The sequence below is a fragment of the Eschscholzia californica genome, unplaced genomic scaffold (assembly GCF_041429995.1).
Source record: "Eschscholzia californica isolate CP2 unplaced genomic scaffold, dmEscCali1.0.p SCAF_2, whole genome shotgun sequence".
NCBI classification, from domain to species: domain Eukaryota; kingdom Viridiplantae; phylum Streptophyta; class Magnoliopsida; order Ranunculales; family Papaveraceae; genus Eschscholzia; species Eschscholzia californica.
The window spans coordinates 30,275,848-30,420,026 of NW_028238309.1; the positions used below are offsets into that span (position 1 = coordinate 30,275,848).

Here is a 144,179-nt window from a genome sequence, read left to right on the forward strand (position 1 = left end):
AATTTTGTTGGCATATTTAGATTTTGGCATAGCTTTTCGATTAATTTTCATAATCGGATCAATATCTAGGATAGGTTCGATAGCTTCCGCGACTTTTAGTACTAACAATTACGTTGTCAAACGATACAACTACACGTCGGGCTTGAGTTTATAATCGTGATTGAAGGGTGTTACTTATTAATTATTTCTAATGGATTTAGAGATGATTCTGATGACAATCCCAGATAATGATCATCTTACATACTTGCTCTATTGTGCTCTAAGCCAGTAAAGGTATTGATCAAATAGTAGATGACTTTCTGATGTATTAGATAAGTTGGTGTAGAAACTTAACCTAATCAAGTTTTCTGTTACTCTATTCTGGAATCTAGTTTTCCATTACTCTATTCTGGAATCTAATTTTCAGCGTCTTTTTTAAGGAGGTCCGTTACATCACACTATTTCGATGACATGTCTGCTTTCGATTTCCAACACTCTTTGATCCTTGGTTCTCTAGGACTACGGGTTATGCTCACAAGTTACTTGGCATGTCCGGATGGTGTTTTCTATTTGAAGTTCCTTATGTATATTTGTTGATTCTTTCTAAATTTGTACTTACTCCAATTTTGAATGTACAAAACTTCTTTAGCTTATTCTAAGGGATATGCATTAAGTCGTAGTCGAGTCCATCACTTGGAGCGGGAAGGAGGAACACTTGGGAGTTCCCATGACCAACTATTTCTGGGTTTGGTGAATCTATTCTGGTTAGCCTTTTCATTTCTTAGAGATCTTGGAACATTATTGTCACTGCATTTTCTTTAAAAAGATCTAGTATTTCGTTGGGGATATTATTTCTGATCTAACTTGCTATTATGTTGTTTGGTGCGTGATATCTATATTCAACATTAAGCAAACAGTCTCTTTCTACTACTTTCAGGTCACAAATTTGAGGTACGTCAATCTGTTGCTGAATCGAATTTGTTGGTAGAGATACTATCATAATGGATTTTTGTTAACCTACTGTTAGTGTTAATCTGGAATCTGTTCTGGTTCGTGGGTTGTATATAGGATCTGTGTTTTCCATCTAAATTTGGGGGTATTAGTAGGTGCAGTTGTTTACATTACATTAGTATTGATTTCCTAGACAAAAGGTTTGAAGTGATTGCCGTTCTCTGAAGTTTGTCAAAGAAATGATTTAATTGAAGGATCTTTCTCTTATCATTATAAGTGTTTATTGTTCTATTTTCACAATGGAATACACAATCTTAAGAATTTTAAGTTTTCTTCAGGATTGTGGTTTGAGTGTGTTTGCAGTTTCTTAGGTACTGTTGTGTTCCAATGCTGATTTATTTCAAGAAGGGTGTTTCTTTTTTGTGCAAAATTGAACTTACCTCTTTCAACTTTTTCCCTTTTTCCTTCGAAGCTATCTTTTGGTTTGAAGATAGGTGATCGGTTTGCTTTGTGTTTCCTAAGGATACGAGTTATTCGTCTAGGAATCCAAAAACTTGAGGGACCATCACAAAATGTTTTTGTTCGAAGTGAAAGTGGAAATTTTGAAGGGTCGAAGAAATTCTCAAAGCAGGTAATATCTGTACAAGGAACTAAACTCAAATTCGTGTACATTTTGATGATCTTCTTCCCTTTGTTTTTCTACTCATTTTGTCCTTTTGATTCATACGATTCATCATAAAAATAAATATTGAACTCCTTTACTTTTCTCTAGATTCTTCTATTCAAGTGCATAGAGGTGAGAGACCCGCGAGCTCCTCTTCCTAAGCTTGTCGATACTTGTGCTTGCTCAGGTATTGCTTCGTTTCAGAAAATCATAACGCGGTTATGATATCGTTAAGCTAACATGAGACATGAACTTTTTGGATATGTGATCGTGTTCATTTTTCGAAAGTCGTTTTTGTTCTAAGTCTGTCAACATATAATAAGGTTACTCCCGCCTCCCCCATATCTTCAGATATCGCTCCAAAGGATTTATCATGGCAATCGACTCTCCACAAAATCTGGGAGAACATAATCCAAGGGAACGGTAAGAGGCTCTTTTGCCTTATGGTTGCCTTGTTGGTGAACTTCTCTTTTTTTACTTTGATGAATCGATTCGCTCGTTCTTCAACCTTTGACTTGCCTAAGTAAATTTACCTATGTCATGGTGTTGGTTGAGCTAGCTGAGAATGTATCTTGTTTCCTCGTCTCTTCATTTTTCTGATTACTTTAAAATGTTTTCTTGTGTCGTGCGCTTTCAGATGCCGTTGTTGATGAAAACTTCAAAGGGGAAAGGCGGGAAACGTTACCATCTACTGCGTTCCTCTATAGACATCCTAATAATTGCAGTCCGGAACCTGAAAATCTTACACGCAGTGTTGTTATGCCTTCTCTGAAAATTCAGGTAAAAGAAACTAATCTTTCTCCAACTTCAAAACTTCCTCGTTGGCTCGAACAAACTAAAAGTGCTTAAATCTACATATTATTTTTCCTTTTGGTAAAATAATTGACATGTTTAGTTTGATATCTGGTTCTAGTTCAAACTAGCTACTATCACTTTCAGCATGCTCTTCTCTTTCAGACTGCATGTGAACCTCGGGTTCCGACTAGTCTGACACTTTGTAATTGATTTGCTAGTGACTCTAACCATTAAATTTTATTTATCAATTTAAATTAAAATGATCTTTCTCATGCCCTAAAAGAGGAGTTGGCATCTTATAATTGTAACTAATCTTGGCTGCATACTCATATGTAGCATGCTTCCATCTTTTAAAAGTTTTCAGATAGTCGTCCATTACATCCAGTTCAAAGTAGAACAGAAACAAAACTATTAGACCTTTATTTTCAAGAGAGAACAACGGTGAAAACGTAAAAAATGATATGTAATTTTGTTGGTATGTTCAGGTACTGGTAACCGGATCACTCATATTAGTTGGGGATGTATTGAAGCTCTTGAAGAGAGGATGATCAAGCTAAAAGTGGATACTCTTATTTATTCGGAAGGCATTTGATTCATATATCTAAAAGTTTGACTTGTTACAATCATCAAAAACATTGTTTTCACGTAGCAAGAATCCATGTCTTATTGCTGTTTCTTGTTATGGTTGTTGTTGTATCGATTGCCTGAAATTTGTTTCTTGTCTGCTTGGGACCATATGTGACTCATTATGATTGTTGTTATTATTGATGTTGTATTTGAAACTTAAGTATCAATAAGAATGTTTCAGATGTAAAAGTGTTCAATAAACATGGAGATAATATGTTATTTTATAGTATCTAATCTTAATTAGAGGTATGAACATGTTCAGAAAAGTTGCAGGTGTGAAGATAATGCTGCACGTTTTAGAAGAGGGCCATTCATGCTCATATATTAACAACTACTCAGTAGTCAGAGTGTGTATACTTCTTTAGCTAGTATGATGCTAGCAAAGGACGAGTTTCAAAGACATTGAAGGGTTGATGAGCAATGCTGCAACGGTGTGGTTGGTAATGGTGGTGGGTTTAGGGTTGTGGTGTTATATGACTAATCATGTATACATGTTTGTGAATGAAAACAACACAACTTGTTGGAAACTCCGGTAAATTACGCTTTGGTATTGTATAGTTTAAGTGTAATATTATTGAGAAATATTAGTACTTTATTTGCCTAACTCCCGCGGATTAGGTAGAAATTGTAACATATTATAAGACTTACGCATGTCCATCATAAACTTCCAATTAAAAAAAAGTAACACTTACTCGAAAGAGCTCTCACTCGTACACAATTTTGTAAGCCCGCGATCAAACATTCCAATACAAACTAGGGATCAAACATTCCCATACAAACTATTATCATTTACTTCTTCTTCTTGTTCTTCTTTGCAAGAGGATTGGTTTATCTAACGGCGTTAATTGTGTCGTTAGGTCAAACCCAAATGGGCATTGCGTTCTTTTACTTAAACCAAGATATACTGTTAAAGAGATGATTTTAGCAACATACTGTGTGTAGGTCTGTCTCGGTCCGGACCTACACTAAACCCGACCAGCTTTGGGCCGGACCAACCTAGTGGGCCTTGACTTCCGGGTCTTGGACCTTGACTAAAAGTTGGTCTTGGGATATTCCAAAGGTGACTAAGGGTCTAAAGGCCAAAGTTTCACGAGTCTCAACTCGAGTGGGAGTTTTTGACGAAAGTCTCAATTTTTTCTCCCGGTCCCGCCAAAATATAACCAAAATCAAATCGGGTCACCCGAAGACCCGGAAAAGGTTTTTCTTAAAAAAGGATTTCAAAATCGTTAAAAGTCAAACCAACTTTTCCGAAGTTGACCCGGGCTTTCAAAACCTAAAAACTGAGTTTTTCTTAAGTTGATTTTAGAAATCATAAAAGATAAAAACCGGAACGCACCATTAGTCGAATTCTTCGAATTTAGACTTCAGGTTCGTAATGTGACATGTGATGTCGACAAAAGTATCTCTCGGATTATCATGCATATCATTCTTAGCCTTGATATATTATATGAATGCATGTGGTGTGAATGCGGGAAACTAGTATGGCCATAGATTTGTTTCTTTATTCTTGTTTTAAGCACGGATGGGTGCATAATTTGTAATTAATTTTAATTTCAAGTTTATACGATCTGCGAATCGTTAGAGTCTTGTAATTAGAGTTTAGGGTCAATAATTCCATTGAAGAAGCTCGAGGAAGGAATCCAAAGGCAAGTGGGAGAAATCAATGGAGGTTCAAAGATGGCGATCTAAGACGAACCAAAAGGCGAAACAAGACAAAAACCAAAGGAGATTAGATCTACTAGGTTAGGGATACTAGGATCCATGTCTGCTTGATTTACTTTCTCGCGCGCATTTACTTACTTATTTACGCTTTATGTCGTGGATGTTAGTTGGGCTAAATAGTTCACTATAACAAACGCCAGACTAGCGTAAAAGTCCCTAAAAGTAATTTTGAGTAAACTGCCTATCCAAATTAAGACACTCGTTGCGCCCTTGTTCGAGGAAGGTTGGTCGGCCTTCGTAGAGTACCTCCTCTACCTTGGGACAATGCGGGTAGGCCTATAGAAGAGGCCTACATGTCTAAATGGTTCTACTCAACGAGATCAGCAAAAGAGTTTTGGATCCTCGAGGCAAAAGGATAGATTAGTCATTCATCAATGAAATCTATCAACCAAGAGTCATAAGGTATGATCAGTGAAGTAGTTCGCTCACCCGGATCGACGGAGTTAAAGGGTAGGGCCCTAGTCCGCTTTACTCCGAAGAACTGGGGTCTTGGAATCACTTATTCAATTAGGGACTATTTTATAATGAATAATGTGGTAAAACTAATGTTTTTCAAAACGATAACGAGTTTTAAACCTTTGCCATTTCTTTATGTAAAATTAAGATGACGAAAGAGAATTTCAACTTCCGCTCACTTCTCGAAAAGGAGAAGCTGAAGCACAGCTTCCTTGACTGGGAGAGGAACTTGGGAATAGTTCTCAGGATGGAATGCAAGCAACATGTACTAGAAACTCCAATTCCTATATTGGACGCTACTTCGACTAAAGAAGAAATAGAGAATGAAAAGAGTGTGCGGAAGAAGGCAGAGCCAGTAACATGCTTGATTATAGCAACCATTGGAACCAACTCTTCAAGAGCAGTTCATAGACATGGATGCTTACTCCATGATGCGACAACTGCGGGAAATGTTCCAGAAACAGTCGATATTGGAGAGGTTTGAAACCTCTAAAGAAATTACGGACATGCGCCTCGAAAAAGGAAAACCAGTTGGGCCTCCTATTCGTCAAATCATCAGGCTCATAGGCAAACTGGGTTTTCCTTATAGCCAATAGACGGCTACCGACACCATCCTTCACTCCCTCCATAGTGGTTTTAATCAATTTAAGATGAAATACAACATGAATGGTTGGGATAAAACATTGGAGGAACTTCATGCTATGCTTCTAACAGCCGAAAAGGACGTAGCAATAGTTGAGACTAAGAAAGACAAAGGTCCTCCTTCTGACACCAAATGTTTCTACTGTGATGACAAGGGCCACTGGAAAAGAAACTGCCCTAAGTTCTTGGAGGACAAGAAGAATGGAACACTGTTTTCCACTTCAGGTACAAACAGTTAATTTATCAAATACCGTATAATTCCCAATCTTTGGTATGTGATACCTAAAATGACCTATCATTGTGAATGTACAGGAGCAGCTGGGAACTGAGTATTTGGCTAAAGAAGACAAGATCCAAGAGGGAGCAGAAGCCTAGACGGCTAAGGATGCTGAAAGGGATCGAAGTCTACTTAAGGCACTAATCTAGATTAAGTGTTTTTCTAGTTTTTTAACATCAACTCTGTATTAAGTATTATGCAGAATCAATAAAGAAGTTTATTTCTTTACCAAAAATTAATAAAGGTTCTTATACTACTATTTCAGTTACCAAAAATTGCAATGAACGTTTTATCTCAACAAACCAAAAACCCATCTTGTATAGTTGAGCAAAAAACAAAGAAAACTAGTTGAAAGTCACAACAGAACGTTTAAAACATCCTTTTTTACATCTTCTCACTAAAAGGATCTTTAGATTTACCTTTACTTAGAAAAAATTGACGAAAACCGTAATTATTGCACACCAAGAGAGACGTTCAAATGAAGGAATAAATTCACTCAAAACATGTTATCGATGAAGAACCAATTAATTTTGGAAGGTGTACTTATAAAGACAGGCACCTAGATTCTCGATGAAAGCACCAAACCACTAGTTTAATTTTTAGAAACAGAGTTTGAGCTAAACACTGCAACTTCAACAAGCTCAATCACATATGACTTGATAAACTAGATCTTGGCCAGAGTGGGTTTTTAGACACAAAATCACTTCTGCTGCCACCTTAGCTACTTTGATCTTAGCTGAGATTAGAATTAAAGTTGCTGCTTGGGATGGTAGATTGGAGGATAATGAGAAGAATTTGTCAACAGTTGTGAGGATGAACCTGGCTATCACTTTGACTAAACCTCTGGCTAAGGGTTATCATTGGACTCCCCCTCCTTCAGATTGGTTCTCATCAGCTCAGATGGGTCCTTAGATGCTTCATCAGCTAGGTTTGGTGTTGTGGTGAGGTCCAGTTCAGGGGTTACTATCATTATGGGTGATGCTTCTGCTGTTCCTTCTTCCATCCTGGTCCATGAGCTTCAAGGGGTGGAATTAGGCCTACGTTTAGCTAGAAGGAGGATGTGTGACTATGTGTGGATAGCCTCTGATTCTATGGTTGTGGTCTCCTTGCTCACTGATTTTGAGAAGCAACCTCCTTGGAAAGCTTGGCATGTGTGGCTGAGTATCAAGAAGTTATGGGTTCAGTTCAAGGGGTGTAAAGTGAAGCATGTGATGAGGGAAGTTAACCAAGCTACGGATTTCCTAGCCAAGTTGAAGCCTCGAGCTGAATGGGTCTCTGAGGATGATTGCATTATAGATGAGTTAGCCAAGATTCTTAAAGATGATAGAGAGGGCAGAGTCAGGATGAGAAAGGCCTGACTCTTAAGTGTTTTTTGTTACTTTCTTGTTTTAGCTCCTTTGTTGTCTTGATGTTTTTTAGTTTGTTCCTTGTTCAGGGTATGGCCCTTTAAACCTATCTCATCAATGCAAAAAAAAAAAAAAGATTGTGGAATATTAAAGTTAGCAGTACCTCAAGGGACCAACGTGATAACTCAATCATCCAACATTGAACATTGTACAAATTTTCATACTAAACAAAGAAAAAAGTATGTGAACTTCGAAAGTGGCAAAGATCAACGTAAACCAATAAAGTAAACCCAGAAGCATACGTGGTAAGTAACTGTCTGCACATAAATTTTGATAAACACAAGTTAAGACTTTTGATGAGAAAATGGCAATCAGAAAGATTATATGAACTTCATCTACGGCTTTCTTTAGAAATTTGGTATATAACGTTTAAGTAAGCATCTTCTTGTGGAAGTTCTAGTATTGAAGCATGTATAGGTATTACAGTATGCTATATTTAGAAGTATATTACTATTGCATAATCAAAATCACATGATCCACCATCCCTCAAGCAACCAAAATGTTCACAATAAATAAAGAAAAGAGCACAAATACAATTCAATAAGTCAGATTTCAGTAACCAAAACAAAATTGCGCTACAATGAAGATCTGGAAGGCAGAAAAATATGCACCACCATCAAATAAAATGAAATGACAGGCAGGAAATTACCAAAATGAACGTTGGGTTCTGATGTAGTGAATCGCCTCGTTGATTCCCTCGTTACTTTGGTAGTGAATCACTTCGTTGTTCATGCATAACATTAGGCACGCATCCACACTTCTTATCTAGAGGTAACATAAGAAATAAGTTAAACAAAAACACAAACAGGAGAAAAACAGGAGATATGACAATATAATTGATCCACGGATTGCTTAAAAAATTAACATAGACGTGTCAATAAAAAGACAAATGAACTAGTATATTAACCACGTGTAAGAAGGCTAGATATACTACAACAACCTTTAAAAGCAGTTGACCAGCTATCTAAAAGTCAAAACTTAAGTTGTCAACGCATACCCCAACTTCATCACTTAAGGCTTTCTCAATAAGCTTTATGTCTACGGTGAGCTAAAATGACTTCCCATAATTAATTCCTATGGAGCAGCATTTATAAAATCGAAATTTTGTGCAAAACAATGAAAAACATTGGATATAAAGATAATTAGAAACATAAAATTGCATATAAAAAAAATGGAGAGATACAGACATAGAGTGAGGTGTTAGTGATTTGGAGGGACAAAGAAAAAGGTAAATGTAAGAAGAAACTAATTTCATTTACCTTTCTAATCAAGTGGTTACCATCAATCAGCTGAGTTTCTATGACTTTCTAGTAAGTGTCGAGTACCCAAGACTACCACATTATAGCAGTTGGAAAAGAAACGGTATGCAACCATTTCCACTGGTTACAGTTACATAATTAACAACGATATAAGCGAAACTAACTCACTTAAGAGAAGTGATGGCAAGAGACTACAAAATAGACGAAAAAAAATTATAACAACCAGATTTTTTTTCTTGAAGTGGTCAGCGGGGATTAAAGGTACCCCGACCCTATATTATTGAAACAAAAATCCAACAAAGGTACAAAGGCAAAAGCCCACAACTAAGAAAGCTAAAAAGCAAACAAAACTCAAGGCACCTCAGGCCAATGTTTCCTAATACGAATGACCCCCTTCCTGTCTTCCTCCACAATAGTAGCAAGCTCCCTAGGCAAAGCAGTAACATCCAGGTGAACCACATCCCTCAACTTCATCTTTGAGAGATAATCAGCAGCACCATTAACTTCACGAAAAACATGCTTCAACTTACACCCCAAAAACTTATGCATTCTGCCCCTAACTTCAGACCAAAGAGCACGGGCTCTCCAAGGAACCTGACTAGCCTGCCCCTTAAGAGAAGACACCACAGCATTAGAATAAAGAGCTAAGATAATATACTGCAATCCCATGGATTCAGCTATTTCCAAACCAAGGTTGACTCCCTGCAGTTCATGAATAAACACACTATGCACAGGAGCAGAGGCAACACTAGCAGCCAAGACCATGCCTTGAGAATTCCTAATCAGAGCTCCAAACTGATAGGCCTAAAATTAGGTCTATTCCCCAAGTGTAGGGGTCAAGTTATAGTATTTATAATAAGATCGAGTATCGTTCCAAAGGACAAGCTATTTTACCTAAATCTCGAATTAAAAACCCCCTTCCAAAAATTCGATTTGATTTGGAAACTACTTAAAGAAAGAAAACAATACTAATAGACTAATAAGAATGAAAGCAAGGTGAGAAAAAGAATCTAGGGATTTCGATTTCACCACATAAATGGACTACTTAAGACAAGCATTCAATCAATAAATCACTATTTGTTTATAACTCAAAACTTAGCTTAATGAACTAATTAGGTTTCGGATAATATTCTTTAATAACACAATTCAAAATCAAGAATGTTTGATTGACTATCATATAAAACTAAATTCTTACACTATCATTCATTATCTAAAAGGCATATCTCATCTAATAATTCAATAAAAGCATGAAATATCTAATTATAATGCATGAATGATAATAAGGTTATAGAATCAACATGAAATGACAATCAATAGGCATTGAAGCTCAATATAAGGATTCATTGATTTATAACATATCTCAAAATAAGCCCAAATATGGGTTTCCTCTACACCCTAGATACAAAATTTAGCTACTCATGAAATCTAAAATAATATTCATTGAATTTATAAAGTAAATGGAATTACAAAAGATTAATGGAAAGAAATCACCAAGAATGTTCACAATCCATATTCCCATGTATCTCCATTTTGATGTCCAATTTAAGCTCCAAGTGTCTCAAGAATATTACCCAAAACTCCAACTAATAGCTTATTAGAAGATAAAAGAAGAGAAATTTAGAAGAGAGATAGAAGAAGAAGAGATTTTAGAGAAGGAGGTATGGAGAAATTAGAAGGTTAGAAGAAGAAATTAGAGTAGAAAGAAAATGTAGAGATGAAGGTAGTAGAGAAAGTAGAAGATAAGAATGGGGGGCTAGGGTTTTTAGTTAGAGAAGGGGGTAGAGAGAAAAGGAGGCTAAGAGAGGCTAAGAGGGGAGCGAGAGGCTAAGAGGTAGTATAAGGGTCTTTATATAGAGTTAGGGTTTTAGTTGGGTTAAAATGGTAAATAGTAGGAGAAAAGAGGGTCATTTTTGGAGTTTTAGGGATTAAAGTGCAAAACCCTAAGGTATAACCAATTGTAGTTGGCGGCTAGGGTTTTAATCATGTAAAGAGGAGGGACACATGTTGCAAGGAGAGAAGAGGGAATCTTAATTTTTAACAGGGACATGGGAGGGACATGTGTCGGCTTGAGGACGGATTAAGCAATCTGGCCGTTTTAGGGTTTTGAATGCTCCGGCTATTGTGAAGCAGGTATCACCAACGTATATTGCACCAAGAGCATGAGCCGTTGGATCTAAGGACGCGGAAGGTTGCGGCCAAGATTAAAACATTGAAGCCGGACTACCGAAGCTATCTCGCAACAGATTACGCTGAATCTTCCACTTTAGGGCACACTTCAATGCTAAACAGGAATACCACAATAAGATGCTCCACATCCTAGTTCGTGCCACGTAATCGAATTTATCCCACTAGCCAGAACCAAGCCCGAATGTATCCCACCAGTCCACTTTCTTTGACTCAACTTTGACCTAGGTTTATTCCTTTGTCCGGACTCCGATTTGACTTCCGTTTTCTCCTACGGACTCGTCTCGACCTCTACTTTTCATCCATGCACTGAACTTGGCCAAATTACCAAAATATCCTCGACTCTAAATGACTAAAATACCCTTTGTATCCTTTTCTAACCGGTTTCGCACCTAACTCTGCAAAAGACACTTAATCAAGAAAATCAACCATTTTATTAAAATAAAGACTCGAAACGAACTAACTCGACTAATTTAAACGACTCCGATGGGACATTTTCATGACCCATCAAACATCCCCAAACTTAGATTTTACTAGTCCTCGAGCAAAACAAAATAAAAGAAAAACCTAACTCACTTTCGGAGGAATCCCGGTTGCATTTAGCATATGCAACAAGCCGTTAAACCCCTAGGTTGCCCTAGTGGACGAGTTTTGTCTCGTGAGGGTTTCCAGAGAATATACCCACAAAATTCAAAAACATTTCAAAAATACAATAGGGTTCAAAAACACTCAAAGTCAACTAAGACAGACCGAAAATGTTTATCTCCTAGAAAATTTTAGCAAGCTAATAGGAATCAGTCAAAGTTAACAATACTATACAGACGTTAAAGATCTCTTTACTAGTAATCTAGACTCAAAGTGTACGTGACTAGCCACAATGAGAATAACTTCAGTTCCAAGCAGCAGACCCTTGATCCCTATCTTAATACATTTCGCCTCGACTTTGGCCTCACAGACATACGCTCTAAAAGATGAAATCACTCAGAAATGGTTCGCTCCTATGTGTGAGTGTGATCACGACTATAGACTCAACACATAAAAAAGGGGTGAGGACAATATTTTAGAACGAATGATCTACGAAAAGGAATATAACCACTAAATGGAATGGGGAAGCTCACTTACTCTTCTCACCCACTCTACCCTCTAATAATGCTTCCTAAAGGTCAACGGATACAAGTGATGAGATGAATGGTGATGAGATCCCGAGAATTTCGACGCCTTCAATGCTAGAGAACTTCAAGCAACTTCCATACTTAGCTTTTTGCTTCGAACACTTATTTTACATAACAAACTAAAGTTCACATGAACTTTCTTACACAAACTTTTTTAGAGATTTTTCTCTTCACTTTTCAATTTTTTTTTTGAATCTAAAGTATAAACAATACAAACAATGCAATACCAACACTAGTATTCTCAACAATCGACTTTTCCATTTTTCGCACTTTGCTTTCACATTCTTCTTTCTTTACTTTTCATGCCTTCATTCTCGGGAGTCATATGATGAATGGATAGTGGAGTATCCGTCTTCCTAAAGTTGACACTATTATCGGGTTTCATGGACTACAAGAGTAAGGTTTATTCGCTATCCTGATGTCACTCCTAGTGGCTATGGAAGTTGAGCACACGAGATCAAATGAGCTCTTTTTACAAAGTTGTGAGGTTGAGTAGCTCTTCACTCTACTCGGAATCAGCGCAGAAGAGTACACTCAAAGGTAATGGAAAGGCTCAAAAATCTCACAAGGGTTAAGTCTCCACTAATGATTAATCTAGTTCACTCAGAACCGTCTACCCTTCACTTTCATAATACTCACATGGCTAGCACACAGACGACCTCAAGACTCGACATTCATGAAGAAACCTTTAACAACCGGATAGTACGATCAACTCGACTCTATAACTATTAACAAGCCAAAAACAACCATTAGACTCACATTTTCGGTCCAAAATTGAAAAAATTTGAACCGTCTCGAATTTTCGAAATGAAGGACTTAGCAACAAGTTCTTCCCTATCCCCAAACTTAAATCGAACATTGTCCCCAATGTTCTGAAGACTATGCCAAACTAAAAAGATGAGAGGAAAGATATTACCAGACTCCACTGTCCTATATCAGAAGCATGGGTTGCCTCCCAAGAAGCGCTAAGTTTAAAGTCTTCAGCCAGACTAAGCTGAACATCGGGAATCACTTTTGATAGACAGGATTTTCGATAAAAACATCCACGGTTTCGGGTGATATTTCTAAAAATGGTTTTAAACGTTGACCATTGACTTTAAAACAAGCACCATTTTTATCCTCAATATCAACCGCACCATGGGGATACACAAATTTGACAACAAAAGGTCCCGACCATCTAGAACGAAGTTTTCCAGGAAATAAATGCAAACGAGTGTTGTATAAAAGAACTTTTTGACCTGGTGAAAATGATTTTCTCAAAATGTTTTTATCATGAAACACCTTCATTTTATGCTTATACATTCTAGAACTCTCATATGCATCATTCCTCAATTCTTCTAACTCACTAAGTTGGAGTTTTCTCTCTCTACCTGCGTTGTCAAGCGAAAAGTTCATTTGCTTAATAGCCCAATATGCTCTATGCTCTAACTCTACAGGGAGGTGGCAAGCTTTGCCATACACCAATCTATATGGAGACATTCCAATAGGAGTCTTAAACGCTGTACGATAAGCCCATAATGTATCAGTTAGCCGTAATGACCAATCCTTTCTATTTGGATTAACTGTTTTTTCAAGAATGCGTTTAATTTCCCTATTGGAAACCTCAACTTGACCGCTTGTCTGTGGATGATACGGGGTGGACACTCGATGAGTAATACCATACTTTTTCATTAGAATTTCGAACTGCCTATTACAAAAGTGTGTTCTCCCATCACTAATAATCGCTCGCGGTGTACCAAAACGAGAAAGGATGTTTTCTTTTAGAAACTTGATCACAACTTTGTGATCATTCGTTTTGCAAGCAACAGCCTCTATCCACTTAGACACATAATCGACCGCGACTAGAATATATAGATTGCCGAAGGAGTTTGGAAATGGACCCATGAAATCGATGCCCCATACATCGAAGACCTCAATAACTAAAATGGGATTTATGGGCATCATATTTCTACGTGAAATACTCCCCAATTTCTGGCATCGCTCACAAGCTACACAATACGCATGGGTATCTTTGAATAAAGACGGCCAATAGAAACCACATTGTAAAATTTTGGCGGCCGTCTTTTTGCTACTAAAGTGACCCCCACATGCATGGTCATGACAAAAGGAGATGACGTTGGTTTGTTCACTATCAGGGACACATCTCCTAATAATCTGATCGGGACAATACTTAAACAAGTATGGATCGTCCCAGAAGAACCGCTTTACCTCGGACAAGCATTTATCACGATCTTGCTTAGTCCAATGTTTGGGCATTTGTCCCAAAACAAGATAGTTCACTATATCTGCGAACCAAGGTAATTGGGAGACTACAAGAAGCTGTCCATCAGGAAATCTCTCTCTAATAGGTAACTCATCATTTACGGACTCCACAACAAGCCTAGACAAGTGGTCTGCTACAACATTTTCGGAACCTTTCTTATCCCGTATCTCTATATCAAACTCTTGTAGCAAAAGTATCCATCTAATCAACCTAGGTTTGGCCTCTTTTTTAGAGAGGAGGTACTTTAATGCGGCATGATCAGAAAATACTATGACCTTAGAACCTACTAGGTATGATCGAAACTTCTCTAAGGCATAAACAACAGCTAACAACTCTTTTTCAGTGGTCGAGTAGTTGAGTTGTGCATCATTCAACGTCTTACTAGCATAATAGATTACGTGAAGTAATTTGTTTTCACGTTGACCTAAAACGACTCCTATTGCATAATCAGATGCATCGCACATGATCTCAAAAGGAGCTTTCCAGTTAGGCGGTTGAACAATAGGAGCAGTAGTAAGCAAAAATTTGAGTTTATCAAAGGCCTCTAGACAAGCATTATCAAAGACAAACTTGTTCTCTTTTGCCAAAAGATTACAAAAAGGTCTTGATATCTTACTAAAGTCTTTGATAAATCGACGATAAAAGCCAGCATGCCCTAAGAATGATCGGATGTCTTTAACTGTTTTTGGTACAGGAAGACTTTTTATCAACTCTACTTTGGCTTTATCTACTTCTATACCCTTAGCTGAAATGACATGCCCTAGGACAATTCCTGAACGAACCATGAAATGACACTTCTCCCAATTAAGCACTAAATTCTTCTCTTTACATCTAACCAACACGAGTGTGAGGTGATGTAGGCATTCATCAAATGATGACCCGAAGACTGAAAAATCATTCATGAAAACTTTGAGAAACCTTTCTACCATATCGAAAAATATGCTCATCATACAACGTTGAAAAGTAGCGGGTGCATTACACAACCCAAACGGCATACGACGATAAGCATAAGTTCCAAATGGGCAAGTGAAGGTTGTTTTCTCTTGATCTTCAGGAGCAATGGCAATTTGATTATACCCGGAATAGCCATCTAAGAAACAATAGTAACTATGTCCTGCCAGTCTCTCGAGCATCTGATCAATGAATGGAAGAGGAAAGTGATCTTTCCTCGTGACCGTGTTCAACTTCCTGTAGTCTACACAAACACTCCACGCAGTGGTCATCCTGGTGGGTATTAACTCATTGCACTCATTTCTAACTACAGTAATGCCTGACTTCTTGGGAACAATTTGAACAGGACTGACCCAAGTGCTATCTGAAATAGGGTAGATAATACCCGCATCTAATAATTTCAGGACTTCAGATCTCACAACTTCCTTCATATTAGGGTTAAGTCGACGTTGCATCTCTCTCGATGGTTTAGCATCTTCTTCTAAGTAGATGTGGTGCATGCAAACTAATGGACTTATACCCTTGAGATCGGCTATAGATCATCCTAGTGCCTCTTTGTGTTCTCTTAGGACATCTAACAATCGACCCTCTTGTTCTTTCTCTAGCTCGGATGCAATAATAACAGGTAGGGTTTCTGAAGGTCCTAAAAACGAATACTTCATGTTCGCAGGTAAAGGTTTCAATTCTAAGGATGGTGGTTTCTCAATAGGGTGAGACGACTCTGGGACAGAGGGTGATTTGGACTCATCACTTGCCGATGGTTGAGTTGTCTCTAAAGTTGATGCCATACTTAGTTCAGAGATTGTGAGGGATTCAGTTTTCGCTTTCCATTTCTCAGTATCCAGTAATGGGGTGGAATCTAATAAAGCATTCACCTCATTGATACTACTTTCCTCATCAAAATCTAAACCAAAGTAGGCCAACAATGTTTCCAACGGTCATCTGATAAAGTTGTTGGTAAGGAATCCTGAACCAACATATCTATCAAATTTAACTCGTTAAAATCATCAACATCATCGGGGTGAAGTCCAACATGGAAGATGTTCATCTCTACAGTCATATTTCCAAAAGACAATTTCAAAAGGCCGCTACGACAATAGATGATAGCATTGGATGTAGCTAAGAATGGTCGCCCTAATATGACAGGTATTTGACTTTTGGAATTATGGACTGGCTCAGTATCTAAAATGATGAAATCAACAGGAAATAAGAATTCACCAACTTTGATCAAAACATCTTCGACTATGCCATGTGGGTGCCTAACAGACCGATCCACTAACTGAAGGACCACAGAGGTTGGTTTGATTTCTCCTAATCCCAACTGTAAGTACACAGAATAAGGAAGAAGGTTAACACTAGCACCAAGATCCAATAGAGCACGCTCTATTTTATAATCTCCTATGGTACATGGTAGTGTAGGACTTCCTGGATCTTTGTACTTAGGTGGAATATTTTGTTGGATGATCGAACTAACATTCTGAGTAAGGAAAACTTTCTTATGCACATTCATCTTACGCTTACTAGTACATAAATCCTTAAGAAACTTGGCGTAAGCTGGGATCTGTTTGATCGCATCTAAAAGTGGAATGTTGATACTAACTTGTTTGAACAACTCCATTATTTCCTGAAACTGAGATTTCTTCTTTGACTCGACCAAACGTTGAGGGTATGGAGCTCTAGGGACATAAGGCTCGGATACTAAGGGTGGACTTTCTGACTCAGGAGCCTTTTCAGGCTCATCCCTAGAGACTCTGGTTGGCAACGAGGATGGCTCGTTCTCACTCTCTTCCTCTTCAGGAACTCTTACCTTGTTATCCACAATTTTACCACTTTTAAGGGTTGTTATCGCATTAGCTTCATCTGGTGGTGGTCTACCTAATAGACCTTTTGGGTTCTGCTCAACCTGACTCGGAAACTTACCTTTTTCTCTCTGACTCAAGGCTTCATGAAGTAGACCTATTTGGGTTTCTAGCTTAGTCAAAGATTATTGGGTAGATGTTTCTAGCTTAGTCAAAGATTGACGGGTAGATGATTCTATCCTAGTCAAAGATTGACGGGTGGATTCCTGAAATTCCTCATGGTTCTTAGTTAACCTGTCCTGGTTCTGAGCTAGCATATGCATGGTGTCCTCTAATGATGTCTTCTTTTCGGGTGGATGTTGGACACTGGGCTGAGCAAAAGGGTTGCTAGGTGCATTAAACCCATGAGGGTTCATAAAATTACTAGGCTGACTCTGGTATTGACCTTTAGACCAAGAGAGATTGGGAAGATTTCTCCAGCCTGGATTATATGTGTTAGAGAAAAGATCATACTTCTGACGATTGTCTTGCCTAGAGTTTTGATAGAGAACATGAGCTTGTTCTTTGTTAGCAGACTCAAAGAATAAGGCACATTTGTTCCCCGTATGAGTAGGGTCTCCACAGACAGAACATGGGTAAGAGATGGGTTCATTTCCAACACTCATGACATGAGTGGGATCCTCCGTGAAGGTTTTAGGTTGATTCATCACTAAGGCTTCCAACCTTCTGGTAATGGCGTCAAGTTTAGACTCAGAATCATCGATCCTATAAATCCCGCCCTTAGTTGGATTAGGCTTTGCCCTAGTGATAGGTTCTCTAGAAGTTTCCCATTGTTGGGATTGTGCGGCTAGTTCCTCAAGAAAATCCATGGCCTCATCGGCGGATTTGTTGGAGAACCCGCCATTACAGAATGACTCGATCATGGAGGTGGTAGGATAATCTAGTCCTTCATACAACAGTTGGACTAGTTTCATTTTTTCGAACCCATGATGTGGACACTCTAGAAGAATATCTTTGAATCTCTCGATATATGAGTAGAGAGATTCCCCTTGAAGTTGCTCGAAATTAAGCAAACTCTGCCTTAAAGCTCTAGTTTTATGCTTGGGAAAGAATTTTTCTAAAAAGACACCACTAAGTTCTGCCCAAGTAGAAATAGACTCAGGTTGTAAGGCATACAACCACGACTTTGCTTTATCCTTCAGAGAAAACGGGAACAACCTTAATCTAACGGTATCAATCGAGTTAGGGACGTTCATGGTCTTACAAACGTCCTCGAATTCCCTAACATGATAATACGCGTTCTCGTTCTCTAAACCACGAAACACCGGAAGCATATTGATGATTCCCGACTTTAACTCGAAATAAGTGTTAGTCGGGGGTAGCCTAATGCATGATGGTTGGCTAACTCTAGCCGGATGCATGTAGTTTTTGAGAGTCATAGGTTGATCCTCGACCCTAGCTTGATCAACGTGATCCTCCATAGACTCGGTTAAAGAAAGGTTTTCAAGTAAAATACTCAAATCAGACTCTTTAACAAAACGACCTCTCTTATCACGTAACCTAGGGGCATAAACCAAAAGACAAGACAAGGGACTCTTTTTTTGAAAACTTGTTTTTGAAAATAAAAGAAGTAAGGAAACTACGAAGATCCTAAGGAAAACAACGAAGCAAGCAAGCTGACTCCACCAAGCAACCTAGACACAATCTAGACGACTGGGTAGTCTTTTTCACCTAAAAATTGATTTAGACAGCTTCTACTTCTTACCAAAACTTGAACTATGATTCTTATGAGGAGTTACTCCGTCACAGTACAACGATCAAGAATTGTGTTCTTGGATCGTTCCCTCTTCCTGGGAAAACTCCAAATACTAATCAAGTTCGAGAATTGTCAAGAATGTCCTATAAGCTCGTTACCCTTTGGCCAATGTCTAAATCAAATTTTAATTTTAAGTGGGGCTTGGGATCGGCAATGTTGTTACCTAAATGGGCAAGAGACCGGTGATGAAATCCGACTCCTATCTTGTAATGGGTTAATGCCCTTACTAATATGATAATTAAACTAACAGTTCGACAATCAATTAGGCAAGCAAAAACATCACAAGTACCCACTTACAGGAGATTCGTGGGTGATCTAGAAGTTACCTCCCGTTCAAGACGGGCGACGACCTTTGTAGACGACCCGGGCCACTCTTCCAGCAAGTGTGCGAACCCGAGGCTTCTTAGTTTCGGTTACAAAATTAAATGCCCTCCAATTTAGGGTCAAAACAATAAAGGCCTTATTACAAAACAAACAAATAAAAGAAATACAAAAAAGTTATAACACTCTCTCACCAAAATAAAAATAAAGTACTAAAATTTAAAAAAGGTCTTCTTGATGTCCTCCTTCTTGATGTTCCCTCCCTTTAGCTCCTTGTGAATCTACACAAGGAAAGGAAAAGCAAGTCAAAGTAATCAAAATAGACAAAAATAAAAATAAAAACCAATTCAAGATTGAAAATAAAATTAAACTTATCCCCGGCAGCGGCGCCAAAAACTTGATAGGCCTAAAATTAGGTCTATTCCCCAAGTGTAGGGGTCAAGTTATAGTATTTCTAATAAGATCGAGTATCGTTCCGAAGGACAAGCTATTTTACCTAAATCTCGAATTAAAAACCCCCTTCCAAAAATTCCATTTGATTTGGAAACTACTTAAAGAAAGAAAACAATACTAATAGACTAATAAGAATGAAATCAAGGTGAGAAAAAGAATCTAGGGATTTCGATTTCACCACATAAATGGACTACTTAAGACAAGCATTCAATCAATAAATCACTATTTGTTTATAACTCAAAACCTAGCTTAATGAACTAATTAGGTTTCGGATAATATTCTTTAATAACACAATTCAAAATCAAGAATGTTTGATTGACTATCATATAAAACTAAATTCCTACACTATCATTCATTATCTAAAAGGCATATCTCATCTAATAATTCAATAAAAGCATGAAATATCTAATTATAATGCATGAATGATAATAAGGTTATAGAATCAACATGAAATGACAATCAATAGGCATTGAAGCTCAATATAAGGATTCATTGATTTATAACATATCTCAAAATAAGCCCAAATATGGGTTTCCTCTACACCCTAGATACAAAATTTAGCTACTCATGAAATCTAAAATAATATTCATTGAATTTATAAAGTAAATGGAATTACAAAAGATTAATGGAAAGAAATCACGAGGAATGTTCACAATCCATATTCCCATGTATCTCCATTTTGATGTCCAATTTAAGCTCCAAGTGTCTCAAGAATATTACCCAAAACTCCAACTAATAGCTTATTAGAATATAAAAGAAGAGAAATTTAGAAGAGAGATAGAAGAAGAAGAGATTTTAGAGAAGGAGGTATGGAGAAATTAGAAGGTTAGAAGAAGAAATTAGAGTAGAAAGAAAATGTAGAGATGAAGGTGGTAGAGAAAGTAGAAGATAAGAATGGGGGGCTAGGGTTTTTAGTTAGAGAAGGGGGTAGAGAGAAAAGGAGGCTAAGAGAGGCTAAGAGGGGAGCGAGAGGCTAAGAGGTAGTATAAGGGTCGTTATATAGAGTTAGGGTTTTAGTTGGGTTAAAATGGTAAATAGTAGGAGAAAAGAGGGTCATTTTTGGAGTTTTAGGGATTAAAGTGCAAAACCCTAAGGTATAACCAATTGTAGTTGGCGGCTAGGGTTTTAATCATGTAAAGAGGAGGGACACATGTCGCAAGGAGAGAAGAGGGAATCTTAATTTTTAACAGGGACATGGGAGGGACATGTGTCGGCTTGAGGACGGATTAAGCAATCTGGCCGTTTTAGAGTTTTGAATGCTCCGGCTATTGTGAAGCAGGTATCACCAACGTATATTGCACCAAGAGCATGAGCCGTTGGATCTAAGGACGCGGAAGGTTGCGGCCAAGATTAAAACATTGAAGCCGGACTACCGAAGCTATCTCGCAACAAATTACGCTGAATCTTCCACTTTAGGGCACACTTCAATGCTAAACAGGAATACCACAATAAGATGCTCCACATCCTAGTTCGTGCCACGTAATCGAATTTATACCACTAGCCAGAACCAAGCCCGAATGTATCCCACCAGTCCACTTTCTTTGACTCAACTTTGACCTAGGTTTATTCCTTTGTCCGGACTCCGATTTGACTTCCGTTTTCTCCTACGGACTCGTCTCGACCTCTACTTTTCATCCATGCACTGAACTTGGCCAAATTACCAAAATATCCTCGACTCTAAATGACTAAAATACCCTTTGTATCCTTTTCTAACCGGTTTCGCACCTAACTCTGCAAAAGACACTTAATCAAGAAAATCAACCATTTTATTAAAATAAAGACTCGAAACGAACTAACTCGACTAATTTAAACGACTCCGATGGGACATTTTTATGACCCATCACAAACCCAGCTCTATCCTTATCCATGGCCCCATCAGTGCTAACCATAACCTAACCCTCATTAGGAGCATTCCATCTATGGCCTTTAACCACTGGTCTGACCAAAGTTCTGTTAACATTCAGCATCTCAAGAAACCTGATGTTAGGAGCAGTAGCTTCAATCCTTCCCACCCAGCCAGAAACCTTAATCTTAAGTTCTGAGATAACCACATGGACAATGGCCATTTCAGACCTGCTCTTATCTTGAAAGGCCCTGAAATTCCTTTCTCTCCAGACATGATAAACAAAAGCATTAAAAATTAGACAACCCATCTTCTTCCTAAAGGTGGTACCACTGAACTGAGCAATACACCAATCAATGGCCTGATTTCAATCAGAAAAATGAATGCTATGTAGATCAAGGAGAAGCAAAAGTTCCTTCAAGATGAAGACATAGAATTTGCAACCAAAGAGCAAGTGGAAATCAGATTCATCATCATGAGAGCACAAGTAACAATCCCTCTGAACCTGCATTCCCCAAGAGAGAAGCTTCAAGTTGGTCTTCAAACCCCTATGCAAAGCCACCCAAGTAATGAAGCAGTGTCTAGGAATGGAAGATGAAAACCAGACCAGACCATTCCAAGGGACCTGATTACCTTTCTGTCCGAGATGCTCATAAGTCTCTTTTAAGGTATAGTCCCCATACTTACTCACCAGCCACACAGCCCTATCATCAGGGACTACCCCAATAAGAGAAGAATGTAAGGAAGGGACAATAATATCCAAGAGAGGAAGCGGATGAGGAGGAAAATACCATTTCCCCTCAAGAATAAAATCAGAAACCATAGATTGAAGATTAAAATTAGTACCTAACCTCCTGAGTTCCACAAAAAACTCATAAAGCAACCCTAAAGGATGCCAAATATCCAACCAGAACTTAAGAGTAGTACCATCCCCAAGCTGGTGAAAAACCCATGTGCTGAGCTTGCTCCCTATTCCCTAGAATCCTCCTCCAACACCAGGAACAGTCATTAGGGACCTTCATAACCCAAAAGCCCTTATCCTTAATAAGGTTATTAGTGACCCATCTAACCCAGAGAGTATCCCTGCCACTAACAAGATCCCAAACATGCCTAAGGTTGAGAGATGCATTTAGAGTATGCACACTTCTAATGCCCAACCCACCTTCTGCCTTAGAAAGACAAGCTATTTGTCTCCTCACTGCTGGTCTTTTGTGCCCAAGCTCAACTCCACTCCATAGGAAATTAAAGAACATGGAATCAAGCTCATTAAGAACCCTTTTGGGAAGCACAAAAACAGAAGTCCAATAGATAATCATACTACACAACGCAAATTTGATAAGAAGGCATCTCCCAGCAAAAGAAATGTATCTAGCCTTCCAAGACTGAATCCTGACTTGCACCTTCTGAATAAGAGGAGCACAATCAGAGAAAGTAAGTCTGGAGGCCACCAAAGGCAAACCCAAGTATCTCACAGGTAAGACTCCCCACTGAAACCCCAGAACAGTCTGAAATATCTCCTTCTCCCCAAAATCAGAACCAGCCCCAATACATAGTGCTCTTAGCACAATTCACCTCTAAGCCAGTAGCCTTCTTTAATCTCTTAAGAACACTATGAAGATCAATAGCAGACTCACTAGTACCCTTAAGAAAAACCATTAAGTCATTAGCAAAACACAAATGAGTAATCTTAGGGTTCTTACACTTAGAATGAAGATGAAATCTATCCTCAACCTCCTCCTTCATAATAAGAGCAGAGAATACTTCCATAACAAGCACAAAAAGATAGGGAGAGATAGGACATCCTTGTCTGAGTCCCTTCTTGCCCTTGAAGTAGCCATAGGAACCCCCATTCACAACTATAGAGTATCTGGCAGAGGAGACACAAACATATACCCAATTCACAAACTTTTCTGGAAGCTGAAATTTCCTTAGAATCTTGAGCAAAGCAGACCATCTGACAGTGCCATAAGCCTTCCTAAGATCAATTTTGACTGTGCATCTAGGAACCCCACCCTTGTAGTTGTACTTCCTCACAATCTCATGTGCCATCATTATATTGTCTTGAATAGACCTTCCAGAGATGAAAGCAGACTGGTTCTCACTCACCATATGAAAGATGAATCTTTTCAACCTAACTGTCAAAATCTTGGTGATACATTTATAAATGACATTGCAACATGAAATAGGCCTAAAGTCCTTCATAGAAGAGCATTCTGAACTTTAGGAATAAGAGAAACCAAGGTAGAATTAACCTGTGAGTAAAGAGTAGGAGAGAGAAAGAGCCAGGTGGTGCGATTTTTTAGGGTTTGGTAAAGTTTTTCGGCGAGCTTGGAGCGGCGGTTGTTGGTGGTTTTTTCCTAGTTTCTCGCCTTGTTTTCTGTTCCGATTGTCTCCTTCATGCCGGCAACTCCTATTGTGTAGGTTATGTCGGCGGCAAAGGAGACGAAAGCCCTTCCTCCTCCTTCTGTGTTAGAGTTTTAAATAATGAATCTAGGAAGCTAGAATGTTAGGGGACTTAACAACTCCCCAAGAATAAGAGATGTTAGGGATCTCATTAGTTCTAAACAGTTAGGTTTGTTGGGTTTAGTAGAGAGTTCAGGAAGTGAATAAAGTGAAGGTGCAGAGCAGTATCAATCCTTTTTGGTCCTTTCTGAATAACTATGAGGAAGATGAGGGTGGGAGAATTTGGTTGGGTTGGGACCCTAGGATGATGGTTGTACAGTTATTGTTTAAGTCTGATCAACTTCTTGCTGTACATGTTAATTTCATGGATGGTACAGAGTGTTTATTGGCTGTGGTTTATGGTAGGAACTCAAAGGAGTTAAGAAAGAGTTTGTGGAAGGAGATGAAGGAGCTGTGTGATTCTTTTGAGGCTCCTTGGATGTTTTTGGGTGATTACAACTCTATCTTGAAGAGTGAGGAGAAGATGGGAGGGAAGGCTGTGAAGATTTCTCAATGTGTGGACTTGAGGGATTGTCTTCAGGATGCTGGGTTGTTTGATTGTCCTTTGGTGGGGGCTCTCTTTACTTGGTCCAATGGTCAGGAGGGGGATAAGGCTATTTGCGCTAACTTGGACAGAGTGGTCATTAACATTGAGTGGTTGGAGGTTTTTACTGGGACCAAGGTGGGGTTTGATCTTCCTCAAACATCTGATCATTCTCCTGCTATTGTTAGACTTGAGATGACAGTTGTGAGGGAGCCTCTGATTCTTTTAGAGCTGAGCTTCCCTCAAAACACGAGGGTTTTGGTAGGAAGGAATCGGGGTTTGTTGGAGAAGGTAATGGTTCTCCAGGACAACCAGGTTGGGCTTCTCTTTTTCAGAAAAATGAAAGAGTAATTAGAAAGAAGATGGAGTTTACACCTCCTAAGGTTGTGAATAATGAAAGGGTTCAAGTGATTTCGACGAAGGAGTTTCATGAGAGTATTAGAGACTGTGAGAACTGGTTGGTTGGAATGTTTATTGGGAGGAGACTCGATTTCATCTTGGTTCGTAACTCTCTGCGTAGGTTATGGAAGCCGAAGGGAGAGATGCATATTACCATCCAAGGTGAGTCTTCGTTTATCATTCGTTTTGATCTAGAAGAGGATAGATGTCGTGTTCTGGAGATGGAGCTGATTTATATAGCTAATAGATTGTTTGTAGTACGTCCATTGAGGATGTTCATTGAAGAAGAGATTGAGGATATAGAGTCTCTACCTGTTTGGGTTTGTTTACGTAATGTACCTGGTTTTTTATGGAATCATAGAGGTCTTTCACAGATTGTTAGTCATATTGGTACTCCAGTTATGTTGGATGGTCCAACTGAGAGTAAAGCTCGAATGTCTTTTGCGAGGGTCTTGGTTGAGGTTGGGAAGGAGTGTGAATTTCCACAGGTTATTCCTTTGCTAGTTGATGGTGTTAGGAGACTGGAAGTGAAGGTGACTTATACATGGAAACCATTGAAATGTTCTGGGTGTGGTTCTTTTGGGCATTCTATTGGTAGATGCAGGGTAAGTGTTCGACATAATGCCCCTATGAATGGGAAGATGGCTGATAAGCAGAAGGGAGAGGTAGGGCCAGGAAGAGCAGAAACTACTAAATAATGGGTCATTAGGAGTAAGTTCAATGATAGTGAAATGGGCAAATCTGAAGTTAGTGTGTCTCCTGCTAAGAATCCTTTAAAGACTACTACTGCTTGTGCTCAGAGTGGGAATTCTTGTGAATTACCTTCTGCAAAAAGTTTGGTAGCTACTCGAGCTTTGGTTCAGTCATCTAGTATGGCTGAACTGGCAAAGAGTAAGAGGGATTCTCTAATGTCCTCAGGTTTTGGATTGCTTGATGAGGTTATGGAGGATAATGCAGGATGGTCAGTTGTTACTAACAAGAGGAATAAGAAATTTGGCACTTCTAAGGGGCTGGCTACTGCAGCTTCTCTTGATGATAGGGAGCTGAGTAAGGCAAAAAGACAGTGTGTACTTGATAATCATACAGAAGGGGAGCAAGCTGGAGGTGTTATGGAGGTGGAGGCTAGAATGGGTTATACAGAGGATGGGTTTATTGGTAAGGTTGGGGATGATGAGGTAATGCATGGTGATAATGAGGAAGGCGAGGGGGTGGCTCACAAGGTGGCTTTGTTTACACAAGGAGGGGCAGGTAGGGGTAGTTTAGCCCATTTGATGGGAAGGGGTCCTGTTAGAGTTTTAAATAATAAATCTAGGAAGCTAGAATGTTAGGGGACTTAACAACTCCCCAAGAATAAGAGATGTTAGGGATCTCATTAGTTCTAAACAGTTAGGTTTGTTGGGTTTAGTAGAGAGTTCAGGAAGTGAATAAAGTGAAGGTGCAGAGCAGTATCAATCCTTTTTGGTCCTTTCTAGATAACTATGAGGAAGATGAGGGTGGGAGAATTTGGTTGGGTTGGGACCCTAGGATGATGGTTGTACAGTTATTGTTTAAGTCTGATCAACTTCTTGCTGTACATGTTAATTTCATGGATGGTGCAGAGTGTTTATTGGCTGTGGTTTATGGTAGGAACTCAAAGGAGTTAAGAAAGAGTTTGTGGAAGGAGATGAAGGAGCTGTGTGATTCTTTTGAGGCTCCTTGGATGTTCTTGGGTGATTACAACTCTATCTTGAAGAGTGAGGAGAAGATGGGAGGGAAGGCTGTGAAGATTTCTCAATGTGTGGACTTGAGGGATTGTCTTCAGGATGCTGGGTTGTTTGATTGTCCTTTTGTGGGGGCTCTCTTTACTTGGTCCAATGGTCAGGAGGGGGATGAGGCTATTTGCGCTAACTTGGACAGAGTGGTCATTAACATTGAGTGGCTGGAGGTTTTTCCTGGGACCAAGGTGGGGTTTGATCTTCCTCAAACATCTGATCATTCTCCTGCTATTGTTAGACTTGAGATGACAGTTGTGAGAGGAAGAAGACCTTTTTAATTTTTTAACTGTTGGGTGGAGGAGCCAGGATTTATGCAGTTGGTGGATTTAGTTTGGAAAAACCAGGTTGAAGGAAATCCAATGTATAGGTTGGTTTCTAAGTTGAAGGCTGTTAAGGGTGGTATTGCCAAATGGAAGAAGGATAAATTCAAAGGTTTTCCTGAGCAGGTGGTGGTGGCCAAAATTAATATGGAGAGGATTCAGGAGGAACTGAGATTGAATCCTACTGACAGTAGGCTGAGGCAGGAGGAGGGGAGGATTGTTGATTCTTATTCTCTTAAAGCTAGGGTTGAAACCTCTATGTTGAAGCAGCAGGCAAGGGTGAAGTGGCTCACACTGGATGATGGTAATAATAAGTTTTTTCATAGCACCATTAAGGAGAGAAAGGCTAGGAACACTATTAGTCAGGTGAGGAGAGAAGATGGGGTGATTGTGGAGGAGCAGGAAGGGGTGATTGAGGAGTGTGTAAGGTTTTATGAGAGGATGTTAGGGACTGAACAAGTTATGGAGGAGGAGGATGATGTGTTAAATTCCTTTGAGTTTCAACATCCTCTAGAGATTGAGGATTGCTTTGAGTTGATTAAGCCAGTTAGTAGGGAGGAGGTGGTTTATGCTCTGTCTACTATAGGTTCTGAGAAGGCTCCTGGTCCAGATGGGTTCTCCTCATATTTTCTCAAGAAGTGTTGGAACATTGTTGGGGATGATTTTGTCCTTGCTGTCCAGAATTTTTTCAAATCAGGAAGGATGCTAAGAGAGGTAAACTCCACCCTTGTCTCTCTTGTGCCTAAAGTCCCTAATGCTTCTTCTCTGGGGGATTTTAGACCTATTTCTTGCTGTAATGTTATTTACAAATGCATTACTAAGATTATTACAAAGAGGCTGAAGTTGGTAATCTATTCTATGGTTAGTGAGAATCAGTCTGCTTTTATATCTGGTAGGAGCATACAGGATAATATTATGTTGGCTCATGAAATAGTCAGGAACTATAATTATAAGAATGGGGTAGCTAGATGTACTGTGAAAATAGATCTTAAGAAGGCTTATGATACTGTGAGAAGGTCTCCTTGCTTAAGATTCTTAGGAAGTTTCATTTTCCTGACTTATTTGTGAAATGGATTTTTGAATGTGTTTCTACCCCTAGATATTCTATTGTGGTCAATGGGGGTGCTCATGGGTATTTCCAAGGAAGGAGGGGTTTGAGACAGGGAGATCCTATGTCTCCTTACCTGTTTGTTATGGTTATGGAGGTCTTTTCTGCTTTGATTATGAAGGAGGAAGGAGCTGGACATTTCCACTTACAACCTAAATGCAAGAAGCCTAAGATTACACATCTGTGTTTTGCTGATGATCTTATGGTGCTTTTTAGAGGTAATGAGAAATCAGCTTGTGCTTTGAACAGGGTTTTGGTTAGGTTGAGGAAGGGTACTGGCCTAGGGGTTAACTGTGCTAAGAGTTCTATGTTTTGGGCTGGAATAGACAAGGGAACTAAAGTGAAGATTTAGCAGGAGTTGGGATTCATTTGGGGAGCTCTTCCTATTAGATATCTTGGTCTTCCTCTGATCTCTGCTAGGTTGTCTTACAATGATTGCTCCCCTCTCATTGAGCAGATTCAAGGGAGAGTTCAATCTTGGAAGGCTAGATATTTGTCTTTTGCAAGAAGATGCTTGTTAATCAAATCAGTTCTTTGTGGGGTGATGATTTATTGGACTGCTGTCTTTGTGTTTCTCAAGAGAGTCTTTAAGGAAATAAATTCTATTTTCTTTAGATTCTTATGGTGTGGAGTGGATATGGGTTTTAAAAGACCTTCTGTGAAAAGAGATATTGCTTTTCTTCCCAAAGAAGAAGGGGAGTGGGAATTAGGAATACTGAGTACCTAAATGATGCAATGAATTTCAGGCATATTTGAGATTTGGTGAGTGGTAAAAATTCTCTTTGGGTAAACTGGGTTAAGCAGAATCTACTCAAAGGGAAGTGTTTTTGGCTTATGAAGATTCCTCATGATTGCTCCTGGTGTTGGAGAAGGATTCGTGGGAGTAGGGAGAAGGCTAGAGCTCTCTTTTTTCACTTGGTTGGACAGGGTAACAAAATCCAATTGTGGTTGGATGCTTGGCACCCTCAAGGTATCCTTTATCCTGCTTATGAAGATAGTGTTAGACTGGTTTCTAATTTGCCTCTCAATATGCCTCTTTCTGCTATCATTAAGGATGGGACTTGGAATGTGCCAGCTCATCTTAGGTTCATTTTGAATCCCATTTTAGAAGGACTGGAAGAGGTTGAGATTGGGAAAGTTGAGGAAGATACAGTGGTGTGGACTGTTAGTAAGAATGGGGAGTTTACTGTGAAGGATACTTATGAGGCTGTGAGGCAGAAGAGTGGCAAGGTGGATTGGCATTGTTTGGTGTGGTCTAGCATGGCTGTTCCTAGACATCCATTTATTGCCTGGGTTGCTCTATAGAGGGGATTGAAGACAACTATGAAACTTAACTCCTGGGGCTTTGCTGTTCCTAAAAATTGTTTCCTCTATGGTTTGTGTGATGAAACAGATTATCATCTGCTCTTTGAGTGTTCCTTGCAGGAGGGGTTTGGAATGGGCTAATGGAATTGCTGGGGATTAGGCCTAACTTGTTCCATGATTGGGAGTCTGTTGTGGGTTGGTGTATAGGACATTTTAGGGGAGATAAGTTTGTGAACAGAGTCAGTTGTATGTTGTTTGCCTCTTTTGTGTGTCATATTTGGAGGGAGAGGAACTTGAGGGCTTTTCAGCAGGTAAGTAGGAATGTTGACACCATCTTGGCTTTGATCAAGCAGGAGGCTCAGATTAAAGTGAAAGATCGGTGTGGGAGAATTGAGGTTTCAGCAGAGAATTCTAATCTGTTGTTGAGATTAAACATAGTTAAACCTATGATGTGTGAAGGGGTTAAAGTGGAGTGCTCCTTCTGCAGGTTATGTTATTATTAACACAGATGGTGCTTATGAGAAGGATTATGCAAGGTATGGTGCTATTCTTAGGGATGACTGTGGAGTTGTGATTGCTGCTGGGGCTGGCAGAGCTACTCCTGGTAGTGTTCTGTTGCATGAAATGCAGGGTGCCATGCTAGGCCTGAGGCTGGCTAGGGATAGAGGTTTGAATAGGGTGGTGCTATCTACTGATTCAACCAATGTAGTTTTTGTTCAGGCTGCTAAGGGTGCAAAGCCTCCTTGGAAGGTGTGGAGTACTTGGAAGGAAGTCAGATGTTTGATGGAGCAGTTTGATAGCTGTGAGGTTGTCCACACATTTAGGGAACTCAATCAGACAGCTGATAATTTGTCGCGGTTGAGCAATAATGGGGTTATCCTATTGGATGTGAAGCAGCTGCCGAGCATGCTGGTAGCTATTGTGGAGCAAGACAGAAAGGGTATAGTGAGAATTAGGAGATTTTGGCCAGCCGAGAGCTGATTGTTTTGATTTCTTGTTCTTTTGTTGGTCATTATAGTTTGCTATAATGTGGGATATTTGTTTTAGTTTTTTGGTTCAATAAATGGGTCGGGGTCCCTTTAATCCCCGTTGTCTTGTCAAAAAAAAAGGGTTAATTCCGTTTTGGCCTCCGATTTGTGACCAACTCGCCGTTTTGGCCCCAATAAGTGTCCGACAGTTCGTTTTGGCCCCAAAATCGATTTTTCGGGCAGTGCTGACATCATCAGGTCAAATCTAATACTTTTCAATACCCAAAATACCCCTCTGACCATATCTTCCTTCCCCATGCCAAATCTAGAACTGTCACCAACCCATCTTCACCTTCCAAAGGCAGTTACTCATAAACCCACTTTCTTCTTCTCTTTCATTACTTTTCTTCTCTTTTATTATACTCCTTCTCTCTATAGATCTGGTTCATGGTGAACCACATCTCGCCGTTCACCATTATCAGGTGCGCCTCCTGTCACCTACACCTACTACCACCGCCACCAACAACAACAAAAAAGATCAAACCCAAACAATCAGATCATCAAAAACCAAAACAGCTAGAACCCTAGCTCAACTCATAAATAAACAACCTTGGTCACCTGAACTTAAATCCTCTCTCTCTAAAATCTCATCTTCTTCTTCTTCTTGTTATTCTCTCTCTAAAACAACTGCCCTTCAATCTCTCTCTAATTAGAACTCCAGCTAAAGCTCTTAAATTCTTCAAATGGTATGAAACTAATGGTTTCACCCACAATGATCAAACTTACTACGAATTAATTGAAACCCTAGGTCGAAATCAGAATCTAAATGCAGCTCAAAATATTCTCTTCTCAATTGAGACCAAAATTGGTGGAAAAATCAAACTTGAAGCTAAACTTTTTAATAGTTTGATTAGAAGTCATGGTCAAGCTGGGTTATTTCAAGAATCCATTAAACTATTTAATTCAATGAAAACTTTTAGGGCTTCTCCTTTTGTTTTTACTTTCAATTGTCTCTTATCAATTTTACTTAAGCCTGGAAGAACTACTATGGCTAAGAAATTGTATGATGAACTGTTAACAATTAGGGTTTTGCCTGATTTATATACTTCTAATATTTTGATTAGAGGGTTATGTTTGAATTCACCAGTGGATGAAGGGTTTAGGGTTTTTAAAGAAATGTCAAAGTTTTGGAATTAATCCAGATTTGATTACTTATAATCTTTTGAAGGGTACGATGAAAAAGGTTTCTGATTTGAGCCTTAATATTATTAGTTACACTACTTTGATCAGAGAGTATTGTGAAAAACTAAAAATTTCTAAAGCTTAAGAGGTTTTTGATGAGATGAAGGAGAATGAGAAAAAAATTTCACCATGAACCAGATTGAGAGAGAGAGAGAAAGGAGAGAGGAAAAAATTTTGTTTTTTCAGAGAGAGATTTTTTTAAAATAGCAGAAGGGATGTGATAGAGGTGACGGCTCGAGATTTGGTGTGGAAAATGAAGATATAGTCAGAGGGGTATTTTGGGTATTGAAAATTATTAGGTTTGATCTGATGATGTCAGCACTGCCCGAAAAATTGATTTTGGGGCCAAAACGAATTGCCGGACACTTATTGGGGCCAAAACGGCGAGTTGGTCACAAATCGGGGGCCAAAACAAAATTAACCCAAAAAAAAAGCAAAGAGAAAAACCCCTTCCGGTATAAACAACTCCTTAGTAATTGAAACAGATGGAACTTTAGAGGCAAACTGGCTTGGACCTCAGACAGGAACATTTCTTCTAAGAAAACAAAAATAGCATCTCGAGTCCGCGGAAAAGAAAAGTTCATCACATATTAGGGAACGAAAAGAAAATTAATAGTGTACTGTTTTAACCAGGGATATGAGAAAAGCACTCACATCCAGTTTTGGGTATAGGATAACCCTGAAAATTAATAAATAGATTCGATGTTATTTATCAAGAAAGATAAACAACAAAGTTGTAAACGCCAAATTGCAAAGAACATTGAGGGATCGATGCAAAATCGGAAGCCCAATTTGTAGAGACCTGGGAAAATCATACGAATTTCGCATGCTCTAATTACGAATCCTTTAACGATAAAAATCAAAGAAGCACGTGAAAAAGTAGAACACATGCTTTCCAAGATAAACCCCCGGGTACTTGAAAAGGATTGAAGGCTATTTCAGAACCAACACATAACACAATGGAAGACTGCACATGTTAGGGAGTAATAGTATATTGCAAGTCTCTTTAATATCGCACTATCGAAGGGCATTGGTACTATTTTTAGTTATACCGCTCTCTCTCTAAGTTTATTCCAGAGTAACTTCTAGGGTTTTTTGCTTCTCCGGTGAAGGGTATTCCTTCGCCGGATTCCTTTTCCCGTTTCTCAAATAAAGGTAGAAGAACTAATATGTCTTTGTAGAAAATCCGATTCAAAGAATGGAGATTCAAGAATTCTGGTTATCTTCCTTTTCCTTTTCCTTTTCCATCGGTATTATCATCTGTCTTTGAACCCTATAATCCATCAGAAATTCAGAATTTACTCATGGAAGTACTCAAACTCATCAAGATGGGGGAGGCCATAAACGCCTCTAGAAATGAAAATGGATTCATAGATAGTGATTACGATCTTGATGATGATGATGATGATCTAGTTTATTTGACTGGTACCCAAACCCTAGAATTGGACAACTTCAAACAAGAAAGTAAAGATCATGATCACTCTCGAATTGTTCATGATTATCTTCAAAGTCGGACTGATCATCGTAATATCACTCAATTTTGTGACGCCCCGTGTCCCAAAATAGACACGACCACGCCCCGGCAACTCACAGACGAGACAAAAATCCGACAGAGTCTCCTCTGTAAATCGAACCGGTCGCACTTGCAAAACCTGTCATGCAAACCATACATTCGCATACACAAAGAAATAAACTATCGAGCGGAAGCTAAACAAACCCAACTCAGTTCGGGTCGAAACCCGAACCACACACATACAAACGCCTCGTACAACACCGATACAACTTATAAACAACTCTAAGTTTTACGTATATACATATTAGAGTTTGGTTTCTGCAATAAATACATAACTTTAAAATAACGGAAAACCAATAAACAAAACCAAAGACAACGACATAACCCTGCTAGCCTCGTCAGACAAGATCACCGGCTGGAATACACACTCCGCCTCGAGGCTACAATCAAGAACCTGCACACTGACAACTGGTAGGGGGTCAGAATACTCACCGACACGAGTTATTCTGGTAGAAGACCAATCCAAAACCCATCACCTTTTCAAAAGTTCCTTTAATAAGTTGTAAACATCATGACAAAACGAGTTATCAAACCAGTTACTATATATACTATATACAAAACCATTTTCCTTAATCTAGCAAGCAATAGCAGTGATTAGCTGCCCACCCATGGTGCGCTCCCAATAAGAGGAGAGTTCCTCAGGAGAACCTAGAGTGCGTTAGATAGTACCAGCCCATTTATGGCACTAGCTAATGCACTACGTCTCCTCGAGAAAGAGACTTACCCCTAGCCGGTAAGTCCCTCTCCCACTAAGGGACTCCGCAATCATTGAAGAGTTTACCTCATGATACATATATACCTTAAGTATCTAAATACGTTTTTGATCACCGAGTTCGAATAAGAGAGCCGTCCCCCAATACCCATGGAAGGACCTGAACCTCATTCTCTTCGGTACCCTGTCATGCATCTAATGCGATCTTTCAAAATCAGTTTCATTCGTATATCAAAACCAATATTCATATTCAATTCATTATCTTATCAAACACGGAAGTGGAACAACCAAGAGTCATATCGCCACAAAGCAGAGGGATTCCCAATCAATGTCACCTCCCAGGCGAGCGGTCAGGAGTACGTCCCTGAGCCTCGAACTGGAGGCACGAGCACCAATGGCCAGCAAGTGAAGCACTCTACTCCCACAGGTCTCATGACTAGTGTCGTCCACCTCACCGGTCTCACACGGATCACAACCGTGTCCACATGTCATCCTATCCTCAATGGCTACGTGCCCGTAGGTTGACATAATCCGCAGTCGGGTACATACAAGAAAATCCCCAGTAGTTCACAATCATCGTAAAATCAGTTCGAAAACATTTCTCATATCGCATCAAAACATTTCAAGCATATTTCAGTTCATCACATAAATCGAGTTCCATGCTACCTAAATTCTAGTTATAATGGCGCATATATAACTGTATAATCTAGCATATTCATTATCTATAAAACCATGCTGGATAAAGGATTCAGAACCCCTACCTCAGTCCTTGCATCACCAAAGACTCCCGCCTACCAGACGACCTAATTCCTCCTCATTCGCATACTCTGAGACAAGGAAGAATGACCAAAAATCGAATAGAAACATTAGGTTCTTATACTAAGAACCTTCGTAAATAAAAAGAATCATTAAAACAAAACCATGAAAACTTAAAAACAAATTCGTTAACTTCGAAAGACTTCAAGTATCTATCGAATCGATCTCTAACTTCGTACATATGTCTCCTGAATATCGAAAATGCCTACGAACCAATTAACCAACTTCCCATAATTTCTACTTCTCATTTTAGAGTCTCCATAAGCTGACAAATCATATAATGAATTCAATACTATAAATCTATAGCTGAAACTGTCCATTTATATGAAATATGATAAAATTCGGGTAACTATCTGTATTCCAATTTATTTCCAAACTATTCCAAACATGAAATTCGAGTCGTAAAATAATTCGGCAGCACCCCGTCTATATATGGTCACCCCAAAATAGTCCATAACATTCTAAACATGATCCTGAACATAAACCATTAGAAGGAATCGAATAATAATCGTCTAAATAGCTCCAAATTTCGATCCCAAATGAAATTAGTATAACTATACAGTATACGAAATAGCTATCCCAAAACCACCAAATTCGGACGAAATTCAAAATTCTGAACGGATAGATATGTAGAATAAGTCGATTGGAATTACCTGGAACAAATTTTGTTGAATTCCGACCATTTACCGCGAAGAAATCGAACCAACAAGATCCAAAATCCATTAGATTAACTAGTCGGCTATTTCATTGCTCTGGTTCTGTTCTACAATGGATTAAAAGAAAACCTCAATTTGAGTTTTAAATGAAATATGTGAAGTGGGGTCCACATAAATTTTAAAATAATCAAACTTTATCCCCTTCCAACACGTCCCACATGCATGCACGGCAAATTCGTTTCTAAGGCAAAATGATGCCACGTGTCGCTGTATAAAGTGGCCAGCTTCCTTAGTTCCTTTTAAGTCCCTGAGTTTTGCCCCAATTGCAAAATACCCCCCAGTTTGGACGTTTTACTAATTTAGCCCCTGTTTTGACTTGACCCAAATGTCAAATAATCCCTCAACTAAAATTGAAAACATGGGATGTCACAATCCTCCCCCCTTAAAAGAAATTTCGTCCCCGAAATTTAGATCAACTCGCTTCTTTCTGCCATGTCCTTTCGACCAACTCAGAATTTGAGAGAACCTGTCCCATTTCGAAAATCACAAACTCTCTGTATCTAACAAAAATCAATATGGCTAAACTGTATAAACAAACTAGATCCAATCCTTCATATCCCGAATGCTTCTAAATAACCACACAACTCAAGGATATTCTATAACAATGATTATCCACGATATGAAGAGATAAAGAAAAATAAAGACCTCTATAATCTGTATGTAAGAATAAGTTCTCGTTGATCCCACATCTTCATAACAAATACCATTCTCGATAATATAAGAAAATACCGTTGACTCGATAAAATAAGAAAATAAAGAATGAAGACATCTATAATAAATTGAAGTCAACATAATCTCAAGAAAAATATAGTTGTTGTCGATAAGATGATAAAATGAAAATAGAAGACCGCTATAATATCTATACAATTCGTAGATAAACCAATCCTTGAAAAATTCTACAATAACTTAATAACCCTCGATATTTCGAATACCCAACACTAACTCAATCCATATAACCTCTAATATCGAAACATTCTATTAACCAAATAAAATCCAGACCCATACTTATCTGATCAAACTGAAACAATACACGCTCGAAACAACCTGATCAAAGTCAATCTCTGAATGATCTGATCGAAGCTCAAAAATGAAGGAATGTGTATAACTACCATGAGGTCCGCAATACCAAGTCTGACTCATCTCCTCATCTACTATTGTCTAAGATACTTCCACAACATCGATATGTCGACTTGCCCAAAATTTACCTCTGAAACCTCTTAACCCTTGACTGTCCTCCCATAACATCTTGTACAACATTGCAAGAAATCTACAACAATCTTAAGACATCCGTCGAGTCTTCCTCTAGCGAGTAAAACGAATCAAGAAACGAAAATCAAAAGAAACAAATACATATATATAGCATCTTTTATTCTTGGTCACTTTTAATCTTGAAGCTTTTAGACACCTAATATTGTCCAATTTTATCTTTCACTAAAGTCTAGAGCAGTCAATGCTCTACACTATACACGACTTAAGGGTCACCAGAACTCATGCTCTGATATAGGTCACCAGAACTAACTGCTCTGATATAGGTCACCAGAACTAATTGCTCTGATACCAACTGTGACGCCCCGTGTCCCAAAATAGACACGACCACGCCCCGGCAACTCACAGACGAGACAAAAATCCGACAGAGTCTCCTCTGTAAATCGAACCGGTCGCACTTGCAAAACCTGTCATGCAAACCATACATTCGCATACACAAAGAAATAAACTATCGAGCGGAAGCTAAACAAACCCAACTCAGTTCGGGTCGAAACCCGAACCACACACATACAAACGCCTCGTACAACACCGATACAACTTATAAACAACTCTAAGTTTTACGTATATACATATTAGAGTTTGGTTTCTGCAATAAATACATAACTTTAAAATAACGGAAAACCAATAAACAAAACCAAAGACAACGACATAACCCTGCTAGCCTCGTCAGACAAGATCACCGGCTGGAATACACACTCCGCCTCGAGGCTACAATCAAGAACCTGCACACTGACAACTGGTAGGGGGTCAGAATACTCACCGACACGAGTTATTCTGGTAGAAGACCAATCCAAAACCCATCACCTTTTCAAAAGTTCCTTTAATAAGTTGTAAACATCATGACAAAACGAGTTATCAAACCAGTTACTATATATACTATATACAAAACCATTTTCCTTAATCTAGCAAGCAATAGCAGTGATTAGCTGCCCACCCATGGTGCGCTCCCAATAAGAGGAGAGTTCCTCAGGAGAACCTAGAGTGCGTTAGATAGTACCAGCCCATTTATGGCACTAGCTAATGCACTACGTCTCCTCGAGAAAGAGACTTACCCCTAGCCGGTAAGTCCCTCTCCCACTAAGGGACTCCGCAATCATTGAAGAGTTTACCTCATGATACATATATACCTTAAGTATCTAAATACGTTTTTGATCACCGAGTTCGAATAAGAGAGCCGTCCCCCAATACCCATGGAAGGACCTGAACCTCATTCTCTTCGGTACCCTGTCATGCATCTAATGCGATCTTTCAAAATCAGTTTCATTCGTATATCAAAACCAATATTCATATTCAATTCATTATCTTATCAAACACGGAAGTGGAACAACCAAGAGTCATATCGCCACAAAGCAGAGGGATTCCCAATCAATGTCACCTCCCAGGCGAGCGGTCAGGAGTACGTCCCTGAGCCTCGAACTGGAGGCACGAGCACCAATGGCCAGCAAGTGAAGCACTCTACTCCCACAGGTCTCATGACTAGTGTCGTCCACCTCACCGGTCTCACACGGATCACAACCGTGTCCACATGTCATCCTATCCTCAATGGCTACGTGCCCGTAGGTTGACATAATCCGCAGTCGGGTACATACAAGAAAATCCCCAGTAGTTCACAATCATCGTAAAATCAGTTCGAAAACATTTCTCATATCGCATCAAAACATTTCAAGCATATTTCAGTTCATCACATAAATCGAGTTCCATGCTACCTAAATTCTAGTTATAATGGCGCATATATAACTGTATAATCTAGCATATTCATTATCTATAAAACCATGCTGGATAAAGGATTCAGAACCCCTACCTCAGTCCTTGCATCACCAAAGACTCCCGCCTACCAGACGACCTAATTCCTCCTCATTCGCATACTCTGAGACAAGGAAGAATGACCAAAAATCGAATAGAAACATTAGGTTCTTATACTAAGAACCTTCGTAAATAAAAAGAATCATTAAAACAAAACCATGAAAACTTAAAAACAAATTCGTTAACTTCGAAAGACTTCAAGTATCTATCGAATCGATCTCTAACTTCGTACATATGTCTCCTGAATATCGAAAATGCCTACGAACCAATTAACCAACTTCCCATAATTTCTACTTCTCATTTTAGAGTCTCCATAAGCTGACAAATCATATAATGAATTCAATACTATAAATCTATAGCTGAAACTGTCCATTTATATGAAATATGATAAAATTCGGGTAACTATCTGTATTCCAATTTATTTCCAAACTATTCCAAACATGAAATTCGAGTCGTAAAATAATTCGGCAGCACCCCGTCTATATATGGTCACCCCAAAATAGTCCATAACATTCTAAACATGATCCTGAACATAAACCATTAGAAGGAATCGAATAATAATCGTCTAAATAGCTCCAAATTTCGATCCCAAATGAAATTAGTATAACTATACAGTATACGAAATAGCTATCCCAAAACCACCAAATTCGGACGAAATTCAAAATTCTGAACGGATAGATATGTAGAATAAGTCGATTGGAATTACCTGGAACAAATTTTGTTGAATTCCGACCATTTACCGCGAAGAAATCGAACCAACAAGATCCAAAATCCATTAGATTAACTAGTCGGCTATTTCATTGCTCTGGTTCTGTTCTACAATGGATTAAAAGAAAACCTCAATTTGAGTTTTAAATGAAATATGTGAAGTGGGGTCCACATAAATTTTAAAATAATCAAACTTTATCCCCTTCCAACACGTCCCACATGCATGCACGGCAAATTCGTTTCTAAGGCAAAATGATGCCACGTGTCGCTGTATAAAGTGGCCAGCTTCCTTAGTTCCTTTTAAGTCCCTGAGTTTTGCCCCAATTGCAAAATACCCCCCAGTTTGGACGTTTTACTAATTTAGCCCCTGTTTTGACTTGACCCAAATGTCAAATAATCCCTCAACTAAAATTGAAAACATGGGATGTCACAAATTTCCAGATAAAGAAAGGGTAGGTCACGGTGATTATTTCAAGAATCCATTTGAAACCATTGATTGGTGGCGGTTTTACCGGGTGACAAAGGCAGTTCTCTGGTGACAGAAGCAGTTTTCTGTTGACGGATTCGGTTTTCCGGCGACGACATCGGTTTTCCGGTGACATCGGCGGTGGTTCTTTTAATTTATTTCCAGTTATTCTGTCGACCTTTAGGGTCTTTTCATTCACGACCTTTAGGGTCTTTTCATCGACGATCTTTAGGATCATTGTGTCTAGTCCAATTTCTTTTCCTTCTTGAGGCACTTTGCATTTAAAGGTATGTAACTCTCATGAAGTTTTCATAGGAGAGAAATAACAATTATCTTCCATGTACTATTGTGATTTAATAACTTATGAATGAAAATGGTTTCGAAAAAAATATATATATATATATCGCACTATAGAAACCACTAATGTTTCCCTGAGGAAGAAAACACAGACAATTGATTTATGGATATTGCATGCTCCTCGAAGTATTAAATAAATAATATTTATAGACATAAATACGAAAAACCCTCATAGAGAAGTATAAATCAACGATAAGGAAGAGTTTTGTGAAACATATGCAAAATAGGAAAACCTCCTTAAAACCAGACTGAGTCACATCTCGTTGAAGAAGCAAATGAATTTTGCATGTGTCCACTATTATTTCTCATTTGCTCTAACAAGGATAAAAGTTAAAGAAGCAAGTTAAGAAAGGCCCCGTCGACTACATTGCAGTTTCATCCACATAGTTGACTCCTTCCTTCTACCAAACAATGAAGTGAAATAAATATTTATAAGTACTCTAAAGACCAGAAAAAGATTGAATACGTGTAGGTTTAACAACCATTAACTTCTCCATGAAGACACGGGAAGAGGAATAGCTATTTCATCACAAAGATTCCTGAGAAAGAAAATGGAAACAATTTTTCAGTTGAAGAGGTCATCCCTGAATAGAGAAACAGAAAAAAAACGAGAGAAACAATTAGCCGAAACTAGACAGCCCCTTTAGACGATAAAGGAAGCCCAATCTTCGTCCCGCAGACACCAACTTTCCTGTATAACACCATGAAACTTTTAATAGTGCACATTACATTTGTAACAATGAACTACGTACAAAAATTGGAATGTGTTGCAAAAGCTACATTCCCTTCAAGTAAAGATTTTCATTTTCGGTTTCGAACCCCTTCCTTGAGAAAGAAAATTAACGGACTGAGATCTTGTTGACAAGGCGGAGGATACCAACTGGAAGGTAACAACAATTATATCAAACCGTTTCAAAATTCAACCCTTGACTGAAGTATCTCATCGATAAATCTTTGTATGTTACAGATATTGGTAGATTAAAACATAAACCTTCTAATGACTAAGCTGATGCTTTAAAGTTATGCCAAAGAAACTATATCCATGAATCAGAATGTGGTGGTTATTGATCGTTAGAAAGACACCAAACAAAAAGATAAACCTTCTGCTGACCAAGGTGATGTTCTATTGTTATTTCAAGTGGCTATTAGCACAAACAAATCCAGAGAGGATACCTACAAATCCGTAAGCAAAAAGGAAAGGCGAGAAGAGATTCTATATTAACATATGTTCGAATGTAACATGTTACAGGTTACTGAAACTATTTAATAGGTTAGTAACACCTTCAGCACCTTAAGAGAAGAATTTTACATAAGAATGTAAATCAAGAAAATCCCTAACAAGGAAACTAGATCGCGTCTTGTTGCGAAACCCTAGGGAAATCAAACAAACATAAAATTCAAAGAAAAATATGAATCAATGCTTACCTCCCGTTTAACGATCGAATCAATATACCATTATATCTCTTTTAACAAGTTGATCCAGATGTTGATGTTTCCATGCACAAAGAGATAATAAGATCGGCATTGAAATTATTCTCTTAAGTCATTAAAAAGTAATAATCAGGGAACTAATAACCCCTTTAATATCAAATACAAACATGAACTCGATTTGTGACGGAATCCAATGACAATCAAAATTTCCAGAACTGAATAACTATCGAATTTATAGAAGCAATCAACTGATCAAGAACGAAAATCCAACCCATATTATACAAAGCCTAATAAGAGAAACGATAAAAGAATCAAATCAAGATGTTCAAAACTAAATTAACTACGAAAACCTAGATTAGTCAAAAGAAAAACAATGGTACGCCAATGTCATAGCACAGGAAGCATAGAACAAATATCCCCCACAGGAAGATAACTTTCAATGGAACAACCAATAAAAAAAACATAATTTAGAGAGAAGGATAAAAAATTACTAGTTTCCATCAGGAGATTAGACGACTTTCTGTGGCATTACTTCATCAAGCCCGTAATGAGCAGCTATGTGCTAATTGCCATAGTGTGGAACATTTGGAAGGATAGGAACAATAAGATCTTCAGGAATCAAACATGGACAACGACTTTCAAGTGGAAGATGTCAAAGGTTTTATGTATCATTGGTGCAGGAATTCTGCACATATATCCAAATCCGGACAAGCAAAATCATACAATTAGCACTGTTCAAGTCAACTTCATCTAGTAGTTGCCGGAACGAACATAACCAAACAGAAACTTACTCCCATGGAGCCAGGATGGAAAACTCCCTTCATAGAAGAACCATACCAGTTCGTCAGGTGCTAAATCCTAATAACCGTGGAAGATGAGGAAGGGAGGTTCGGGAGTAGAACGAAAGTGAAACTATAACAGAAATTAAGTTCTAAGCGGTCAATCGAAAAATTACTGCTTCCTAAATCAGGTTAGGACCAGGTACAGAGTGCATAGACTTCCAACAAGCAGAAGGAGAAGAAATTGCCTGTACTCAATTGTCAAACAAAGAACCTATGAACTAGAGAACAAAGTTAGCATATAATACCTCCTTTACGCCAAAAACCAATCGCTCCTTCAGGTAGGTCTCAACATTTGGAAATAAGTTATACAGCTAAAAAGTCAAGTTTCATTATTCCACAAGGAAATTATCTCATTTTTCAATAGGTCAAGTGTTATTATTTTCCACCAGGAAATTATCCGATTTTTGACAGCTAAAAAATCAAGATTCATTAGGTCTTAAGTGTTACTATTTTCCACCAGGAAATTATCCTATTTTTAGGAGCTAATACTCCATAATGCTGTCCCACTACTAATGAAAGAATCCCAATTGGTCAACAATTAAACCATTAAGAAATACACAAAACAGAAACCCCCCAAAATAATCAACTTAAAACCCGCTTCAGGAACCAAGACTTCTGCACGTGTTTCCAAACCCAAGAAAGCAACCGACCAAGATGAAGTCCAAGACATGTACACCAAATACAACTAAGCAACTACTAGACAGAAAAATTTGGAGTTATTATCCAAATGAAACTCAAGACAAAAACTCACTTCAACCACATTTAACTTCAGACTTGGACCCCTTTTAAGAAGATGAATTTACTTCTCTATACACCACCGTTGTCCCAGAATACCAAATTGCCAACAATAAACAATACGTTAAGAAAATTCCTCAAGTTTTATGCTAGCAAGAAACTACTAGAGACCATAAGAAATTTAAACGGTAGCGTTCCCCCGAAAAAGGCCATAAGCGAAAGACGGGGGGATCCATATTTTTGTATCGCTGAGAGATGGAACTGAGTATTCAGTTAACTAGACCTGCTGTTAAGGGCTATAGATGGAGCCCTCATTCTCCTGGTTGCTTCCTCATCAGTGCAGATGGTTCCATGGACACTGTTTCAGCTGGTTTTGGAGCTCTTATTAGGGATTCAGTTGGGAATCCTATTGTTGTTGGTGCAGGGTCGTCCTCCTTGGTGTCCATTTTTTATCATGAGCTTCAAGGTGTTCATCTGGGGTTATCTTTGGCTCTTAAATACCAGTGTTCTAGAGTTGTTATTGCAACAGACTCAAAGATGGTGGCTTCTGTGCTGGCTGATAAGAAGCAGCTCCCTCCTCTGGATGCTTGGCCCCTTTGGGTGCAAGTTAGGCAGCTTTGGGACTGTTTTCAAGACTGCAGTATTCATCATGTTGTGAGGGAGCTTAACCAGGCTGCTGACCTCCTTGCTAAGCTTAGGCCTGCTGATGTTGTTGAGTATGATATTGATTGCCTCCCTGATAGGCTGGGCCAGATACTTAAAGATGATAAGAATGGTTGAATTAGATTGAGAAGATGTTGGCCTTAATGCCTTGTGTTTTTGCTTTGAGGCTGTTGTAGCTTGTTTTACTTGGGTCTGGGCCCTTTCCAGCTTATCAATGCAAAAAAATACTTACGTAACTAGATAAAATAAGAAAAGACCCCTTCAAAGGAAACTAAAACGCACCTCCCTGGAGTTAGTCCAATTAAAAATCCCTGGAAAACATCAAATTGCTTGCATTATTACAGTTTCTCAAACAATGACAAAAATCACAGAAGCAAGTTCAGATAAAGCCCCCTTCACAAAGTTGACTTGACAAAGTTGACCCCAATCATCGAAGCAAACCATTAAGAATCAAATGGGTACTTATATTATTGAGAACACCGTAAAAAGAAACGAACTAGGATGATTTTTTAACCGTCGCCTCCTTGACATTAACATGGAAGAATAAGAGTAGTCGTCCCATCAAAAAGATGACTGAGAAAGAGAAGAAAAACAAATACGTACATCAATCAAGAAGATATGAAGAAAAAACAAACTGAAAGAAGAAAGTTCAATTAGATAACCGTCTTTCCACAAATAAAATGAACCTCGCCCTTAAATAGATCACCATTAAAACGCAAGAGTACTTTTGGGTATTGTAGGCTCCTAAAAAATTTAAGTAGATTTGTTGTTTCTATATTTACATAACTAACACATTCATAAAGCAGAAACAAGGACGAAGACTTCCACAAATAGATGAGAGGAGAACCCCGCATTTCACATAACAATGTAATGTCTCCCTGGAATAAGTATGATGTTCTATGCAATCTATGGAGAACATGAGACCCCCCTTGAGAGGAAACCAAACACCACTCCTCGGAGCAAGTCCAATGAGAAGATCCCTGGGAGAATAACAAATGGATTTTGCATGTTTCAACTATTACTAATCTAACAAGGATAAAAGTTCAAGCAAATTAAGAGAGACCCCTTTAAATACATCACCATTAACACCTCATAGTTGACCTACCAAAAAGACCCGATCACAAATATAAGCATCGCATGAAGGTATAACATAAGCCTTCCCCGTCGGAATACAGGAAGAATGGGAATAAATATTCCGTCAAAGGGACCTCTGAGAAAGAAAATGAAAACTGAAGTTACCAATTTTACATTTAAAATGATCCCCCTAAGAAGTAAGAACTGAGAGGAGAACGCTAAACTAGACAATCCCCTTTAGAAATAGAGCCCAATCTTCCTCGTAAGTAAGACTACCCGCAGGTGAAGGTTTTTTGCTGTCACTCTTCTTCTTCCATACTTTGTACATATCCTTCTCTCATTATTAATACTAGTTCGACGTTTCAGAGAGAGAAAAAAAAATTGTTTTAAGTTCAAAGAAGTGTGCTACAAATAGGAGAAAACAACGATGACTTCAGAGACATACTCAAATTTGATCTCAAGGTTGAACTATAGATGACCGAGATGTTCTAAAGTACGTTGATGCAGCCATACCTATTAACATGAATGGATACCTAAGCTCGGTAAAGAAAAAACTCAAGCCAGGATAAATTCCAAATAAACATAGACAGTAACTTAAAAACTAGATCATGTTTAAGTTTCTATACCGCCATATTTCATACAAAACACAGCTGATCTTACTGTTTACCAGAAAACTACCTTTGAAGCCACACAGCTGGGGCTCAACTTGAAGAACATGAATCTGTGCTTTCCCCCTCAAGAGCAATCCAATCAATAAACATGAATCTGTGCTTTCCCTGATCAGGAGAACTAAAATAAATTATGTCCATCAATTCAAGTAGGCAGCCTAATGAAGATATATAAAGACACTGAAACGGGAAAGTTCAATTAGAAGGAAAACAAAAGAACCCAAATATTCAAGAGAAAACCAATACGACAGGAGAATACTTCAGGTACTTGCTGCTCCTGCAAGTATCATTAGGTTGATAGTTTCCGTACGAGAAGGAAAACCCGGCACAGACCGCCATGAGAACACCAAATAATTATTTTAATTGCTTCAGGTGGTAAATTGCAGCAACAACCGTAATGCAAATCTCTAAAAGTGAACTGAAAACTACCGAATTGCTACACAAACAACTTAAAATAAGGACTGCCCCCAGACAGACCAAAAGATTTTTAAGTGCAATCATCCACTGAAATTTCTCTCGAATAGTACTAGCAACTAATATCTAAAAGACAACACATAAGCTACCAAAAATTGGAGTCCCAAAAATGAAATTCCACAGCCATATCTAAAAGACAGATTGATTATCAATATTCAAAGAAATATAATCGAAGGAGAAGAATCAACCGTGCTAGCAAGTAAGAAGGGTCGGCACTGTTAACTTCACTCAGGTATAACGTGTATAGGGAACTAGCAACAACTCCATCTCCCTGCATTTATAAAATAAAACCAACAGAAATTAAGAAAATTTAACCCTAATTGCACAAAAGACCAATACAGTTCATGTCCTTGCATTTATAAAATTTACCCTAAATGCACAACAAGACCAATACAGTTTAAAGGTCGATGGAACACCAATATATTATCATTTGGGGAGACAAAGATAGAGCGAGATGTAAGCACAAAATAATTTCCTTTACCTTTCTAATCAAATACTCTTGATCAATCAGCCACAGTTTTTACAACTTTACAATAAGCGTCGAGTTCGTGAGCCTACAATGATAAATCAGTAAGAGAAGAAACAGTCTGAGAGCATTTCCATAAGTTACACTTATATAAATAACTCACTTGAGAGAAGTGGCAGGACAGAAATCTGAAGTCCATTATAATTCCACATAGCAACTATTGCTGGTGAAAATATAAACATCACGAGTGAATAAGAAATAGACAAAAAAATTTATAACAACCAAAATTTACCTTTCCTTCAATACACCATTTTTCAAATCCATCTCCGTAGGAGCACCAAGCAGCATGGATTCATATTCACTTAAAGGGCTTTGAGAAGTACTCACTAGCTCTTCTCCACTTGAATGAACAGATCCCTAAGAAATCGTGACATACCGTTTTCCTTCAGAGATTTTTGTGTTTAAATATGTGTCAAATGTGGAGGTTACAGTGAGTTATACTTAGAGGAATGTCGTCAATGCACAAAGGGGACTATACTCCTTAGGATTTTGAAAAAGTCGTCTTAGTAGCATCTGAAAAAGGCTCAAAGATAAATGATTTAGAACCATAACTCTTCAAATAACAGAAGCGCCCACAAGTGTAGAAGATTCTAATATCAATTCAGACGTTCAAATGACAAAAGTGGAATGCATATCCAACACGAAAATAACCAAGTGCAAGAGATACCTTAGCACTTGAAATGGTTGTGTCAGCTAGACGTTCGCGAAGGATCAAATACAAGAGTAAACTCTGAACACCAATCACAAACACAAATACCTATACAAAAAACCACCAAACATAAAAACAAACACCAACTACAAGCACAAAGGCAAGCACAATCACAACTACCAACACAAACAAAAACCCAAAACGTAAACATGATAATCCTACGGAAGATTCGATGCAATAACTATAACGACCTGCAACTAAAATGTAAAAATTTATAACAACACAAGCTTAGACTACTACGACCACTACCTAGAGAAGAAGTAAATAAATGTGAAGATGCGATCAAATTTTGGGTTACTTACCTTCAAATTTTCTTTCCGGTTGCTTGTGTGCCATGTAGAGAAAGTGTTATTAAAATATGATTGCATTGACAATGTCTAAAATATGAAAGAAGACCTTTGACTTAAAGGATATGTAAAACTTTGATGGTTAAAGCAATGAGATATTAAGTTTTGTCTTATCCGTGAGGTGATAAAATAAAGCATCTACATATTTACCCGTCATTAATTACGTTTGCACAATCTACTAACATAATTTTCAAATAAGTAAATCCCACCATCTGGAAGGTAGCAAATATAAATCTTAGAGACCTGTACCATGTCAGACAGAAAATGGACGTGTCACTGCTCATAGATTTTTACTGCATGGTTATATTTATTTTTCTAAAACAAAGTATTTCTTCTATTTTGAAATCAAAACACATTCTATCATCAGCAATACTTAAAAACTGAAATACGTACCATCAAGAAGTGAATCGATGAAGGCTTAAGGGCATGAATCAACAATACTTAAAAAGGAAAGCAACTTGATTCTTGTTGGCTCTTCCATCGGCCCGGTAATCTGCATCAAAAGCTACCAATTCAGCAGTGTGTTTGTCCTCTCACGGAGCCCCAATGGCGAAGTACCAACATACCTTCTTCATCTTGCCAAACACCTGCTTTACACTTCAGTTCCTCCTTGAAATTTCTCCAGCACAGTCTAAATAGGTCTAAAGAATTTGCAGACAAATAGATCTTCCTACGTGTTTCGGAAGAATTTGCAGACATTAATTTTCCACATTACACTAAACTTTTAGAAGAAACGAAGTGAAAGTTGGGGTCCACCCATGCTAGCAACCAGTAAAGGTGGCCATTGCATCAATGCTCGTATTTACCTTATCGGATTCATATAACAAAAACAAAATATAGAGCCAAGGCAATTTCATTCTATTTTCACAACAAGACCCATACAGTTAAAACACCTTCATGGTTAAAAAGCAAAAGCAATTTAATCTTAATTACAAAAAACATGGAGTTTATAAGTTTATTACGTCGTCAAAAACTCCATAGACGTATATCACTATGAAATTAAGTTTAGATCATCATAGTTGCCCCAGCTTAGATGAGGGCCTCTTCCACTTTAATCTTATTCGAGGAACAAGACTCACAGAGACAAAAGGCATATTATCAACTAGGTCTTCTCCGAAACTATGCTAAATTTTATATGTCGATTGTGTAACTCATGGCTATTTGCTTGGTCCTCATTGTCCAGGTGTAACGCCCCAAATCTAGATTTCCACGTCGGCCGCCATGAAAATCTAAACTCAAAGCATTTCTCCGCGGAACAGTAAACATAGTCGATATATATCCATCATAAGAGACAAATAATATCAAATGTGAAGCTCATAAGAATTAATAAATCATCTAAAAGAAATCCATTAAACTTTCTTAACTCAAACAATGTTTCTAAATCATCGACACGTAGGTCGGACAAGAACGCATGAAAGAAATAAGTGCCTAGGAGGAGAAACTCCAAATAACTACCTAAGCTCGAAAGCGAAAACTAAGAAGGAACTCTGAGCAGACGAACTGAGATCAAACTGGTGGAAATCCCATGTCCCTGTCACCTGAAAAATAGTAGGCTGGGTCAGAACCCAGCTAGTAGATTTCCAATTACCTAAGGTCTAAATAGACCAATTCAATAACAAAACTAAGTATCGAACAGAAGAAAGACAATAACAAAGCCTATTGTGTTACACCTTTCGTGCCAACACCACTAAAGTCAACCTGTTACATGGTTGAAGAGATTCATACAATACAACATTCCTTTTAGAGGGGCATAACCAATTTTGAGGTCCACGAGACAGCTTCACTTAGCATCCGTGTTTGCATTGACTTAAACCTCTCGATAATCCATGGATACCTCCCAAAAAGGGGATTCGTGCAACACGAGCACAGTGCAACACGAGCACCTTACATATGAGCAGGAGGCGAGCCAACCTGTAGTTGGTAAATTACTTCTCACCCTAGAAATATGTGGTCCACAAGAATGATCTCGTGTTTGCATCGACTTAAACCTCTCCCAAAAAGGGGATCCGTGCAACACGAGCACAGTGCAACACGAGCACTTTACATATGAGCAGGAAGCGAGCCAACCACCGATTAATTATGGATTGCAACCGTCAATCCATATTAGAACTCAAGGCCCTGGTCCACTGGGTTGTCCAATATCAAATTAACAAACACGTGTTTGCAATCGACCCACATGTCGAGCCAACCATCCTTAGTTCTATCCATTAGCGGAACTCAAGATCATGGTCCACCAAGTTATCTAAATATTACATCAGTAACTAGTATTTGCAATCGACCCACATGTCGAGCCAACCATTCTTGGTTCCGACTAGCCTATGCTTTATAGGTTAACAACCTAAAGCAATATATCACACACAACTATTGATAGCACTTATGCTTCAATATCATACAAATCATCTCATACAATCAATTATCAATATCAATAACATAAGCACAAACAATTCTTAGCATCTAGGCTGCTGTCCGGGTGTATTTATACCAAGGAATGAAAAATCGACATATTTCGGTCGAAATTGCCGAAATATGTCGGTTTTCCAACTTAGTGAAACGAAACATCACTTACATATATTTCGTGCATGATTTCGGTCGAAATCATTGGAAATTTCGAATTATTGTAGTTAGATTTCGAAAAATCCAGTCTAACTACAGAAACCTAACTTAAAGAACCCAAAATCAAGCATAGTTACCTTCATCTCCATCTTCTTCATTTTTTTTTGTACAGTTCTTCATTATTTCCTCTCATATCTTTAATAAATCTCTTCATTTCTTCTTGAAATATCTTTGTTTTGGCAAGAAAACCTAGAGAGAGAAAGAGAGGAAGGAGGAGAGTCGGCTGAAATGAAATAGATTTAGGGTTTCTGGTTATTAGGGTTTCTTCTGGGTTATTAATAATTACCCCCTATAAATTAGTTTTTGTTAAAGTTAACCCCCTGCTATGATTGTAAATTTCTAAATCAACCCTAACATTAACAAATTAGCCCTATTATTAACCCTATAGTAATATTATTATTTTTTGGGTGTTATTTATAATAAATAATTCAATTTAGGACCCCAATCTAACTACTTTATTGCAGATTAGTCCTCAAATTAACGAACTTTGTCACAAAGTCTATCAACTTTTTTCACTTTTGCCCCCTACATCATGTTTTTATAACAATTGTTTTATGTAGGTCTTATTTTCAATAAATAATTCAATTTCAACATATTTTTATCATTTTCCTAGATTGTAAAATTTCCACACTGACCGAAACGTTTCCACGAAACGTTTCCACTTTTGGACCGACCGAAATTTTCACCGAAACCGAAATTTCATTCCTTGATTTATACCATACTTATATAATCTAAATAACCTAGGTTGTTGTCCGGGTATATATATATTCCATTAATATAACTATAACGGTTTAGGGTTACAATATTGTTGTTGTAATTAGTTTCTAATCATAGTATATGTCTATTGTAAACAATAATGGTTCAAAGCTATTATAGTCCTACTGTACAAAACTAGGTTAAAAATTAAAGAGGGCTATGTAAACTCTAGGGAAGAAGAAACCTACCTGATAATGAAGCAGAAAGATGAAGAAACCACACCCTTGCAAAGCTTTTTGATCTTCCCTCTTAGTCTTCACTTTCTCTCACTAGACTTCATGTTCTCTCTCTCTAACTATGTTTCACCAAGAAGTACATAGGGAAAGAGATAAGAGTTGCTGTTTGGGTTATTTATTAGGTGGGTCTATTGCTATATAGAATCCTAGATTTTGCTTTAGGGAAAGTGGACCCTAAATCCTAGATTTTGCTGTTTGGGTTATTTATTAGGTGGGTCTATTGCTATATATAAATGGCATCTTGCTATACGCGCCCCTTATAATACTTAAGGATGTTACACCAGGACTGACAAAAGCACTCGATTTCAAGCGCATCACAATTTCTAACTCTATGAACCTACATCTGTCATACACAAAAAACCAGAAGTGTTCTTGATCATGAACAAAATCATTACTGCATCTTTAGAACTTACAAGTTCAAAAGAATAAAACAAGTTGTATCAAACAATTAATAAATCTGAACTACACAAACTCGCTTGATACAAATGCTAAACGCAACTGAACCAAACGTTAGAGAATTGAGAGCTTTAACATCGAAATTACTTGATAAGGGGAAACTTACTTTCATGCATGTCTCTTCCAAAATAAATTCTTGGCCAGAGGTAAGTGTGGGGTTATTAATATTACTGAAACATATTAAAAGATAAAATAAAAACAGAAGTTGTTAATCTTCCTTTATCATTTTGAAGAGTAGTGTAAAACGTACCAATCAATGAATACGGATGCCTAGTACCTACAAATTGTTACCTGAAATGATCAAGTTAATTCCCAATCTTTCAAAATCTATTGAAATATAATGCAGATCCATACCAAGACCATTCTGCAGCCAGAAACATGAAAGCATAAGGCATCTAAACTTATATCAGCTCATGTGATGGAAAAGGTTGATAGAAAGATATGAATAACATGAAAAACGTACAAGCTTTGATTGTAATTACTTCTGCAGGAGCTACCTAGTCATCCTTGCGGCAACCACTGGAATATAACATAATGATTCAACAACGGTCATAGCTTATTCAACTTGCAGTCAATTAGGCTATATGATCTTAACTTGTGGCATCTCTACCTATTCAGTTAGCGTCTACAAATACCATTAAAAGGGACAAAATACAAGTAACCACACAAAAAAAAGAACCTTATCATATGGCGGTCTGAGTTTCCAATCCACCTTTCAGAGAAATATGAAAATTGTAGCTACTTGTAATTTGAAAAGCAACTACAACGACACCGCCAGGGTGTGTCCTTACTTGGTGAAGCCACGAAGCAAGTCCTTACTATCAACAAAAAACTTCCACCCATGTTATCCCTAGAAAAGATCAAATTTAAGGTTTTCAAGATGCTCAAACAACATTTGTGGTAAAAAATAAAAAAACACAATCATAAACATATCAGGACTTCTTAGGTTGGACATCCAATTGTTGTCGAGCATGTCCCAGGATACAACAGCAAGTCCTTACTATCAACAAACTTCTAAGGTTCTACCCATGTTATACCTGGAAAAGATCACATTTAAGGTTTTCAAGATGCTCAAGCATCATTTGTGATCGAAAATGAAAAACGACAATCATAGTTACCAGTAATAGACCAAAAACATGTCACTGGGATTGAGAAGTCTTATAAGCAAGATACTGAAAGTCACGATGGACCCAATGAACATTTACAGCTTTAGCAATCTAATAAGCTAAAATCTGCACTGAATCTCTCCTTACCCATGTTTCGTTGAAACTAAAAACATTGTTCAAGCCTGACAATGAAGACCACCTCTCTGGGGAAACAAGAAAATTTTCCTTACATATATAATATTGAGTGGAAATTTTTTTGTTTCCCCCAACCCCGCCACCACGATTTCTTCTCCACGTTGTTAAAGGTCATTGGCAAACAAGATATATCAATTAAAGGATATCTAACAAAATGAAAAATACTATAACAGTAAAGGACATAAAATAAAATAAGCTGCGTTTGTAGACTTAACTAACCCAAAAATATTCCTCAATTGAAGGCTTGGTCGAATAGAAACCAAGAGATCTTGGTTTTTCATCTACTGATCTACCATTATCTATTAATACAAAAACTCTAAAAGGAGATGAGATGAGGTCATGAGGAAACAAGAAAAAGATCTCCACCTGAAATATACCACTTTCAGAAGCCAGAATCAGAAACGCTTGAAAGCATCAAAGCTTTTTGGCAGAACATCATGCCTCTAACTGAAAATCTGATATACTGCATAAGACTGAGAGCAAGTTAATACCGGCTTAAATTTTTTATTTAAAAAAAACGTTTATACTTTATATGCAACCAATTGTGTATTTCTTCCATCACAGACAAAATAGGTCTAGTTAGATCCTCCTATGAGCTTCAACGTTTATTGGCAGAACAATTGCAGACAGATTCTCTAGGAGAAAGTGATAGCAGCTGAATTATTAGTTACTCTAACATTTTGATCGAAACAGAAAATAAGTGGAAGGACTGTTCCTACCATTACAGGGGGGATACAACAAGTTTCGTTTAAGCACAAGAGAAAAGTTGACTTCTAGACAGCAGATCCTTGCTAGCGTCGCCAAGTTCTACAGTTTGTTTACTGAATCATACTTCTCTCTTGGAGATTCTACCATCAACTGAAATGCAAAACAAAGAACATGGAAAAAGAAAAACCAGATTGAACAACCTGTTCCTCCACTTTCCTCTACATGGTGGAGATTCTGCCATCATGTGTAATTATTTCTAAGTTCCAACATATTTCGCGGTAATGATACCTTCTTGAAGACACTGAAAGCGAGAGCAGATTTAAATACACAGGAATAAAACAACTAGTTTCCCCGACAACCACCACATTGAGAAAAGTTAAAACGACTCACATCATTCAATAACATCGTATATATGCTCTAAGAATTCAGATTTCAGCCCCCGATACGAAATTACGCTGCCATATTCAGTGCTATTGGGATCTGAAAGACAGATACAATATCAGTATTATACAAGCAAACTCGGAGAAATGAAAAGAAAAGTAAGGAATCTTCCTTGCTAAAAACTAAGGACGACCGACAGCGTATCAAATTCAGTTAGTTATATGATGTATAAGGAACAACTCCATTTCCTTGGATTGATAAAATACAAAAGATAACAACCGTAAAATTTCTACAAAATGAGAAGATACCTTCTCAGCAAGAGCTGCAAGGAGTCAGATTTGTTAGCATGCTTAAATAAAACCAACAACAGTCAATTGGATAAATGAAGTGGATTTCAAAGTTATGCGGTCAATCAATAAAAGTAATTGCAAAGCTACACAGTCTAGTAAATTTCTGTGTAAGATTTTAGCATTAGGAAAAGCTTCAGACAGGTTGATTATCAATATTATACAAGAATTGAAAGAATCACAATTCAAAAAAAGAATTGAAAGAATGGAATAAAAGGCAAGGAAACAACAATGCTAGCAAGTAAGAAGGGCGAGAACAGTTAATTTCAGCCAGCCATAAGCTGAGGTCTTCTTCCCTAAGACTTCTTATAATTTTTTTCTTCAAATTGCAGCTTGAATCTCCTACTTGCTGAAATGTGTAAGACAACTGAATATCAAATGGTTAATAAATTTCTTAATGGCAATTCCCCATTTATCTCAAATGTCTCTCATAAAACAAATGTTCAAGAGTCGATTTGCAGTTTAAATTGAGGTAGCAGCTTGGTTATCGTTCAAACAAAATTATTAAATAAAGAATCCAACTGCCTGCTTACCTCTTGCTTCTTCAGTCGAACGAGGAAACTCATTTTTCAACCGAAACGACCCGATCGCATGAGAGCAGAATCCAAAATTTCAACATGATTGATTGCAGCTATAACCTGAATATCACGAAAACCGTCAGTAAAATATTTTTACTAAAATGTGAAAGGTAGACATTATAGTTTACTATCAATCAATGTGGCAAACACAAACAAAGGCCGATAAAAAGTTAAAACCTTATAACGTATGTTTTATCCAGTATGCATTAATTTTGGCATTAAATCATTAAAACAGTTCCAACTTTTCTGACACCTAGGATTACCTTAGTTGGGAACTTATATTGATCCTTGGTTGTGAATTAGAAACTTCCTGCAGATAAACCAGGACATGTCAGTCAATATAATGATGCAACTAGAACAAAACCCACATAGGAATCCCCCGTCAAAGATGATTTATTATCACAGCTTACATTTGAATCAAGAGGGTCTAATTTGCTCATACTCGAGAATATCTATGAAGAAAAAGTCGGGATTAATCCTCGAGTACACCCCGACTACTCCTCAGTCCCCATCTTGCCGACTCGACTAGCGGCCAAAACCCTAGTCCCGTGGAATTCCGAGTAAATCCCCGACTCGGTCCGACTAGGACCGAGTCGACTAGTCGGGCCAGTCGAGATTATTTAGCTGATTCTTTTTTTCTTTTGCTCAAATCGACAAAGGTGGTTTAGGATTTGTTCATTCGGCTTCTTCACCCAAATTCTCTGGCAGCAAGTGATTGCAGCTGAGTAATTTGTTACTATAACATTTTAATACAAAGAGAAATGAAGCGGAAAATGATATACATGGGCTACAACAACAAGTTTCATTTAAGCAAAAAGTTGACTTAATCATACTCTGCCGGGGCAATGATTTGAGAACAACCAACAAAAAAGTGTTTACTGAATAATACTTTTCCTTTAAACCATCAAAATGCAAAAAAAGAAAACGCAGGGTCCATTTACCGATTCTTATGTGTCACATGATTACTTTTAACCTGTTCCGCAGCAGTTATACCTTCCTAAGGATACTGAAAGTGGAACGGTACTTCTAACAGCAAATTGATAAAACACAGGAAAAGAACAATTCTTAGTTTTCCCAACATTCGGGACACAAAGAAAAGTTTCAACGACTCACAATATTTAATAACCGCACATACACGATTCAAAAAATCAGACTTCAGTCTCCAATATGAAAGTGTGTTGCCATATTCAGCTACTGGGACCTGAAAGACAGAAAGTTATGAAGACTATATTAAGCACATTAGAAGAAATGAAATGAAAAGTGAGGAATTAACATTGCTAGCAAGTAAGAAGGGCAGACAATGTATTACCTTCAGTCGGTTAAAAGATGTATAAGGATCTAGTAGCAACTCCATTTCTCTGGATCGAAAAAATACAAACAACAAAAGCAGAGGAAATTTAATCATACTTGCACAATAAGACTCGTAAAATTTCTTCAAAATGAGAACATCAGCAAAAGCTGCAAGGAATCAGATCTGCTAACATGCTTAATTGACTATAACAATCAACTAGATGTCTAACCTATGTAGTCTAACAACGAATAGAATTTCAAAGTTGCATGGTCAATCAATAGAAGTGATGATTTCAAAGCTAAGCATTCCAAACAATTTCTTTGTAGGATTTTAGCATTTGGAAAAGCAAGTTACATTCGCATGTAAGAGCGAAAGAATTCACGTGTCAAGTAAGAAAATAATAGTGAGTGAGTCACAAACAAGCACCGCAATAACACACATGCATGCACCTCATCTAGGAACAATTACAAGAAAACACAAAAAAAAACTCCGACCTACATCACAAACACTTATACAAAGACAAACACCAGACACAAAACAGATACACCATAAAAAACCACAACAGCAAGCGCAAGCAGAAACAGAAACACAAACACAAACACGTTCCTGCCTCACCGAAAACGAAATTAGGCACCACGAGCCAAGCACTCCAAACAAGCTAACTGAATAAACCAGTACAAAATCACTAGTTCACTAAAAGAACCCCTTATTTTTGTAAAGGACGTAAAATCTTAAGAAGCGCTCAGTGCTTGCCTGGGTGTAAATGATGGTCATCCGGCCGAAGAAAGCTAGACACAAACACAAACACGTTGACAAACACAAATGAACACATAAACACAAACACAACCACAACCACCAGCCTAACCACAAACACAGACATAACTACAAACACAAAGAAAAACACAATCACAAAGACAAACACAAAAAAAAAACACAAACACAAACACAAAGCACAAGCACAAACACATGCAAGGAATGAAATGTTGGTTTCGATGGAAATTTCGGTCGGTCCAAAAGTGGAAACATTTCGTGGAAACGTTTCGGTATGTGTGGAATTTTACAAATTTGCGGAAATGATAAACTTCCATGAAAGCACCTTAACTAGAGATCCTCCTTCAAACCCCGTTCAAGGTTACCAACCGTCAGTGTGTCTGAATGTTGATCGCGGCCACCCCCATATCCTGAACACAGTTACATGCAATCACATCTTAAAGGTGGAAGAGATATAACATAAGAGAAACATTTCTTCGATGGAACAAGCTAGTATGGAAAACCCCCTCCCTTTGAAAAACCAAACCACTTCTCCAAGTATTTAAATCCTGACGGTTTGGGATAGGAAACAATACAGCCAAGGTTCTCTTTATAGAGGAGAAGGGAAGCCAAAATGATTGAGCTGAAGAAACACAAAAAAAAAGAGAAAATAATTAACAAATAGAGGGATTTGAAGCGTTACTTTTTCCATAACAAATATCCCTAGGAAACAGATCACCTATCTACAATGCGAGACATCGCCTCGAAGGAAAAAAAAGCTAGAAGAGGTAAATTGATTTGCACAAAAGGGAAACACCATTTTTTAAATAAATCAGCATTGGAACACAATATGTGCTATGAAACTGCAATTCCAGTCAAACCACAATCGCTAACGAAAATTTGAAAATGTTACTATTTTTTATTCTATTGTTAGCAAAGAAGAACAAAAACTTGCAAGGTGAGAAAGCTCCATTAACTAAATAATTGCCTTGAGATGAAATCCTGCCTAAACGGAGTACTCTACAAATTTTAGAAAACCAAAAGAAAATCTACAATGCGGTGAATATAAACTCTATTCACTTATAGATTTACTTTTTTGGTCAAAAAGTAAGAAAAAAATGCAACAAGGATACCTTAGCTTATGAGGAAGACCCCAAGTATGGAATAGATTCCATTAACAACCCCACCACTATCATAAATAAACTCAAATACGTGTTGTAGTTGGACCCAGTGACAATAAGAGTACACGAGCAACAAGCCAACAACTTAAAGCGTAAGAGCTTATGTTACACACAAAAATCGCTAGATTCGTCAGGCAAGGTGCAACATACAGACACAACTAAAATGAGATCAAATAGAATTGCCAAAGCTAATACTCTCAAGTCTGTAATACAAATCAAAGTTAAAAAGAAAAATCTACCAAGCAGTTTTCACAAAGCAAAAGGTAGAGAACTTAGGCACCATGGATTTATACCTAATGAATCAGCAATAGGACTCCAAATACTTGCATAAACATAATGGAGGAAATCAGTTCAGTTCGAAACTTTCTGGCTCATTAAGCCAGCACCGAAAGCTTTTCTTTATTCGTTGGACTTGGAATTCCACATATCCTACATCAAGATAAGACCATCAACAATTTACCGATTTAGATCACCTGGACACGACACTTTAAAACTAAAAACATATGAAATTATATCCTGATGTCACTAGGCAATATACTAACAGTATCCGGCAATTTCCAGTAACTTGAACAAGAAAGATTTTCCATTTTGTAAAACCGATCCAACAACTTTTAGAACCAAAGTAACAGTTACCAACTTTATCATAAACATTTGGCTTCAAATGGAGTTGTCTGTCTGAAAATAAATGTTATCAACTTCAGAACCTTATCCGCACATAAGTTATAATCACATAATTAGGAAGATAGCCAACAGAAAACATTTTTTTGGTTAAATAAACTAACAGCACATTTGAAAAATCCATTGCTAGTAATGCCTAAAAACGGAGAAGAGCAAAATCATCATGTACATTGAAACAAATTGCGTATTCAGAGAAAATAAGCGAACATAAACCTTGATAAAAGCGCAAACCTATGATTAGCATAAAACTCAAAAAGACAAAATCGTCATGTATATTGTAACAAGTTGGGGTAATATCGACATTGTCGAATCAAGTCATTTAGGGTTCAAACTCAAGAATTTTCTGTTAAAGCTTACCATAGGAGATCGACAACAATCGAGCCAGCGCAATTGTAAAGAAACAATTGCGATACAAACGGATCAAATTTTTTACTTAATATGTTGACTCAAACAAGATGAGAAACACATACCAGAGTTCTTCCATTTCACTCTTGCTTCTTATCCGAGGAGAATGTAAGACTAACCAATGAGCATCGATGAAAGGAAATTGAGAAACAGAGGAAAGATGAGATCTCTGCCTAATCAAATATACAATCTGTGGCAGATGTAATTCAAAGTCCAACAAGAGAAGAAAAATTGCACGAGCTGTAGAAGTGATTGTAGTTTAGTAACTCGAGTATGTGTCTTTGGCCTCGTTTGAGGAATTGTACTCTAATATTAGGCTACTGATTTTTTATCAATAATTGTGTATTGGTGTGCCTTACTTACTAGCTGTTTTCGATGTACTCACATTCCACAAACAATTAGTCATATAAGTTTATTTTGTAGCATTTACCATAGATAGGGAAACAACAGTGATCCCTTGCAGTGTCCGTATTAAAGATAGTGAATTATTTCTAGGTTATATTCGGGTTAAGATGTACGAAACCTATAGGTTTCAAATGCAGTCCATTCAATATGCTTTTGATCTAATATGCATGAATAATATGGCAAAGATTTCGATCTACAAGCCTGTTTATGACGAAGAGGATAGCAAGATTTGGTTGGTAGATGACAAGGACAGTCTCTTGGTCAGTCAATGTTATAAGAGACTGAATTCAAAAGAGCCAGAGAGACAATTCAGATCTATAGCCAAACTCACATTGGGCCAAGAGCCTAACTTATTTGGATTTCATTTTGCAATGGGAGAACCTTATAAAGTAACTATTTGTTAAGATTCTCCTTTGCCATGTATTCTTTTTCCCCCTCCAATGATTAATTCAAATTTTCAAAAAAAAAAATGCCATGAGGGAGAGAAGAAAAAGACTAATTGCAGATGCAGGAGTTCATACACCAAAGTCGAGTTGCTACATCGTCCGAGACAAGAAAATCAATAGAGGATCCCCTCAAACTGCAAAATTAACAAATATCAGGGATAAGTGAGATGAGAAAAAAGGACTAGGTCTAGTTATACCACCATAAACAATTTCGTTATATCACATTTAACTACAGCAACCACCGAGCAATAATTGAACAAACAAAATAAAGTCCAACAAGATGGATGTCATAGCTGGCTAAACAATGAGACTACAAGAGCAACAAGCCAGCAAACAACTCTAAGCATTAAAACTTAACGATACATCCAAATACCATCAGTACCAGAATAGTAGTATATATCTTAACTCTTAAAGAAAGGAACAACCGACAGACACAGCAAAAGTAAGATACTAGAATTTCCAAGCCAAAAGAAAAGCAACCTATTAGTAATCGAATGGAAGATCTTTAGTGGCAAGCTAGAAGAGAACTCGAGACAGATCTCTTCTATAAGATACGGCATGCTAGAAACCAAATAAGAAATTTAATGGTAATGCCTTATGGGGATACGAAAAACACGGGTAGTTGATCTCCGGATGCATCTAATAACAGTAAATTTCAAGGAATTTAGGTTAGCAGACGCCGTGATCACTTCAATAATAAATGACAATCCGAAACATTGTCTGGAAGTTAACCCCTAAAATTTAAATAGTGTGGATTCTTGTTCGACTCTCCAAATATTACTAAATCACTAATCTATCTTACGCAAGGAACAAGCAATTGGCACATCTAAAATAAGATAAAGTAGAATTTCTTACGCGAAGCCTTTTTCTGGGCTCGGAGCCGGCAACTTCAAGTCTAGAACTTGGCTTCAGCAGAGTTAAAAACATTGTTAAGTTGTGAGTGTCGCACCACCTCAAGACTTGACACAACTCATAACTTAAAATAGACACAATGACCACATTGAAACAACTATTAACACGTCGCACCTCAGGACTTGACACAACTCATAACTTCACATAGACACATTGACCACAATTGAAACAACTACAGAAGCAGAAATGAGTTTGGAGGCAAGATAAGTAAGACGGTCATAGCCGGCTAACAATAAGACTACACGAGCAACAAGCAAAAAACTCGAAGTGTTAGCGCTTATGTTGCAAACAATCAGCACTAGATTATGTTTTAGGCAAGGAGCAAAACACTGCACACAGCGAAAATAAGATCAAGTACGATTTCCAGTGCAAACTTAAGTTAGTAACACAAACCGAAGTTGAAATGAAAAATCTACCAACCAGTTTGCACCAAATGGAGCTCCTACAATAGCAAGCAAATCTTCTAATATACCTTTATAAGTCAGAAAATGAAGGAAACGAAAGGTAAAGAACTAAAGAACCATGTAGTTACTACTCATGGATCTGCAATAGGACTGCAAATACTTAACTTAGACATGATGAAGCATAAAACTCAGGGTGTTTTTTTGTGTGAACAGTCAGCAAATTGTGGTTCTCTCCACTACAAAATTCAGGAAAGTAGTTCTGTCCACTCAACATATATCGGATATAGATAGCAGAATGTCCACGTTGTCTACCCTACAAAATGTATCCCTAAGTTTAAGCACACATCATTTGTAGATGTAGTGGGTAATTGGGAAGCTTGGATGTCGTGAGTCGTATCCCTGCCTCCTCAACTACGGTACAGTTTTCCATCTTCTTAATATATTTGTTCAAACTTTCAAAAAAAAATATGTTAAGTTATCCACTACTCCCAATTGAATACAGAGTTGAAGTACATTAGAGTATTAGTCTTGTGTGCCGTCTTCGACCAAAGGAACAATAGTCCTTTGACATCTTTGGTCGCCACTACTTAAAAATTCCATTATGACAGTTTCTCTACCAACAAATTTGATTTGGAAACAGATTGACTTACTTCCAAGTTGTGCCCTTAAAGTAGTAGAAGGAGACTGTTTGCTTAAAGTTGAATAAAGATATCTCACACAAAATGACACAATAGCAAGTTAGAACAGAAATCATGCAAATCCCCTACTAAATAATGGATCCGTTTTAAAAAAAAATTTAGTCAGAATGCGGTTTCAAAATGTCCAAGAAATGAGAAGAGGTGACCAGAATAGATTCACCAAACCCAGAAATAGCTTGCCGATGGGAACTCCCATCCTTCCCGCTCTTTGTGATGCACTGAGTATGAACAACTACACCTTAATGTATATCACTGAAAATAAGCTAAAAAACATTTTGTACATTCAATATTGGAGTAAGTACAACTTTAAAAGTCAACAACAATACATAAGGAACTTCAAATAGAAAACACCATCCGGACATCCCAAGTCACTTTTTAGCATAACCCATAGTTCTAGAGTACCAAGGATCAAAGAGTGTTGGACATGGACTGCAAAGGCCTAGGTGTCCTCAAAATAGTTTGATGTAAAAGGACCCCCTTAAAGAAAAAACTGAAAACATCTGCAAGCCCAATTTTTCTGGGATAAAAACTAAAAAAGCAAGAAGAGGATTCCCTCGGCTTTTATGAAAAAAATTTGAAGACGAAAACAGATTCCAGATAAGAGTAACAGAAAAATAGACAAGGTTTAGACCACAGAGTCGTCTAATATAGGATCAACACCTTTACTGGCTTAGACCACAAGTAAAGCAAGTATTTAAGATGATCATGATGTGGGATTGGCATCAGAATCATCTCTAAATCCATTAAAAGTAATTACCGATGGATTAATAACCCCCTTCACTCGCGATTAGAAACTCAAGCCTGATGTGTAGTTGAATCATTTGAAAAAATCCATTAAAGCTATTCCTAGACTGCATGTAGATATTGAATCTACATAAAAACCCAACTGATCAAGTACTACAATCCAAAGTCCAAACCATATATTTTTCTACATAATCAAAGAAACAATTAAACTGAGAACCAAATGAAATAAAAAATTTAGATGCTTGAGATGCAAGCCAAAAACCAAACAGAATAGATTGATTGAGAAATTACATCATGTACAAGTTTCTATACCGACAGATCTGATACCGCAACAGTCATCTTACTTTCCCTCGAGACCTCCTTTCAGAATATCTGGGTTGATTTCAGAACAACAATCAGAGAAATAAATCGTTGTTGGTTTAAATGGTCAATAAAATCATTACACGAGATGATTCAGATGTGGATAGCGTCGTGCATACTTGCACAATAAGATAGGCATCGGAAATCATATCTAAAGGCATTATAAAGAATAACCAATGAAGAACCCCCTTTCAATTTCATACTTACAGTTGAATTAGATTTCAAGTGGAATCATTGGCAATCTCAATTTCCAAAATGGCAGACATCAAATCTGCAGAAAGCATTCGATAAAGAACATAATTTGAACCCTCGTGTTACGAAACGTCTGACCTAAATAACCAAATTGAAAGGAAATTGATAGATGCTTAAAAACATAAACCAAGAAACACAAAATGAAATCAACCTGACAACCTATATAATATAAACACAAACAGAGAGAAACCAGCTAATTAGCTAAAGCTACAATAACTTGAAAGAAGCCAGCAACAGGTACCAAAAAATCAGGAAGAGCGCAACCCTAGATAGATCAGTCAAGGGGAGACAGAGAGAGGGTGCCAAGGATTTATAATGCAAGATTCATTTTGTTTGTGAGGGCTAAGGGTTTCAGTTTTGAGTCTTTTGACCTACCTTCTCCAAACAATAAAGGAAAAAAAAATGAAGGAAACAAAAGTTCAAGAACTTAGGAACCATGGATTTGCTACTCATGGATCTGCAAATACTTAACTTACACATGATGAAGGAAATTAATCCAGTTCGGAGTCTTCTGACCCATTGACCCAGCACCAGAAAGCTGATTTTTGTCCGTTGAACTTGAAATTCCACATATCCTATCAACAAGATGGAGTTCCTGATTTTTATCCTGGTTTGAGAGAGTCGTCCAGTTGCCAGATGAAAGAGATATAAACTCGGACTATTTGACAGATAAAAAATTTATACATCACTTACTCAACAACTTCTATTGTAGACTAAATGAAAGCTGAAACTAACCTGAAAGGCATGCCGAAAGTAGTAAGAGCTAAGACGTGAACAAAACTTCAAACAACAAAGCAATTGAAGGGAAGAAAACGCAAAAACGTGAGCAGTAAATTAAGCATACCCCCGCTTACACTCGCAACTCTCATTTCCCTGTAAATTCTTCCAACTATCTCTGCGTCTATTGGTGTCTTTAATTCCTATCCAACTTCTGAAGCAATTTAGGTAGAACACGACAAGTTAAACATGATCACTTTTACATTCTCATGGATTCATGAATCATCAAAATATCAGTTCCCAGTAGAGAGAGAGTGCATAATGTACGAATATGCTTTTTTAATATTTTGTGAGTAATGCCTGCATATGATTACTTTGATAGTGTCTACAGACGTGAAGAAAGAAAACCTTTGACATATAATATTTTTGCATTTTTTCATACTTCAGAACCCCAAGAAAAGTAGGATCTGCATTGATAAAAGTGGATTTCAAAGCTACACGGTCCAATTGAGATGTTTGCCTGCATGAATATGTGAATGAATACACATGCGCGATAAGAAAATAATAGTGTGGTAAGAAAATTAAACACAACCACAAATACAAAACATAAAAACAAACTCAAACAAACGCAAACCGAAAACACAAACCAAAAACACAAATAAAATCACTCCAACTAACAGAAACATAAAGCCGAACAAAATAGTACTTCATAAAACAATAATGTCACAAACCTCTGGAAGTCTACTATACCTAGAGCTTCAATTAGTTGACACTAAGTCGAGAATTCAACTACCATCAAACCGAAACTCAGTAAGTTTTGTCCTTATAGCGTATGTTTTTGCAGCATACCTTAATAATAACACTAACATAAAATAAAAGGTACGAACATATCATACTTCTAACCGAATATTCAAAAAGACAACAACATATTTTAAGTACCAAAATGTTGAAAGTACACAAAAATAAAACAACCTTTTGTTAGTTTACCCCTCAACCAAGACACTGAAACAAGCTTAAACGACTCATGGCATTTAGTAAAAGACCAAATAATTCTCCAAAGATGAAATCGGGCTACCATATGTGCTTTTAGGATCTGAAAGACATATTAGTTATCAGTATTATACAAAAACACTAAAAGAAATGACATGTAAGGTGCTGAATCAACCTTGCTAGCAGCTAAGAAGGGTGGGCATGGGCACTGTATTAACTTCAGTCTGGTGTCAAATGTAATAGTAACTAGTACAAACCTGGCATTAACCCCTCACGGTAGCTCGAGTTTGAGCTCCCACTTAAACTGATTGTTCAATAACCTACATTGATTCTGAACGTAAGGCCCCTCAAGTTACAACAACAGTCAACTGTTACGCAAAGAAATGTTTAACTTAACTCACACCAATTTTCAACCGTTCAGCAGCCTGATTCATCTCATCCATTTTCTTCTTCCAGCCATCAATAACCTCACATTGCGGAAAAAAAATAAACAAGAGCAGAATAAAAAAGTATTCGTGAAGCACAAAACTTCTCCCGTAGCCAGTCTAGGGCATTCTCTCTTATTCGTAGCAAAGACAACTTAATTAGACAAGGGAAATTAGTTGAAATAGTCCTCCAAAGAGCAACCAGTCAGCAATTTCATTCACCAAATCGAACCTTAATCCAAGAAATTGCATCAAGTCTGACTTACTTAACTGAATCTGTAAAACACACTACCTCTCTCGCCAAATGTGTGCTTCAGGGTTGCTTGTGTCGCCTAAAACCAATATCAACCTTTCACAAACCTTTTTGCTCCTCAAAAGGATAGCAAAGTACAAGTAGGCATTGGTGTACAATAGAACCAGCAAAATAGGCTTCTTATGTTAAAAATATCAAAATCATATAAATATTACAGAAATGGCAACAATAACAAGCAATTTTGTTATACCAGATCCTAAGTTCCTAATGATATCAATTGAAAAATGGGCATTAAATGTTTGAGGTTGCTACAATTGATGCAATCTGAATATTTCTTCGACTCACTTATGGTCAATATTAGAACTTAGAAGTGAGACATCATTATATGCAACAATTGCAACAAAAAATTTCCACATCCTGTAATAGCTTTCTATATTACCATCTTCCAAAGTGGCATCAGCTTCCTATAGTTATCTACCACCTCGATACTCAGACCCTACATAACATGTATTTATACAAATGTAACAATCATAACAACAAGGCTATCCACTGTATAATATGACAAGATCATCCCATTTTTACACTTTTTCCTACTTCAAACCCCAAAGAATACTTGAAAGTAGGATCTTCATACATAAAATGCATTATAACAACTAACAATGAGAAGAGAACGTCAAACAGGCTTTAAAGATGCTCCAATAACATTTACCATACCAGCATTAAGTTCTCACTTCAAACACAACCAACAAAAGTAAGACATTGGAAATCGTTTAGAGGGTTAAAGAAGCATTTTACCTTAATATAAGAGTTTTGCCTGTTGATACGATGCTTTCCCAGTGTATGAGTTGACAACGTCGACAATTTTTGTACCTTTTGTACTATAAGACCTCAAATATACAAGAAAAATAGGATCTTCATGCCAACAACCCTTGGTTGGAGTGGTAAGAGGTATAATCTTCCACCTAGAGGTCAAGGGTTCGATGCACACGCTGAACAATTAAAAAAAAATAGGATCTTCATCAATACATAAAAGCATTTTAACAAGTAACAATGAGAAGGTGTACAGAATATCAAATTTGAGGTTTTTAACATGCTCAAACAACACATATTATTGGAAATTGAGAGAGACAGTAAATTTTGGTCTGAAGTTTGACATAAAAGGGTCCCTATGTTAGTACCCAACAACGATCAAGGGAAAGAAACCTTCGTTATTACTCTGACATAACACCATGGCACAATTTAGCAAATATCACCTTACATTAGAACTCCTTGATATGCAATTTTATCCTGTAAAGATATAATACATAACTCATAATGATCAAGATGATCATTTAAGCATATAAGAGAATAAACCGCAAGAACATGGTCTGAATTCGTGTTTTTTGAGCTTGCACTTTTATACCCCTTGTAAAGAAAAATCTTTCAAATGTACAAACAAAAATATCATTTGAGTAAAGGACATCTAATAATGTAGCAGTGTAGGCTTTACAAACAATCAAAGATCCACGAAATGAGAACTTACCTATACTTATCCAAAGATGAAATTGGGCTGCCACATGTGCTTTTAGGATCTGAAAGGTAGAGTAATGAAAAGAAATGAAATGTAAGGTATCATGCAAGTAGGGAGGGTGGCCACTGTATTAACTTAACTCTGGTATCAGATGTTTAAGGAACTAGTAACGAACTCGCACTTAACCTACTCAGTTGACCCTTCAAGGCCGTTCCACTTTGATCTCCCACTTCGACTATTCCTCCCACAACCTACATAAATTTTCTAGGTGAGGCTTTGGTCGTTATAAGTTATAACAACTGTTAGGCAAAGAAATGTTTTAAGTTACTCACACCACTTTTCACCGGTCAACAACCTGATCCATCTCATCCATTTTTTTCTTCCCGCCATCAATAACCTCTTCACTAGACATTGCTGAAAAAATAAAATGTATTCCTAAAGCACAAAGCTTCCCTGAGAGCCAGGCTAGGGTACTCTATCTTAATTATAGTGAACACGACTTAACCAGAAAAGGGAAAAAAATTGATGACCTCTAGAGAGAAGCCAGTGAGCAGTTTCCTTCACCAAATCAAACCTAACCCTGGAAACTGCATTGAGTCTGATTCACTTAACTAAATCTATAAAACACATTAACTTTGTCACTAAATATGTCACCTAGGAGCAATTTCATCAGGCTTTATACATCTTTCACAAATCTGTGTTGCTCCACAAATGGATAACCAAGTTCAAGTAAGGATCAGGATACAATAGAACCAACACACTGGGCTTCTTATGAAAATGTTAAGAATATCAAATTAATATAAAAATTAGAGAAATGGCAAAAAAAGATATTAACCAGATCCTAAGTTCCTAATAATATTAATTGAAAAAGCCGGAATTAAATGTTTGAGGCAGTTACTTGAGATGTAAAGACATGACAGTGATAGATCAAATCTCACCTGATGCAATTGAAGGTAACTCTATTAACCTTTAATTGAAGAACTACATCTGAAGGTAAAGCTTGTTAAGCAGATATGACTTGCGTGCGTTCCAGAGAACTTCAAACACCAATGTAATTGAAGTAGAATAAACCATACCCCGCTTATGCTCTCATTTTCCCTGCAAACTCTTCCAACTGCTTACTTCGTCTGTTGGTGTTAATCTTATCTAGTTCTGGAAGTAATTATGTACAACGTGACAGTTATACTTTTCAGGTTCCCTGTATAGAAAGTGCATAATGTAGGAGTACGGGTTTTTCATATTTTTTCAATAGCGCAAGAATATGATTACATCGACAATGTCTAAAGAGATGAAGAAAGAACACCTTTGACCTAAAGGATGTGTGAACATTTGATTGTTAAAGCAACATCGGATATTAAGTTTGGTCTTATCCATGATAATCTACGTTCTTCACAAGCCAGAAATATTTTTTTAGAATGTCATGGTTGCACAAGGATTTTCATGGATTCTTGAACCTTCATTCGTCAACACACCACTTCACAATGTCAAAAGGGATCTCCTAGGCAGCTGGCAAGCATTGAAACTAAAACCTCTCTTTGAGTCCTAACAGTGTCTAGTTGTGATCACTAATGTGGATTAGAACCATTAGTGGTTAAAAAGACTGGCGTCTAATGGTGGTCTTTAATCTTACAGGACCTGTACATTCAAAAGGCCAAATTCATCCTGATTGAATAACATGACCCACACATTTAAAATGCCATTTATTAATTTCATGCCCTAAAGGCTGACGCTACTTATGACTTTGTTTCGTACGGTCATACCTATCCCATTGCTCCCTTTGTCCAGGAATCTCATGTAGTTCTCATAAATTGCTGATAAAAGCAATCTACTTCAAGCGAGTTACTCTTTTAAACCCTATAAACCTGCATTATCCTGTCATATACAATTTTCAATCATGAACAAAATCAATACTGGAACATTATAACAAAAGTAAGTAAAACGGAGAAAAAATCAAATTTATGGTTTTCAAGATGTTCAAACAAGTTTTTTTTTTAATATATATTTATTAATAATAATTGCTCAATTTGCTCTCGGGCGGAGATTTTCTCTCTCCTACTTTCTCTCTTCTCCGGCGCCACCTTTGGTGGAATATTTCCGCTAGATTAGGCAGTTTCATAACCGATTATAGGTAGTTATCCTACTTTTCCGATCAAATCTTGGCAGTTCTCCACCATTTATATTCCTCTTTTGCTCGATTTGGACTTTTACAAGTCTTAAATCTTCTCATCCACGCTCTATAGGGGCTTTTCATAGTCGAGATTTAGTCTCTTTGATCAGTATTTGTTTTTTAAAAGTATTTGCAATGGAGAATTCGGACAATCAATTCATAACTCAAATTGAATCTTTAACCACAGAAGAATTTATTCCTCCAACGGTGGAAGGAGGAGATGTTAGTGCCGGCGACTCAGACATCATCAAACAAGGAGTTATTTGGTTCCAAAGTCCGAGGAAAATAGATATAGGTCAAGCTATGTATCGTCTTTCTCGTATTATACATGGACCGAATAAATTCACAATATCGGAAGTACGGGACAATTTATTTCTTATCAAATTTCAGACGGCCTCGGAATTGGATATAGCGATCGAGAGTTCTCCATGGATCATTCAAGAAGAACTCATTGTTTTACAACAATGTGAACCGGCGATTTCCCCGACAGAACACTCTTTTGATTATGTGTGGTTTTGGATTCAACTCCATGGAATTCCTCCTAGTCATCTCAATTGTACTATTGTGAACCGTCTGGCAGGATCAATTGGTTCCTACATTCCAACCACTCCGGAAGATGCGACTAAATGGAGCCTGTTTGGTCGCGTTCGGGTTAATTTATGCATTAAACAGGCCCTTAAGCCTAGAGTGAATCTTAAACTTTCACAGTCTAAACTTATATCTATAGAAATTAGAGTGGAAAAACTCCCACGTTTTTGCATTTACTGTGGATTTGTAGGGCACAATATAAAATTCTGCCCTACTATGTTGGCTTTTGGAGACCTTCTCAAACAAAACCTACCGGATTCGGTTCGTTCTAGAATCCTAAAGGAAATGACTCCCAAATACCCTGAAACTTTCAAAGTTCCATTTTCCACTAGAAATCTTTTACATGAACTAGGATCATTTGGCCAAGAATTAATCCCAAAATTTAATGATTTGAATATTGAAGATGTTGGTGAGAATAGAGTGGAATCGGTGTGTGCTAAACACCCGAATATTCGCGCTAATTATGGTAATTTGATTTCTAGTCTTTTTCAGGCTAAAAGGAGTAAAGTCCAGACTGAAACGGGAATTACTTCTGTGATTTCCAATGTTCTTTATAAAGATTCTTTAACAACCTTGCAAGCGGGGCACATCGACATTCCATCTACAAGTGGATATTTGGATGAAGACATGCCATTGGCAGAAGTTCGAATTAGGAAACAAGTCAAAAAATCGTCTAAACATACTCCTCCTCAACCAGTTGAAGATAGGGCCACGGCAGCCCAAATGCCGCAGGAACCATGAATGTTCTGGCTTGGAATTGTCGGGGACTTGGGAACACCCCGACAAAAGATACATTGTCTCAGTTCCTCGGTGCTATTCGTCCCTCTTTAGTTTTCCTCTCTGAAACTAGATTTAATAACTATGAACCTTTGTACTTATTCACTAAATATAATCTTGTTAATTATTATGTTGTCCCCTCGGTCGGCCGGAGTGGAGGTTTACTCTTACATTGGTCTCCAGACTGGGACGTCTCAGTTAATTCCCACTCTTGTAATCTTATTCATCTTACTATTCTTACTCCTAACAACCCGATTCCTTGGGATATGTTATGTATTTACGGACCCCCTAGGGTCCAAGATAGATCCCCTTTTTGGAGATCGGTTTTAAATATTATTAATAATATCACTAATCCTTATTGTTGCATTGGGGATCTCAATGCAATTTCCTCTCGATCTGAAAAAAGTGGAGGCTCTACTAATATTTCATTTCTGTCTCAATTTCAGAATTTTATTCGAGATTCCAATCTCATCGATTTGGGCTACAACGGACCAGCTTCACTTGGACCAACAGCAAAACCATACATCACTTAACAAGAGAAAGATTAGATGGAGTTTTGTGTGATGCTAATTGGCTTCTTGAATTCCCGGAATCTGGATTGTTTCATTTGCCCAGATATAACAGCGACCACGCACCAATTTTACTAAAACTGAAGGTTCAGGGTCAAATTCTTCAAACAATCTCGAAATACGAACTCTTTTGGACAAAACACGAGGATTATGAAACTACTTTCCAACTGGAATGGGATAGAAGTGAAGGGAACTTTCCAAACAAATTACAATTTGTCAAAAACTCAATTCAAAGTTGGAGCAAAAGGGCTTTTGGTATTATCAAAACCAGATTAAAAATTCTTAGGAAAAGGTTGACTGATATTCAAGTTCTTACTCCAACTCAAGATTCACTTAATGTTGAAAGTACTATTCAAGAAGAAATTATTTTTCTGGAAGAGGTCCAAAGATCAAAAGCAGAACAAAGGTCTAGAGCAAACTGGGCTAAAAACGGAGATAGAAACACATCGGCATTTCATATTGCAGCCTCTATGAGAAAACAGAAAAATCAAATTAATAGTTTACTTTCAGAGAACGGTCAGACTTTGACAAATGAACAGGATATAGCAAAAGAACTTACGGGGTTTTTTCAGAACTTATTTCGGGCTGAACCTGTGGGTCAACCACCTATTGAGCTCTTAAATGCATATAAGGTAATATCGGCTACGGATCTGGACCACATCTCAAGGGTGCCTTCAAGCGAAGAAATTAGAGCAGTAGTGATGGAAACTGGATCGATCAAAAGCCCGGGGCCAGATGGACTACCAAATTTCATTTTTCAAAAACATTGGGACATTATTGGAACCGAACTTACCTCTTACATCCAATCGGCATTCCAATCAGGTTCAATCGATCCGTCTCTCAATCTCACTACTTTAGCTTTGATTCCTAAGTGTCGACACCCGAGTTTAGCCTCTGATTATAGACCAATATCCCTTTGCAACTCAATTTATAAGTTCATCACTAAAATAATTGCAAATAGAATTCGGCCTTGTCTCGAGGACTCTATCATGTGGACACAAAATGCTTTTGTTCCTAATAGACAAATTATGGACAACATTATTGTGACCCAAGAACTCTTGCATTCTATGAACAATTCGAGAGCAAAGAATGGTACTTTTGCACTTAAGATGGATATGGCCAAGGCTTATGATAGGGTAAATTGGGACTTTCTTAAATCAGTCCTTATTAGTACTGGGATCACTGGCCGTATCCTAAGTTTAATCATGTCTTGTGTAACCACATCTAGATTCAGGATCAAGTTAAATGGTAATTTAGTGGGGGATTTTCAGGCCACTAGAGGCCTGAGGCAGGGTTGCCCTCTGTCCCCCTACCTTTTTATCCTAACCTCCCAATCACTCTCCCTCCTTATTTCTCATTATGAAAATCAAAACCAACTTACAGGGTATAAGATTAATCAGTCCAGCCCAAGCATTACACATTTGCTTTTTGCTGATGACCTGATAATCTTTGGGAAAGCTACTGAGCATAATCTAGATACTATTATATACATGATGAATGAATATGCAGACTTTTCAGGGCAGAAAGTAAACTTCAACAAATCTTCTTTGTACTTCAGTAGGGGAGTGCCTGAATCAACGAAATCCTCATTCGTCTCTCTTTTTAATGCTCCAATCATGACCGACCAAGCTAAGTATCTGGGAGCTCTCATTCTCAAGCTGGGCAATCGCATCAAAAGTCATCAATGGTTAGTGGAAAAATTTAACAAACACTTATCTGGTTGGAAACAAAAACTAATCTCCCAAACAGGTAGAACAGTTCTTATCAAATCTGTATTAGCTTCATTTTGCACTTATCCATTTAGCTATCAAATGATTCCTCATAATACTATCAAAAAGCTTGAAATAGCTGAGAAAAGTTTCTGGTAGGATCACAATCAAAATAGCAGTAAAATGCACTTTATCAAGTGGGAGATTATATGTTCTCCCAAGAACCATGGGGGATTAGGCATTAGAAACCTCAAACTGGTTAATGAGGCTTTAATTGCTAAAATGACTTGGCGTCTCCTAACCAATTCTAATGCAGTGTGGGTGAGACTCTTAAACTCTAAGTACTTTAAAAATGATGACTTTTGGTCCTCCGAGACACCTAGTTCTACTTCTCCCTTCTGGCAGTCGATCATGAAAACAAAATGCACAATGAGAAACAACATTTTATGGATCATTGGAAATGGTACTACTGTCAAGATTAGAACCGACCCTTGGCTGCCCCATCTCTCAAACAAAGTACCTAGTTTTAGAGAAGAACTCCCTAATAACATATTTTGGGTCTCTGATTTAATGATACAGGGGGAAAATAATTGGAATTTAGATCTCATTAACAGATATTTCGATCAATTAAGTGTGCAGGCCATCACAGAGATCTCTATTCCACATAATAACAGAAGTGATAAGCTAGTATGGTGTCCAACAGAGAGTGGGAGATTTAATACAAAATCCTACTACACAGAACACAGATCTTTCCCCATTCTTAGTGATGATGCTCATAACTTTCCTTGGAAGACTTTTTGGAATATTAAAGGCATGCAACCGAAGATTCAACAATTTATTTGGAAATTGATTCACGATGGAGTGGCTACATTACATAATATAGGTAAAAGAATCCAAGAAGTACCTCAAGTCTGTATTTTATGCGATTTGAATGAATCAGAAACGGTGGATCATCTCTTCTGTTATTGCCCGAAGTTCAAAGAGCTATTACAACTCACGGCCAATACTCACCTACAACAGATGAACCAAGGATTATTTTCAAATCTAAAATCTCTTCTTCAACAGAAAGAAAAGGAAAAAGAATGGTTCATCTTTACTCATCTGTTATGGGAGTGGTGGAAGACTCGAAACGAAACCCATTTTCACCAAAAACCTCCAGATCTCGAACGATGTTGGTGGAATACAAGAGAATCTCTAAGGTACGCACCCCCTTTACTCACCTCTTCTTCTTCGTTTCTTACTCATGATGCAGATAACTGGATTCCACCACAAATGGGTCAAATAAAGATCAACTGTGATGGTTCTTACTCCGAAAATAGGGCTTCAGCAGCAGCGGTTGCTCGTGATTTTAATGGAGTGATCGTGGGTTCGAAGAACTTACATTTCAGACCACGTTCGCCATTACACAGCGAATTTCTAGGGTTTTGGCTGGGATGCGACCTAGCTGAGGAGATGGGTTTGAGAGACTTTATATTAGAGGGAGACAGTAGGGTTTTGGTAGATATGTTATCCACCGTAGATGCTGATATCCCGTGGAGATTGATGGATGAGATCGAGAGTCTTCGTGGGAGGCTGGCAAGTCGACACGTTACCATACTCTTTACCCCTAGGAATTGCAATTGGGTAGCCCATAATTTGGCTATGGCCGCATTCACCCCCTAAAGTGGAGTGATTATTGGTTTAGTCCTTCTCTGTTAACTCTCATAAGTTTATGCTTACTCGTTTTGTTGTAAACTTATGTTATTTTAATGAGATTTATTTCCCCTCAAAAAAAAAAAGATGTTCAAACAAGGACAAAATATATATAGGTTTAAACATACCTGGGTTCCTTTGGTTGAAAATCCAAATATGTTGAAAACTAAGTCCAAAACACCAAAAACAAGATTATCTTTTATGTTTTACCATATAAAAATGAGGTAGAATAGAGCTTTGTCTTCTTACCTCCGGTATGAGCTCCTAACAAGCATATTGTGGGCCTGAGCTAAAGAAAACAACCAAATATTAAAGGTGAAGTGAAAAACTTTTTAGTAAAATTATCTTATTACCCAAAATAAAAAAAACAGATGACCATATTAAACAAAATTTCAATACTAAAATAGAGGATATGCTATTATGTGTTTATCCCTCAGACAACAATGATCTGACCCAAGTTGATCGGTGAGCGATGTAACTCAAATGAAATATTTGAATCACCGACATAGCTAAAAAGGAGAGATCTCGCCTTTCTTTTGTTGAAACTTTGAATGGATATATTAAGAAAAATGTATGTACAAGGCAAAAAGGGCAGGAACTATGGAATCTCTCACGATATCCAAGCCTCCCATGGAACAACTACATCCAAAATATTTACATTTTTAAAACCTTCTAATTTCCTAATCCAAGAATATAATGTTCCCTTGATATCTTCAATGTCTACATTACTTGTGATGTTCTTTCCGATTAAAATGTAAATTTTGTTTTAAAAGCAGCTTGAGCTTCCAAATAAATCAGAAGCCAAAGTAGTTAATAAGCCTTTTAAATACCATAACATTCGAAATTATGTGGCAAAAGATTGGGCGGTCTTAACTTTTTCCTCTTCTTCTATTTTTTTACTTTTCTTCGATCAATTTAGCTTGAAGCATCATTTGGACAAGTTGTAAAGACTAAAGAGGATGTTATTAAATATCCAACTGCACAATGAAAAAAAAGCATGACCTCAACCTTAGTCATATAATATTACCGAAGAGACCAAGTATAGATCTTAACACTCAATGTCCAGATACACCTGCCATATATGTTGGCCTTCGTCGCGAACAGATTCATGCACTACTTTTTTGCTCAAGAGACTGAAACTTAACAAGGATAAGAAACCACAACTAAATCGAAACTCAACACAATTCATGAACCTAGAAGACGGGAATGTTGTATGATTAAACTGCACTTGCTCTGATGGAACATAAGCAGTGAAGAGAAAACACGAATGGAACTGCAGGGTTTTAAAAACTCAAAATGTTTCAAAATGCATATGCAAGGATTGAAGAAAGAAAACATTAATTACCTTAAGAGTTAATTTTTGGATTATTCCTTCGACTTACTACGAGTATAACAATACTACTTGATCCTCCAAAATCATCATACATTTATACTTGTACTTTCTAACATCAGTTTCTTAGAAGCTCCACCTTTTTCTGTATAGAAGTCTTCCTCATTGGGTTTTAATCTAAGAAAACATGCAAATGTATAAATATGGTATAATGGATTAATCATGCTAGAGCTCAGATCAAAATTTCAAGATGAACATTCTAAACAAAATAAATGCATACATTTGAATATGTTCACTTCTATATTCCGATGCAAAGAACCTTTATGAATCTATAATCATCTTTCTTCCAACTTGTCCCACTAGAAAATTCTAAGGAAACTTTTAATGAACCTACAAAACAAGGATTTAACATAACGGTTTTTTGTTCTCTCCAAAGTGAAAAAATATCGACCAACAAAGGGCGCCAAAAGAGAGGTAGAGTCAGTCACACACTTCTCTAGGTGTGGCGCCTAGGGCTATGGTTGTACTGCTATAATGCACTAGGTGCGCTCTAGTATCATATGTACATCTACCTCTATTCATCCCAACTTGCTCCCATAAGTAAGAAAGCACAAGCGCTTCACACTATGATTTGTCACCTAGTTGGAACACTCTGGATTCCAAATGTTCAACGTTCAAACCAAAGAGATGTTTTCGGAAGTTAGTTAAGAATGTGGGTAGCGGCGCCAAAATGTCTATCATCAAAATACGGGTAATTCTCAAACCAGACTACCAAATTAATTACGTGGCAATAGTTTTCTCCTCTGGCCCTATCACCCAAAATTATGGCTAATTCTCAAGAACAGCTGCCTATTACTAGTGAAGAAAAAAAATATCACGTAATGATTAAAAATCATAAAAAAGCTACCTGACAAAACGAAGTGTAAAGCTTAGGCACGTGTGAATTCACTAATGTGAAGATTGAAAGTTAAACCCTTAAAAAATGTAAAATATAAGGATATAAATACAAAGTATGCCATCGTAACTCGTAAGTGAGTCTGAATAAAATGAGCTCCTATACGCAAATCCAAGACTGCGCTATGGCGGCATGCTAAAACCTCATTATCTACATTATAAACTATATAACATGACTAAATCGACTTGCACAAAGATTAATACTCATAGGAATTTTTTGTGATAATGTCCTGGGTCGAAAACAGTGGGTTTATCATGTTGATCCTTGGAAGAACATACAAATTAATTAATATACCTAAATAATGTGTGCTTAACCTAAGCCTGTTAAAGGTAAAACAGGAGCTTGTTTTTGACCTTTGTAATGACGTGCCCACAAGATAGAAGCATCTGGTAGGCCTCAGCTAACGAAACAACAAAGCATTAGCAATGGAGAAAACAAAAACATCAAGATTGGAATTCATAAGCAAGCACTATGACAGAGATGTTCAGGCAAACTTAGAACTTACTACCATAAACAGTTTAAGGAACTTACCCCTTCCGAACAGATTCATCATCGTTGCATTATCATCAATAATGTTTGTACTATCATATTCTAGAACACTTGGTCTCTTGGATAAAAAATGTGTAATTCCTGAAAAAATGCCCAACACGCTGGTGAGTCAGTTGATGACATGTAGACAAAATTGGATAATATCATTAGAAACCACAATGAAGCAACAATGACAACATCAGATGTATCAACATATATAAATGTCAGAAGGTTGCTTACAAAATTCAAATAGTACATCGACATTAAATTGTATGACTTCCAACAAGAACTGCCCTATTATGCAAAATTGAGTTACAATTCAGTGGAAATAACGCAGTCAGAACAGTTTAAATGATTACTTGATACCCATCTTCTTAAAGGGATTTTAACATTTGAGGAAGTTTGCTTTGGTAAGGTGAAATGAGGTGGCACCGTGGCAGCCCTATTATGCAAAATTGAGTTACAATTCAGCGGAAATAACACAGTCAGAACAGTTCAAATGATTACTTGATACCCATGTTCTTAAAGGGATTTTAATAATTGAGGAAGTTTGCTTTGGTAAGGTGAAATGAGGTGGCACCGTGGCAGCCCAAACGTGTACCCGTGTTTAAAAGCTTACAAGCTTGCACACCTTAAAAACTCATTTATTTTTTAGTTACCTTCTCTCAGTAGCTTTCAGGTGCTAAACAAACAACTACCAATCTTCATCTGCATCCATAGTATTAGGATTTCAGACATTCACTAGATACTTTTAACTGTTATTCAATTTATTAGCTCATGGACTTCGCTAACTAGCTCATATTTGTTGTTTGTTTAAATGATTTCAGACCTATCTTCATCTGCAAAAGTCACTTCCACAAACACAATACCAAATTGCATTTTTCAGGAGCCTCAAGTTCATCATACGTATGGAATATAAATCTTTTGAACATGAATGAAATCCATAGTAGGATAAGGTTCAGATTAACACAACAAATTATAAACATTATACCCAAACATTCTGATAATAGTTGTTAAAGCACAAAACAAAGAGCTGATTTAACCTGTTGACGAATATTTAAACTTCTCCTCAATGATGACCATTACTTAATCGCTGCAAACAGTTATCATCAGTTATCAAACCATCTGCCTCAATACATAAACCAAAGCCATTAAAGAAAACATGGTATTTTGAAGCAGGGAGGAACACTTTTACTGAAATGCTTAACCCCCTATTAGCAAAATTATTTTCTTACCTACAAAAATGAACCACAACAAACAACCATCTCAAAAGAAGTCTGATTCTAGAATAGTCTGCTATGATGCGTTCATCAAAGTCTCATATTTTCCTGCAGCAAGATGAAATCATGGAAGTCCGAAAATCCAAGGTCTCCATATACGTGCGACCCCGAAAAATAAAAATCCACAAAGAACATATTGAAAGAGACCTAATCAACTTGAGAAAAGGAATGAAATACAAACCCTAACATATAAAATAAGGTTAAGATGGAGAATAAGCCCAGTTCCAAGCTTCATACGCTTCATCCTGAAGCCAAGTCTCTCACCCCTACTTCCTTAACATAAATGATACGACAACCCCTACTTCCACGATTGATTAAAGAACCAATGGTTCTGCATAGAAATTTGAGCAGCGCGATTCCTCGACAAAGCAACCACAAGAACAAGGATTGATCGAAGAATTTGCTTACGGAAAGGCATCAAGTTACATTGAAAAGCAAGTAACAGGAAAGTATAGATTTCTTCGGCAGGACACAATTTTTACAGGAAAGTTCTATGCAGAACCACCCTCATATTTACTATTGCTAAGATGAAATTTGAACAAGAAAACGATATGTTGAAAGCATAAAACTTCGAACGAGCAAGTGACAGATTATAATTCATAATTGAATTTGAAGAGGAAAAAAGTGTAAGTTCTTCTCGAAAACCAAAGAAAATTGTCATAATCCAGCAGTCTGGCAGCCAACCTCGTGCATTTAATTCTACAAACAATAAATAGTGCGAAAAAAGATGGAAATAACAAACATTGGAAGAACGAGTTAAATAAAAGATCATCATTGAACATAGATACGGGAAGAGGGATCGGATCTTCTGGTAAAGTTGGAAATTACTACTATAAACAATTCAAGGGATCTTCAGATAAACTCATTTTCTGATCGAACTATATTTGATAATATGATAACAATTATTTGATCGTGATTCAAAAATTCATAATTAGGCAAAATGTTCGTTTTGTTCTCTCCCGTTATCAAACTCAATTTTCACGGTCTTGAGGCACAATGGTAATTTTAATCTCTAAATAGAAACACACATAATTAGGCAATAAGAACCCTACAGTAACAATCAGAAAAAAAATATGCATGTTTGAGGCTTAACCTGATAGGCAGAAACTACACATTGTGAACTATCATTTAATGATGGAATTGGCATGACAAACTACATGAACAAACGATATTAAGTAGATGAGGCCTGAGAATATAATGTTCTTGAAAATATAATGCAGGATAGACGGAATTTATAGAGGTATATACCTCCTAAAATCTAATAGTTCTTACCGATTGGGCATTGAAAAACGTTATCCACGCCTGCACAATTATGAATATCGAAAGTGAGAAGTGGAAGAATAAAAGCAAGTCACTACAATCTTGAAATATCAACAAACAATTCCAATATCAATTGCAACAAATATGATAATATGGAGTAAGAGAATAATTCCACAGTTATGAATATACAATATTCAACTTGCGAAGGAGCACTCTTCACAAGCAATCCTATAAGGAAATGAAATCACGAAAGTCAGAAAATCCAAGGTCTCCATGTACGTGCAGCCCAAAGAAGATAGTGAAAGAGACCTGATCAACTTGAGATGAGGAATGAAATACAAACCTTAACATTGATAAAGTGAGAACATAAATGCAGAGTATTCGGTCATAACTCATAAGTGAGTTTTGAATAAAATGAGTTCAAATATGACGGCACGACGCAACCTGATCATCTACATTATAAACCACATAAGATGGGTCAACAACAATCTAAAACTTTAAGGAAGTTGAAAATCCAACTTGGTTAGGTTTATCATGGTTTGATCGTTTGAGGAACACACATGATTTAATTAATGTTCTTAAATATTGCGCCATAACTTAGAATTGAAAATGCTAAAACAGGAACTTGGTTTTTACATCTGTTATGAGGTCCCTTCCCTATAATGCAGCTCCTCGGCCTCATCTCTTATGAGGTCCCCTATAAAACAACATAAAGATTGGAGCTCATAACGAGCCACCAACAAACGCAGCCATAAAACTACGGCATACATGAATTCAGTCAAATTGAAAACACTCAAATTAATGTATCAATTTTCTGTTTCAACCCTTTTCTCCTTGTCATTTGAAAAGTGAGCATCGAATTACTTAATCTATTTTACCACTTTCTCCTTCGAAAACACAGACCATGACTTATAGTGCTATGAGCTCCCAAGAAGCATCTCGTAGACATGAGTTGACAAAAACAATTAGAGCGAAGAGAAACATCAATTACCTGAGTACATAATTTTTGGAAAACTGAAAATGTTTTGACATGAACGAAACTGTAGGATTCGGAAAACTAGAATTTTTATGGCCATATACAAGGATAAGAGAACGAAAACATTCACATTCTGAGAAGTTGATGTCTTGATTGTTCCTCCTAACTACTAAAGAGTATAACGGTGGCCGGGCCTGATGGTTACTTGATCCTCCCAAACCCGTTGTACTTTCTGACATCAACTTCTTAGAAGATTAAAATCACATTTAAGAACACGTTTTTAGCATAAATTAACTTCCTTAAGACAGAGATCAAGCCTAGATTCAAGCTTCATAAACTTCATCTTTAAGCCTCTTGTTTCTCACCAAGACTTCCTTAACATAAATGAAACAAAAACTCTTCTTCCACGATTGGTCAAACTTTTCCCTTATTTTAGCAGACTAGTTGCAAGAAAACTGATGGTTTTGCATAGAAATTTGAGCAGCATAATTCTTAGAACAAGCAACCTACATCGACGACGCCCATTCATTTCCAACACAACCATTTCTCTCACTTACATTAAACACCCAATCCTTTGGAACCTTCTTCATGGAGGCGAAGCTCTGATTTGGTAAACGGCAATTGTGACTCATATTGCATAAATATGAATTTACTTCCTCATAATCTCACAATATAGAAGCCTCTGTAAAGCTAAACTTCCCATCTCTGTCCCAGGAGAGTGCAATTGTGCAGTAGGATATCCTCACCAATACCCACATCTTCTGCTCCACAATTATTTCCTTATTAATTGCTGTTGCATACAAGATGAGACATTTTTATGGTCAACAGTCATCAGGAAAGCTGCAAAACAAAAAGATAAAGAGAAAAATTCAAGCTAGTAGAATATCGTGAGAAAATTCTGAAGTTTGCATGTAATTGTTGCCTCCTCATCTTGCTTCTTCTTTTCGTAACTACATTTAATGAAGTTCCCAAAGTGTATCCTTTATCTAAAACTGAATGTCAAACTTAATCACTAAACATATTGTTAGAGCTCAGCTTTTCTTGTCCTCTTAATCCATACTACTTCATCCATCTATTTCTTGTCGAACTTAATCTTTCTCGGTTTCTACTTCTCATCAAAGCTCCTCTTTCGCTTGATCCTTTCCTTTAAATCTCTCTCAATAACATTTATTTTGTTCCTCCCACTTACCAAAACGTGGTCCTTTCTGCTTTGGAGAGCACTGACATTAAGATCGTTAATGCAAAAGCTGAAAGAACACTCTGAGTTGTCACGTACCTGGTAGATACTGTTTTCCAAGTGTTTAACTATCCACCCAATGAGATCTCGCAAGCAAAGAGATCAAATAAATAAGGATGCATGAATCAATTTTCTTGGCAGGTTGCTTGTGATTATCCATGACATGACATTTCAGTACGAGTAATGCTGCTACCATTATTAGACCCTGGACATATATGTACTACAACAAGGGCAAAGTTACGTTTTAATGTAAATATAAATCTTTTTAACATTCCTTCCAGTAACTTGCAAGATTCAGAGCATCTTGGGCCTGTAAACAATAAGAAAGAAGAAATTGGATTACAATGTGTAAAAGTGCCAGCATGTAAAAGAAATTAGATAACATTAGCAACCACAATGAACCAAGGAGATCACAACTTGGTATATGATAAAAATAATTAGATGTCAGAAGCAACAATAGGAAGACATTATACCACAGTTTTTAGTTTTCCAGCAAGAACGGGCCTATTACATGTCTGTAATCCTTTAGTTTTCGTAAAAAACATTTCATATGATATAGTTGAATATAACTTAAAAGGTTACAAGATAAATATGAGTTTATTACCTTTCAAAGTTACGTGCTCGTTACAAACATCTCGTAGTCCTCATTTGACAAGAACAAAATATTTGCACCAATGGCAACTATGATTTTCATATTTATTCAGAATGTTCTTACAATTACATCGCATGAGGACATACTAAAGAAACTCAACAGAAGTGAAGTGCTTCGTTGAGTTATATGAGTTGATACCAAAGCATAGTTGCCATTGGTGCAAAATGAGAAAAGAAGTTAAACACCCTAAATTAACCAGTAGCTGCAAAATCCATGAGTACTTTACGAAGTTTGATAGTCCATATACGAAATTTGTATGTGTTACTATGATGTTCCAGGAATAAGTTCTCACTTAGAAGCTGGGCATGGAAATACAAAATCTCACATTGACACATAAGAGGAAATTAATTGGTGTAATATTCAAAGTTCAAACTCGACCAAATATAAGAACAAGTAAAGCATTATTCACACAATCACCTTATGTTATCTGTTGTTTTTTCCAAGCAATGCATTTATGACAAGACCTTTGCATTAGTTTACGATGTGAGGCTGACTCCATTTGGCATGATGTATGACACTATTACATCTTTCAGACACGGTACCCTCCCATGCACGAGCCACGAGCATACAAATATCAACAGCCAAAAGAATGACGACTATATTTTTTCTTATACTAGAGGTCTTAACAAAACTTACACTGACTTAGAGCCCCTAAAACAGCAACACCCTCATATTCCAACAATCTGGTCAGCCATGTAGGGGATCGTACTAGGGTATCTCATACACCTAATTGTCTAGTGTTGGTAGCGGAATCTCAAACATCATATGTTTAACACTAGTTTCCAGGATCTATACATGAACATACCAATGAACTAGATTGGAAAGATGATTACCTCTTAATCGCTTTCTCACGAACTAAATCCCGACCAGTATTCGGAAGATAAGAGCTCCAAGTGTAGCTCCTCTACTTGAGACACCGAGTAATGACTTGAACTCCCTCCTTTCAGTCAGCTAGGACCTTCTTGAAGGTTGAGATGAAGAACTCCTTATTCTTGACTAGATACTTGAGAAAACTCCTTTTCTCTCTCTCTCTCTGAGATGTATATTCTGAAACTCTTTCAGACACTCAAAAAAGATCTCACAAACTTGTGTGTCAGTTGTCTTTTTCTTTAGGTTGTATAATTAGGTATATATAGAAATCCCTAGAAGAGGTATTAGACTCAAACTAGGATTCCATAAACCTAATTATTAGGCAACACCCAAAATACCCTCCATTGGGTCACTTAAGGTGGCCGGCCAACATAGCCCTTTATGGGCTTCCTTGGCCGGCCCACATAGGGCCTAGCCGGCCATCACATGGCCGGCCCTATTGCCTAGGTCGGCCATCACATGGCCGGCCTCCCTAAAGCCATTCCGGGCCTCCCTTTTGGGCCCGGACATGTTTATCTCTTCGGACTTCTCCGAATCTTTCAGACTTACCAATAATGGATCCAATCCACTTATTTGCCATTATCCATCTAGTCAATTCTCTCCGTTCAAATCACTACTCTGTTGTGTAACCCTTGTAGGATCCGGTCTATGTTAGCCGCGAATCAACTCTTGATTCGACGATCGTAGTTGGCTTCTAGCTAAGCATTACGACCCCTAATTGGACCGGACTAATGATCTTCCGAGTAAGGTCATTAAGATCCTATTAGCCAAATTGTAGCATTGCATCCTTGGTCGAAGGACACTCCTTCGGAATGACTTTAGGCATTATATCCTTAAGCCAACCTCGTGCATTCATTCTACAACAATAAATTAGACGAGGAGAAGTGAAAAGCAACTGAAGGAATAATTGATGGGGCAAATTAGTAGGAATTCACTTCTAGATCGTAACTTAAATTGCTCAACCCGTTGAGTGTTACAGATACACTTTGTTGTTTGATCAAACTGCACTTAGATGAGTTGTTTTTCATTAAGGAGAACACGGCTTTATCCTTGGAGGAACACAAATATGAATCGTAAATGTTTTTAAACAGTGTATATGAATGTATAAATGTTCCTAAACAGTCCATATGGTATCACTGAATATAACTTAAAATTTTAGAAGATAAAGATGAGTTTGTCCATTACCTCCAAGTAATGAGGTTCCAAAAAACACTTAGGCCCCCTTACAGAACCTGCAATGTCTAATCCGAAATACAACTGATCTCATAGTCTGTACAACAAGCAAACTAGTAGAACTGTCTACAATGAAATTCGCTAGAGGTCGTGATCATCTAAGCGGTGCAGGACACACGTGGCCTGTCCATATAAACAGCGAAAAGAAACAACTTATTACTTGAAAAGTTAATTTTTTGATTGTTCCTCATACCTACTAAGAGCATAAAGATAAATGGAGAACGATGTTTACTTGTTCCTCTGAAGTTATACCTCCTTCGCTCTTCAGATCTTCTGTTTTGGGTTTTCTCTATAAAAAAAAATGCTCATAGGCAGCAGGAACCGTGAATTATGGATCAATTATGCTAGACTTTAAATCAAAGTAACCACCATATACCTTTGAATACATTGACTTTTGTAATCCGAGAGAGCATCCTAAGAAAATGACCTTACCCTATTTGTTGCCAACGTCATAGAGTTCTGAGGTATTGCAAGTGCTCGATGCCTCCTCAACTTGCTTCTTTTCGTAATGTCAATTCATCGAGTTCCCACATTGTGTCATTATCTGTAACTACAATGGGAAATTGAAGAAACTAAGATACCAACCCCCATCTAATAACCATCTTGTTCAACCTCAATGTTTCTCATTTCACTTGATTGAGAACAGGTCATCCGTCTTTTCAGTGTTTTCACTTTTCACGAGGTAAAGTTGTAAAGCTTTCGCCGAGTTCCTCCTTCTCTGAAAGCTCATCTTCATTTATTTATAATCTCTGCCTTAGGCTTTGATAAATTCACAAATGTATACCTCACTCCCGTTTACAGATTTCGAGTTGAATACAACTTAGAAATTCGGAAGCCAAATAGGAGTCTGTTTTTTACCTTGCAAAGTAATGAGCTTGCTAAAAGTATCTTGTAGGGCTCATCTGACAAGAACCATCAAATATTATCAGTGGAGAGAAAAAAGCACAGGTGCACATTCGAAATCATAATGAGACCTTCAGCTCCAAAAATAAATAAACACATAAGGATGTTAGTATGGTATAAGGATATAACAATTCATAGAAACTCAGAAAGATCAAAGGAAATTCATGATAATAAGTTACATAAGCAAACCTAAAAATTGTCCACTTCTATCCCCAGCGAGTGAAATTGCGTGTTGGAATATCCTTACAAATATCCACAACCTTCTTTGCTCTACAAGTTATTTCCTTATTACTCATTGCTTCATAGAAAAGGAGAATATTTTTTATGCTCAACAGTTTTGCTTGTAACAGTTTTGCTTGTGACAGTTTTGTATGCGTCTAACAGTATTAAATCCTGAGCAGCTTGGGACCCAAGACTCATAGTAACTTGGGGCTGAAACAATAAGAGAGAAAAAAGAAATTGGGTTAGTGTAAATGTGAGAGCATGTAAACAGAAGCACCGGAGACCACAGTGGCCCAAGAAGACGACAACCTGAGATATATTAACAAATGTACATGTCATAACAAGCCTAGAGAGGCAGATATAGTACAACCATGTTTGCTTGCCAAAAAGAACTAGGGACTTAATCTTTCCACGCATAACAAGTTCCAAAAATTGAACTTCTATTTTCAAGGGAAATAAGCAGTGAAGCTTAAGTAACACAGCTAGAAATACTTCAAAAGATTACTCAAATTTCATTTCTCTTTTTATTAGATAGTACAATAATTCAAATATAAGCTAACTTTCGATATGGAAAAAAGGGCAAATACTTAATCTTTCCACGCATAACAAGTTCCAAAAATTATACTTCTATTTTCAACTGAAATAAGCAGTGAAGCTTAAGTAACACAGCTAGAAATACTTCAAAAGATTACTCAAATTTCATTTCTTTTTTTATTAGATAGTACAATAATTCAAATTGAAGCTAACTTTTGATATGGAAAAAAGGGAAAACAAATACTGCCACATAAGTATATAACCTTATCTTCATGATTCAAAATAAAAGTATAAAACCAGTAAAAGCAGACACTATCACCATCAAAATTGACTGTTGATAACAGGACAAATGCATATTACCTCCTTTCTAATTGCTTACTCTGAGAAGAAAAAGTAAGATCAGAATCCCTAAATTAAAGACAGAATGAGATTTAAATTTTAAGTCAAAGCTAGCCCTTTTAAAACTCTGTTTCAGATTTCACTATTGAAATTTGAATCAAACTATGCAAAACTCTTTGCTTAAATCATCAATAATCTAGTCAAATTCTACAATCACAAACTAAGGAATCAAGTATTTGTGGTTTAGAAGCTAGGCGAGGAAACCTGAATTGAGAACACAAAAATCTGAAAATAGAAGACTTACGATCATATTTTATAGAAAAAAAAGAAGGAAATCCTACACCTAAAAAGGCCTGACTATAGCATTTAACCGAGCATACTAAGGACAAAAGGGTTCAACAATGGGAAATTAAAGAAACTACTATTGAACAAGAATGGAGAACAATAACGAGCAATCATACAAGGAAAAGGTTTGAGAAAAGATATATTTTCCAGTACCAAATTTAGGGTTTTCTAGGATTTATATAAATCACAAATCAAGTACTAGGAAATCTCATCAAACCAAAGTATGTACATCAACTTAAAAGGATTTGCATACCTAGAATAACCTACTTCATCTAAAATATTCAATCCCCCGTTCCTTTTCTGTTATAGCATTTGAAGGCGTGCATCAATAATGGATGGATAGCGGAGAGAAATCCTAAACCTTCAACCTGGTTAAGAACTATGGAAAAGTTGTCAACAACCCTTGGTTGGAGTGGTAAGAGGTATAGTCTTCCATCCTAGATGTCAAGGGTTCGAGACACGCTGAACAATTCAAAAAAAAAAACTATGGAAAAGTTCTGACTTAACAAAAGATTCCAATAGATATCAATTTTGTTCACATAACAGCAACGCCTGGAGAAGTGAATTTGGAACAGTTTCTTTCTGCAAAGGTAGACTTTGATAAAAAAAAAAATTGGTCGAAGATTTAATTCAATTTCAAACAAACACCACATTAATTATATAAGTAAACAAATAAATAAATGAACAGATTTTCTTCAAACTCTCACTATGTAAAAGCCCCACAATGTTTCCCTTTCTTATTCTTCATTGCTGCATATAAAGTGGGAAACTGTTTTGCAAAACCACAAAGATAGTTGTGACCTTGTTCTATGTCGAAACCCTGCTCATAATTTTCAAAATCAGAATATTTGTACAATTACATCATAACAGGGTAAACTAAAGAAATCGTATGTAGTGAAGTGCTTCGTGGAGTTAAATGAGCTGATAGCTAAGCGTAGTTGCCATTGTTGCACAATAAGAAAAAGAGCTAAACACCCTAAAATTAATCAGTAGCCGCAAATCCATGACTAGTTCAGAAAGTTCGATAATCTGTATAAGAAGTATATATAGTTTACTGTTATCTGTTCCAATAATAAGTTCTCACGTAGAAGCTGAGTTTGGAACAATAGGGGTAATATTCAAAGTTCAAAAATGACCAAATATAAGAACAACCACCGCAATAATTACATAATTACCTTCTGTTGACCGTTTTTCCTTTCAAGCAACAACATTAAGAAACACCAGCTTAGAGGCTTACTCCATTTGGCATGTTGTATGACATCTTTAAGAAACACCAGCTTCACCTGCATTTTTCATACGGGGTAAACTAGTTGGAACTACTAGACCGTAACTTAAACTCCTCATTGAGAAAAACGAAATATCTGGAGATTTGGTAGCTAAACCATGTATCCCGTTTCTAAAAGACTCGTCTTTGTTGCCTCATCATTGTTGCCTCATCATCGTTGCCTCATCACCATCAGCCATATTCTACTATATTTCTTGCCTTCACCGTCAGGTTACCTGCAGTTGAAACCCTGCTCCTATAATCCTGTTTGAAGCTGATTTTGGTAGCTAAACCATATACCAGGTATCATGTCACTAAACAGATGATATGGTAACACAAATATGAATTCATAAATGTTCTTAAACAGTTCATACGGTATTACTAAATAAACTTAATATTTTAGAAGCTAAAGATGACTTGTTTATCACCTCAAAGTTATGAACTCCCTACAAACATTACATTCCCTCATCAAACCTGCAACATCTAAGAGTATAAGAATAACTAGGTAACAGAGTTTTCTTGCTCTTCGGAAGCTCAGTGTACTTTCTAACATATATTTTTAGAGCCACGACTTCTTGGGTATGTATACGTCCGTCTTGGATTTTCTCATATGAAAACATGTTAATACGCAACAAAAACCTTGCATTATGAATCAATTATGCTAGATTTCAGATCAAAACTAACCACATACCTTTAAATATACTGATAGTTATAATCCGAGGCAATAAATTCAAAGCAATTGTATCCTGACGTTACCCTATTTCTTCCAGCGTCATAGAATTCTGAGGTATTTGCGAGTGCTTGATATTAATCAATTTCCCACAGTGTCTGTAACTAAATGTCAAACTTCATCACATTAACCATATTTTCATATATAAAAGGGAAAACAATTACTGCCATATTGCCAATTCTACTCGCGCTGAGGGTTCATAAAATGGAAGGCCCGGGAAATGTGCTAACACTGCTTCACATGTCCTTAGCGAATATGCATTACATAGCATACATTAACTGCATAATCTAGAATTATATTTGTTGGCCAAGTTTCTCCATCAAACACAACATACTTCAATGTTCATGGAACTACTTGAAACTAAATAAATCATGTTCTCGCGTTAAGCTTTTAGAAACTCCTAAATACTTATAGCAAAAAAAAACTCCTAAATACACTTCTGACACGATATTCATCTGCTGAATAAAAATGTTATATACGTCAAGGAATGCAAGTAGTTTATGGAATTTTGTCAGGAATAAGATAACAATTAGTTGATCATGATTTAAACATGCATAATTAGGCAATATGCGTGTTAGTTTTATCCTATCCTGTTGTCAAATTTGCCGGTTTTGAGTCCCCAAGATACTTTTAATCTCTCAAAACGAAAAAATGCATGTTTAGGCACAATACATGACTTGGGGTTACATAACCTAAATTGGCATAAACTACACATATAAAATGAACTATCATCTAAAGATGGAATATTATGTTCCTGGAAATCATGTGCAGGATAGACGAAAGTAATGACGTTACTTCCTCAAAATATAATGTTTTGACGTGCTTGAGGAAAATCTTGTGCACCTACACCATCAGGATTATCCGACAGTAACAAATAGACAAAAGTAATTCACAACAACTTTTGAAAAATCAACAAAGTACGCATGTCAATGGATGTCTAGCAAAGCATATTGAACAATGCGTGAATCCATTAAATCTATCAAATATGAACCCTAAAATGCTTCAAAAGGGCATAAAACAAAAAGTACAAAACCAGTAAAAGCAAACACTATCACCAACCAAATTGACTCAAGATAACAGGACAAATGCATATTATCTCCCTTCTACTTGTTTACTCACTGATAAGTTAAAGGAAGGTCAGAATCCCAGAACTAAAGACAGAATTAGATCCAAAATTTAATGCAAAACTAACACTTTCCAAATTTTGTTTCAGATTTCACATTTGAAATTTGACTCAATTATGCAAAACTCTTTGCTTAAATTAACAATAATCTAACCAAAGTTTACAATTAGGAACTTAAATACCTGAAACATATTGTAACAGATGATCAAGATAGGTTCTTCAATACCTGAAATAAGAAGACAAAATCTGAAAATAGAAGACGTTCAATCAAATTTATAGAAAAGAACAAAAGAAATCATGAACCTAAAAAGGTTTGACTAAAGCATTTAATCGACCATAGTAAGGACAAGAGGGTTCATCAATGGGAAATTAAAGAAACTAACAAAAAAGTAGTCTCAATTTATCGATAAAAAATCAAATAGAAGAAGAAAGAAAAGAAAGTCGAACAGTACCTTCAAGTAGTGTTAAAACAGGAAAAGGGGAGCACAAGGGCAATCATACAAGGAAAAGGTTTTCAAAGATTCATATAAATCATAAATCAAAAACCAGATCAAACCGAAGTACATAAACTTGAAAGGATTTAAATACCTAGAATCACCCCTACTTCATCTGAAATATCTAGTACCCCATTCTTTTTCTTTCAAAAAGCATTTGAAGGGCTACATTAATATTGGATGGATAGTGGATAGATATTGCCCTAAACGATCAACCTGGTTTGCTCTCCGATACTAGGGCAAAGATATCCTATTAAAACGAAAGTAAATGAATGAAAAGGATTTGTGTACTTCGTATCTCTCCAATGGATATCGATTTTGTTCACTGAAGAAGTGGATATCGAACAGTTCCTTTCTCAGATCAGAATTGATCAAGATTTTCTGAACAAATTCCATGTGTTTGATGTGCAAGAAAGAGATTTTTGAAATGGATAAAGAGGCTCTTTCTCTCTCTAAACCTTAGATTGTTCTGCCCAACGGCTAGTAGGCGAAGACGTCTGATTCAATGGTTTTCTCTCTCTAACTAGACTAGCTAATTGTAATATTTAACCTTGTTTTAATAAATCTATATAATAAAACAGAAGGGAAAACGATGACTGGGATAAACATCCTTTTGTAATAAAGGATATTGTCTAGAAGCCCCTCTCAAAATTTAAAATATAGTCCTTCGTAGAAATAAAATTACCTATTTAAAAAACAATAATCCTTTCCTTCTTAGAAATAAAATAACTAATTTAAGAAATAAAAATAAATTTTAAGGGTTAAAAAAAAGAAATTGAAATCTCTCTCTCAATAGAATAATAACTAATTTAAGAGAAAAGAAACAAAAAAGTAATACAAAGAATAATAACTAATAAAATCTCTCTCTCTCTCTCAATAAAATATAACAATAAATTTTGTAACATTTGATTGATACAAGTGTCCGTGCCCTAGGGCACGGGATATACCCTAGTATAATCTTAAAAGGGGTTTGATTTTTTAACACTCACAAGTGCTAAAAAAATATCAACAATGATACACCTCCCGGCTCATTTCCCGGCCGGGTGAGTCAGCTTGCCAACCGGGTGGTGTATCATGACGTGGATGTTGCTTGAGTTGGATTTTATATGGATTTATTTATGTTTAGTCCCTCGTATTCTGCTTAATTATAGTTGAGGACCCCCTAAAAGTCACCAAAAGTCGTATTTTCTAACCAAGAAGGTTGTTCACCTATTTTTCTCTCTCTCTGTTAGAAACCGCCACCACCACCACCACCACCACCACCACCGAGCTCCGACGTCTTCTCGCCCGTTTCCAACCCTAAATTTTCTCTTTCATTTTCCGCAAGCCCTACTCAGGTATTTCTCCCTCCTCCCCCACTCTCTCTTTCTATCTTATTTACTTTCTCTCTCTAACTTTGTGATTATCATACTTTCTAGGTCATCCAAAACACCCAATGATTTTTACAGTTTTTAGGAACTCAAACTGAAAGCAAAAGGACTCAACTAGTTTTCTCCAAAATCAAAGATCCATTCTTAAAGAAAAACAACTTTTCCTTCCCACATATTTCCCATTGTCTCTTTTCCTTCTGGAAAGGAGTGGAAGTTAGGGTTAGGATTAAAATAGGTACCCAACCAGTGAGTGGTGTCTTATAAGTGAGACTATAATGTTGGTTTGAGGGAAAATGAAGTTCATATTTTAGTCTAGTTTAATTTATGGACATTTCTCAATAGAATTCTTGGGCTGCATGTCATTGCATGTTTTAGGTGATGAAATTGATCCTTATGTTCTTTATTCCTATATATTGTTGTTGTTTTTTGAATTCACTGCAAATTGTTCTTTCATTATTGAAGAAATACAAGCTTCATTCCTTAAATTACCGTTCAAGTGGGCTTTTCACATTCAAGTAGTTATGGTTAAGGAAATCCGTCTCTAGTATAATTTGGTCCAATTTTAGTATAATTGGGATATGTTTGAATCTTGATTTTGACACTTAACTTAGAGAGAGTTATCCATTTAGCTGTTGCTTCTAGAAGCATCGAGTTATTCGGTGTCTTATAAGGAACCCAATCAAATCAGTGCACCTGGATAACGCACCATACATTTCCAACATTTCACTTTTTAACGTACTTGTTAGCACTGCATATCATTTCTTCTGTCCACTTTTAGAACTTAAGAGTAATGAACTGACCGATCGTAATACCTTGGATATTTACTGATCAAAGATCATATAAAGTAGGAAAGATCTTAGAGGTATAGTCCTTTACTAAGACTCTTATGCATGTTATAACAGATACAAATATAAACTGGTCAGTTTTATTCTATGTATATATATGTATGTACTTTTTTTTTTCTCGAGAACTTCTCAGACTTCTATGGAGAAGAAGGAAAAGGCAGAACAAGAATTGCTTATGAAAGGGCCTGGAAGTTTTCCACTAGAGAGATTGTTAGCTGTATTCCAGTGTATAGCATCAGTTGCAGAATTTTCACTTGAGGAAGAGCAGCAACAACTAGACGATAATATGTTTTTGGGGACTGAAGGTGGTGGGGAGAGTGGGCTTATGTCTGATGTTTTGTTGCAGTTATCCACTCTCTGCAATGCTAATTTCATAACTAAAGGTTCAACTTGTCCATTGGAAGGCTCAACTAGGTATAGATGCGCAGTTAGTGAAGAAATGATTTTAACGGTATGCGATTCTCCTTCCATTTAGAGGCAAATTTCATATTTAATGAAGTTAAGTTGACAACATTTCTAACCTTGTCTGATCAAAGATATTGAAATCTCTTGCTTGTCAATTGAACTAATAATGATTACTTTGGTATCGGGTAGGTTGCAAGAAGTGTAAAATTCCCTTCATCGAAGTACTTGTATAGAAGATGGTGAAGCGACAGCCTGGCTGGTACTGTTGGGCGGCATGACAGCGGGAGGAAAGGGTATGGCTTACCCTTTCGTTGTTGCGTTTTCGATGGAAGGACTAAGAAGAATGCGTTTAATTTTGTGATTGTTGTGGTGGCAAACTTAATTTAGTAACGGTTGGAACGTAGACTTAGTTTTGTGATGGTTGTAACAAATATTTAATTGTTGTGATGACACACCGACTATCAAACTGTTTAACCGAGAATATTTGAAAACTTAATTTAGTAACGGTTGGAACGCTACCAGGTTCTACAAAGTAAACTTCCACATTTTGCATACATGGGAGGCATAAGCACTGATCATAGTGTTCAATGTGATCAAACCTATTTCATTTTCTCTTATTCTATCAAAACAAAGTTGTGCATCAACAAGACTTCCACATTTTGCATACATGGCAATAAGTGTTGTCTGTACACTACTATTTGAACCCAAACCAATCAAAAGTCACAAAGATGAAAATTAAACACAGTAAGTAATTTAGGGCAATCAATAGAATCAAACAGTAAAAAAAGAACAAGACATTTAAACAGTACTAAAACAAAACATAAGCCCTGAAATTCATTTTGACAACACAAAAGTTCATATCAAGATCTTGAGTTCCTGTTTAACTGCAAGCACAAATACAACTGGACTACTTCAACTATCTCGATTGTTCAGCGAAAAAACACAATATTACTACATGACATTACATGAAAATAAACCATACAACATAAATAACCCAAAATAAACTACATAGATAGTACGTGGCATTACAGATGACTACATCTTTTCGATGTCTTTCAACTTCAACTCTGCGCTTTTTATAAGTTGTTTCTTCAATTCTTCACATTGTTGGTAGTGCTCCATGGTTTTACGAGATTCCACTCTAACGACAATAACTTTTCAGCAATGCGGCTTATTTCATCGTCTTCTCTGGTAGACGCCTCTGTTATGTCATCACAATCATAGATGTCTTCTTCAAAAATGTGAAACCCACATCCACGCTTTCCATTATAAGACGACTTTGGGCAACAATAGAACCTTTGACCTTCCGATTTTGATGTAATGAGCTTGGCAGGACCATCCCCACATGGACATAAGCGAAGTTCATTCAACCAACACCAAAATCCACATCCCTTGTCATGAAATCCTCTCTACACATATAAAAAGAGGATAACACACATATAATGAGTTATCGTAAATATATACTTCAAAGATTCAACATATAAAATATAGTAAAAAAAAAAAACTCAAAATAGTATTTAAATAAACACACACGACCACACCATTACCTTTCACTTTCGGTTAGTCGAGCCATCGCCTGCAAAACAGTAACCTAAGCAAACAAAATATAGCATCACAATTTCGACACAGTATCAAAAAATATCTACATATGCTAATAACCTTCATATCAATCTCGTTAACTAGCTAACAATTTCAAAGTTTGAATTCAACAAATGATGGGAAAGTTTGGATTTGGTTGGAAACAACATGCTGCTCAATTCATTTGAAATAATGAAAACTTTGAACTCTGTAGATTAAAAAGTCTAAGGAAATAAAGTAAAAGTCACAAATTTAGGCAACTATGGTTCAATTTTGTAAGTTCAATTCAATTTGAGAAACAAAAAGCAACTCAATCAGATTATGGGACTTGTTTGTTCATATACCAGTAAATAGATTCCAATAGCATCAGTTAACTAATTCAATTTTCAACAGAAACTTATAAGTTACAAAAAACAATATCAGAACTAAGATTACAGAGATGATGATTCTATAGATAAGATACTATTAACAAACCCTAGATCTAATAGTTCAGAGCTGGAATCAATTTTTCAACCCAAGACTGAAATGAATCATTAATTGAAATACAAAAAAGAGAAAATAAAAAAAAAGAGCAGCAGATTAAAAGAAGAACATATTGTAGCTTACTGATCAAGCTATGTGAAAAGAAGGATCTAATTATCACATATATATGTAAGAGTAAAGAAGAATCAAGATGATAAACCCAAATATATACTTATTGTATTAGAAAGAAACTCACCTTGGTTTGTACAGAGATGAAGAAAATCGACTTCTTCAAACTTGTAGAAAGAGAGAGGGAGAGAGTTAGACAGAGAGAGAAGGTAGAGTAGAGATAAAAAAAATAAAAAATCAACCTAACTTACCTATTAAGTGATTTTCGGTTGATGTTAAGTGATTTAGGTTGATCCTTGTCAAGCTTGAGCTTGAGATGATTTGTTTTGGATAGAAAGAAAAAACCGTAGCTCGGTTTGGTAGAACTCGTGAAAGGGAAACTTGGGAGTAAGGAAATCTGACTTTTCTCAAGACTTTTATGAAAGTCCTCAACTGTAATTACATTAGATACGAGGGACCACTTTTAAATTTCTCAAAAAACCAAGTTAAATTAAGTGACAACTCATGATACAACTCCCGGTTGGCAAGCCAACTCACCCGGCCGGGTTTCGACCGGGAAAATGAGCCGGGAGGTGTATCATTGTTGAAAAAAATATATCACTTAATAAGTGCAATGCCGTTTGTTTTCTTATCATTTATAAGTGTAATGTCGTTTATTTTTCATCACTTAGAAACGCTATAAAAATGTGAATTGTCTAAATTATCCTTCCATATAACTAATAGTTAATAAACAAGTTTGAGATAGATTATTTTGAAGTATTAATGGCAAAAACATATATTTTGTTTACTAAAGTTTGTAATGAGTTTTTTTTGGGGTTAATTCCATTTTGGCCCCCTAAAGATGACCAACTGACCAAAATGGCCCCCTAAAGATGATCAGCTTCTAATTTGGCCCCCTTTTTCGATTTTCTGTCTTTTGTTCCGTTAGACATTAGTGAGCTGGTAGTTTCTTTCCAAATTTACCCCTGCACTTATCTACCCATATCTTTAATGATGCATAGAATATCTTTATAGTCCCAATTAAGATTGTCAAATCAAGTTCCTTATGAGTAATACCCCTCCATTTTTTTTCTTTAGCTAATTTCTTAGCTTTTGCTTCTTCTCTTTTGTTATAAGCTGCACATTTTTTTTAATCACATCAGGTAATCCATTAGTCCTGACCTTAATTTCATCATACTTTTTTTTTCTAATTACATGATATAATCATAACATTAAACAATTTACATGATTTAAAAATTTTGACCTAATTTCCATATTTTAAACTGGTCAAGAAGTGTGGGTGTATGTTCTTTTATAATTAGCAAACTTTACAAGATGGAACCTGCTCATGGGAGTTTCAGTTTTCGACATCTATGGAAACAATACCTTAAGATTGGAACAATGATGAGATCTTGTGCTTATTGCATTGAAGCCCTTAATTGTTGTATTAATTCATTAACACATGTAAATGGTAACCATGAGTTTGTAAAGAAGAACTTCAACAGTATATGCATGAAACTGAGTTCTCAATCTTCTAGGGTTTTGAAAGAACTTGGTGTTATCATAAAAACAATGACCAAATCTTCAAATATAGATTTTTCAGTAAGAGAAATGAATAGTGCAGTTGAAGATTTTTATAATATTTTGAAATATCTTCCTACCCAAATCATCAACCCTTCATTAACACTTGTTGTAGCTCAAGAATATGATCATGAGATTGAAACAAGAGATTTTGTGATGTCGACGATAATCATACCATTAATGGAGGTTCTTCCAGTTGTTACTTTATCTCCGTTCTTCATCGAAATTGCTACAAGGATCGAAAAACTTGCTGACTAGGTTGATGAATTATCAAACTTAAATGATCTTAAACCTGGTGGTCTTAATGGATATTTTAGGGGTATCTATAATGAGTGGTTGAAGGGAAAGAAGGAAGATAAATATGAGATGTGACTTTTCAAAATCGAAAAGTAACTTGATTTGTTAACTTTGGGACCATAAAGATTTTTTGTGTGTCATCCAAGACTCGGGGTAAATACGAGCAGGGGTAATTCTAGCAATAAATCGCTAGCTCACTAACACCTAACAGTGAAAATGACGGAAAGATGAAAAAGGGGGTCATATTGGAAGCTGGTCATCTTTAGGGGGCCATTTTGGTGAATTGGTCATCTTTAGGGGGCCAAAATGGAATTAACCCTTTTTTTGTGTCATAAAAGATTACATTAGTCAAAGAACATGGATAAATAGAATAAGATAGAGGTATAGAGAGAGAGAGAGAGTTGAAGAAAGAAAAGAACAAAGAGACGACCAAAATTAGTGTTGGAAGATTGTCGGGGTTAATGGTCGCCGGAGTTGATGGTGGTTGAAAATGGAAGATGGAGGAAGAAGAACAACAAAGAAAAAAATATAAATTTAGTAGTGTTTGGAGGAAACAAGAAACTTGTTTCCACCCAAAGCTTTGTGCCACGGAAAATTTTCTTATGTTTTCAAAACATCGACCTTTGGATTTATGGGGTTTAGGTTGTTATAGGTATTTGTCATTTTAAATCTTGTTTAGGTCATTTTTGTCTTTTTTAGCACTTAGAAAGTAAGTGCAGAAAAATAAGCTCCAAGTTGGAGCTTACTTTTTTGCACTTACTTTGGCACCACTTAGAAGTGATATTCACTTATTAAGTGAAAAAACGAACGACTTAAAATTGCCGACCCGCACTTATTAAGTCAAAATCACTTAATAAGTGCAAAAATCAAACACCCTCTAAGTATGTTTGTGTGAATTTGGTAGGTAGGAGTGGAGGTCTTTTTTTTCGACGGAATTCAAACAAAGAAAGTTACAAAGTTTGGTCTAGAGGACTATGAAGCAAAACCAACCGTTCTAAGGACTAACAGGTAACGAAATTAACCGAAAAAGACTGAAAACACAAGTTGAAGGATATATGTCCTTAGAGTCTGAAGGTATATCCTTTTAAAGGAATGTCCTTCGACCAAGATGGCAATGCGTATGATTTGGCTCATAGGATAGTGATGACTTTATTAGAAGATCAATCAATCCGGTTCAATTAGGAGTCGTAATGCTTAGCTAGAAGCCGCTTACGATTGACGGATCACTTCGGTTATCCGCGGCTAACATAGACCGGATCCTACAAGGGGTTACACATAAGAATTGGTAACTAGAACAGTGAGAATAGACTCATGGAAACATGTAAAACAGATGGATATGATCCAGCCTAAAAGATAGAAAGAATCGGGCTTGAAAAGGAGGTCTGAAAAGGTTAAAACCTAATTTTAGGGACAACCGGGGATTCCCTTAAGGGGAGATCCCCTGGCCGGCCACTAAAAGGGTTTGGGGCGGAAAGAGCAAGCCCATGAGGGGCTGCTCTGGCCGGCCATATGAGGGGAAACCCTAATTTAGGATTTTCCCCATATGTGCTTATCTTTTCTGAAAGAAACTTTTTAGGATTCCTTATTTGAGTATGACTCTACTAAGGTAATGCCTATATAAAGGCTCATTAGTAGTTCAGAAAAGGTGTGGAATTTTCTCAGGGAAAATCATCTCTCTCACACATCTAAGAGAGAAAAATATTTTAGAGAAAAAGCACCCATTCTTTCTATCAAGTCTAGAAAAATTAGTTCTTCATCTCTACCTTCAGGAAGGTCCTAGCTGACTCAATCGAAGGGAGTTGGAGTTATACAATTCGGTGTCTCAAGTAGAGGAGCTTCACTTGAAGTTCTTGATCTTCCGAATCTAGTCGGAATTTTGTTCGAGGGAAGCGAATTAAAGGTATTCTTCTTCTTTCTAGTTCATTGATATGTTCATGTATAGATCCTGGACAAACCTAGTGTTAATCATTACATGTTTGAGATTCTGCTACCAACACTAGTGACATGATTAGGTTATGTATTAGATGCGTGTAATTCCCAATAAAGGCATCATGAGCCGTTTGCATGAAACTACCTTTGGCTAGAACGAATTAGATTCGAACTATAGATTGATAGATAGAATAGTTTGAATATAAATTCGGTCAAAATTTTGATTAGTTTGAAAAGTTTTAGAACGCTTTCAAACATGTATAAGGGTTTCAATGCATAAAATAGTCAAAATTATATGTTTAGGAAAGGGTTTTCGAAATCGGATCTAACGAACTAAAAATTTTGAATTTTGGATTTCAAAATCATGGATTTTGGGTGGTGAATAGTGCCCAAACAGCAGCTAAAACACCATTAAAACCAGGAAAAGAAGGAAGAAGAGGGTTGGACGAGATATTTTTGGAAAAATCCAAAAATATCTCCAGTCGGACCGACCAGGACGCGTCCTAGACGCTTGAGATCCGTATGAAAAGTACATACAAAAGATTGAGTATGACATAAGATGTTGTATAACAGTAACGAACTGACTCAATAAAAGGACCACACACTAGGATAAAAATGCCATTTTGGGCATCTAAAGATCTATTAACATAGATCAAAAAGATGATAGGATTAGAAAGACTCAGTACGCTGAGACGCTTGAGATCCAAAACCGAAAATCTGAGACTCGGAAAAGTCTAAAAGTATTTCGACCCAAAAACTCATGACAAAGAGCGTTGCAAAACTCGGAGTTTAAAAGACACCGATGAGCAAGCACGCATGAGAGAAACATCTATGTTCAAAAACATAAAGTCAATCATGTCGCAAACGGGAATGCAAAGCTCTGCAAACCAGATTGCAAAGCTCTGCAAACTAGATTGCAAACCAGTTTGCAAAGCTCTATAAACCAGATTGCAAAGCAGTGCAAACCTGTTTGCAAAGCTTCATAAGCTAAGATTCTAAGGGCAATTTTGGCATTAGAAATGGAAGTGCTTTTAGAATTGTCCTTCAAGACTATTTCCAAACTATATATGGGGCCTAAAAGGACAAAAAGATAATTTCTCTTTTTGACAAAAAAGAAACAAGAAATCCTGCTAATAATATTCCTTTTATGCACAATTTTCAGAATTTTAACCAAGATGCATATTTACTGGACTTGGGCTTCAATGGCCCTGGATTTACTTGGACGAATTGGAAGGCGATACATTATCTCCCAAGGGAACGTTTAGATAGAGTACTCTGTAATGTTAACTAGTTGCTTAAATTCCCAGAAGCGGGAGTGTTCCACCTACCTCGGTACAACAGTGACCACACACCCATTCTACTGAAATTAACTGTGGAAAGGCAGGTCTTACACACTATTTCAAGATTCGAGGTGTATTGGACTAAAAACGAAGAGTATTCACAAACATTCCAATTGGCTTGGGAGGAAAGTACAAGTCAATTTCCAGAAAAATTGCAATCGGTTAAGAATTCTGTTAAATCATGGAGTAAAAGGGCGTTTGGTTTGTTGAGAAATAGACTGGTTATTTTACGAAAAAGACTCACAGACATTCAATCATTAAACCCCAGTTACGAGTCTCTCTCTATAGAAAGTAATTTACAAGAAGATATCCTTCATCTGGACACTAAAGCCGAACAAAGAGCCAAAGTCAAATGGGTCTATAACGCGGATGGGAACGCCAAAGCTTTCCATGTCTACTAGAAAACAAAAAAACAAGATCCAACTCTCTGAAATGGGGAGTCAATCACAAATGAAGAGGACATTAAGAAGGAATTTTTATCTCATTTTTGAATATATTTGAGGAGGAGCCGGTAACTCCAATACCTCCTGAGATTTTAAATGCATACAAGGTTATTTCAGCAGAAAATCTAGCCTACATCTCGAGGGTTCCTTCAGTTGAGGAGATTAAAGCAGTGGTAAGATGGGATCGATCAAAAGCCCGGGTCCAGATGGACTATCATGTTTCTTTTTCCAACAAAATTGGGACATTATGGGGTCTGAGCTCATTTCTTATATTCAGGAAGCTTTCGTTTCAGGTTCAATCAATCCAACTTTAAACTTCACCACTATTGCATTAATTCCAAAGAAGAAAAACCCGATTTTAGCCTCAGACTCTAGGCCTATTTCCTTTTGCAACTTAGTTTATAAGTCATCAGAAAATTGATTGCAAACCGTATTCGACCCTACCTTGAGGACTACCATGTGGACTCAGAACGCCTTCTTTGTTCCGAGTCGTCAAATAATGGATAATATTGTCATAACCCAAGAGTTGTTTCACTCTATGAAAACACAACAAGGCCAAAATATGACATGTTTCACTTAAAATGGACATGGCCAAAACCTGTAATAGGGTTAACTGGAACTTTCTTAATACTGTCCTGAGGGACTCGGGGATCCAAGGCCAAATTCTCAATTTGATTATGTCTTGCATTTCGAGTGCTAGATTCAACATTCAGTTTAATGGTTAGTTGGTAGGTGATTTCACGACCTCTAGAGGGCTCAGGCAAGGTTGGGCGTTATCACCTTATCTCTTTATACTAACCTCTCAGTCTCTCTACCTCTTAAATTCTTATTATGAAAATGAGAATAGATTTACAGGTTACAAGATTAATCAAGCCAGTCCCAGCATTACACATCTTTTATTTGCTGACGACTTGATTATTTTTAGGAAAGTGACAACAACAAATTTGAATTCAGTATTACATATCATGGACCAATACTCCTCTTTCTCGGGTCAGCTGGTAAACTATGATAAATCTTCTTTTTTCTTTAGTAGGGGTGTTTGATCATACCTTTAATCACTGCATCAATAGTTTGAATGCTCCTCTAATGACTGATCAAGCTAAATATCTTGGTTCTTTACTCCTGAAACCTAGAAATAGGATACAAAGCTACCAATGGCTCTTGGAAAAAATCCATAAGTCCCTGGCTGGCTGGAAACATAAGCTTATCTCTCAACCTGGTAGAACGGTCTTAATTAAGTGAGTCCTTGCCCCATATTGCACTTTTCCTTTCAGTCACCAGATGCTCCCTAAACATATTATAGATCAATTAGAAAAGGAAGAACGTAGTTTTTAGTGGGGTCAAGAAACCTCTGACAAAAAACTCCATTTTATCAGATGGGACATACTCAGCAGTCCCAAAACTCATAGTGGACTGGGCATTCGCTCTTTATTGCATGTTAATGAGTCTTTGGTTGCCAAGATGACATGGAAACTCCTCACAAAATCTCAAGCACACTGGGTTAGAATTCTAAAATCCAAATATAACAAAAATGATGATTTTTGGACCTCTGAACCCACACATATTTGTTCTCCCTTTTGGCATACAATTCAGAAAACCAAGCATACTATGAGGGAAAACGTCTTCTGGCTCATTGGGGATGGTTCATCGGTCAAGGTTACTTCTGATCCTTGGATCTTTGGTCTTTTAAATGGCATTCCTATTATTGAATATGCATTACCTTCTAATTTGTTTTGGGTTGATTTGATTATTAGAGATCAAAATAAATGTAACGTACCTCTAATCAGACAACACTTGATAGTATTTCAGCTCAGACCATTATCAATATCAACCTACTTCTAATTCCACAGCAATATATACTAATATGGAGTCCTACTCAAAGTGGTAAGTTTACTACCAAATCCTATTATACACAAGTTAAACCCCTGTCGGAGCTATCACAACAAGCTCGAGAATTTCCATGGAAGAAATTTGAGAAAAACAATAAACTTAAACCTACTGTGCAAAATTTCATTTGGAAACTAATACATGATGGTATCCCAAATCTCACTAACATTACCAAAAGAATACCCAACATTCCTCATAAATGTCAGATCTGTAATGAAGATAAAGATGAATCAGTTACTCACCTGTTTCGAGACTGTCCGCGATTCAAAGACTTGCTTCAACTCACAGGAAGCACATATCTACAACAGTTGAATATAGATTCTATCATTAGGTTAAAAGATATTCTGATAAATGAAGGAAATAAGGCTATAATTGGTATTTGATGACTCATATACATTGGGAGTGGTGGAAGGCGAGAAATGAACTCCTCTTTCGTAAAGTGTCGGTTGATACTCGGTCGTTGCGGGTGGTCCATTTAAGAAAGTCTAAGGTATGATCACTGTCCTCCACCAAATCTTATCACTAACCCTATTTAACATGCAGAAAACTGGTTACCACCACCATCTGGTTTCATAAAAATAAATTCTGATGGATCTTTCAAGGAGACTGAAGCTTCGTGTTCGGTAGTAGCTAGGAATTCAGAAGGAACACATTATTGGAACTTGATCAAGAAGTTAAGATCCCAAATCGGCGCTACACAGTGAAATGCTGGGGTTTGAAGAGGCGGTGAACTTAGGGGATTAGTTGGGTTTGAGTGATATATAGTGGAGGGGGATGCTAGGGTTCTGTTGGGTTTAATCCAAGCCCTCGATCCTGAGATCCCCTGGAGATTACACCATGAAATCGACGGCCTACGTTTACGCACTCGTCAACTAGGACTTACCCTAACTTACTGCCCTCGCGCAGCCAACGCAGATGCTCAAAGTCTGGCTCTTGCTGCTCGGTCCACCTATTAGTGGGTGTTCTCGATTTCGTCCCTATTCTGTTAACTTTGTTTACATGTTAGTCCGTTTTTTTCTATTTATTTTGCTCGGACTATTGTATGTGACTTTATCTTTAATAGATGATTTTCCCTAAAAACAAAAATTCTCCAACGAAGTCTGTTATATGGTGTACAAAAAAATTCTATTGAAGCCCAAATGCATTAGGACTTGCATGCCACGTCACCAGATCAGATCGGTTGGCATTAAAAATCGAAATTTGAGTGGAAGTCCTGTTGGGTTTTGTACGTATCTAATACATACTAATCATCTAACTAGTGTTGTAACGGAATCTCAAACATCATATGTTTAACACTAATTAACCAGGATCATATGCATGAACTAATAATGAACTAGAAACTGAAAGAAGAATACCCGAACTAGATTCCATTAACTTTATCCCGAAGAAGATGAGAGCTTCAATTGTCGCTCCTCTACTTGAGACACCCGAGTAAATAACTTGATCTCCCTTCTTTGTTGTTCGCAAGAACTTCATTAAAGGTTGAGAAGAAGAACTATTCTTCTTTTGACTCCATTAGATAGATTGAGAGTTTTTCTCTAAAACACTCTCTCTCCATTAGTTGTATATTGAGAGAGATGAAGTTTTTCTCTTGAGAAAAATCCATACCTTTTCTGAACTTAGAACTGGTCCTTATATAGGCATTACCTTAGTCGAGTTCCACTCAAATAAGGAATCCTAATAGTCCGTTCAGAAAAAATAAGCACAAAAGGAGTTTATTTCTCATTAAACTCTTTTAATTAGGGAAAACCCTAATTAGGGTTTCCCTTAGGCCTTGGTCGGCCATAACAGGCTTGCTCTTATGGCCGGTCAGGGGAATCCCTTGAAGGGATTCCCTTCCCGGCCTATAAAGTGTACTTTTCGCCTTTTTCGGACTTCCTTTTCGAGCCTGATTCTTTTCTATCTTTTTTAGCACTATCAGACTGGATCATATCCATCTATAGGCAAGCTACCACGAGTCGACTCTCTTCGATCAAGCTACCACTCTTTGGTGTAACCCGTTGTAGGATCCGGTCTATGTTAGCCGCGGATTGCCGAAGTGATCCGACGATCGTGAGCGGCTTCTAGCTAACCATTACGATCCCTAATTCGACTGGACTAGATGATCTTCCGGATAAAGTCATCATCATCCTAACTGACAAATTGTAAGCATTGCCACTTTGGTCGAAGAACACTCCTTTGGAAGGACATCTCCTTCAGACCGAAGGACAATTTCCTTCAGTCTCCCACTTGTACTTAGAACAAGTGCAATGCTCGATTCCCATGTTACTTCGCATCTCATCTGATATGTCATATCTTTTCAGATTTTCTTGATCTGGAGAACAACTGCAAAGCTAATCATTAACTATTAATGCATTAGAGTACGGTCGTACATTTTCAGTTGCTTCTCCTCAAGTGGCCCGGAGATACTAATCCTAACCTTGTTAAGAGGACATAATTCAGTCTTGTACTCCCACTTAACTTCATGTCTATCATTTCATTCCCAGTAATCCGCTTTTATAACCTCCTGTTAGGGCGAGGTGTTTGGAGGTACCAAAGTTTGACATTCCTTACATAAGATGAGTGGAGCACTCATGTTTAAGGAATCTCTCCAATCGTGCCTATGAGAGTTCATGATGTATTTCATTACTCATGAAGAACTCTCATGTTGGGTTATCCGGTGTATATTCCCAATCATACACCCATGTAATTGACTCGAATTCCCAATTCGTATAGCCCATGAAACTGCGCTATCAATCAATCTCACATGCTAGTCTTCTTAAGTCATTGTTGTCCATGCAATGACCTGACTAGAGAATTAATAATGAATCTATTCCAAATTAACTTAGTAGGGTTTGATAATCCTACTTGGAATGTTTCACTATTTTTGCGCTGTCGGTTAAATACTAAACCACGATTTAACGACGAAATAAGTAACTTATTTCTGATAATAAGAGTTTGTAAATCATGAGCCTCCCCGTGTAACTCTTTACACCCTCAAGTTTACCAGTCAAAGCTTTTCAGGGTTTCATTTACCAGATCACGTATCTGATAATCCTACTTGAAATGCTTCACTATTTTTGCACTATCGGTTAAATACTAAACCGCGGTTTAACGACGAAATAAGTAACTTATTTCTGATAATAAGAGTTTGTAAATCTTGAGCCTTCCCGTGTAACTTTTTACACCCTCAAGTTAACCAGTCAAAGCTTTTTAGGAAAGCTTAATGCCTATGACCCTGGAATCACTTCCATATTTGGTCTGAGGTGACAGTTTAGTTGGTAGATCAAATCTATGTGGAGTTTGTAGTTACTTTCTTTTATTTGTAAAGTTTGCAACAGTCTTCACCTGGAACCCTTCCAGCTTACTGTTCTTCCAAGTCAAGATGTTCAACCGTTTTATTTTCCTATCGAGAATAAGTTCTTCTCAAGAACTTTATGCAATCCAGATCAGCTTATCTGGATTTGATTGGTGACGACCATAGATACTCCAAGTATTATGAGACGTCAAGGTGAACGCTAATCATGTCTAACGACCAATTTTATGCTTTTAGCATAACCATCTTTTCTCATGCATGCTTGCTCATCAGAATATTTCGAATTCTGAATCTTGCCAAGCTATGTTTCCTGAGACTTGTGTAGGATTACTCTATTAGAGTCTTTCACATTAGACTTTTCAAGACTTTTCTTGAATGAGTCTTATCATCTTCTCGATCTATGTCAATAGATATTTTGATGCCCAAAAGCCTTTCACCTATGTGTGCGGTCCTTTTTATTGAGCCAGTTCTAAACTGTTTTCAACATCAGAATGTTTTTCTCATTCTCTAGTATGTCTTTTTCATACCGGACCAAAGAAAACTGGGTCACTCCCACTACTAACCTTCTTGAACTTCCTGAATTCAAGATTTCTCTTCATTCCTAAAGAAAGCAACTCTTGATCAATGCTTGATAGAGTTTTGAAGAGGATTCAATCTTGGAAGACTAGATTTCTCTCTTTTGCTGGAAGGCTGACTATAGTGAAATCCATCTTACAAAGTATGGTGCTTTTCTGGCTAAGTGTCTTTGATCTTCCTAAGAGAGTTCTTAAGGAGATGGAAAGACTTTTCATTAAGTTTCTTTGGACTGGTTTAGCTATGGGAGGAAGGAAAGCTGCTATTGGTTGGTCTTCTGTTTGCTTTCCTTTCTCTGAGGGGGGTCTGGGTGTTAAAGATCTGGTTGTCTTGAAGATTTCATGTTGTCTTAGGCATATTTGGGATATATTCAGTCAGAAGCAGACTCTCTGGGTGGATTGGGTCCAAACTAACCTTATTAAGAAGAAAGATGGTTTAAGCCTGAGGAGGGTACTGTTCTTATCAATTCAGATGGTGCTTTTTCTCCAAGTGGTGCTGGGTTTGGATGCATTTTAAGGAATCATCTTGGGGATATGCTGGTTGCTGTTAGAGGTGGTGTTGCTCCAATCTCAGTCCTTTACCATGAGCTGCAGGGAATTGAGGCTGGCCTGTCTATTGCCAATAGGCTTAATCTTAGTAAGGTTAGCATTGCTACTGATTCTAAGGTGGCTTGCTCCCTTCTGTCTTCTGATGCCATTGATCCTCCCTGGAAGGTAATATCCTTAGTTAGAAGGATTATGGAATTGAGGAAGAGGTTTGTTCTCTCTAGTGTTCAGCATGTTTACAGAGAGACCACTCAAGCCGCAGAGTGGTTATCCAAAAATTTTGTGCTTGGTGTTCAGGATACTCTTTGGCCTGGTGACTTGGATCCCAATTTGGTGCAGATTATAGAGGAGGATAAGCAAGGGGTGATAAGAATCAGAAGCAAATAACCATGGCTGCTTTGAGTTTGGATTGGTTTTTGAGTTTTCCTCACTGGTTTCTGGTTTTGAGTGAGGGTTTGCTTTTTCTTGTTTTCTTTATATTGTTGATCAGTGGAGGTCTTACTCCTACTGGTATTGGATGATTATTTAGTGGTTTTTTTGTTTTTTGGGTCTGGCTGCCCTTATAGCCTGCTGATCAATACAAAAAGAAAACTCTTGATCACGTTACAGAATCGAAGATTCCAGCTCCTACTTGCCCGCTTCCATCCTTCGATCAATTTCTAAGGCTTGCAATTGTCACTTAGCTTTCAGGAGGGTCAACACTCCTTCGGAATGTGTCATGTGCACATTCTTTTGCTTAGTGATTGATCATTATGGTCTTTAGCATTGTGACTTGAGAGATGGTCTTTTCATGGTCTAGCTCTGGGAAACACTAATGTTTCCATCCTTGTCTGTTTTTCACTTTAAAAAACCTATTTCTACTTAACAGGAGCTATTCCTTTAAGCAAAGTAGATCAAGTTCCAAACTTGATTTCAGACATGGATTCCATTCTGATCTTATTGCTCCAAGCCATATTTCGGAGTGATTCCGTCATAGCTTTTGTGTAGGTAGCTCATCTCTTCTTCAGTAGGATTTAGTCCTCTGAGAGAGATCTATGAGCCTTCAAGGCCTACGAGGGGTTTGAACAACTTTGAGACGCTCTTCATTCCTCGAGTGTTCTCATTCGAATCTAATTCGATTTATGCGGAAGGATCTCTGAGATCTACTATCTCTACCTTTATTTCCATCTCTATCGGCTAGAATAGATAGGAACCGCAATTTCTAACATTCGTATACCATCGTTGGTTTGTTATACCATTGTCAGTTTGTTGCTCTTATCGAATTTCTTCGATATCATAAATTTCTCCCACTTGTCTGATTGGAATAACTCTTATTTCAAATGAGACACATCACGAGCAACAAACTTATTTTTCTCTGATGGATTGTAGAAGAATCCCCTACGTTTTTTCCAGCTTTAGATAGAATGTGGTTAGGTAGGATAAACGACCGTGTTTGAGAATATATTCCATAAAGTGTTCGGGAGATTAGCCTATTCTCATCATTGATCGACTCATGTCTAACATGTTCGACCACTCCCACTAGACTCATCACCCATATGATGTGTTTGGGGCAAGATGAAAAACAATTTCTCAACTTCTTGATGGTTATCAAATTTCTGACTTAAATATTCACCATCTCGATCCAATCGAATGACTCATATTTTTGTCAAGTGGATTCTGGTTAACTCTAGTTAGTATATTAATAATGTTACATACATCAGTATGTATGAAAACTATTAGTTCACTAGTCATATCTTCCTTTCTAAAAAGTGACTTTGTCAACTAGTCTTTTGAACAAAATTCACATGTGTCGTATGATTCAAAATCATTAGACTTAGAAGTCCATACCATTGGATCTTCTTCATGTGTCTTAAGTCAATTTGACGCAATGACAAAACCAGAGTTGATCGGTTTGAATCCTTTGATTATAGCCGATTGTATCATTGTTAACGCTTTAGTTCTCCTAAAACCAACTTTGTTAATTTAGCACTGATTTAAAACATTAGATGTTTCTAGAAGAACATAATAACACTTATTAAGTTCTACGCTAGATCAGTGTCTAAAAGAAGACTTTTGATCCCTTTCAGCATCCTTAATAATTACTTACTTCTGCTCCCTCTTGGATCTTTTCTCCTTTTAGTAAAGTATGTAAATCCCATGAAGGAAATCTACTAAACTTGCTAGATTAACTTTGTTAACAAAGATGCAAGAACCGGAATTCTCAATCCCGTTTCTTTGTCTTCCAGGTACTTAAGGTAGTTTCCTGTAATGGCCTAGCCATTGCTTTAAAACTCTGACCCTTTGTCCCTATGAACCATAAGAACTCTTCTTATATTCCTTTGGTTGTTGAATCTTTAAGATCTTGTTTCTTAGATTCAAACATTCCTCAATGTTTTTTTCAGTTGTTTTCACAAACTAAGGTAACAACGAACATTAGGAATGAGATATTCTCGGACGTTTTCTTTGTTTCGATTTCGAGAGCGTTTCTCGGATTCTAATCCAATCAAGGAAGTAAGTATCGTTTTATTCCTTCTCAAGGAATAAATGAAGGTTGGAAAACTATTTTCTATTTGTCATATATACTCTACTCTAAAAGAAAAAGCAAAATCCTAAAACTTATTATCATTGTAAAAACATAGTTTTTGCCACATTATTCAATGAATCGTCCCCGGTTGAACAATGCGATTCCAAGACCCATTTCTTTGAGGTTAAGCGTACTAGGCCGCTGCCCTTAACCCCGTCGTCCTGGGTGAGTAACACTTTACTAATTGATGGGCCTAAAAGGTTACCCTAAATAGGTCTCCACCCGCAAGTATACGGGCGTCAAGTAATAATTCCGGTAAGACCGGTTCGTTCCTCAGAGACTAGTTAAACCTATTCTAAAATTAGGAAGTAATAAGATTGTAAAATGATTTGGTTTTGGTTTTTAAAATAAAATAAATAAAATATTAAAATAAAATTACGGGAATGAAAATGAACTCAAATGGGGAGAGGAGTCTAGGGTTTAGGATTCCACCACATAAAATCACTTTTAGAAACAAATACTTAAAATGGTTAATTCTCTTTTTTTTTTTTATAACTCAGAATTTCGGATAATGAACTATCCTAATTCCGGGAGATGTTTTCGTTAAAACCGAATAAAACATAACAATGTAATCATTTTATTTTAAATAAATAAATCTCTAAACTACTATTTATCAATTAATAAGTATGAACCGTCAAATGATTTAACATAAGCACGATGCATCAAATCGAAAAGTATAAATAGTGAAAAGAAAATCTATTTATCAAACTAAAACGAATTAAACTATGAAGCATTAATCAAGAGTTAATCAATAAAAATTATATCTCTAAAAGATCAAAAATGGGTTTCATCGTAAAACCCTAGATGGAGAGTCTTAGCTAATCATGATCGAGATTTAAATAAATATGAATAGTAAAAGAGAATGGAAGAAAACTTAACTTTTTCGCTCTTTCAAAACCAAACAGGACCTTATGGAAAGGAATTCCTTCTATTTTCCCAGATTTCAGCCAAACAGAGCTTTAGGGAAAATTATTTTCTCATCTTCCCAGAAATGATTTCCAGGTGAGAAAATAATTTTCCTTCCCTGGCTTTTCTTCTCCTTCTCTGTTTTCTCTTTATTTTTCTTTCCAAACTTCTCTCTGTCTCTCTCTAATGAATACAGAAACTCTCTCTAATAATTATAACCGAGTGATGATAAAGACAGAAGAAGAAGAAAATGATAATGAATTTGATAAACTTTGATTCTTTCTCTCTCTACAATATCTCTCTCTCTCTCTCAACTCTCTTAACTCTCTTAATCTAACTCTCTCTTTCTCACTAAGAGAAGAACTAGAAGAAGAAGAAGAAAAGAAACAGAAACAGAAAAGGTGATGATGATGATAAAATGTTTAACTTTCTCGGTTTCTCTCTCTACTGTAATTCAATTTCTTTCTCTTTCTCTCTCTAATAATTTCTGGTTTGGTTGAGCTACCAGAGGATGACCCCCAGTCGAGATACCCCCCTTTAGCTCCTGTTCTGTTTCTTATATAGCAAAAACCGAATTCCACAACCTCAGTCCTCCTCTGTAATTGATCTTCTTTTCCTTTTTTTTTCTCTTATATCTTTCTATCTTTGATAAAATTCTCACTCACTGTGAGAAATCTCCAGCCATCTCTCAATCTCTTGTTATCTCTTTTGAGAGAAAGAAAATCAAAACCAGTCGGTCTCTTTCTCTCTCTAAATATTTTCAGAAACTTTCTCTCTAATTATCTTCTACAAATCTTCAAATCAATCTCCTTTCCTGTAGCTAGCTTGATTCTCAATATCCCCATTGATCTATCTAGCTTTCTCAAGGACATAACAATCTTTCCTTCTCGGTTTGGTAATAGAGTTAACTACTCTCTCTCCCTGTTAACAGTGGAAAGAAAATGTTGCCTTGTGGGTTGATGATAGGGACGAGAGAGAGAATAGGAAATTCCCACCAATTTGGGTGTTTGAATTTTTAGCTGTTAAGTGGGATTGATATTATGCATCGCGGCAAAGAGAATGAGGTTGCGGCGCCTTCTCAGACTAAGCCACGTGAGTGGAAAATATAATAGGCCGTTGATCTGTCTAGCGCAAACCAGAAAAGCCCGGAGTACACGCGAACTACCCGAATTTATACCGAGGCTTATCCGCACCATCAGATTTGCTTCCCATCTGAACGCCACGTGTCTCCGACGGATCTTTGTTTCATTTAAGTCAACTGACTTTTAATCAAAACTTTGACTTGGTCTTTCTTTCTCATCCGGACTCCGATTCAACTTCTGTCTTCGCCCATGGGCTCGTCTCACACTCTACTTTTCACCCGATTATCAATATTGACCTAATTACCAGAATATCCAAATGACCAAATTGCCCTTTCGTGCGTCTTTCTCTCGTTTTTAACCATTTTTTGTGCTCAATTCCATAGAAACCACCTGAGTAAGAGAAACAACCAATTCATCAGAGTAACTGCTCGAAATTGACTAACTAACCCGAGTTAAGAGATTCAAATGAGGCATATTCATGACTCATCACTAATCATACTCCTATGATTCTTGGTTGATGAATAACACGTTTATGTGTTCAATTCATCCTTTGCCTCGAAATCCAAAATCCTCTTGCTGACTTGTTGAGAATAAACAGTTAGACATGTAGACCTCTTCATAGATCTACCTACCCGTACTGTCTTGAGGTAAAAGACGGCACCCTGCGGAGGCAGACCCACCCGATGAACAAGGGCGCATCAGGTATCTTATTCTGGGTAGGCTTTACTCAAAATTCTTTTTGGGGACTTTTACGTAATTTATCAAGTTTGCGTTACTTTGAACTCTATCATAACCATTCATGACTTATTACGTATGTGAGTTTGCGTAAGAAATTACTTAGTTCCTATTATAGCCCCTAAAAGATTTAATCTTTTAGGTTACCTCTTGTTCGCCTATGGTTCGTTTGGATTTATGTCCTTGAACCTCCATTGATTACTCCCACTTGAACCATGATCTCATCGTTCGGTTCATCAATGAATTCTACGACCCTATACTCTAAGTATTATTCGGGCACATACTCACTTGTGCTTAGAAACAAGAGTTGATTACTTATCTAAAGGCAATACTATTATATGCATTCACATACATATACATACAAAATATGACATTCATAAAATAAAATATGTATCCTAGATTCGTTTCTAGGTTCGCTATCTGTGGGAATTTGTGACATCTCTATGTCTAACGGGCTTCTAAGTGTATTTTCGTAAAATATGGACTAATGACATGTTTCGATTTTACCCTTAATGATTTCCAAAATCAATTTTAAGAAATAATTCGTCTGGACCCTCGGATGGCCCAAATGAAATTTTGAAAAATTTGGGTGAAACCGGGAGAAGAATCTGATAAAAGACCGAAAAACTCCCACTTGGGTCATGGCCCATTAAGGCCTGAGTCAAGCTCGAAATAACCAAGTCAACACCTTAGTCAAATCCCATTGACTAGGTCTCGGGTGAGCCCAAGGCAAGTCAAAGCATGGTTGGACACAGATCGGACCAATCACAGCACGTTCCCAACGTGTTTGGTCTCTCGGTCCAAGCGCGTCCAAGCCCTAGCCAGGACGCGTCCTGGCCAAGACCGAGTCATAGGTCATCTCGGACATGAAGTCTGAGATGCTTAGACATACCCAGACGCATCCTAGACGCGTCTGGACAGTAGCTACTGGACCCACCCCGACGCGTTCTAGACGCGTCTGAAGGTGTTGAAGGAGATGTCCTTCGACCAAGGTGACAATGCGAACAATTTGTCCGATATGACAATTGATGTAGAAGATCATCAAGTCTGATTGATTTAGGGATCGTAGAGTTTAAGGTAGAAACCAACTACGATCGTCGAATTACGAAGTAATTCACGGCTAACTTCGATCGGATCCTACAACAGGTTACACACAAGAGTGTCAAATTGATCTAGGATATGACTAGTGGGAGTTAGATATAACAATGGGATTCTCCCATAAACATATCTCATAGTCCTAAAAAGGAATTAGACAAAGATAGTACAAAAAGGCCAAAAACAGGGTTTTCGGGCCTAAGCCGATTCGGGGACTTTTAGGCCTCGGATTGGGCTGAATTTTTTAGGGTGAATTTCTAATATATGGACCAATATATCTGCAAATTTTAGTGGTGTTTGGACACCCCCTCCTTAGGTAATTGAGAAAATATCAATAGTTGCTATTTTCGATAATTTCCCTAAATCTTATTCTAAAGGGTGTTTTAGGAAACCTAAAAGGAGGTGGATTCTTATTAGGGTTCTATATAAACACTATTAGGACAGAGAATAAGGTGTGGAATTTCTCTCTAAGTTTTCTTACTCTACCACATCAAGTAGAGAGAAGAAAGTGAGCTAATTCCCATTACTATCTATCTAGTCAAAGAAGAAAGATGTTCTTCTTCCAACCACCATTGGTGTGCTAGTTAACAACAAGGTGGGAGATCAAGTTGATTGCTCGTGTCCCAAGTATAGGAGCTACGTTTGAAGCTCTTGGTCTTCTCAAAAGCGATTGGAAAGGTTCGAGGGAAAAACTAGCGAATAAGGTATTCATCTTTCTAGTTTTACTTAGTATTATTATGGGCTTATGCATGTGATCCTAGGGGTACTAGTGTTAGACATTAGATGTCTTTTTTCCGCTATAAACACTAGTAGAAGGGTGTAAAACCCAACAGTGGCGTCTGAGCCTCTTGCAATTAGCCTATCTTATCTAAGTTTTGGACCAATTCCATGCTTTTCTAGATAGATTATATTTAAAAGTGTTTTAAACACAAAATTTTATTCATTTTGAATAGGGATTCAAGAATTTTTCAAATTGGTTTCAAAATTGTTCTTGAAAAAGTTTTCAAAAACCTAGATTTTGATCTAAAATTGGTTTGATGAAGACTTGTTTTAAAGTTTTGGAAACTTTAAAAAAAAAATTTGGAAATTTTAGAAGTGTTCTAAAAAGGATTTAAAATATTTTAGAAGTGTTTCAAAATTTGGAAATAGAAACTTAGCCTATCTTCCAGACGCGACCAGTAGCCATACCAGGACGCGTCTGGGGCGCGTTCTTGAGACGCGACCAGACGCGTCCAGTAGCTACCACCAGACGCGTCTGGGGTTCTGGGTGTCCCGGACTAGGTCCGAGACACTTATTGCTGGTCCGATCCAGCAACCAGACGCGTGGACTAGCGTCCTGGCTCCGGCCAGGACGAGACCAGGCCTCGGCCAGGACATGCCGGCCCTTTGGGTCGTTGATGCACCCGAAAAGGTTGCACACCCAAGCGGAGGTATCAAGTAGTAACTGGTAAAACCGGAGTCGATCCAAGGATAGGAAGGTGATTCGGATAACGAAGGAGTCTCGCTCGCCGGTCTAGGTATTACTAGCTAACTTAGACTAAAAAGGAAAGAAACAAAGATAATGGGGGTATTTGATCGAATAAGTAAACAAGAGAACAAGCACAACTAACTAAACAATATAAGTAAAACGGGCGAGAGAGGTTCGAGAGAAGTGTCGGAGGAACAAGAGTCGGGAGACGGTAAGACTCGATTCGGGCAACAAATAAGCGAGAGAGGTGTCGAAGTCCGGGGATCCATCATGATAAATCTACGACTATGTGTAGTCCGATCTAATGTTTCAAAGTATAATCGATGATCGACTCCTAAGGTGATGTCTATAAGCACTACGTGTATCCGGAGATCATACTTAGTCAAACAAACATCATAATTGGTTAATCCCGAGTCAACGAAAGTGTTGTCTAGTCGCCTAACTATGTGAAGTGCATGACAAGACACATGAAAATATGACTTAGACTACGATCGATATCGAATACTTCGTTTCGTCTATTAACTATGCGAAGTGCTTGACAAGACACATGAAAATACGATCAAAACGATAATCGAATTAAATGAACATCAATTCATAATCAAAACATCAAATCATATTAAACATAATCACGAATTCATCACATTTCATCTCACATAATCGATACACTAAAGTTAGCTAAACATGGTGATTGAATAAGAAATGAAAAGAAAATGATGAGAGAATCCCCCTTTTTCGATGTGGTTCGAGGCTAAGATTGTCGGAAAATATGAGTCTTTAATTGCAGCCGATCTCCCCTTAGCAAATTTCTGGGTTCCCCATAGCGACCACCATCATCTTCTCCATTTAGAACTCAACCTCCATTAAAGCTAAACCCTAGCTTTCTCTCTCTACAATTTCTAACCCAAAACTAAATCAAACCACATGGGAAGCTAGATCGAGACATGGGGAGCAATATCCCTAAGGTTTCGGATCAAAAAGGTTGCCGGAAGATCATGAAAAGTCCGGCCAAAGAAGCATGAAATTCTGGCCAAGAACCAAGAAGATCCGGCCAAAAGGCTTAGGTCCGGGCCAAAGGCTTTTTGCACGCGCGTCCCGAGCTTGCTGAGCTGCTGTCCCGTGCGTCTCTAGTGCTGTCCCGAGCTAACACAAAGTTGTCTCGTGCTAGATGTGAAGAACCGAGCAGCTACACGTGAGATCCGGCCGGACCTTTGCTGCTCCCGAGCTGCATCTCCTATGTCGTGCACGTTCCAGCCCGAGTGTTGAAGTCCCGAGCAGCAGCTATAGTGTTGAAGTCTCGGGCGCTCTAGTTCGTACCGGCCAAAGCTCTGGCCGGCCTAGCTTGGCCGGCCAAGCTTTGGCCGGTCTACTCCTCCCTTACTCTCTTTCTCTTCAAACCTCAAGCTCTAGAAACCCTAGATCTCCAAGAGCCCTCAAACCCTAGCCTCTTTGGCTCTTTTCTCTCTCTCTTGCTTAGTTCCTTAATTGATGAATGAAGAAGATGATGAATAGTAGCCTAAACTACTAAAACCCTAGGTCAAGACTTTGACTTTGACTCAAACTTGGATCTATAAAGAGTGTGCCTCCAAGATTCTTCCTTGTCTTGTTCTTCTTCTTTTCTTTTGTGGGCTTGGACTTGGCTTTGGGCTTTAATTAAAAACCAAGGGAGTGCCTTCATCTTGTCTCTACATTTAGAACCAAAGAGGGGGGTGCCTTCAAGAAAAGACCTTGGCTTCTATCTTTCACATCTTTTCCCCGTCCGAACTCCGAATTGAATTTCGTTTTCACCGTCGGACTCGTCATTAACTCCTCTTGTCATTTGATTTGTTTGAAGTCTTTTTCTCTCGTTTTCGGCACATGAAATGATAGTGACAATTCGTTCCCTTTATTCCGATTCACATGTTTAACTCCAAAATAGGTACCTAACATTAAAAACACAAAATATTATCTATAATACTCAAAACGAACTAACTAGGCTTAGTTAGGCTCTCCAAATGTGACATTTTCGTGTCACATCAAGATCCCCAAACTTAAGCTTTGCTAGTCCTCGAGCAAATAAAACAAAATAAAAGCCTAACTCACTTTTGGAGGCATCCCGATTGCATTTAGCGTATGCAACAAGCCTTTAAACCCCTAGGTTGCCCCTAAAGGACGAGTATCGTCTCGTGAGGGTTTCCACAGATGACACCCACAAACATCGTGGTTTCAAATACACAAGGGTCCAAAATCCAAATCATAGATAAACATGGTTCATATAGTAAAGGGTTTAAGCATGTTAATGCATAATGAATCAAGTAAATAAGCTCTTGTAAAAGCTAAAGGCCCCTTCACTAATGATCTTACCCTAAAGTGCTAGTGTCATACCATAATGAGCAACATCTATGTTCCGAAGTCACAAAACCTTGATTCCTAAGTTAGTACATTTCGTCTCGACTCCGGCCTCACGGACATACACTCCAAATATGAAATCACTCAAGAATGGTTCGCTCGTATGTGTGAGTGTGATCACTAACATGGACTCAACACATAAAAAGGGGTGAGGACAATATTTTGGAACGAATGATCTTCAAAAAGGAATTAGCCACTAAATAGAGTGGGGAAGCTCACTCGCCCTTCTCACCCATTCTACCCTCGAAGAATGCCTTCTAAAGGTTAACGGATACTAGAAATGGATGATGATGGTAGATTCCCGAGAATGTCGAACTCCTCATGATAGAACCTCTTAAGCATTTCCACATTCGTTTCTTGCTTCGAATACTTATTCATGAACATACACACAAACACACATATATACAATCACATCACTCACACAAAAGAGCTAACATGCTCAAACATAACATAAACAACTTTATTCATCATTCATTTTTTTCATTTTTTTTTGTCTTTCTTTCTTACTTTTTTTCACTTTTTCACTTTTTTTTTCATAACACAACATCACATAAGACAAACATAACTCACACAATACTATATTCTTGCAATCAACTTTTTCCATTTCATACTTGCTTTGACATTCTTCTTTCTTTCTTCTCATGTCTTCATTCTCGGGATATAAGATGATGATGGTAATGGAGTATCCGCCTCCCTCTAGTTGACACTCTTATTGGGTTTCATGGACTACAAGGGCAAGGTTAATTCGCTATCCTAATGTCACTCCTAGTGGCTAAGAAAGTTGAGCATACGAGATCAAATGAGCTCTTTTAATAGTTACGAGGTTGAGTAGCTCTTCATTCTACTCGGAGTTAGCGCGGAAGAGTACACTCGAAGGACAATTTAGGCTTTGAGCTCTCACATGGGTTAAGTCTCCACTAATGACTACTCTAGGTCTCTTAGAGATGTTTCTTCTTCACTAAGATGTTACTCCCATTGTATCACACAAACACTCAAAGACTCGACTTTCATGCAAAGACCATTAGCAATCACAATACCCATCAACTAGATATATATGCATCAACGTTCTTAAAACTATCACTATAATCACATGCAAATCTACTCAAAATGTTCAAAAAATTTCAAATTTTGGCTAATTTGAACCCTTTTGTCCCCGATTTTTTCGAGGCTTTTCGGTAATGCACCCGAAAAGGTTGCAAACCCAAGTGGAGGTATCAAGTAGTACCCGGTAAAACCGGAGTCGATCCAAGGATAGGAAGGTAGTTTGGATATCGAAGGATTTTATCCGTCGATTTAGACATTAAAGGCTTACTTAGACAAAAATTAGAAAGAAACAAGAAAAACGGGGGGGGGGGGGGGGGGGGGGGGGTTGAATGAATAAGCAATAAGAGAAACAAATAAGTAAACTAAATTATAAAAGTAAACGGGCGTGAGAGATTCGAGAGAAGAGTCGAAGGAACGAGAGTCGGGAGCAAGTGAGAGAAGTGTCGAGGTCCGGGAATTCGTTGTGATGAACCTACAACTATATACGGTCCAATCGAATGACATGGTACAAACCTAGTCTCGATTCCTAAGGTAGATATTCATAAGCACTACGTATGTCCGGTGATAATACTTAGTCAAACAAACTTCCTAAACGAATAAAGCCGAATCATCGATCACATTGCCTAATCGATTAACTATGCGAAGTACTTGATAAGACACATGAAAACAAATGAAACAAGTAATCGAAATAAGAGAACATCAATTATTATCAAACCATTAAATCATCACATAGATAAGCACATATTCATCACATTTCATCCCATATTCGACTCACGAGAATTAGCTACAAATGGTGAATCAAGTAATGAATGGAAAGAAAGACATGAGTTAAAGCGAGAATCTCCCTTTTTCGATGAGGCGTGAGGCTAAGATTGTCGGAAAAGATAAGTCTCTAAATGCAGCCGAACTCCCCTTAGCAGAATGTAGGGTTCCCTTTAGTATTGCAAATTGGGTGTCCCCAAGCAAAATCAGAATGCCCCATAGCCTTGGTCATCTTCTTCCTCTCAAAATTCCATCCACCATGAAAGCTTCATTAAGCTCTTTCTCTCTCTATAAAATCAACACCAAACCACAAGTGAAGCAAAAGGGAAGGAAGACCATTATTATCAAGCAAAGTCCCTTAAGTTTCCGGCCAAAATTATGGCCGGAACCAATCTAGATAAATCCGGCTAAAGCAAGAAGGATTCCGACCAACAAAAATGAAATCCGGCCATGGTATAAGTGTCCCGAGCTTGGAGATGAAGAACCCGAGCTGGAGTTGTTGTTTTCGGCCACGTTCCGGCGTTAAGGAACATCCCGAGCTGAAGCTCAACTGTGCTCCTTGTTGTTTCAATGGAGGAGTTGCTGGCCGATCCATCCCGAGCTCTTTGTGGTGCCGACCAAGCTTTGGTCGGTCAAGCTTGACCGACCAAGCTTATGGCCGGCAGTGCTCCTTCTCCACTCTCCTTCTTTCTCTCAAACCCTAACCAAACCACCAAGAACAAGAAACCCTAGAGACTTCTCTCTCCCTTAATCTTTTTCTCCTCAAATCAGACTTAGAATCGATAGATCACGACCCCAACCCTTGTATTTCCTTTCTTTAACAACTAAAACCCTTGACCAAGACTTGGTCTTCCTCTTGAATTTCACTACCTAAAGGATGGTGCTCATAAAAGTCTTCCTTGTTTTCTCTTCTTTGGTATTTGAGTTTGGGCTTAGTTTTCCTTTACAACTCAAGGGGGTGCCTTCATCATTGGTCTCCACAAACTTCATCGGCTTCTTTGTTTCACAACTTCTCTGTCCGAACTCCGATCGGACTTCCGTTTTCGCCGTCAGTTTCATCGTTGACCCCTCTTATCATTCGAATACTGATTTTGTTCAAAATGACCAAAGTATCCCTGGTACATAATGACCAAAATATCCTTGAGCTATCGATTTCGGCCGCATGAGATGAAAAGTGATACTTCGCTATTTTTATTCTGAATCAAACGTCAACCCCCAAATAAACTTCCTAGCAATAAAAACACATAAATAATTAGAAATGAAACCCGAAAGGAACTAAATCATCAAAGTTAAGTGACTTAAATGTGGCATTTTCACGCCACATCAACATCCCCAAACTTAGAATTTGCTAGTCCTCGAGCAAACAAACACAACAAGATAATAAAGTAAACCTAGCTCACTTTCGGAGGACTCCCGATTGCATTTAGCGTATGCAACAAGCCTTTAAACCCTTAGGTTACCCCTAAAGGACGAGTTTTGTCTCGTGAGGGTTTCCAGTGAATACACCCACAAAGTTCTAGATTTCCAAGAGACATAAGAGTTTAATTATCGATGCAAATAAGGTGATGATCAACGAGTGAGAGACTTAAGTATGTCAAACATATGAATCAACCCAATAAACACAAAAGCATGCTAAGAGTCTCCTCACTATTAGTTTCATGCTCAAATGCAAGTGTCCCATCATCATGAGTATCATCAAGTCTAAAGTAACAAAACCTTATTTCCTATCATAGCACATTTCGCCTCGACTTTGGCCTCACGGTCATACGCTCTTAAACATGAAATTACTCAAAAACGAATCATAATGGTTTACTCTCATGTGTGAGCATGGACTAAAGTAAACTCAACACAACAAAAATTAAATGAGGATATCAAGTTCTAAAACGAAATGATCTCTTAGGAATGGAAATAACCACTTAAGACTAGCCAGGCAATAAAACAATGCTTAAGAATGCCATTGGGAGCCCACACCAAAGAAGACCAGGTAACTCTGTCATCATAGGTATCCTTCAGGGTATAATCCCCCTCAGAACTAATCTTCCAGACCAGCCTGTCTACTGTCCTTTCACAAACAGGAACCTCACTGATTCTGGCAAACACCTCTTCCAGCTCATAATACAAAAACTCAGGAACATTCCATCTTCCTTCCTTAATGAATTTTGCCACTTTGGTATGAATATTCAGGAATGAGCTATACCTGAACCTATCATCAAACAGGTCATGAAGAGGCCCCATAGGGTGCCAAGGGTCTGCCCAAAAAGAGGTATCAACCCCATTGCCAATCAGAGAGAGCATAAGCCCTTGAGCTTCTTTCCTACTCCCCAACACCTTCCTCCAACACCAAAAACAATCCTTAAGAACAGTCATAAGCCAGAAACCCTGGTCCTTGATGAGATTGTGCTGCACCCACTGCACCCACAGAGTATCCTTTCCCACTGCAATCTCCCAAACATGCCTCATATTAGCTGCAAGGTTCAGGGTCTCAATGCTTCTCACCCCCAGCCCACCCTCCTGCTTTGGAAGACACACAGTGGACCACTTCACTGATGCCCTCTTGGAGCCCATATCAATCCCATTCCAAAAGAATTTACTAAACATCTTATTGATCTCCTTGTAAACTCTTTTTGGGAGAATGAACACAGACACCCAATAAACCAGCATACTATTCAGCACCACATTCACCAATAAGAGTCTACCAACATAGGTTAAGAACCTAGCCTTCCATGATTTGATCCTACCAAGAATCTTACGAATCAATGGAATACAATCAGTAGAAGATAGCTTAGTGGACAAGAGGGGAAGGCCAAGGTACCTCACAGGGAGAGCACCCTCTTGAAACCCCAAGATCTCCTTCACCTCCAATTTCCTTCTATCCTCCATGCAAGCAAAGAAAATGGAGCTCTTCTTGTTGTTTGCAGACAACCCAGTACATTGAAACATAACATCCAAAACTCTGCTAAGGGCAGTAGTAGAGTCTTTTTTTTTAATTGTTCAGCGTGTGCCTCGAACCCTTGACCTCTAGGTGGAAGATTATACCTCTTACCACTCCAACCAAAGGTTATTGGCAGTAGCAGAGTCTTTACTCCTTTCATAAACACCATCAAATCATCTGCAAAACAAAGATGAGTGATAACAGGACTCTTACACTTTGGGTAAAAATGAAAGTCCCCTGCAATCCTTTCTTTATGGATGAGAGTTGCAAACACCTCCATTACCATCACAAAAAGATAGAGAGAGATGGGACATCCCTGCCTCAAACCTCTCCTCCCTTCAAAATAGCCATTAGCAGCCCCATTAACTACCACAGTGAACTTTGGAGTGGTGACACACACTTCAATCCAGTCAATAAACTTCTTAGGCAAGTTAAATTTCTGCAAGATTAAGATCAGAGAAGACCACCTCACAGTATCATATGTTTTTTGCAAGTCTATCTTCACAGCACACCTAGGAGGACCATCCTTCCTGCCATAAGCTCTAACCAATTCATGAGCCAACATTATGTTATCTTGGATGCATCTACCTGAAATGAAAGCAGATTGGTTAGCACTAACTAAGTCCTTAACTACCCTCTTAAGTCCGATAGTTAGGATCTTAGTAATTGTCTTATAAATGACATTACAGCAAGCAATAAGCCTAAAATCCCTCATGGTATTCACATTTGCGACTTTAGAGACCAAGGTAAGTAAGGTGGCATTCACTTCTCCTAACAGTTTACCGGACTTGAACACACTCAAGATAGCTCTAGTAAAATCATCCCCCACCACATCCCAACATCTCCAACAGAAATATGAAGAGAACCCATCAGGACCAGGGGCCTTATCAGAACCAATAGTGGAAAGAGCATACACCACTTCATCCCTAGTCACTGGCTCCACAAGAGACTGCTCACACTCTGGAGAAAGGGTATTGGCAAAAGAAAAGGAGCCAAGAGCCTCCCCAGGATCAGCAACACCCTCCTCCAAGCCGAAGAAAGACCTATAAAACCCCACACACTCATCAACAACCTGTTGTGTATCTTCAAGGACCACTCCAGCACCGTTAGTAAGCTTATGAATGCTATTCCTTGCTCTTCTCTCCTTTATAGTGTGGTGAAAGAATTTAGTGTTACTATCATCCTCAGAAATCCATTGCACCCTTGCCTATTGCCTTAGCATAGAAGCCTCAGCTCAAGCTAAATGGGTATAACTAGCCACTGCCTGCCTTTCTTGCCTCCTAGCATCCACATCCTGAGGCCTAGCCTGAAGAAGAACCTGAGCCTCCTCCATAGTCTTCTTAGCTTGGGCAACCTGTTTAGGAACATTAAGGTAGTTAGCCACCTTCCACTGCACCAACCTAGCCTTTACCCTCTTCAATTTTGACACAAGTTGGAACATAGGAGAGCCTTGAACAGATTCCTTCCATTCCTTCTTAACCAGCTTCATGAAACCAGGTTCATCACACCAGTAATTAAAAAACTTGAAAGGCCTCCTTCCAATTTCACCACCTCCTCAAGTGATAGAATAGCTGGGGAGTGATCCACCACCCCAGGAAGTAAGAATTGGACTCTAGAAGCAGGAAATAACTCAAACCAATCAATATTGATGAGGACCCTATCCAATTTGGATACAATGTTATTGACTCCCTCTTGTTTGTTATCCCAGGTATAGAAACATCCTGAGAAAGGGCAATCAAACAGAGCAGTATCAGTCACACACTCAAGGAAATCCTGAAAGTGACAAGGTCTCACTCAATCTCCCCCAAACTTCTCATCAGGCTTTATAATCTCCCACTAACCTCCTGATATCTGCCTAGATGTCTCTTCTCTGATCATAAGTGTTATGCCCATATACCACAGCTAGCATAAACACCTTTGCATCCTTAGTGCTCATCTAAACAGCCACCAATTGCTCAGAAACATGCACCCTCCTAACTGCAAAAACATTAGGATCCCAAGCCAACCACACTCTACCACCAATACTAGAATCATAATTATCCATATACTCCCAAAAAGGATTAATGGCTCTCTGCACTTGCACCTTATTACTTAGGCCTGTAAACGGTGGTCCGAAAATCCGAATCCGATCCGCATCCGCACTCAAATAATCCGACATTTCGGATTTCGGATTCGAATTTCGGATGTCTTGTCGGATAATTTTCGGATATCGGTTTCGGATTCGGATATAGCTATATCCGACTTCGAAAAAATCCGATCCGATTCGCATTTGAAATCAATGGTTAAGATTCACCCAAGGGATTAAAAAATAAACAAAACTTTATCCTCAAGTAGTCAACTTAAAGTCTAAGACTAAGTCTTCAGACTTCAAAGAATCACAGTTCAACTTCAAGTCTTCAACCCTTATCGGAATTTCGGATCAGATAATATTGTATTTGAATTTCGGATCGGATAATATTCGAATTTCGGATAATATTGTGTTATAATGTTATGGCTTAAAATTCAGAATTTCGGATCGGATAATATTCGATATTCGAATAGCATTTCGAATATCGGATTCGGATGTCATTTTTGACCATCCGTCAGATATCGAACCCTTATCGGATAGTTCGAATAATTTCGGATTTCGAATTCGGATAGTACTGTATCCGAAAATAGTTCGGTCCGTTTACAGCCCTATTATTACTCATAGCAACTTTAGTTTCAATCAATCCACAAAAACTTAGTTTGTTTATGGTAATAAGGTCCTTGAGCTCTTTTATTCTTTGGGGGCCAGTAAGGCCCCTCACATTCCAACAACCCAAATTAACCATTTAAAATTCTAAATGGTTTCCTAAGTGATCCTCCTTTCACTCCACTCACTTCCTGGGCCAAGCTCTTGTCTTTGTCAAAAAAAGCAATCACACCAGCAACACTATCAACCTGCCCCAACCTCTGGCCTGAAACCTTACCATGAGCAACATCTTCACCCCTCTCCACTGCCTCTGCCGTTGAACTATCAGAGCCTCCTGCACTAGGACCATCACCAGCAAGACAGACCCTCTAAGAGCCAGCAACATCCAATCCCAAATTACCATTACCATTTTTATTCTTCCTCTTCACCACAGGAGTCCAACCCTCCTCATCCATATTATCACTGTCTTTACTCCCAGAGCCTTCAACACCCAATGTAGTCTTATCCACATCTTCTGAGCCAGACAGAATAGTGTATCTAGAGCCTTGGAAACTACTAGTGTCTCCCTTCACCCCAGCCTTATCCTTTCCTTTAAATATACCTCCCCCTTCCTCCTTCTTCAAGCTCTCTTGAAGGTTACCAGAAGCCCCTTGCCCCTTAGGCTGAAGAGGATCCCCTCTGTTCTCTCTGGCATTTGGTCGAACAGGTATTGTACCAGCTCTCCTACCTTGTTCTCTACCACCAACAGGGGCTTGTTTAGGCATATCTGCCTTAGGAGCACAAGGACACCTTCCCACAGTATGCCCAAACTCTTTACACAAAGAGCATAACTGTGGCTTCCAAGGATAAACCACCTTAATTGAGTTAACCTGAACTCCATCAACAATCAATGGAATATCCTCAGGGAAACAACATTCTTTACCAACTTCAATGCAAATTATAGCATATGACATTCGAGTCTTTGTCTCTGTAGGAAGATCAAGCATGATAGGTCTACCAATAGCACTCGCAATTCGAGCAAGACCCCTGGGGTTCCAAAACATAGAAGGGACATTCCTAAAACATACCCACATAGGAACAGTCTCTAAATTCTGAAACTCATATTCAATCAAAGGTGACCATGGACGAGTAATAAAAAGACGATTGAAAATAAACAATGGTTCATGATCTAAAACCTTCTCTCTATCCTCTGCACTAGAAAACTTCATGAAAAACAGGGTATCATCATGAAGGGTAAGCTTAAAATCACCTTTGGGTTGCCAAGCCTTCACAAGAGCATTATACACCACTGGATATATGGCAGCCGATTACCAACAAAAGCACCCACCAGCCATTGCTCACACTCCCTTCTTTCAGTCTTAAAATCCGAAACAGAGAAGGCAACAGACTGCTTACCCTCAACCACAGTTGGAGCAGTAAACTCCAAAGTTGAACAAACAGTCTTACTCTTACGATGAAATAAGGAAGCCCAATCAGTACCATGAAAGGAGCTTTCCTCACCAGCAGATCGATCCATTTTCTCCTCACCAGGTTCACCCTGTTTTGGGGAGGAATCAGAACCCAGAGGGTTTGAATCTCCACCACCAGGAGAAGGGAGGAGAAGTTTTGCCTCCCTTTCAGCCAACATGTTCCCTAAACAGAGGTCGTGTCAGCGTGAGAGAAGTAATGGACACAAAACCCAAGATCAGAACAAGAATCAGCAACCAACAATTACCAAGAATCCAAGAAAATCGGAGAAGATGAGCTGCGCCGCCAATCCCTAGAAATCGCACAACCCGGCTATTTCTCTTTCCTCACCCAGTTTTTTTAACTCTTTCACCCTCATGATTATTTTTACTTGTGTTTGATACAATGTTGGTAAGAGTTTGAAAAATAATTTAAATTTACTATACAGAGAAGAAAATGTTTTTTTAGTTGATCAGCAGGTTTTAGGGATCCTGAACCCTTACAAAGAAATAAGGGAAATTACAAACAAACCCAAAGGCCCAAGCCTAACAAAAGCAACCCAAAAGAAACATATGATCCGAAGGAAAGATAACAGCCATTAAGCAAAAACAAAGAGAAAGAAAGACCACAAAATCCCAATAGTCACTTGAGCCGAACTCTGATCACTTCTAGCCTATCCTCCAAAGCTATTTGCTTCATCTCCTCAGTCAGGTCCCCTGCTGAGAAGAAAATGTTCGTTGCACATAGAGTTTGAAAAAGTCTATATTTATATTGCTAGACTGGGTTGTCTCAAGTTGTCTTTCCTCATTTTCCCATCAGCAAATGCTTGAAATAAACATGGAAAAGGAGTCTCCATTATGAATTTCTTTTGGTCCTCGGACATTAGGCCATACAAGTCCCTTACCATGTCCACTAACATTTTAGTCGAGTATTTGTAGTTTTTTTTTTTTTGAATTGTTCAGCGTGTGCCTCGAACCCTGGACCTATAGGTGGAAGATTATACCTCTTACCACTCCAACCAAGGGTTGTTGGCAGTCGAGTATTTGTAGTTGTTAAACCTATTTGATACTTTCTTGTCTTCCCCAACAACCGAAATCACTTTCTTTCCTCCTTATTTTCTTGTATCGTCACCGTGCCATAGATAATGCAATACACATTACAGATATGAATTATACATACCTAAAATGCTTTATACAAACTCCCAATAGTATTATACAAATACTCAACTACATATGCATTTCGTCTATGATTGATACAGTGTCAATTATGCATTCAAAAATTTTAATAGTGCACAAATAAAATTTATAATTATGGTAAGGACCTAATGTTACTGTCTAACAAATGCTATATACAATAAAAAACATGCTCTGTGAAAACTGTCAAATGCACTCCAAACACATAAAATTGATATTACATACTATATAATGCAATAGACAAATAATCAAGTGCTGGTGCAGAAAAAAAAGAAGTAATATTTAATCCCTTCCCATCAATGCAAAAAAAAAAGTAATATTTCTCCCATCACATCTTCTTGTAAGTACATATTGTTGACTAAGTTATACATTTTATGAAATATACTGTACAAAGTATCATATGCACCAAGAACCATCTGTTTGTCAGCCGCTACAGAACCCACTTCAAGCTTTGATACCACAGATGGGGGGGGGGGGGGGTTATTCGAGATGAGTATTATCTCTCGTTTGAAACCTGTCAGCCGCTGATGAACCCCCATAAAAACAAAATTATTATCTCTCGTTTGAAACCTGTTATAGTTAGATTTTTTCTCCCCTCAGATGAAGAACCCTTCTCCATCTGGACTTTCTTTTTTACTCTTTTTATCTTCTCTCGCAACCTTGACCAGTCGACCTCTCACTATTTTAATTAATGTACTTATACCTTTGTGCGGGCTATACACTTATACCTGTGATGTATGGTGATGTTTATCTTATTTTTGTGTTTCTATCATATTTTTGTGATAATATTTCAAAAGTTTTTAGTGTAAGGAGACGAATTTTTTTAGTGTAAGTCTCCTTATATGTCGTTGTATAGTGTTACAACCATGATACGTGGGATTTTCTCGAGATAATATTATTCATAATATTGGTGGTCAATGGTATAACGGAAATACTTTAATTAGTTGTGACACTAATTTATTGTATTATATGAGGAGACTTGCCTATTTGAAAACTTGGGATTTTTTCTCCTTTCTTTTGACATCACATTGTTCCTTTAACAATTTTGGGTTTTACTCGAGAGTAAGGTTGGGGCAGTTGGCTTATATTTTTGGTTATGAATGTGATGTTTAAAGATACTTATTTTATTTTGTACAAAATATTTTATAATGTTTTCTAAGTTTTGTAAGTGTCTCCATACATCAAGGTATAATACCAAATAGTGTGGGTTTATCTGAAAGATGGAGTTCAAACAGACTATAAATCAGGATACAAGTAATGGCTGACAGTTGGTTTATATTTAGGGTTATACTTTTACACCTATGGTGTTTGGAGATGCGTATTTTATTTTATTTTACTCTTCTTTCTCAATTTTGTGAAGGTTCAGTGTAAGTCTCCCCATATGTCGTTGTACAGTGTATACAACCAATACAACGATGTTTTGAGATCGTAAAATCGGTGGGTAATGATAAAACTATGGGGTACCAAGTAATGTGGGATCAATGGCAGTACGATATATTCTAGTTTGCTCAAGGATACTTTAATTAGCCGTGACACTGATTTATTGTATTATATGCGGAGACTTACCTATTTGTTGAACTCTTTCTTTTCTCTTCTCTTTTTTTATTTTAGCAAGTTTTTTTAACATTACACATTTGCGAACAGTTTCTTTGACATCACACATAACGAACAGTTGTGGGTTTCTTTGACATCACATGTTACGATACAAGGGCTGTTTTGAGATCGTAAAATCGGTGGGTAATGATAAAACTGTGGGGTACCAAGTAATGTGGGATCAATGATGGCAGTACGATATATTCTAGATTGCTCAAGGATATTTTAATTAGCCGTGACACTGATTTGTTGTATTATATGCGGAGACTTACCTATTTGTGAACTCTTCTCTTCTCTTTTGTGATTTTAGCACGTTTCTTTGACATCACACATTACGAACAATTGTGGGTTTTACTTGAGAATAAGGGTGGCACTGGTTTATTGCAAATAATAGTGGGCAATTGGTTTACCTTTTTTGGTTATCTGTGATGTTTGAGGATGCTTACATTATCTTTTTGTAGTAAGTTATAATGTTTTTGAATTTTTGTGTGACTATCTCTAAGCGTCAAGGTTTGATACCACAGATGGGGGGTTCATTCAAGATGATTATTATCTCTCGTTCGAAACATGTCAGCCGCTATAGAACCCACGTCAACAAAATTATTATCTCTCGTTTGAAACCTGTCACCCGCTATAGAACCCACTTCAAGGATTGATACCACAGATGGGGGGTTCATTCGAGATGATTATTATCTCTCGTTTGAAACCTGTAAGCCGCTGATGAACCCCCATAACAACAAAATTATCTCTCGTTTGAAACCTGTCAGCCGCTACAGAATCCACTTCAAGGTTTGATATCACAGATGGGAGGCAAATTATTAATCGTTATAAAAGTAACCAGGTGATGATCTATCATATAAGAGACTAGCTCTTTGAAAATCAGTAAACTGAATTGGAAGACCTTGAAATAAGCCTCGTAACTTTGGAATCATTAATATAACCACTGTTCAGCAAATAAGCCTCGTACCTTTGGAGTCATTAATTCTTTCAGCTTCCAACATACTGCATCAACCTCTTATTAAAGAAGGTTTGTACCTTAAAACCTAAACAAGTTAAAGTGAACTCACCCCCACAGATCCGATGGCTGTATTTAATCAATTTCAATTTCCATCAACATACTAGAAATTAGGTCATTAACCAGTTCCGAATTGCTTAAAGAAAGCTTTGGGAATTGAACGATTTATCATGCAAAACCTTGATTGCAATAATTAGCGAACAAATAAAAATTGATTGTTTTAAACATTAAGTACAATTCCGAATTCCGGAATTATGAATTAATGGGACTAATTAAGGAGCACGGGATGGTCAGAGTATATCGACCCTTAAGGGACTAATTAAGGACTGACTAATGATCCATTTCAAGGAACTTATCAGGGAGCCACACCCTCCCTGATATGTCTTAGGAATAGTTAAGAGCCTTGTCCCAAGTAGGCATAATCAATTGTTTCACCTTATCCTTATTCTCCTTACAAACATGAGTTTCTAAAACAGCACACAAACTCAAATTATTAGTCCTAATAAACTTAACAACCTCTCTCTTTCTGAGAGTCTCATTAAGACCTCTCACATTCCAACTGCCAACACTAATCATATGAAATACGAATAGGACCCCTCCCCTGCCACCCCATACTCTGATGAGACCCATTTCTACTATTGCTAAACAATGCAACTTTGTAAGCAACCCCCTCAGTCAAGGCTGCATTGTTCCCCTCAACCATAATATCACAAGCAGCCAAATTATTCCCTCTATTTTCTTTCCCACCAATAGGCTGGCCACATGTGTCAACAACACACTGCCTTTTCGAGGTTGTACCCTTACTAGCATCCTCCAAAGGGACAGGAGCCAATAACCTTCTAGCGCTATCAAAATTCTTATTCTTCCTAGATATAACAGTTGTCCAACCAGAATCATCACCCATATCTTCTGGCTTCTCAAGGGAAGATGAGGAAGCCTCCCCAACAATTCTCTTTGCAGGGGGAACCATAGGCTCCCTCACCTGAGCACGAGCAATGTCAGGTATAACAGATGAGCTCTCTGCAGGGGGCATCTTAGAAGAGGCCACACCCTGAGCACGAGCGAAATGAAGACCAGGGGCACAACTAACACCTATAGCACCTGCACCAGCATCAGGACCTGCACCATCACCAACAGGTTCCACAGGAACATGGGAACATTTCTGAGACAAACCCATACAGGAACAGACTCCATAGAAGCAATATCTCCTCAATAAACAGCTCCTATGTATGAACAACGAACAATCTCTGGCTTATGAAGAAAGGTTCCATTTCAAACACCTTCAACCTATCTTCATCCAATGAAAACCTAATCATATAGGCAGATTCACCATGAATAGTGATAGTCATCTCCCCTTTCGGCTTCCATCGAGCTAACAGAACACGACGAACCAGATTAAAGGCAAGACGAGGACCCACAAACGAGCCAATAAGCAAATGTTCTCACTCCTTGATCTCTTCATCAAACTCATCCAAAGAAATCTCTGACACATCATTCTCATTCAAAGAAGGAGGTGAAAATTCCAACTTCGATCGAGTGCGCTTCTTATTGCTATGAAACAACTCAGCCCAGGTAGAACCATTAATGGTCGGTGTGGACTGCACAGGGTCAGCACCCTCACCATCTACTCCCTCCATGAAATCTAGAGTTCCAGAAGAAGAAGAACCAAACTCACATCCCTTTGATTTCTTCTCACCGTCACCACTCTATTTTGTGGAAATTCCAGACACAAGAGTGTTCAAATCATCCACACCAGAGGGAAGGAGAAGAACCTTCGCGTCCCTCTTTTCTGACATACACTCTTAAAGAGATAATGATGGAATAAGGGAGACGATCAAACGGAAAACCAAGCAGACAACCAATAATTGCCGCCCCAAGATAGACGGAAAGATGCGTGAAAGAGAAACCTATAAAATCGCACCACCCGGCTCTTTCTCTCTCCTCAAATCACAATCCACTTGCCGATTGTATTTTATCTTTACTCTACTCAGAGTGACAAGACGATTTTATGAGAAGATGAACCCTTGTGTGTACTTGCATTTCCTTTAAAAAGGTTTTGCTTCTTCGTCTTTGATGTCCGTGGAGGAAACCTATGGTGCATTCAGTTATTGTATTTTATCTTTAAAAGGTGGCCTCCCCATCACCAAGAATATGAATTCAGTTATTGATCTTTTTGAACCTCAATTCAGATATAGCTCCTTCTAGCATTTGGATATCAAGGTTCCAGGTTTTATTAGAGACGGGGACTGGTTTATACCTGATTTCTTGTACTATGAGCTGCATACTGTTTTCTTTAGACTTCCTGAGGTCCATTTGCGGGTTGCTGATCAGGACAGGATTGTTTGGAGGGTGAATTCTAGAGGGACTTATTTTCTCAAAGACACTTATGAAGCCCTTATGCCTAGGAGGCAGAAGGTGGGCTGGAGTAAGCAGTTGTGCTTTTCTAAGTGCATTCCTAAGCACTGTTTCATCACTTGGCTTGTTTTGAATGGAGAGCTCAAGACTAGGGAGAGATTGCCGTCTTGGGGAATGAATGTGGAACTCAATTGTGGCATTTGTGGTGATTGCATTGAGTCTGAGTTGTATTTATTTTTTGTTTGCAAGTTCGCACAAGAACTTTGGCTTCAACTGTTGGCTGCTTTGGGGTTTCCTAGACAGTGCTTACCTTCCATTGAGGCTGAGCTTGATTGGTGTGTTGCTTATTTCAGTGGTGATTCTTAAGTTGCTAGAGTGGGTAGGCTTGTTATAAATAACTTCTTCAATCATATTAAGCAGGAAGGAAACAATAGAATTTTTAGAAGCAAAGCTAGAACTGTTGTTGTGGTCTTCTCTCTGATAGTTGATGAGGTGAAGATCAAAATGGCAGCATGGAGGGGAAGATTGGAGGATAATGTGCAGAATTTCACCCTTGCTTCTAGATGGAACTTTCATGTGGTGTTGTCCAAACCCAAGTTCAGGGGTTGCAAGTGGGTTCCTCCTCCTAGTGGTTGGGTTCTTCTCAGTTCAGATGGCTCCTTAGACAGAGAGGCTGCTGGCTATGGTGCTATTATCAGGGATGAGTATGGAGTTGTGGTTGCTTTGGGGGCTGGTTCTAGCCCTGGCATTTCTATTTTGGTTCACGAGCTTCAGGCTGTGGAGATGGAGCTGAGATTGGCAAAAACTTATATGTATGAGAAGGTTATGATTGCCACTGATTCCATGGTTGTGTTTTTGCTTCTTTCTAGCTTTGAGAAGCTTCCTCCATGGAATGCTTGGTCTGTTTGGTTGAGAATCAAGAGGCTCTGGCTGTCTCTTCAATGTTGCTGTGTGAAGCATGTGTACAGGGAAGTGAACCAGGCAGTTAATCTCCTTACCAAGATGCTGACCATGGGAGTTTGATAGAAGAGCTGTGCATGATGGTTACAAGAACACTTATTCTTTTCATAAGAATAAGAAACATATCACATTGGCACCATTATCACCTACTGTGTTTGCTAAGTCTGCAGCAGAGAAATGCAAGGAGAACATGTTTTTGGGTGAGACCAAAATCATGAAGAAGATGGGTAAGGGCAAGGAGGTTTTTGCTTTGCTGGTGGTTGAAAAGAATGAGGGAGCTGAAGTGATTTCTCATCCATTGATGCTGAAATTGATGAACGAGTTCAGCGATATTTTTCCTAAAGATCTACCACCCGGGTTACCTCCAAACTGAGGTATTGAGAACAATTGATTTACTGCCTGGTGCACCTTTGCCAAATCATCCGGCTTATAGATGTAATCCAGAAGAGGTTAAGGAGTTGCAGAAACAAGTTCAAGAGCTGATAGATCAAGGGTATGTTAGGGAGAGCATGAGTCTCTATTTAGTTCCAGCTCTGGTTGTACCAATGAAAGATGGTTCGATGAGGATGTGTGTAGACAACCGAGCTATTAACAAGATAACCATCAAGTATCGTTCCTATACCCAAGTTGGATGACATGCTCGATGAGCTGCATGGATCAAAGGTATTTTCGAAGATTGATCTAAGGAGTGGATATCACCAAATCAGAATGAAGGAAGGTGATGAATGGAAACGAAGAGCGGGTTGTTTAAATGGCTAGTCATGCCATTTGGATTATTAAATGCACCCAACACTTTCAAAGACTTATGAATCAGGTTCTGCGTGATTTAATTGGAAAGTTTGTTGTGGTTTATTTTGATGATATTCTTGTCTACAACAAAAATGAGGAAGAACAAGCTGCACACCTCAAAGAAGTTTTCAAGGCGTTAAGAAGAAACCAACAATATGCTAAACCAGAGAAATGTGAGTTCTTTACTTCTAGCATTGTGTTTATGGGTTATATCTTTTCAGATAAGAGGATTTCAGTTGATGAAAAAGCAAAGTTGAAGCTATAAGGAGTTGGCCAGTTCCGACAACACCATCTAATGTAAGAAGCTTTCATGGGCTTGCATCATTCTATGGACGCTTTATGAAGAATTTCAGTACTATCATGGCTTCAATAACTGAATGCTTAAAGAAGGACAAGTTCGAAGGACAAGTTCAAATGGCATTTGAAATGGTAAAACAAAAACTGTGCGAAGCACCTATTTTAGCACTTCCAGATTTTAATCAAGTGTTTGAAGTTGAGTGTGATGCCAGTGGAGTTGGTATAGGAGTTGTTCTTATCCAAGGCCAACGTCCCATAACTTATTCTAGTGAGAAACTTACAGGAGCACAAAAAAACTAGTCAACTTATGATAAGGAGTTTTATGCTATTATCTGAGCTCTGACTCATTGGGAGCATTATTTGAGGTCAGGTCAGTTTGTTTTGCATTCTGATCATGAGACTGAATTTTATAAACAACCAGCACATGTTGAACAACCGACATGCTAAATGGGTAGAATTTCTACAATCCTTCTCATTTGTGTCAAAGTACAAGGCTGGAAAAATGAATATTGTTGCTGATGCACTCTCTAGGAGGTACGCTTTAATCTCTATTCTAGATTCTCGAATTATGGGATTTGATTTGTTAAAAAATTTATATGATGAGGACTTAGACTTTGCTGAAGTCTATAATGAGTGCAAAAAGGGAGTTACGAAATGCCATTTGCAAGATGGGTTTGTTTTTAAATGGAACAAGCTATGTGTTCCAAGGAGTTCTGTTAGGGAGTTACTGATTCGCGAAGCTCATGCTTCAGGAGCATTTCTTTTGGCCCAAGATGGTAAGAAATGTTCATTCGATCGTAGAAAGATGTGCTACGTGTCAAAAGATGAAAAGTCATTTCCAACCAGGTTTGTATACTCCTTTACCTGTTCCAATACAACCCTGGGATGATGTAAACATGGATTTTATTATGGGACTACCAAGAACTCCAAGAGGAAAGGATTCTATCATGGTGGTAGTTGATAGATTCAGCAAAATGGCACATTTTATTCCTTGTCACAACACTGATGATGCTAGTATGATTGCTTACTTGTATTTTAAAGAGGTTGTACGCCTTCATAGTATCCCTAAGACTATTGTGTTTGATCGTGATTCAAAGTTTCTGAGCTATTTCTGGAAGACTTATGGAGATTATTGGTACTAAGCTCCTTTTTAGTACTTCTTGTCATCCGTAAACTGATGGTCAAACAGAAGTGACAAATATAACGTTAACTACTCTTTTTGAGGGGCTTGATAAAAAAGATTTTGAAGGAATGGGATTTGAAGCTAGCTAAGGCAGAGTTTGCTTATAATAGGTCCATAAGCTACACTACTAGACGATCGCCTTTTGAGATTTAGAGGTCACTGACCGACATCTTTCAGACCAATATTGGGAGAATTAGCATAAACATTCATGGCCACCGGCGTCTTCGACATTCTTGATATCTCTCTTTCATGATATTCGTCTAATCATCCAATCACGCAATTAGGGTTTTATTTTAGGGTAAATAACAGATGAAGGCAAGAAACAGAGATAACAAAACATTGAAAACCCTACGGATCTGACCATCTCTCTCCGGTTAGCATCTGTGAAAGAGAGAGAATGGTGTTCTCACATGATCTCCACGGTGGATATATCACAGTTAGGGTTTTATTTTAGAGAGTCGATTAATAAACTGTGAAAGAAATCAGATGCATTTGGTTCAGACAGGAGAAAAAGAAGAAGATGATGAAATTAAGGCTAACCTTTAAGGCCTTAAGTCGCGATGCAGTAGGTCTGTACATTTCTGATCCTTATGAAACCCTAGAAAAATTTACTGAAAAGAAAATGGGAAGAGAGGAGTTGAGACTTGAGAGAGAAACTCGTATTTCGCAATGTTGTGGTGCCCTTACTTTCGATGTCGTCTACGTTCCAAAGTCAAATCAAATCGGTTCTTGATTTTGGAATTTAAGTTATCTGGTGGCTCCTTCATATTAGGAAATTTGTGTATTTTGGCCACTATCTATAACCAGCTTCCATTATGACCTACTACTTTTCATACATTCACAATTGACCCTTTTTCGTTGTATTTTTCATCCAAATTCTGTTACACCTACAAATTGTTTTCCAGAACTACCCATTTCCTTACTTACGTTTTATTATGTTCAACTTTTCTCCTTCATCTTTACCTTCCCCTTTTTTTTTTGAAAAGGTCAACAGGGATTAAAGGGACCCTCTTTACCTTCACTTTCATCTCTAATAACTCTGTTAAAGGAAATTATTTTCGTACATTTTTTTCAAAAATTTAAAACATATATAAGAATTGAAAGATGAGAGAGGGAGAAAAAAAAGAGAAGAGAGAGATTTATTTGAATTCAACTTTATTTAGATTAAAACTTGCTTATTGGGTTTGTCACAAAAGATCTAAATGAGAAATACAAAGAGAGAGAGAGAGAGAGAGAGAGAGAGAGAGGGAGAGAAAGACTTTAAATTGATAGTTATGATTAGGAAACTAAAGTGGTCTTATTAGATATACCCGCCCGATTTCCACCCCTATTCTAAAACTCTGATTGTCCGTTATTTCATATGTGACTATTGGTCAAACCAAAACAAGTCTTGATAGGTGTGATCAAATTTTTTTAACAATACCGGGTCGGGCTCTTCTATTGCTCTTATCGAATACAAGATGTAAAGCAAAATCCTCTTCAACCACAGATTTTCTAAAAAAAAAATAATTTTCTCTCAATAAATTCCTCAAAAGATCCAAATGAGAACGAAAAATAGAGAAACTTTATTTCAACTTACAAACTGTACCAAACTGTGAAAACTGTTTTTTCTGTGAGGAGAGAGAAAGTGACGTGAGGAGAGAGAAAGTCGTGTTTTCTAGAGTTTTTCTGACCGGAAAGCTTGTTGTCCTGTTTGGTTTAATCTCCGGCTATGAGTGAACCTAATCTGCGTGATGGAAGGGAGATAGGGGAAGGTCGATTCTTGTTGGCTGCTAACCGATTACCAAGTGAAGATGGTGAAGATGAGATGATAGAGGGTAACTCTGTTGGGGTTAATGAAGAAGTCGTGATGGTAGAAACCTCTGCTGCGTTGCAACACCAACAACCGATCACACGAAATGGTACTCCTGGTTCAGTTGGGTTAAGATTCAATGCAACAGGAAAATCGATTGGTCTAAAGCAAGGGTCTGTCTCTCGAGTCCTTACAGAACAAAACAATGGTTCTGTTCGTTTTGGTGCTGCTAGCACTGCTCGCGAGAAAGGCAACAATCAGGGTTCAAAGTTATTAGCCGATTCTATTAGAAACAATATTTTTTTCGGGTCTTCTTCGCAATCCAAATACAAGTATTGGCATGACTATAGCAGGTGGAGAAGAACAGCAACCACCGGAATTACAGAGAACTCAGGTCGAAGAGATTAGGGTTCCGACAACAGCTAGGGTTTCGAGGTGCGACGGCAAATGGGCCATGGGCCTGCAAACCAGGGCAGTGCTTCGGTAAGTTCAGGGGGTGTGCATAAAGTTTCTAACTGGTCTAACTTATTCCCACGTCAAACAGCAGCTAACCGAGCTACACTAAGATACATTCCTCAAATCAAAGTGAATAATCGTTTCGTGGCAAACCTAAAAGTATCAAACTTTGCTAATGAAATGAAGTTATGCGAGAATATCCTGGTTGGAAGCTTTGTTGGTGAAAGACTAGCTTACGGGTTAGTGTATAGTGTTTTATTAAAAAAATGGAGTCCGAAGGGAGAAATGAAGCTTACGGCACATGGTGATTCGGCTTATGTTATACATTTCTCTTCCACTGAAGACAGATTGCGAGCCTTGGAATTCGAACCTATATTTATTGCTGGGAGACTTTTTGTGCTACGTCCATGGAGACTTAATGTTGAGAAGGAACTTCAAGAAATGAAAACCATTCCATTATGGGTTAATTTCCGAAATATTCCCTTTCTTTTTTGGAACCCGGAAGATATTTCAAACATTGCTAGTGTATTGGGTGTTCCTTTAATGCAGGATAGTCGAACGGAATCAAGAGAGCGGATGATGTTTGCTCGTGTTTGTGTGGAAGTGGCAGTAGACACTGACTTACCCGACGACATAACTATTCGGATTGAGGAGGGTGATTTTGAATATTTTGTCCAGGTTCAAGTAGAGTATTCATGGAAACCAACTAAATGTGAAGTCTGCTCTGTTTTTGGGCATGATGAAGGGACATGCAAGAAACAACCAAAACCAGATGTTGTTACAAATGTTGATGAAGGTGGTAAATTAAGACCTAAAGAGGTCAGATTGGTAGATAACAATTCTACCACTCGTTTGGGGCCGAAAAGACAAGACTTGCAACACCAAACTCAGAATGCTAGTGTGAGGCAATATGGTAACAAATCTGGTTGGACAAATAGTAATGGTGGAAGAGGAGGGGGTAAGAAGAGACCAGCAATAGTTAATCGGGAGTCAGGTCCGAACAGTATGGATGAAGACCGAGAGAGAGAAGGAGGTTGGTCGGTGGTAATTTCGGAATCTAATACTTTCGCCATTGGAGCAGGGCACTCGGAGAAACATGATAATCAACGTCGGAAAATAGCAAAAAGAAATGAACCGGTTCGTGGTAAATCAACGCAGCATAGTCTCCTTCCAGGTAACTCTTTTTCGGCTCCATCTAATTATGACGAATTCCATCCTGGTTCTTTTGAACACGAGCCTGGAGAGGTGGGTTTGGAAAAGGACCAAAATATTCATGAGGGAAGGGAAGGGTCACGAACTGATCATGACCCTATTTTGCTAAATCCGAGATTAGAAAGTAATATTGAGCCCTCTGAGGAGCTCGAAATAGCCCCCTCCATTGTCTAATGATTAATCTCGCAAGTTGGAATGTGAGAGGTCTTAATGACTCTCTCCGTACGAAGAATGTCCAGGAAAGGAACAAGACTCGTATTCAGCGTAGTCTCAATCCTAGCTGGACCTTTATTGATAATTACGTGGTTGTTCCGAATGGACGGATTTGGATTGGATGGGACCCGAGCAAGGTTGATTTCACTGTGTCCCACATTGGAGGACAAGTTATTGCAGGTGGTGTTCGCTTTCCAGATGGTTCGAGTTTCCTTTTGGCAGTGGTGTATGGAAGTAATAGCATTGTTCATCGTCGGAGCTCTAGAGGGACCTTGAGTTTCTTATGATGGGTTCTGAGGCTCCGTGGGTAGTAGTCCTAGGTGACTTTAATACCACGATGCTGGCCAATGAGAAGAGAGGAGGTCAGAGCTCACCATCTCAAGGCTCTAATGAGATGTTTGATTGTGTAACCGATTTGGGGTTGTTCGATTGTCCATATACAGGTTGTTTCTATACATGGTCCAACAGGCAGGTGGGGGTAGCAAATATCAGTTGTAAGATTGATCGGGCTCTCATTAATAGTGGCTGGTCGACCTACTTTCCTCTAGCTAAAGCAGATTTTCCACCGCCTGGGGATTCTGATCACTCTCCTATTATTATACCGCTTGCTGCACCCAACATACACCGGCGTACTCCGTTTCGGTTCTTCAATGCCTGGACGGAGGATCCCACGTTTCGAGATCTTGTTGCTGATGTATGGAAGGTGTCAGTACGGGGTAATCCGATGTTCCGAATGGTGACAAAACTCAAAGCTTTGAAGGCTCGTTTGAATGAATGGAAGAAAGATCGGTTCAACAGGGTGACGAACCAGGTAACCATTAACTGGAATTTTTTACATTCAGTGCAGGTCCGATTGCAGGGAGATCCAGCAAATCCGGTCTTACGGAAGCAAGATTGAGTAGCTACTGAAAACTATAGTGTTGTTGTACGGGCGGAAACAGCAATGCTCCGACAACGTGCTAAAGTTGAATGGCTCACTCTCGATGACAGCAACACAACTTATTTCCATAACTCTAATAAGGAGTGGAAGTCTCGGAACGCTATCACTCGACTCACTAAAGAGGATGGTTCAGTGGCTGAGGATCCAGTGGAAATAGCCAATATGTGTGTGGATTTCTATCGGGACTTTTTCGGTCGAGAGGATGAGGATAATGAAGCATTAGATCACATATCTAATGTGGATTTCCCACGGCCGCTGACGGAAGCTGAAGGAGATCTTCTTACTATGAGGGTGACTAGAGATGAAATATATGCTGCTCTGCAAACTATTGGTTCTGATCGATCGCCGGGGCCGGATGGGTTCTCTTCCCATTTTTTTAAGGCGTGTTGGGATATCGTAGGAGATGACTTTGTGGAAGCTATCCAGGGGTTCTTCAGCTCAGGAAAACTTCTCAAAGAGGTAAACTCTACTTTTGTGACTCTTATTCCTAAAATAGATAATGCTTCTTCAGTGTCAGATTTCAGACCGATATCTTGTTGTAATGTGTTGTATAAATGCATTACCATGATTCTTACTATACGGCTGAAGGGAGTTATTTATTCGGTGATCAGTCCGAACCAATCAGCCTTTATTTTTGGCTGTACTATTCAGGACAATATCATGCTAGCCCATGAGATTGTTCGGAATTACCACCGACCAGATACCTCGGCTAGGTGTACGGTTAAGATTGACCTTAAGAAGGCGTATGACACAGTTCGTTGGTCTTCACTATTCTCAGTCCTTGGTAAGTTTTTTTTTTGATAATGATAAGCGGGAGGTGCCCGAACCGAATACAAAAGAATAAGAATTCAAAAAACAGCAAAGAAATCAAAATTACATCAAATCATTAGCCCCACCCTTTCCTCATCCGCACTGTTCCTCTCGAATCCGCATTAACAATATTGACTAATTCCGCCGGTAGTTGACTAATATTCAAGTGAGTTACACCCGGTCCAAGCTTCATCTTCGACAAGAAATCAGCAGCCTGATTGGCTTCTCTATAGACATGAAAAACCCGAAAACTCCGAAATTGGCTCTGAAGCCTCTGAACTCTCTTCCACAAACGCTTTGCCCTCCATGGTAATCTCTAATGTCGTTTTGCAAGAAGTAACTTGATATTCATCGAGTTAAGACCAAGTTCAACGTCCTGCAGTCCGGCACTAAGTGCTAACTCCAATCCCAACTCAACACCCTGCAGCTCGTGTATGAAGATAGTCTGTCCATCAATCTGACCTGTGGCTGCTCTGACAACAATTTCCTCCGAATCTCAAATAATGGCTCCATACCCCGCTTCCACCTCGTTCAGTGCACCATCAGTATTAATCATATATCTCCCTACCGTCGGCCGAGTCCATTTAAATGGAGTGTAGACTGGCTTTTGGAGAGAGATGATAAGATTCCAGCGATCAATGGTTCTCCGATTCTCCTCTGTATCTTCAAACCGTTTGGTAACGGCGTTCAGCTTGATCCTCACTTCATCACAGATAGTGTGTATAATCAGCCCCGGTGACATGACATTACTTCTAAATACCCTGTTATTCCGCTCCTTCCAAATATGATAGACATAGGCATTTAGAAACAAACGACCCACTCGGGCAGCGATAGAGAGCCCACCAAAGTGATTGATACACCACTGTAGCTCCCCTTCCCAATCAGCGGCACATACTCTCTGAAAACCCATCTTGAGTAATAGCGATTCCCATATAATCTTTGTGACCGAACAACCAAAGAATAAGTGGAAATCCGTTTCTTCATCTCCCCCACAGAAAACACACGTAGTGTCTATAACCATACCCCAACTAGCCAGAAGCGATCTAGGTTTGAGGCGTCTTCGAAAAGCACGCCACGTGATGAGGCAATGTTTGGGTATACCACCCGGTGACCATACTAATGAGGTCCACCTCAATCGAGTTCCTCTAGGTCGAATTGCTTCATACGTCTCTTTGAGAGTGAACTCTCCATTCTGGCTAGGCATCCAGATCACCTCATCTCTGAGAGTACTATCTACCACAACCTCCCTAGCCTCGACTGCGATAGTCCCTAGCATGGCTGCAACATGAGTAGGGAAGACCCAACCTGACTGCCCAATAAACTGAGAAACCCGGGCATCCAAATTAAGGTGAGAATCATATCTGTGCGTCTCCTCAAAAGCATCAAGTAGAAGACCGCGAGGATGCCATAAATCAGTCAAGAATTTGGTATTATGACCATCCCCCAAAGAGGTACAAATGAGTCTCTGAGCTGTCGGCCTGCTGGCTAGAATCCGACGCCAACACCACGAACTTCTACTCGAAGCCGATAAAGTCCAGAAGTGTTGATCTTTGATGAGATTATTTCTCACCCATTCAGCCCACAAGGTCGTCTTACCACTAACCAGATCCCATATATGACGAAGGTTTGACGCTTCGAAGAACATCTCGATATTGTGAAATCCAAGCCATCCTCCGTCAGTTGGGTAACATAAGTTTTCCCAACCAATGGGAGCCCTCTTACACCCCATATCAGCACCTGACCAAAGGAACTTACTGAAGATGGAGTTGATGTCGTTCATAACCCTTTTGGGAATAACAGACACCGCTGCCCAATATAGTAACATGTTGTTCAAAACCACCTTAATGAGAAGGACACGCCCCGCAAACGATAAAAAGCGACTCTTCCAAGATTGGATTCGTCCCTTGATTTTATCGATTAACGGGATGCAATGACTATAGGTAAGACGAGAAGATATGAGGGGCAATCCCAGGTATCGAATAGGCAGAGAACCAGTACCAAATTCCAGGATAGTGGTGATATCACTCTGACCTTGAGCCAAAAGACCAGCAAAGAAGATAGTACTCTTAAGCACGTTGGCCTGCAACCCTGTCGCCTGATGAAAATCAGTTAGCACACCTTTTAGAGCTTGAGCCGAGCCCGTGTCTCCTCGAAAGAAAACCATGAGGTCGTCTGCAAAACAAAGGTGAGTAACCTTCGGGACTGGACACTGAGGGTGTAACAAGAACCGACCTGCCCTTTCCTCTCGATCAATAAGACCCGCGAATACCTCCATCATTAAAACAAACAAATATGGAGATATCGGACAGCCTTGCCGTAAGCCCCGTTTCCCATCAAAATAACCATAGGCTTCACCGTTGACCAGAATAGAGAACTTAGACGTAGTAACACAAGCCCGTATCCATTCTATAAATATCCTTGAAAAATGAAACTTACCGAGGACTGAGAAAAGTGAAGACCAACGGACTGTGTCATATGCCTTCTTAAGGTCAATCTTAA

The 144,179-nt window shown here is 37.9% G+C and overlaps 2 protein-coding genes and 9 long non-coding RNA genes across 25 annotated transcripts; 2 read left to right on the forward strand and 9 right to left on the reverse strand.

Moving 5' to 3' along the window:
- Nucleotides 1-13,142: 13,142 nt before the first annotated feature.
- On the reverse strand, nt 13,143-18,628 carry LOC147557338 (uncharacterized). The gene is made up of 4 exons (XM_086664287.1): nt 17,404-18,628; nt 16,819-17,304; nt 14,250-15,823; nt 13,143-13,754 (listed from the first exon to the last, which is right to left on the reverse strand). The coding sequence occupies exons 1-4, from the start codon at nt 18,626-18,628 to the stop codon at nt 13,143-13,145; spliced, it is 3,897 nt and encodes a 1,298-aa protein (XP_086520413.1).
- A 14,787-nt stretch (nt 18,629-33,415) lies between these two features.
- On the reverse strand, nt 33,416-39,412 carry LOC147557339 (uncharacterized). 2 transcript variants are annotated; one of them, XR_015233966.1, is made up of 5 exons: nt 39,255-39,412; nt 38,547-38,612; nt 35,417-37,481; nt 34,709-34,774; nt 33,416-33,643 (listed from the first exon to the last, which is right to left on the reverse strand). It is a non-coding gene; the product is annotated as an uncharacterized LOC147557339 (long non-coding RNA). The 2 variants fall into 2 exon arrangements; XR_015233965.1 differs by having other exon boundaries at nt 33,416-34,774.
- A 4,605-nt stretch (nt 39,413-44,017) lies between these two features.
- LOC147557340 (uncharacterized) lies at nt 44,018-64,310 on the reverse strand. Of its 14 annotated transcripts, none has more exons than XR_015233967.1 (29): nt 64,186-64,310; nt 63,927-64,108; nt 63,406-63,469; nt 63,130-63,210; nt 58,440-60,214; nt 56,234-56,282; nt 56,038-56,125; nt 55,188-55,234; nt 54,880-54,984; nt 54,009-54,098; nt 53,819-53,919; nt 53,630-53,717; nt 53,277-53,373; nt 52,289-52,459; nt 52,073-52,128; nt 51,901-51,973; nt 51,716-51,779; nt 49,004-49,086; nt 48,115-48,218; nt 47,942-48,041; nt 47,160-47,249; nt 46,934-47,005; nt 46,725-46,849; nt 46,596-46,655; nt 46,448-46,520; nt 46,155-46,237; nt 45,503-45,600; nt 44,856-44,960; nt 44,427-44,730 (listed from the first exon to the last, which is right to left on the reverse strand). It is a non-coding gene; the product is annotated as an uncharacterized LOC147557340 (long non-coding RNA). The 14 variants fall into 14 exon arrangements; XR_015233968.1 differs by lacking the exon at nt 53,630-53,717 and adding an exon at nt 57,312-57,608 and having other exon boundaries at nt 52,289-52,427; XR_015233974.1 differs by lacking the exons at nt 58,440-60,214; nt 64,186-64,310 and having other exon boundaries at nt 63,406-63,528; nt 63,927-64,060.
- Nucleotides 64,311-69,097: 4,787 nt separating this feature from the next.
- On the reverse strand, nt 69,098-75,173 carry LOC147557341 (uncharacterized). Its single transcript, XR_015233982.1, has 3 exons — nt 75,097-75,173; nt 74,976-75,013; nt 69,098-69,217 (listed from the first exon to the last, which is right to left on the reverse strand). It is a non-coding gene; the product is annotated as an uncharacterized LOC147557341 (long non-coding RNA).
- A 1,019-nt stretch (nt 75,174-76,192) lies between these two features.
- LOC147557342 (uncharacterized) lies at nt 76,193-80,579 on the reverse strand. The gene is made up of 5 exons (XR_015233981.1): nt 79,122-80,579; nt 78,896-78,988; nt 78,704-78,753; nt 77,664-77,762; nt 76,193-76,354 (listed from the first exon to the last, which is right to left on the reverse strand). It is a non-coding gene; the product is annotated as an uncharacterized LOC147557342 (long non-coding RNA).
- Nucleotides 80,580-85,088: 4,509 nt separating this feature from the next.
- LOC147557343 (uncharacterized) lies at nt 85,089-85,886 on the reverse strand. Its single transcript, XR_015233983.1, has 2 exons — nt 85,401-85,886; nt 85,089-85,291 (listed from the first exon to the last, which is right to left on the reverse strand). It is a non-coding gene; the product is annotated as an uncharacterized LOC147557343 (long non-coding RNA).
- Nucleotides 85,887-86,401: 515 nt separating this feature from the next.
- Nucleotides 86,402-88,946, reverse strand: LOC147557344 (uncharacterized). Its single transcript, XR_015233985.1, has 3 exons — nt 88,894-88,946; nt 88,687-88,794; nt 86,402-86,503 (listed from the first exon to the last, which is right to left on the reverse strand). It is a non-coding gene; the product is annotated as an uncharacterized LOC147557344 (long non-coding RNA).
- A 13-nt stretch (nt 88,947-88,959) lies between these two features.
- Nucleotides 88,960-91,662, reverse strand: LOC147557345 (uncharacterized). Its single transcript, XR_015233984.1, has 3 exons — nt 91,217-91,662; nt 90,811-90,854; nt 88,960-89,062 (listed from the first exon to the last, which is right to left on the reverse strand). It is a non-coding gene; the product is annotated as an uncharacterized LOC147557345 (long non-coding RNA).
- A 650-nt stretch (nt 91,663-92,312) lies between these two features.
- On the forward strand, nt 92,313-94,247 carry LOC147557346 (uncharacterized). Its single transcript, XR_015235276.1, has 2 exons — nt 92,313-92,459; nt 93,461-94,247. It is a non-coding gene; the product is annotated as an uncharacterized LOC147557346 (long non-coding RNA).
- Nucleotides 94,248-94,551: 304 nt separating this feature from the next.
- Nucleotides 94,552-96,292, reverse strand: LOC147557347 (uncharacterized). Its single transcript, XR_015235174.1, has 4 exons — nt 96,163-96,292; nt 96,039-96,078; nt 95,290-95,333; nt 94,552-95,151 (listed from the first exon to the last, which is right to left on the reverse strand). It is a non-coding gene; the product is annotated as an uncharacterized LOC147557347 (long non-coding RNA).
- Nucleotides 96,293-132,765: 36,473 nt separating this feature from the next.
- On the forward strand, nt 132,766-133,394 carry LOC147557348 (uncharacterized). The gene is made up of 2 exons (XM_086658805.1): nt 132,766-132,783; nt 132,879-133,394. The coding sequence occupies exons 1-2, from the start codon at nt 132,766-132,768 to the stop codon at nt 133,392-133,394; spliced, it is 534 nt and encodes a 177-aa protein (XP_086514931.1).
- Nucleotides 133,395-144,179: the final 10,785 nt, after the last annotated feature.

Bases quoted from the DNA above. Each gene is read 5' to 3' on its own strand.
- LOC147557338 (XM_086664287.1), bottom strand. From the start codon at position 18,628: ATGGAGGATCACGTTGATCAAGCTAGGGTCGAGGATCAACCTATGACT. The intron at 15,824-16,818 runs GTTCGATCATCC...ACTTAGAAGAAG, and splicing joins TTTCCTTACTCAGAATGTTA to ATGCTAAACCATCGAGAGAG. The intron at 13,755-14,249 runs GTCATCTCCTTT...TATCATCCACAG, and splicing joins CTGATAGTGAACAAACCAAC to ACAAGCGGTCAAGTTGAGGT.